Source organism: Balaenoptera borealis, assembly GCF_965194805.1.
Source record: "Balaenoptera borealis genome assembly, chromosome: 2".
Classification (NCBI taxonomy): domain Eukaryota; kingdom Metazoa; phylum Chordata; class Mammalia; order Artiodactyla; family Balaenopteridae; genus Balaenoptera; species Balaenoptera borealis.
In genome coordinates, this window is record NC_138867.1 from 139,307,618 (window position 1) to 139,451,796 (window position 144,179).

A 144,179-nucleotide genomic window follows, 5' to 3' on the forward strand; every position below is an offset into this window, starting at 1 on the left:
ACTCCAATAAAAAATAAAAATTAAATGTAAAAATCCAACAAAAGTAAGGAGACATCAGCTTGTGTGGGTTTGTCCGGGCACACTCCACTCTAATTTATAACCGAGAAACACCGCAGGCCGCAAGGGCTTTTCCCTAGTTACCAGGGTGGGGGACATAGAAAGGCTGCCGCCCTCTGGCAGTTACCTGCAAAAGCAGCTTTAAAGCCTGTGCTAATGGTCACTTCATAGGAACAAGTACTGCAGAACTGTAAATGAAACAGGCCCTCAAAATGTCTTGAGGGAGGTAAAGGCCAAAACATTTCAAAATGTGACACATACTTAAAGAGAACACTTTGAAGAACTAAGGGGTAATCACAGCTTGAAAAATAGAAAAGGACATGCCTTAAAGCTCAATTTCAACAGATTATGTGGCACATTCGAATTCAACCACAGAGAGGTATCAGCTCACACTTGTCAGAATAACCATCAGCAAGAAAACTACAAACAATAAATGCTGAAGGTGTTGTGGAGAAATGCATACCCTCAACATCAAAGGGGACGTAACTTGGAAAGGGCCACGAATGAGAACAGAATGGAGGTGCCTTAAAAAGGTAAACATTGAGCTACCATATGATCCAGCAGGCCCACTCCTCGACGTATAACCTAAGAAGAGAGAATTGGAAAGACACAGGCAGGCAAATCTGCATTGCACACCATTACAATAGCCAAGATATGGAAGTAACCAAAAAGTCCAGCAACAGATGGATGGACAAAGAAGAACTCCTCCATGTACAGATGGAATATTCGCTAGTGAAAAAAATGAAACAATGCTATTTGAAGCACCATAGATGAGTCTAGACGTAATCACGCCACGTGTAGTAAGTGAGAAAGCAAAAGGCACATATCCTATCATATCACTTTTAAGAGTTACTTAAAAATTGATACCAATGAAGATATTTCCACAGAGAAAGGCAATCACAGATTCATTAAAAAACTTATGGTTCACCAAATAGAAAGGGATGAGGATTGGATACATTGCCACATTGGGGTTAACAGAGATATAAAAACCATGTGAAATATATAACCACCAAAGACGTACGGAAGACCAGGAGAAGCCTACTCAACATTGTGTCATAACCTACATGGGAAAAGGATGCGAGGAAGAATAGATACATGTATATGTGTGAAAGAACCACATCTTGCACACCTAGAACAAACAAACCATTGTAATCATATTTACTGGGATAAAAAATAAAAAGTAAACTACAAATATGAACAAGAAGTAATGAGACATAAACTTAAAGGGCTTTTCCCTGGCGCATTCCATTCTAATTTACAACCTAGAACACCACTTCCATTAAGGCTCTGTTTCCCTAGTAACCAAATATGGTAAAGGGGAAATGCTGCCACCTTGTGGCCGTTTCCTGCAAGAACAGCTTTAAACTCACAGCTAATGGTCACTTAACATTCCCAAGGACTCAGGGCTGTAAAGGACACCTGCCCTAAAAAATTGTGCTGAAGGAGGGAATGGACAAAACAATTCAAAACAGGCAAATATTTCAAGAAGAGAGTATGAAGAGTTAAGTTTTACTCACGCTCTTTTAAAAAAAAAGGAAAATGGATAAAAGCTCAACCTCAGGGAGTGTTAGACCCATGCAATCTAATCTACAAAAAGTTTCAACTTACACCAGTCGACTGACCTTGAGCAAAAAGTCTACAAACAATAAATGCTGAAGGGGTTTTAGGGAACTGTGTACCCTCTACCTGCTGGTGAGACGTAAAGGGGTAACAGCCAATAATGAGAACAGAAAGGAGCTGTGTTTAAAAGTAAAAATGGAGGTACCATTCAATCCAGCAGGCGCACCAATGGACCTCTCACTTGAGAAGACAAGAATCGAGAAGACACAGGCCGCAAAAGTTGCAGTGCAGCCTTATTCACAATAGCCAAGACAGTGAAGCAATCAAAATGTCCAACAACCGGTAAATGGATAAAGAAGAAGTGGTCCATGTACACAATGGAATAATAGCCATGGAAAACAATGAACCACTGCTCTCTGAGGCACCACAAATGAGTCTGGAGATAATCACAAAACATGAGGTAAGTCGGAAAGCAAAAGACCTGTATTCTATGATATCACTTATAGGCGTTATCTAATAACTGACACAAAGGAACATATTTCCACAGAGAAAGACACTCACAGACTTAGAAAACAAACTATGCTCATCTAAAAGGAAAGGTGGGGGGAATGGATAAATTAAGATTAGTGTTACTATACGTATACAAACACATATTATATACATATCTCAAAAAGACCAACCATAGAGCAAGGGAGGTCTGCGGAACCCTCAGTAACATTTTACATGGGAAGAGGATCTGTACTTGAATAGACATATATAATGTACAAACGAACCAGATGGTGTACACCTAGGACAAACAATATTCTAAGCTTTACACCAATTAAAAAAAATTTTAAAACCAAGAAGAAATAATGAGACATAAACTTATGGGGCTTTCTCCATGCACATTCCAATGTAATTTACAAACTAGGAACACGACTTCCAGAAAGGCTCTGCTGCCCTAGTACCCAGATATGGGAATGGAGATATGCTTCCTGCTTGAGGCCACTTCCTACAACAGCAGCTTTAAACCCATTGCTAAAGGTCACTAAATAGTCACCAAACTTGCAGTTCGGTAAAAGACACCTGCTTTCTAAAAAAATTCTGGGGTGGAAAATCGACCACAAATTTCAAAAGAGGGCAACCTTCCAAGAACACAATTTCAAGAGTTCTATTGTACTCCCAGTTGTTTCCTTTTTTTTAACAGAAAAGAAAACGGTGGAGAAAAATGATGAGTTTTACGAATTTTCAAAGACATGCAAACCCAAATTACAAAAACCTATCAGCTCACAGCAGCCAGAAGGGCCATTAGCATAAATGCTGCAAACAATAAATGCTGAAGCGATTGTGGAGAAATGAGTACCCTCGATTCTAAGGGGGACGTGGTAAGAGCCACTAATGAAAGCACAAAGAAGGTGCTTTGCAAAGGGAAACACGGTGCTACCAGTCAATCAATCACACCCACTGCTGGGCCTATCACCTGAGAAAATGAGAATCGAAAAGTCACAGCCTGGCAATCCTGCACTCCAACAATATTTACCATAGCCAACACTTGGAAGCAATGAACATGTCCATCAACCGAGGAATGCACAAAGTAGAAGTGGTCCACGTACACAGTGGAAAATTACTCCAATAAAAAATAAAAATTAAATGTAAAAATCCAACAAAAGTAAGGAGACATCAGCTTGTGTGGGTTTGTCCAGGCACACTCCACTCTAATTTATAACCGAGAAACACCACAGGCCGCAAGGGCTTTTCCCTAGTTACCAGGGTGGGGGACATAGAAAGGCTGCCGCCCTCTGGCAGTTACCTGCAAAAGCAGCTTTAAAGCCTGTGCTAATGGTCACTTCATAGGAACAAGTACTGCAGAACTGTAAATGAAACAGGCCCTCAAAATGTCTTGAGGGAGGTAAAGGCCAAAACATTTCAAAATGTGACACATACTTAAAGAGAACACTTTGAAGAACTAAGGGGTAATCACAGCTTGAAAAATAGAAAAGGACATGCCTTAAAGCTCAATTTCAACAGATTATGTGGCACATTCGAATTCAACCACAGAGAGGTATCAGCTCACACTTGTCAGAATAACCATCAGCAAGAAAACTACAAACAATAAATGCTGAAGGTGTTGTGGAGAAATGCATACCCTCAACATCAAAGGGGACGTAACTTGGAAAGGGCCACGAATGAGAACAGAATGGAGGTGCCTTAAAAAGGTAAACATTGAGCTACCATATGATCCAGCAGGCCCACTCCTCGACGTATAACCTAAGAAGAGAGAATTGGAAAGACACAGGCAGGCAAATCTGCATTGCACACCATTACAATAGCCAAGATATGGAAATAACCAAAAAGTCCAGCAACAGATGGATGGACAAAGAAGAACTCCTCCATGTACAGATGGAATATTCTCTAGTGAAAAAAATGAAACAATGCTATTCGAAGCACCATAGATGAGTCTAGACGTAATCACGCCACGTGTAGTAAGTGAGAAAGCAAAAGGCACATATCCTATCATATCACTTTTAAGAGTTACTTAAAAATTCATACCAATGAAGATATTTCTACAGAGAAAGGCAATCACAGATTCATTAAAAAACTTATGGTTCACCAAATAGAAAGGGATGAGGATTGGATACATTGCCACATTGGGGTTAACAGAGATATACAAACCATGTGAAATATATAACCACCAAAGACGTACGGAAGACCAGGAGAAGCCTACTCAACATTGTGTCATAACCTACATGGGAAAAGGATGCGAGGAAGAATAGATACATGTATATGTGTGAAAGAACCACATCTTGCACACCTAGAACAAACAAACCATTGTAATCATATTTACTGGGATAAAAAATAAAAAGTAAACTACAAATATGAACAAGAAGTAATGAGACATAAACTTAAAGGGCTTTTCCCTGGCGCATTCCATTCTAATTTACAACCTAGAACACCACTTCCATTAAGGCTCTGTTTCCCTAGTAACCAAATATGGTAAAGGGGAAATGCTGCCACCTTGTGGCCGTTTCCTGCAAGAACAGCTTTAAACTCACAGCTAATGGTCACTTAACATTCCCAAGGACTCAGGGCTGTAAAGGACACCTGCCCTAAAAAATTGTGCTGAAGGAGGGAATGGACAAAACAATTCAAAACAGGCAAATGTTTCAAGAAGAGAGTATGAAGAGTTAAGTTTTACTCACGCTCTTTTAAAAAAAAAGGAAAATGGATAAAAGCTCAACCTCAGGGAGTGTTAGACCCATGCAATCTAATCTACAAAAAGTTTCAACTTACACCAGTCGACTGACCTTGAGCAAAAAGTCTACAAACAATAAATGCTGAAGGGGTTTTAGGGAACTGTGTACCCTCTACCTGCTGGTGAGACGTAAAGGGGTAACAGCCAATAATGAGAACAGAAAGGAGCTGTGTTTAAAAGTAAAAATGGAGGTACCATTCAATCCAGCAGGCGCACCAATGGACCTCTCACTTGAGAAGACAAGAATCGAGAAGACACAGGCCGCAAAAGTTGCAGTGCAGCCTTATTCACAATAGCCAAGACAGTGAAGCAATCAAAATGTCCAACAACCGGTAAATGGATAAAGAAGAAGTGGTCCATGTACACAATGGAATAATAGCCATGGAAAACAATGAACCACTGCTCTCTGAGGCACCACAAATGAGTCTGGAGATAATCACAAAACATGAGGTAAGTCGGAAAGCAAAAGACCTGTATTCTATGATATCACTTATAGGCGTTATCTAATAACTGACACAAAGGAACATATTTCCACAGAGAAAGACACTCACAGACTTAGAAAACAAACTATGCTCATCTAAAAGGAAAGGTGGGGGGAATGGATAAATTAAGATTAGTGTTACTATACGTATACAAACACATATTATATACATATCTCAAAAAGACCAACCATAGAGCAAGGGAGGTCTGCGGAACCCTCAGTAACATTTTACATGGGAAGAGGATCTGTACTTGAATAGACATATATAATGTACAAACGAACCAGATGGTGTACACCTAGGACAAACAATATTCTAAGCTTTACCCCAATTAAAAAAAATTTTAAAACCAAGAAGAAATAATGAGACATAAACTTATGGGGCTTTCTCCATGCACATTCCAATGTAATTTACAAACTAGGAACACGACTTCCAGAAAGGCTCTGCTGCCCTAGTACCCAGATATGGGAATGGAGACATGCTTCCTGCTTGAGGCCACTTCCTACAACAGCAGCTTTAAACCCATTGCTAAAGGTCACTAAATATTCACCAAACTTGCAGTTCGGTAAAAGACACCTGCTTTCTAAAAAAATTCTGGGGTGGAAAATCGACCACAAATTTCAAAAGAGGGCAACCTTCCAAGAACACAATTTCAAGAGTTCTATTGTACTCCCAGTTGTTTCCTTTTTTTTAACAGAAAAGAAAACGGTGGAGAAAAATGATGAGTTTTACGAATTTTCAAAGACATGCAAACCCAAATTACAAAAACCTATCAGCTCACAGCAGCCAGAAGGGCCATTAGCATAAATGCTGCAAACAATAAATGCTGAAGCGATTGTGGAGAAATGCGTACCCTCGATTCTAAGGGGGACGTGGTAAGAGCCACTAATGTAAACACAAAGAAGGTGCTTTGCAAAGGGAAACACGGTGCTACCAGTCAATCAATCACACCCACTGCTGGGCCTATCACCTGAGAAAATGAGAATCGAAAAGTCACAGCCTGGCAATCCTGCACTCCAACAATATTTACCATAGCTAACACTTGGAAGCAATGAACATGTCCATCAACCGAGGAATGCACAAAGTAGAAGTGGTCCACGTACACAGTGGAAAATTACTCCAATAAAAAATAAAAATTAAATGTAAAAATCCAACAAAAGTAAGGAGACATCAGCTTGTGTGGGTTTGTCCGGGCACACTCCACTCTAATTTATAACCGAGAAACACCGCAGGCCGCAAGGGCTTTTCCCTAGTTACCAGGGTGGGGGACATAGAAAGGCTGCCGCCCTCTGGCAGTTACCTGCAAAAGCAGCTTTAAAGCCTGTGCTAATGGTCACTTCATAGGAACAAGTACTGCAGAACTGTAAATGAAACAGGCCCTCAAAATGTCTTGAGGGAGGTAAAGGCCAAAACATTTCAAAATGTGACACATACTTAAAGAGAACACTTTGAAGAACTAAGGGGTAATCACAGCTTGAAAAATAGAAAAGGACATGCCTTAAAGCTCAATTTCAACAGATTATGTGGCACATTCGAATTCAACCACAGAGAGGTATCAGCTCACACTTGTCAGAATAACCATCAGCAAGAAAACTACAAACAATAAATGCTGAAGGTGTTGTGGAGAAATGCATACCCTCAACATCAAAGGGGACGTAACTTGGAAAGGGCCACGAATGAGAACAGAATGGAGGTGCCTTAAAAAGGTAAACATTGAGCTACCATATGATCCAGCAGGCCCACTCCTCGACGTATAACCTAAGAAGAGAGAATTGGAAAGACACAGGCAGGCAAATCTGCATTGCACACCATTACAATAGCCAAGATATGGAAGTAACCAAAAAGTCCAGCAACAGATGGATGGACAAAGAAGAACTCCTCCATGTACAGATGGAATATTCGCTAGTGAAAAAAATGAAACAATGCTATTTGAAGCACCATAGATGAGTCTAGACGTAATCACGCCACGTGTAGTAAGTGAGAAAGCAAAAGGCACATATCCTATCATATCACTTTTAAGAGTTACTTAAAAATTGATACCAATGAAGATATTTCCACAGAGAAAGGCAATCACAGATTCATTAAAAAACTTATGGTTCACCAAATAGAAAGGGATGAGGATTGGATACATTGCCACATTGGGGTTAACAGAGATATACAAACCATGTGAAATATATAACCACCAAAGACGTACGGAAGACCAGAAGCCTACTCAACATTGTGTCATAACCTACATGGGAAAAGGATGCGAGGAAGAATAGATACATGTATATGTGTGAAAGAACCACATCTTGCACACCTAGAACAAAGAAACCATTGTAATCATATTTACTGGGATAAAAAATAAAAAGTAAACTACAAATATGAACAAGAAGTAATGAGACATAAACTTAAAGGGCTTTTCCCTGGCACATTCCATTCTAATTTACAACCTAGAACACCACTTCCATTAAGGCTCTGTTTCCCTAGTAACCAAATATGGTAAAGGGGAAATGCTGCCACCTTGTGGCCGTTTCCTGCAAGAACAGCTTTAAACTCACAGCTAATGGTCACTTAACATTCCCAAGGACTCAGGGCTGTAAAGGACACCTGCCCTAAAAAATTGTGCTGAAGGAGGGAATGGACAAAACAATTCAAAACAGGCAAATGTTTCAAGAAGAGAGTATGAAGAGTTAAGTTTTACTCACGCTCTTTTAAAAAAAAAGGAAAATGGATAAAAGCTCAACCTCAGGGAGTGTTAGACCCATGCAATCTAATCTACAAAAAGTTTCAACTTACACCAGTCGACTGACCTTGAGCAAAAAGTCTACAAACAATAAATGCTGAAGGGGTTTTAGGGAACTGTGTACCCTCTACCTGCTGGTGAGACGTAAAGGGGTAACAGCCAATAATGAGAACAGAAAGGAGCTGTGTTTAAAAGTAAAAATGGAGGTACCATTCAATCCAGCAGGCGCACCAATGGACCTCTCACTTGAGAAGACAAGAATCGAGAAGACACAGGCCGCAAAAGTTGCAGTGCAGCCTTATTCACAATAGCCAAGACAGTGAAGCAATCAAAATGTCCAACAACCGGTAAATGGATAAAGAAGAAGTGGTCCATGTACACAATGGAATAATAGCCATGGAAAACAATGAACCACTGCTCTCTGAGGCACCACAAATGAGTCTGGAGATAATCACAAAACATGAGGTAAGTCGGAAAGCAAAAGACCTGTATTCTATGATATCACTTATAGGCGTTATCTAATAACTGACACAAAGGAACATATTTCCACAGAGAAAGACACTCACAGACTTAGAAAACAAACTATGCTCATCTAAAAGGAAAGGTGGGGGGAATGGATAAATTAAGATTAGTGTTACTAGACGTATACAAACACATATTATATACATATCTCAAAAAGACCAACCATAGAGCAAGGGAGGTCTGCGGAACCCTCAGTAACATTTTACATGGGAAGAGGATCTGTACTTGAATAGATATATATAATGTACAAACGAACCAGATGGTGTACACCTAGGACAAACAATATTCTAAGCTTTACCCCAATTAAAAAAAATTTTAAAACCAAGAAGAAATAATGAGACATAAACTTATGGGGCTTTCTCCATGCACATTCCAATGTAATTTACAAACTAGGAACACGACTTCCAGAAAGGCTCTGCTGCCCTAGTACCCAGATATGGGAATGGAGATATGCTTCCTGCTTGAGGCCACTTCCTACAACAGCAGCTTTAAACCCATTGCTAAAGGTCACTAAATATTCACCAAACTTGCAGTTCGGTAAAAGACACCTGCTTTCTAAAAAAATTCTGGGGTGGAAAATCGACCACAAATTTCAAAAGAGGGCAACCTTCCAAGAACACAATTTCAAGAGTTCTATTGTACTCCCAGTTGTTTCCTTTTTTTTAACAGAAAAGAAAACGGTGGAGAAAAATGATGAGTTTTACGAATTTTCAAAGACATGCAAACCCAAATTACAAAAACCTATCAGCTCACAGCAGCCAGAAGGGCCATTAGCATAAATGCTGCAAACAATAAATGCTGAAGCGATTGTGGAGAAATGCGTACCCTCGATTCTAAGGGGGACGTGGTAAGAGCCACTAATGAAAACACAAAGAAGGTGCTTTGCAAAGGGAAACACGGTGCTACCAGTCAATCAATCACACCCACTGCTGGGCCTATCACCTGAGAAAATGAGAATCGAAAAGTCACAGCCTGGCAATCCTGCACTCCAACAATATTTACCATAGCCAACACTTGGAAGCAATGAACATGTCCATCAACCGAGGAATGCACAAAGTAGAAGTGGTCCACGTACACAGTGGAAAATTACTCCAATAAAAAATAAAAATTAAATGTAAAAATCCAACAAAAGTAAGGAGACATCAGCTTGTGTGGGTTTGTCCGGGCACACTCCACTCTAATTTATAACCGAGAAACACCACAGGCCGCAAGGGCTTTTCCCTAGTTACCAGGGTGGGGGACATAGAAAGGCTGCCGCCCTCTGGCAGTTACCTGCAAAAGCAGCTTTAAAGCCTGTGCTAATGGTCACTTCATAGGAACAAGTACTGCAGAACTGTAAATGAAACAGGCCCTCAAAATGTCTTGAGGGAGGTAAAGGCCAAAACATTTCAAAATGTGACACATACTTAAAGAGAACACTTTGAAGAACTAAGGGGTAATCACAGCTTGAAAAATAGAAAAGGACATGCCTTAAAGCTCAATTTCAACAGATTATGTGGCACATTCGAATTCAACCACAGAGAGGTATCAGCTCACACTTGTCAGAATAACCATCAGCAAGAAAACTACAAACAATAAATGCTGAAGGTGTTGTGGAGAAATGCATACCCTCAACATCAAAGGGGACGTAACTTGGAAAGGGCCACGAATGAGAACAGAATGGAGGTGCCTTAAAAAGGTAAACATTGAGCTACCATATGATCCAGCAGGCCCACTCCTCGACGTATAACCTAAGAAGAGAGAATTGGAAAGACACAGGCAGGCAAATCTGCATTGCACACCATTACAATAGCCAACATATGGAAGTAACCAAAAAGTCCAGCAACAGATGGATGGACAAAGAAGAACTCCTCCATGTACAGATGGAATATTCGCTAGTGAAAAAAATGAAACAATGCTATTTGAAGCACCATAGATGAGTCTAGACGTAATCACGCCACGTGTAGTAAGTGAGAAAGCAAAAGGCACATATCCTATCATATCACTTTTAAGAGTTACTTAAAAATTGATACCAATGAAGATATTTCCACAGAGAAAGGCAATCACAGATTCATTAAAAAACTTATGGTTCACCAAATAGAAAGGGATGAGGATTGGATACATTGCCACATTGGGGTTAACAGAGATATAAAAACCATGTGAAATATATAACCACCAAAGACGTACGGAAGACCAGGAGAAGCCTACTCAACATTGTGTCATAACCTACATGGGAAAAGGATGCGAGGAAGAATAGATACATGTATATGTGTGAAAGAACCACATCTTGCACACCTAGAACAAACAAACCATTGTAATCATATTTACTGGGATAAAAAATAAAAAGTAAACTACAAATATGAACAAGAAGTAATGAGACATAAACTTAAAGGGCTTTTCCCTGGCGCATTCCATTCTAATTTACAACCTAGAACACCACTTCCATTAAGGCTCTGTTTCCCTAGTAACCAAATATGGTAAAGGGGAAATGCTGCCACCTTGTGGCCGTTTCCTGCAAGAACAGCTTTAAACTCACAGCTAATGGTCACTTAACATTCCCAAGGACTCAGGGCTGTAAAGGACACCTGCCCTAAAAAATTGTGCTGAAGGAGGGAATGGACAAAACAATTCAAAACAGGCAAATATTTCAAGAAGAGAGTATGAAGAGTTAAGTTTTACTCACGCACTTTAAAAAAAAAGGAAAATGGATAAAAGCTCAACCTCAGGGAGTGTTAGACCCATGCAATCTAATCTACAAAAAGTTTCAACTTACACCAGTCGACTGACCTTGAGCAAAAAGTCTACAAACAATAAATGCTGAAGGGGTTTTAGGGAACTGTGTACCCTCTACCTGCTGGTGAGACGTAAAGGGGTAACAGCCAATAATGAGAACAGAAAGGAGCTGTGTTTAAAAGTAAAAATGGAGGTACCATTCAATCCAGCAGGCGCACCAATGGACCTCTCACTTGAGAAGACAAGAATCGAGAAGACACAGGCCGCAAAAGTTGCAGTGCAGCCTTATTCACAATAGCCAAGACAGTGAAGCAATCAAAATGTCCAACAACCGGTAAATGGATAAAGAAGAAGTGGTCCATGTACACAATGGAATAATAGCCATGGAAAACAATGAACCACTGCTCTCTGAGGCACCACAAATGAGTCTGGAGATAATCACAAAACATGAGGTAAGTCGGAAAGCAAAAGACCTGTATTCTATGATATCACTTATAGGCGTTATCTAATAACTGACACAAAGGAACATATTTCCACAGAGAAAGACACTCACAGACTTAGAAAACAAACTATGCTCATCTAAAAGGAAAGGTGGGGGGAATGGATAAATTAAAATTAGTGTTACTATACGTATACAAACACATATTATATACATATCTCAAAAAGACCAACCATATAGCAAGGGAGGTCTGCGGAACCCTCAGTAACATTTTACATGGGAAGAGGATCTGTACTTGAATAGACATATATAATGTACAAACGAACCAGATTGTGTACACCTAGGACAAACAATATTCTAAGCTTTACCCCAATTAAAAAAAATTTTAAAACCAAGAAGAAATAATGAGACATAAACTTATGGGGCTTTCTCCATGCACATTCCAATGTAATTTACAAACTAGGAACACGACTTCCAGAAAGGCTCTGCTGCCCTAGTACCCAGATATGGGAATGGAGACATGCTTCCTGCTTGAGGCCACTTCCTACAACAGCAGCTTTAAACCCATTGCTAAAGGTCACTAAATATTCACCAAACTTGCAGTTCGGTAAAAGACACCTGCTTTCTAAAAAAATTCTGAGGTGGAAAATCGACCAAAAATTTCAAAAGAGGGCAACCTTCCAAGAACACAATTTCAAGAGTTCTATTGTACTCCCAATTGTTTCTTTTTTTTTAACAGAAAAGAAAACGGTGGAGAAAAATGATGAGTTTTACGAATTTTCAAAGACATGCAAACCCAAATTACAAAAACCTATCAGCTCACAGCAGCCAGAAGGGCCATTAGCATAAATGCTGCAAACAATAAATGCTGAAGCGATTGTGGAGAAATGCGTACCCTCGATTCTAAGGGGGACGTGGTAAGAGCCACTAATGAAAACACAAAGAAGGTGCTTTGCAAAGGGAAACACGGTGCTACCAGTCAATCAATCACACCCACTGCTGGGCCTATCACCTGAGAAAATGAGAATCGAAAAGTCACAGCCTGGCAATCCTGCACTCCAACAATATTTACCATAGCCAACACTTGGAAGCAATGAACATGTCCATCAACCGAGGAATGCACAAAGTAGAAGTGGTCCACGTACACAGTGGAAAATTACTCCAATAAAAAATAAAAATTAAATGTAAAAATCCAACAAAAGTAAGGAGACATCAGCTTGTGTGGGTTTGTCCGGGCACACTCCACTCTAATTTATAACCGAGAAACACCACAGGCCGCAAGGGCTTTTCCCTAGTTACCAGGGTGGGGGACATAGAAAGGCTGCCGCCCTCTGGCAGTTACCTGCAAAAGCAGCTTTAAAGCCTGTGCTAATGGTCACTTCATAGGAACAAGTACTGCAGAACTGTAAATGAAACAGGCCCTCAAAATGTCTTGAGGGAGGTAAAGGCCAAAACATTTCAAAATGTGACACATACTTAAAGAGAACACTTTGAAGAACTAAGGGGTAATCACAGCTTGAAAAATAGAAAAGGACATGCCTTAAAGCTCAATTTCAACAGATTATGTGGCACATTCGAATTCAACCACAGAGAGGTATCAGCTCACACTTGTCAGAATAACCATCAGCAAGAAAACTACAAACAATAAATGCTGAAGGTGTTGTGGAGAAATGCATACCCTCAACATCAAAGGGGACGTAACTTGGAAAGGGCCACGAATGAGAACAGAATGGAGGTGCCTTAAAAAGGTAAACATTGAGCTACCATATGATCCAGCAGGCCCACTCCTCGACGTATAACCTAAGAAGAGAGAATTGGAAAGACACAGGCAGGCAAATCTGCATTGCACACCATTACAATAGCCAAGATATGGAAGTAACCAAAAAGTCCAGCAACAGATGGATGGACAAAGAAGAACTCCTCCATGTACAGATGGAATATTCGCTAGTGAAAAAAATGAAACAATGCTATTTGAAGCACCATAGATGAGTCTAGACGTAATCACGCCACGTGTAGTGAGTGAGAAAGCAAAAGGCACATATCCTATCATATCACTTTTAAGAGTTACTTAAAAATTGATACCAATGAAGATATTTCCACAGAGAAAGGCAATCACAGATTCATTAAAAAACTTATGGTTCACCAAATAGAAAGGGATGAGGATTGGATACATTGCCACATTGGGGTTAACAGAGATATACAAACCATGTGAAATATATAACCACCAAAGACGTACGGAAGACCAGGAGAAGCCTACTCAACATTGTGTCATAACCTACATGGGAAAAGGATGCGAGGAAGAATAGATACATGTATATGTGTGAAAGAACCACATCTTGCACACCTAGAACAAACAAACCATTGTAATCATATTTACTGGGATGAAAAATAAAAAGTAAACTACAAATATGAACAAGAAGTAATGAGACATAAACTTAAAGGGCTTTTCCCTGGCACATTCCATTCTAATTTACAACCTAGAACACCACTTCCATTAAGGCTCTGTTTCCCTAGTAACCAAATATGGTAAAGGGGAAATGCTGCCACCTTGTGGCCGTTTCCTGCAAGAACAGCTTTAAACTCACAGCTAATGGTCACTTAACATTCCCAAGGACTCAGGGCTGTAAAGGACACCTGCCCTAAAACATTGTGCTGAAGGAGGGAATGGACAAAACAATTCAAAACAGGCAAATGTTTCAAGAAGAGAGTATGAAGAGTTAAGTTTTACTCACGCTCTTTTAAAAAAAAAGGAAAATGGATAAAAGCTCAACCTCAGGGAGTGTTAGACCCATGCAATCTAATCTACAAAAAGTTTCAACTTACACCAGTCGACTGACCTTGAGCAAAAAGTCTACAAACAATAAATGCTGAAGGGGTTTTAGGGAACTGTGTACCCTCTACCTGCTGGTGAGACGTAAAGGGGTAACAGCCAATAATGAGAACAGAAAGGAGCTGTGTTTAAAAGTAAAAATGGAGGTACCATTCAATCCAGCAGGCGCACCAATGGACCTCTCACTTGAGAAGACAAGAATCGAGAAGACACAGGCCGCAAAAGTTGCAGTGCAGCCTTATTCACAATAGCCAAGACAGTGAAGCAATCAAAATGTCCAACAACCGGTAAATGGATAAAGAAGAAGTGGTCCATGTACACAATGGAATAATAGCCATGGAAAACAATGAACCACTGCTCTCTGAGGCACCACAAATGAGTCTGGAGATAATCACAAAACATGAGGTAAGTCGGAAAGCAAAAGACCTGTATTCTATGATATCACTTATAGGCGTTATCTAATAACTGACACAAAGGAACATATTTCCACAGAGAAAGACACTCACAGACTTAGAAAACAAACTATGCTCATCTAAAAGGAAAGGTGGGGGGAATGGATAAATTAAGATTAGTGTTACTATACGTATACAAACACATATTATATACATATCTCAAAAAGACCAACCATAGAGCAAGGGAGGTCTGCGGAACCCTCAGTAACATTTTACATGGGAAGAGGATCTGTACTTGAATAGACATATATAATGTACAAACGAACCAGATGGTGTACACCTAGGACAAACAATATTCTAAGCTTTACCCCAATTAAAAAAAATTTTAAAACCAAGAAGAAATAATGAGACATAAACTTATGGGGCTTTCTCCATGCACATTCCAATGTAATTTACAAACTAGGAACACGACTTCCAGAAAGGCTCTGCTGCCCTAGTACCCAGATATGGGAATGGAGACATGCTTCCTGCTTGAGGCCACTTCCTACAACAGCAGCTTTAAACCCATTGCTAAAGGTCACTAAATATTCACCAAACTTGCAGTTCGGTAAAAGACACCTGCTTTCTAAAAAAATTCTGGGGTGGAAAATCGACCACAAATTTCAAAAGAGGGCAACCTTCCAAGAACACAATTTCAAGAGTTCTATTGTACTCCCAGTTGTTTCCTTTTTTTTAACAGAAAAGAAAACGGTGGAGAAAAATGATGAGTTTTACGAATTTTCAAAGACATGCAAACCCAAATTACAAAAACCTATCAGCTCACAGCAGCCAGAAGGGCCATTAGCATAAATGCTGCAAACAATAAATGCTGAAGCGATTGTGGAGAAATGCGTACCCTCGATTCTAAGGGGGACGTGGTAAGAGCCACTAATGAAAACACAAAGAAGGTGCTTTGCAAAGGGAAACACGGTGCTACCAGTCAATCAATCACACCCACTGCTGGGCCTATCACCTGAGAAAATGAGAATCGAAAAGTCACAGCCTGGCAATCCTGCACTCCAACAATATTTACCATAGCCAACACTTGGAAGCAATGAACATGTCCATCAACCGAGGAATGCACAAAGTAGAAGTGGTCCACGTACACAGTGGAAAATTACTCCAATAAAAAATAAAAATTAAATGTAAAAATCCAACAAAAGTAAGGAGACATCAGCTTGTGTGGGTTTGTCCGGGCACACTCCACTCTAATTTATAACCGAGAAACACCACAGGCCGCAAGGGCTTTTCCCTAGTTACCAGGGTGGGGGACATAGAAAGGCTGCCGCCCTCTGGCAGTTACCTGCAAAAGCAGCTTTAAAGCCTGTGCTAATGGTCACTTCATAGGAACAAGTACTGCAGAACTGTAAATGAAACAGGCCCTCAAAATGTCTTGAGGGAGGTAAAGGCCAAAACATTTCAAAATGTGACACATACTTAAAGAGAACACTTTGAAGAACTAAGGGGTAATCACAGCTTGAAAAATAGAAAAGGACATGCCTTAAAGCTCAATTTCAACAGATTATGTGGCACATTCGAATTCAACCACAGAGAGGTATCAGCTCACACTTGTCAGAATAACCATCAGCAAGAAAACTACAAACAATAAATGCTGAAGGTGTTGTGGAGAAATGCATACCCTCAACATCAAAGGGGACGTAACTTGGAAAGGGCCACGAATGAGAACAGAATGGAGGTGCCTTAAAAAGGTAAACATTGAGCTACCATATGATCCAGCAGGCCCACTCCTCGACGTATAACCTAAGAAGAGAGAATTGGAAAGACACAGGCAGGCAAATCTGCATTGCACACCATTACAATAGCCAAGATATGGAAGTAACCAAAAAGTCCAGCAACAGATGGATGGACAAAGAAGAACTCCTCCATGTACAGATGGAATATTCTCTAGTGAAAAAAATGAAACAATGCTATTTGAAGCACCATAGATGAGTCTAGACGTAATCACGCCACGTGTAGTAAGTGAGAAAGCAAAAGGCACATATCCTATCATATCACTTTTAAGAGTTACTTAAAAATTGATACCAATGAAGATATTTCCACAGAGAAAGGCAATCACAGATTCATTAAAAAACTTATGGTTCACCAAATAGAAAGGGATGAGGATTGGATACATTGCCACATTGGGGTTAACAGAGATATACAAACCATGTGAAATATATAACCACCAAAGACGTACGGAAGACCAGAAGCCTACTCAACATTGTGTCATAACCTACATGGGAAAAGGATGCGAGGAAGAATAGATACATGTATATGTGTGAAAGAACCACATCTTGCACACCTAGAACAAAGAAACCATTGTAATCATATTTACTGGGATAAAAAATAAAAAGTAAACTACAAATATGAACAAGAAGTAATGAGACATAAACTTAAAGGGCTTTTCCCTGGCACATTCCATTCTAATTTACAACCTAGAACACCACTTCCATTAAGGCTCTGTTTCCCTAGTAACCAAATATGGTAAAGGGGAAATGCTGCCACCTTGTGGCCGTTTCCTGCAAGAACAGCTTTAAACTCACAGCTAATGGTCACTTAACATTCCCAAGGACTCAGGGCTGTAAAGGACACCTGCCCTAAAAAATTGTGCTGAAGGAGGGAATGGACAAAACAATTCAAAACAGGCAAATGTTTCAAGAAGAGAGTATGAAGAGTTAAGTTTTACTCACGCTCTTTTAAAAAAAAAGGAAAATGGATAAAAGCTCAACCTCAGGGAGTGTTAGACCCATGCAATCTAATCTACAAAAAGTTTCAACTTACACCAGTCGACTGACCTTGAGCAAAAAGTCTACAAACAATAAATGCTGAAGGGGTTTTAGGGAACTGTGTACCCTCTACCTGCTGGTGAGACGTAAAGGGGTAACAGCCAATAATGAGAACAGAAAGGAGCTGTGTTTAAAAGTAAAAATGGAGGTACCATTCAATCCAGCAGGCGCACCAATGGACCTCTCACTTGAGAAGACAAGAATCGAGAAGACACAGGCCGCAAAAGTTGCAGTGCAGCCTTATTCACAATAGCCAAGACAGTGAAGCAATCAAAATGTCCAACAACCGGTAAATGGATAAAGAAGAAGTGGTCCATGTACACAATGGAATAATAGCCATGGAAAACAATGAACCACTGCTCTCTGAGGCACCACAAATGAGTCTGGAGATAATCACAAAACATGAGGTAAGTCGGAAAGCAAAAGACCTGTATTCTATGATATCACTTATAGGCGTTATCTAATAACTGACACAAAGGAACATATTTCCACAGAGAAAGACACTCACAGACTTAGAAAACAAACTATGCTCATCTAAAAGGAAAGGTGGGGGGAATGGATAAATTAAGATTAGTGTTACTATACGTATACAAACACATATTATATACATATCTCAAAAAGACCAACCATAGAGCAAGGGAGGTCTGCGGAACCCTCAGTAACATTTTACATGGGAAGAGGATCTGTACTTGAATAGATATATATAATGTACAAACGAACCAGATGGTGTACACCTAGGACAAACAATATTCTAAGCTTTACCCCAATTAAAAAAAATTTTAAAACCAAGAAGAAATAATGAGACATAAACTTATGGGGCTTTCTCCATGCACATTCCAATGTAATTTACAAACTAGGAACACGACTTCCAGAAAGGCTCTGCTGCCCTAGTACCCAGATATGGGAATGGAGATATGCTTCCTGCTTGAGGCCACTTCCTACAACAGCAGCTTTAAACCCATTGCTAAAGGTCACTAAATATTCACCAAACTTGCAGTTCGGTAAAAGACACCTGCTTTCTAAAAAAATTCTGGGGTGGAAAATCGACCACAAATTTCAAAAGAGGGCAACCTTCCAAGAACACAATTTCAAGAGTTCTATTGTACTCCCAGTTGTTTCCTTTTTTTTAACAGAAAAGAAAACGGTGGAGAAAAATGATGAGTTTTACGAATTTTCAAAGACATGCAAACCCAAATTACAAAAACCTATCAGCTCACAGCAGCCAGAAGGGCCATTAGCATAAATGCTGCAAACAATAAATGCTGAAGCGATTGTGGAGAAATGCGTACCCTCGATTCTAAGGGGGACGTGGTAAGAGCCACTAATGAAAACACAAAGAAGGTGCTTTGCAAAGGGAAACACGGTGCTACCAGTCAATCAATCACACCCACTGCTGGGCCTATCACCTGAGAAAATGAGAATCGAAAAGTCACAGCCTGGCAATCCTGCACTCCAACAATATTTACCATAGCCAACACTTGGAAGCAATGAACATGTCCATCAACCGAGGAATGCACAAAGTAGAAGTGGTCCACGTACACAGTGGAAAATTACTCCAATAAAAAATAAAAATTAAATGTAAAAATCCAACAAAAGTAAGGAGACATCAGCTTGTGTGGGTTTGTCCGGGCACACTCCACTCTAATTTATAACCGAGAAACACCACAGGCCGCAAGGGCTTTTCCCTAGTTACCAGGGTGGGGGACATAGAAAGGCTGCCGCCCTCTGGCAGTTACCTGCAAAAGCAGCTTTAAAGCCTGTGCTAATGGTCACTTCATAGGAACAAGTACTGCAGAACTGTAAATGAAACAGGCCCTCAAAATGTCTTGAGGGAGGTAAAGGCCAAAACATTTCAAAATGTGACACATACTTAAAGAGAACACTTTGAAGAACTAAGGGGTAATCACAGCTTGAAAAATAGAAAAGGACATGCCTTAAAGCTCAATTTCAACAGATTATGTGGCACATTCGAATTCAACCACAGAGAGGTATCAGCTCACACTTGTCAGAATAACCATCAGCAAGAAAACTACAAACAATAAATGCTGAAGGTGTTGTGGAGAAATGCATACCCTCAACATCAAAGGGGACGTAACTTGGAAAGGGCCACGAATGAGAACAGAATGGAGGTGCCTTAAAAAGGTAAACATTGAGCTACCATATGATCCAGCAGGCCCACTCCTCGACGTATAACCTAAGAAGAGAGAATTGGAAAGACACAGGCAGGCAAATCTGCATTGCACACCATTACAATAGCCAAGATATGGAAGTAACCAAAAAGTCCACCAACAGATGGATGGACAAAGAAGAACTCCTCCATGTACAGATGGAATATTCGCTAGTGAAAAAAATGAAACAATGCTATTTGAAGCACCATAGATGAGTCTAGACGTAATCACGCCACGTGTAGTAAGTGAGAAAGCAAAAGGCACATATCCTATCATATCACTTTTAAGAGTTACTTAAAAATTGATACCAATGAAGATATTTCCACAGAGAAAGGCAATCACAGATTCATTAAAAAACTTATGGTTCACCAAATAGAAAGGGATGAGGATTGGATACATTGCCACATTGGGGTTAACAGAGATATACAAACCATGTGAAATATATAACCACCAAAGACGTACGGAAGACCAGGAGAAGACTACTCAACATTGTGTCATAACCTACATGGGAAAAGGATGCGAGGAAGAATAGATACATGTATATGTGTGAAAGAACCACATCTTGCACACCTAGAACAAAGAAACCATTGTAATCATATTTACTGGGATAAAAAATAAAAAGTAAACTACAAATATGAACAAGAAGTAATGAGACATAAACTTAAAGGGCTTTTCCCTGGCACATTCCATTCTAATTTACAACCTAGAACACCACTTCCATTAAGGCTCTGTTTCCCTAGTAACCAAATATGGTAAAGGGGAAATGCTGCCACCTTGTGGCCGTTTCCTGCAAGAACAGCTTTAAACTCACAGCTAATGGTCACTTAACATTCCCAAGGACTCAGGGCTGTAAAGGACACCTGCCCTAAAAAATTGTGCTGAAGGAGGGAATGGACAAAACAATTCAAAACAGGCAAATGTTTCAAGAAGAGAGTATGAAGAGTTAAGTTTTACTCACGCTCTTTTAAAAAAAAAGGAAAATGGATAAAAGCTCAACCTCAGGGAGTGTTAGACCCATGCAATCTAATCTACAAAAAGTTTCAACTTACACCAGTCGACTGACCTTGAGCAAAAAGTCTACAAACAATAAATGCTGAAGGGGTTTTAGGGAACTGTGTACCCTCTACCTGCTGGTGAGACGTAAAGGGGTAACAGCCAATAATGAGAACAGAAAGGAGCTGTGTTTAAAAGTAAAAATGGAGGTACCATTCAATCCAGCAGGCGCACCAATGGACCTCTCACTTGAGAAGACAAGAATCGAGAAGACACAGGCCGCAAAAGTTGCAGTGCAGCCTTATTCACAATAGCCAAGACAGTGAAGCAATCAAAATGTCCAACAACCGGTAAATGGATAAAGAAGAAGTGGTCCATGTACACAATGGAATAATAGCCATGGAAAACAATGAACCACTGCTCTCTGAGGCACCACAAATGAGTCTGGAGATAATCACAAAACATGAGGTAAGTCGGAAAGCAAAAGACCTGTATTCTATGATATCACTTATAGGCGTTATCTAATAACTGACACAAAGGAACATATTTCCACAGAGAAAGACACTCACAGACTTAGAAAACAAACTATGCTCATCTAAAAGGAAAGGTGGGGGGAATGGATAAATTAAGATTAGTGTTACTATACGTATACAAACACATATTATATACATATCTCAAAAAGACCAACCATAGAGCAAGGGAGGTCTGCGGAACCCTCAGTAACATTTTACATGGGAAGAGGATCTGTACTTGAATAGATATATATAATGTACAAACGAACCAGATGGTGTACACCTAGGACAAACAATATTCTAAGCTTTACCCCAATTAAAAAAAATTTTAAAACCAAGAAGAAATAATGAGACATAAACTTATGGGGCTTTCTCCATGCACATTCCAATGTAATTTACAAACTAGGAACACGACTTCCAGAAAGGCTCTGCTGCCCTAGTACCCAGATATGGGAATGGAGATATGCTTCCTGCTTGAGGCCACTTCCTACAACAGCAGCTTTAAACCCATTGCTAAAGGTCACTAAATATTCACCAAACTTGCAGTTCGGTAAAAGACACCTGCTTTCTAAAAAAATTCTGGGGTGGAAAATCGACCACAAATTTCAAAAGAGGGCAACCTTCCAAGAACACAATTTCAAGAGTTCTATTGTACTCCCAGTTGTTTCCTTTTTTTTAACAGAAAAGAAAACGGTGGAGAAAAATGATGAGTTTTACGAATTTTCAAAGACATGCAAACCCAAATTACAAAAACCTATCAGCTCACAGCAGCCAGAAGGGCCATTAGCATAAATGCTGCAAACAATAAATGCTGAAGCGATTGTGGAGAAATGCGTACCCTCGATTCTAAGGGGGACGTGGTAAGAGCCACTAATGAAAACACAAAGAAGGTGCTTTGCAAAGGGAAACACGGTGCTACCAGTCAATCAATCACACCCACTGCTGGGCCTATCACCTGAGAAAATGAGAATCGAAAAGTCACAGCCTGGCAATCCTGCACTCCAACAATATTTACCATAGCCAACACTTGGAAGCAATGAACATGTCCATCAACCGAGGAATGCACAAAGTAGAAGTGGTCCACGTACACAGTGGAAAATTACTCCAATAAAAAATAAAAATTAAATGTAAAAATCCAACAAAAGTAAGGAGACATCAGCTTGTGTGGGTTTGTCCGGGCACACTCCACTCTAATTTATAACCGAGAAACACCACAGGCCGCAAGGGCTTTTCCCTAGTTACCAGGGTGGGGGACATAGAAAGGCTGCCGCCCTCTGGCAGTTACCTGCAAAAGCAGCTTTAAAGCCTGTGCTAATGGTCACTTCATAGGAACAAGTACTGCAGAACTGTAAATGAAACAGGCCCTCAAAATGTCTTGAGGGAGGTAAAGGCCAAAACATTTCAAAATGTGACACATACTTAAAGAGAACACTTTGAAGAACTAAGGGGTAATCACAGCTTGAAAAATAGAAAAGGACATGCCTTAAAGCTCAATTTCAACAGATTATGTGGCACATTCGAATTCAACCACAGAGAGGTATCAGCTCACACTTGTCAGAATAACCATCAGCAAGAAAACTACAAACAATAAATGCTGAAGGTGTTGTGGAGAAATGCATACCCTCAACATCAAAGGGGACGTAACTTGGAAAGGGCCACGAATGAGAACAGAATGGAGGTGCCTTAAAAAGGTAAACATTGAGCTACCATATGATCCAGCAGGCCCACTCCTCGACGTATAACCTAAGAAGAGAGAATTGGAAAGACACAGGCAGGCAAATCTGCATTGCACACCATTACAATAGCCAAGATATGGAAGTAACCAAAAAGTCCACCAACAGATGGATGGACAAAGAAGAACTCCTCCATGTACAGATGGAATATTCGCTAGTGAAAAAAATGAAACAATGCTATTTGAAGCACCATAGATGAGTCTAGACGTAATCACGCCACGTGTAGTAAGTGAGAAAGCAAAAGGCACATATCCTATCATATCACTTTTAAGAGTTACTTAAAAATTGATACCAATGAAGATATTTCCACAGAGAAAGGCAATCACAGATTCATTAAAAAACTTATGGTTCACCAAATAGAAAGGGATGAGGATTGGATACATTGCCACATTGGGGTTAACAGAGATATACAAACCATGTGAAATATATAACCACCAAAGACGTACGGAAGACCAGGAGAAGACTACTCAACATTGTGTCATAACCTACATGGGAAAAGGATGCGAGGAAGAATAGATACATGTATATGTGTGAAAGAACCACATCTTGCACACCTAGAACAAAGAAACCATTGTAATCATATTTACTGGGATAAAAAATAAAAAGTAAACTACAAATATGAACAAGAAGTAATGAGACATAAACTTAAAGGGCTTTTCCCTGGCACATTCCATTCTAATTTACAACCTAGAACACCACTTCCATTAAGGCTCTGTTTCCCTAGTAACCAAATATGGTAAAGGGGAAATGCTGCCACCTTGTGGCCGTTTCCTGCAAGAACAGCTTTAAACTCACAGCTAATGGTCACTTAACATTCCCAAGGACTCAGGGCTGTAAAGGACACCTGCCCTAAAAAATTGTGCTGAAGGAGGGAATGGACAAAACAATTCAAAACAGGCAAATGTTTCAAGAAGAGAGTATGAAGAGTTAAGTTTTACTCACGCTCTTTTAAAAAAAAAAGGAAAATGGATAAAAGCTCAACCTCAGGGAGTGTTAGACCCATGCAATCTAATCTCCAAAAAGTTTCAACTTACACCAGTCGACTGACCTTGAGCAAAAAGTCTACAAACAATAAATGCTGAAGGGGTTTTAGGGAACTGTGTACCCTCTACCTGCTGGTGAGACGTAAAGGGGTAACAGCCAATAATGAGAACAGAAAGGAGCTGTGTTTAAAAGTAAAAATGGAGGTACCATTCAATCCAGCAGGCGCACCAATGGACCTCTCACTTGAGAAGACAAGAATCGAGAAGACACAGGCCGCAAAAGTTGCAGTGCAGCCTTATTCACAATAGCCAAGACAGTGAAGCAATCAAAATGTCCAACAACCGGTAAATGGATAAAGAAGAAGTGGTCCATGTACACAATGGAATAATAGCCATGGAAAACAATGAACCACTGCTCTCTGAGGCACCACAAATGAGTCTGGAGATAATCACAAAACATGAGGTAAGTCGGAAAGCAAAAGACCTGTATTCTATGATATCACTTATAGGCGTTATCTAATAACTGACACAAAGGAACATATTTCCACAGAGAAAGACACTCACAGACTTAGAAAACAAACTATGCTCATCTAAAAGGAAAGGTGGGGGGAATGGATAAATTAAGATTAGTGTTACTATACGTATACAAACACATATTATATACATATCTCAAAAAGACCAACCATATAGCAAGGGAGGTCTGCGGAACCCTCAGTAACATTTTACATGGGAAGAGGATCTGTACTTGAATAGACATATATAATGTACAAACGAACCAGATGGTGTACACCTAGGACAAACAATATTCTAAGCTTTACCCCAATTAAAAAAAATTTTAAAACCAAGAAGAAATAATGAGACATAAACTTATGGGGCTTTCTCCATGCACATTCCAATGTAATTTACAAACTAGGAACACGACTTCCAGAAAGGCTCTGCTGCCCTAGTACCCAGATATGGGAATGGAGACATGCTTCCTGCTTGAGGCCACTTCCTACAACAGCAGCTTTAAACCCATTGCTAAAGGTCACTAAATATTCACCAAACTTGCAGTTCGGTAAAAGACACCTGCTTTCTAAAAAAATTCTGGGGTGGAAAATCGACCACAAATTTCAAAAGAGGGCAACCTTCCAAGAACACAATTTCAAGAGTTCTATTGTACTCCCAGTTGTTTCCTTTTTTTTAACAGAAAAGAAAACGGTGGAGAAAAATGATGAGTTTTACGAATTTTCAAAGACATGCAAACCCAAATTACAAAAACCTATCAGCTCACAGCAGCCAGAAGGGCCATTAGCATAAATGCTGCAAACAATAAATGCTGAAGCGATTGTGGAGAAATGCGTACCCTCGATTCTAAGGGGGACGTGGTAAGAGCCACTAATGAAAACACAAAGAAGGTGCTTTGCAAAGGGAAACACGGTGCTACCAGTCAATCAATCACACCCACTGCTGGGCCTATCACCTGAGAAAATGAGAATCGAAAAGTCACAGCCTGGCAATCCTGCACTCCAACAATATTTACCATAGCCAACACTTGGAAGCAATGAACATGTCCATCAACCGAGGAATGCACAAAGTAGAAGTGGTCCACGTACACAGTGGAAAATTACTCCAATAAAAAATAAAAATTAAATGTAAAAATCCAACAAAAGTAAGGAGACATCAGCTTGTGTGGGTTTGTCCGGGCACACTCCACTCTAATTTATAACCGAGAAACACCACAGGCCGCAAGGGCTTTTCCCTAGTTACCAGGGTGGGGGACATAGAAAGGCTGCCGCCCTCTGGCAGTTACCTGCAAAAGCAGCTTTAAAGCCTGTGCTAATGGTCACTTCATAGGAACAAGTACTGCAGAACTGTAAATGAAACAGGCCCTCAAAATGTCTTGAGGGAGGTAAAGGCCAAAACATTTCAAAATGTGACACATACTTAAAGAGAACACTTTGAAGAACTAAGGGGTAATCACAGCTTGAAAAATAGAAAAGGACATGCCTTAAAGCTCAATTTCAACAGATTATGTGGCACATTCGAATTCAACCACAGAGAGGTATCAGCTCACACTTGTCAGAATAACCATCAGCAAGAAAACTACAAACAATAAATGCTGAAGGTGTTGTGGAGAAATGCATACCCTCAACATCAAAGGGGACGTAACTTGGAAAGGGCCACGAATGAGAACAGAATGGAGGTGCCTTAAAAAGGTAAACATTGAGCTACCATATGATCCAGCAGGCCCACTCCTCGACGTATAACCTAAGAAGAGAGAATTGGAAAGACACAGGCAGGCAAATCTGCATTGCACACCATTACAATAGCCAAGATATGGAAGTAACCAAAAAGTCCAGCAACAGATGGATGGACAAAGAAGAACTCCTCCATGTACAGATGGAATATTCGCTAGTGAAAAAAATGAAACAATGCTATTTGAAGCACCATAGATGAGTCTAGACGTAATCACGCCACGTGTAGTAAGTGAGAAAGCAAAAGGCACATATCCTATCATATCACTTTTAAGAGTTACTTAAAAATTGATACCAATGAAGATATTTCCACAGAGAAAGGCAATCACAGATTCATTAAAAAACTTATGGTTCACCAAATAGAAAGGGATGAGGATTGGATACATTGCCACATTGGGGTTAACAGAGATATAAAAACCATGTGAAATATATAACCACCAAAGACGTACGGAAGACCAGGAGAAGCCTACTCAACATTGTGTCATAACCTACATGGGAAAAGGATGCGAGGAAGAATAGATACATGTATATGTGTGAAAGAACCACATCTTGCACACCTAGAACAAAGAAACCATTGTAATCATATTTACTGGGATAAAAAATAAAAAGTAAACTACAAATATGAACAAGAAGTAATGAGACATAAACTTAAAGGGCTTTTCCCTGGCGCATTCCATTCTAATTTACAACCTAGAACACCACTTCCATTAAGGCTCTGTTTCCCTAGTAACCAAATATGGTAAAGGGGAAATGCTGCCACCTTGTGGCCGTTTCCTGCAAGAACAGCTTTAAACTCACAGCTAATGGTCACTTAACATTCCCAAGGACTCAGGGCTGTAAAGGACACCTGCCCTAAAAAATTGTGCTGAAGGAGGGAATGGACAAAACAATTCAAAACAGGCAAATATTTCAAGAAGAGAGTATGAAGAGTTAAGTTTTACTCACGCACTTTAAAAAAAAAGGAAAATGGATAAAAGCTCAACCTCAGGGAGTGTTAGACCCATGCAATCTAATCTACAAAAAGTTTCAACTTACACCAGTCGACTGACCTTGAGCAAAAAGCCTACAAACAATAAATGCTGAAGGGGTTTTAGGGAACTGTGTACCCTCTACCTGCTGGTGAGACGTAAAGGGGTAACAGCCAATAATGAGAACAGAAAGGAGCTGTGTTTAAAAGTAAAAATGGAGGTACCATTCAATCCAGCAGGCGCACCAATGGACCTCTCACTTGAGAAGACAAGAATCGAGAAGACACAGGCCGCAAAAGTTGCAGTGCAGCCTTATTCACAATAGCCAAGACAGTGAAGCAATCAAAATGTCCAACAACCGGTAAATGGATAAAGAAGAAGTGGTCCATGTACACAATGGAATAATAGCCATGGAAAACAATGAACCACTGCTCTCTGAGGCACCACAAATGAGTCTGGAGATAATCACAAAACATGAGGTAAGTCGGAAAGCAAAAGACCTGTATTCTATGATATCACTTATAGGCGTTATCTAATAACTGACACAAAGGAACATATTTCCACAGAGAAAGACACTCACAGACTTAGAAAACAAACTATGCTCATCTAAAAGGAAAGGTGGGGGGAATGGATAAATTAAAATTAGTGTTACTATACGTATACAAACACATATTATATACATATCTCAAAAAGACCAACCATATAGCAAGGGAGGTCTGCGGAACCCTCAGTAACATTTTACATGGGAAGAGGATCTGTACTTGAATAGACATATATAATGTACAAACGAACCAGATTGTGTACACCTAGGACAAACAATATTCTAAGCTTTACCCCAATTAAAAAAAATTTTAAAACCAAGAAGAAATAATGAGACATAAACTTATGGGGCTTTCTCCATGCACATTCCAATGTAATTTACAAACTAGGAACACGACTTCCAGAAAGGCTCTGCTGCCCTAGTACCCAGATATGGGAATGGAGACATGCTTCCTGCTTGAGGCCACTTCCTACAACAGCAGCTTTAAACCCATTGCTAAAGGTCACTAAATATTCACCAAACTTGCAGTTCGGTAAAAGACACCTGCTTTCTAAAAAAATTCTGAGGTGGAAAATCGACCAAAAATTTCAAAAGAGGGCAACCTTCCAAGAACACAATTTCAAGAGTTCTATTGTACTCCCAATTGTTTCTTTTTTTTTAACAGAAAAGAAAACGGTGGAGAAAAATGATGAGTTTTACGAATTTTCAAAGACATGCAAACCCAAATTACAAAAACCTATCAGCTCACAGCAGCCAGAAGGGCCATTAGCATAAATGCTGCAAACAATAAATGCTGAAGCGATTGTGGAGAAATGCGTACCCTCGATTCTAAGGGGGACGTGGTAAGAGCCACTAATGAAAACACAAAGAAGGTGCTTTGCAAAGGGAAACACGGTGCTACCAGTCAATCAATCACACCCACTGCTGGGCCTATCACCTGAGAAAATGAGAATCGAAAAGTCACAGCCAGGCAATCCTGCACTCCAACAATATTTACCATAGCCAACACTTGGAAGCAATGAACATGTCCATCAACCGAGGAATGCACAAAGTAGAAGTGGTCCACGTACACAGTGGAAAATTACTCCAATAAAAAATAAAAATTAAATGTAAAAATCCAACAAAAGTAAGGAGACATCAGCTTGTGTGGGTTTGTCCGGGCACACTCCACTCTAATTTATAACCGAGAAACACCACAGGCCGCAAGGGCTTTTCCCTAGTTACCAGGGTGGGGGACATAGAAAGGCTGCCGCCCTCTGGCAGTTACCTGCAAAAGCAGCTTTAAAGCCTGTGCTAATGGTCACTTCATAGGAACAAGTACTGCAGAACTGTAAATGAAACAGGCCCTCAAAATGTCTTGAGGGAGGTAAAGGCCAAAACATTTCAAAATGTGACACATACTTAAAGAGAACACTTTGAAGAACTAAGGGGTAATCACAGCTTGAAAAATAGAAAAGGACATGCCTTAAAGCTCAATTTCAACAGATTATGTGGCACATTCGAATTCAACCACAGAGAGGTATCAGCTCACACTTGTCAGAATAACCATCAGCAAGAAAACTACAAACAATAAATGCTGAAGGTGTTGTGGAGAAATGCATACCCTCAACATCAAAGGGGACGTAACTTGGAAAGGGCCACGAATGAGAACAGAATGGAGGTGCCTTAAAAAGGTAAACATTGAGCTACCATATGATCCAGCAGGCCCACTCCTCGACGTATAACCTAAGAAGAGAGAATTGGAAAGACACAGGCAGGCAAATCTGCATTGCACACCATTACAATAGCCAAGATATGGAAGTAACCAAAAAGTCCAGCAACAGATGGATGGACAAAGAAGAACTCCTCCATGTACAGATGGAATATTCGCTAGTGAAAAAAATGAAACAATGCTATTTGAAGCACCATAGATGAGTCTAGACGTAATCACGCCACGTGTAGTGAGTGAGAAAGCAAAAGGCACATATCCTATCATATCACTTTTAAGAGTTACTTAAAAATTGATACCAATGAAGATATTTCCACAGAGAAAGGCAATCACAGATTCATTAAAAAACTTATGGTTCACCAAATAGAAAGGGATGAGGATTGGATACATTGCCACATTGGGGTTAACAGAGATATACAAACCATGTGAAATATATAACCACCAAAGACGTACGGAAGACCAGGAGAAGCCTACTCAACATTGTGTCATAACCTACATGGGAAAAGGATGCGAGGAAGAATAGATACATGTATATGTGTGAAAGAACCACATCTTGCACACCTAGAACAAACAAACCATTGTAATCATATTTACTGGGATGAAAAATAAAAAGTAAACTACAAATATGAACAAGAAGTAATGAGACATAAACTTAAAGGGCTTTTCCCTGGCACATTCCATTCTAATTTACAACCTAGAACACCACTTCCATTAAGGCTCTGTTTCCCTAGTAACCAAATATGGTAAAGGGGAAATGCTGCCACCTTGTGGCCGTTTCCTGCAAGAACAGCTTTAAACTCACAGCTAATGGTCACTTAACATTCCCAAGGACTCAGGGCTGTAAAGGACACCTGCCCTAAAACATTGTGCTGAAGGAGGGAATGGACAAAACAATTCAAAACAGGCAAATGTTTCAAGAAGAGAGTATGAAGAGTTAAGTTTTACTCACGCTCTTTTAAAAAAAAAGGAAAATGGATAAAAGCTCAACCTCAGGGAGTGTTAGACCCATGCAATCTAATCTACAAAAAGTTTCAACTTACACCAGTCGACTGACCTTGAGCAAAAAGTCTACAAACAATAAATGCTGAAGGGGTTTTAGGGAACTGTGTACCCTCTACCTGCTGGTGAGACGTAAAGGGGTAACAGCCAATAATGAGAACAGAAAGGAGCTGTGTTTAAAAGTAAAAATGGAGGTACCATTCAATCCAGCAGGCGCACCAATGGACCTCTCACTTGAGAAGACAAGAATCGAGAAGACACAGGCCGCAAAAGTTGCAGTGCAGCCTTATTCACAATAGCCAAGACAGTGAAGCAATCAAAATGTCCAACAACCGGTAAATGGATAAAGAAGAAGTGGTCCATGTACACAATGGAATAATAGCCATGGAAAACAATGAACCACTGCTCTCTGAGGCACCACAAATGAGTCTGGAGATAATCACAAAACATGAGGTAAGTCGGAAAGCAAAAGACCTGTATTCTATGATATCACTTATAGGCGTTATCTAATAACTGACACAAAGGAACATATTTCCACAGAGAAAGACACTCACAGACTTAGAAAACAAACTATGCTCATCTAAAAGGAAAGGTGGGGGGAATGGATAAATTAAGATTAGTGTTACTATACGTATACAAACACATATTATATACATATCTCAAAAAGACCAACCATAGAGCAAGGGAGGTCTGCGGAACCCTCAGTAACATTTTACATGGGAAGAGGATCTGTACTTGAATAGACATATATAATGTACAAACGAACCAGATGGTGTACACCTAGGACAAACAATATTCTAAGCTTTACCCCAATTAAAAAAAATTTTAAAACCAAGAAGAAATAATGAGACATAAACTTATGGGGCTTTCTCCATGCACATTCCAATGTAATTTACAAACTAGGAACACGACTTCCAGAAAGGCTCTGCTGCCCTAGTACCCAGATATGGGAATGGAGACATGCTTCCTGCTTGAGGCCACTTCCTACAACAGCAGCTTTAAACCCATTGCTAAAGGTCACTAAATATTCACCAAACTTGCAGTTCGGTAAAAGACACCTGCTTTCTAAAAAAATTCTGGGGTGGAAAATCGACCACAAATTTCAAAAGAGGGCAACCTTCCAAGAACACAATTTCAAGAGTTCTATTGTACTCCCAGTTGTTTCCTTTTTTTTAACAGAAAAGAAAACGGTGGAGAAAAATGATGAGTTTTACGAATTTTCAAAGACATGCAAACCCAAATTACAAAAACCTATCAGCTCACAGCAGCCAGAAGGGCCATTAGCATAAATGCTGCAAACAATAAATGCTGAAGCGATTGTGGAGAAATGCGTACCCTCGATTCTAAGGGGGACGTGGTAAGAGCCACTAATGAAAACACAAAGAAGGTGCTTTGCAAAGGGAAACACGGTGCTACCAGTCAATCAATCACACCCACTGCTGGGCCTATCACCTGAGAAAATGAGAATCGAAAAGTCACAGCCTGGCAATCCTGCACTCCAACAATATTTACCATAGCCAACACTTGGAAGCAATGAACATGTCCATCAACCGAGGAATGCACAAAGTAGAAGTGGTCCACGTACACAGTGGAAAATTACTCCAATAAAAAATAAAAATTAAATGTAAAAATCCAACAAAAGTAAGGAGACATCAGCTTGTGTGGGTTTGTCCGGGCACACTCCACTCTAATTTATAACCAAGAAACACCACAGGCCGCAAGGGCTTTTCCCTAGTTACCAGGGTGGGGGACATAGAAAGGCTGCCGCCCTCTGGCAGTTACCTGCAAAAGCAGCTTTAAAGCCTGTGCTAATGGTCACTTCATAGGAACAAGTACTGCAGAACTGTAAATGAAACAGGCCCTCAAAATGTCTTGAGGGAGGTAAAGGCCAAAACATTTCAAAATGTGACACATACTTAAAGAGAACACTTTGAAGAACTAAGGGGTAATCACAGCTTGAAAAATAGAAAAGGACATGCCTTAAAGCTCAATTTCAACAGATTATGTGGCACATTCGAATTCAACCACAGAGAGGTATCAGCTCACACTTGTCAGAATAACCATCAGCAAGAAAACTACAAACAATAAATGCTGAAGGTGTTGTGGAGAAATGCATACCCTCAACATCAAAGGGGACGTAACTTGGAAAGGGCCACGAATGAGAACAGAATGGAGGTGCCTTAAAAAGGTAAACATTGAGCTACCATATGATCCAGCAGGCCCACTCCTCGACGTATAACCTAAGAAGAGAGAATTGGAAAGACACAGGCAGGCAAATCTGCATTGCACACCATTACAATAGCCAACATATGGAAGTAACCAAAAAGTCCACCAACAGAAGGATGGACAAAGAAGAACTCCTCCATGTACAGATGGAATATTCGCTAGTGAAAAAAATGAAACAATGCTATTTGAAGCACCATAGATGAGTCTAGACGTAATCACGCCACGTGTAGTAAGTGAGAAAGCAAAAGGCACATATCCTATCATATCACTTTTAAGAGTTACTTAAAAATTGATACCAATGAAGATATTTCCACAGAGAAAGGCAATCACAGATTCACTAAAAAACTTATGGTTCACCAAATAGAAAGGGATGAGGATTGGATACATTGCCACATTGGGGTTAACAGAGATATACAAACCATGTGAAATATATAACCACCAAAGACGTACGGAAGACCAGGAGAAGACTACTCAACATTGTGTCATAACCTACATGGGAAAAGGATGCGAGGAAGAATAGATACATGTATATGTGTGAAAGAACCACATCTTGCACACCTAGAACAAACAAACCATTGTAATCATATTTACTGGGATAAAAAATAAAAAGTAAACTACAAATATGAACAAGAAGTAATGAGACATAAACTTAAAGGGCTTTTCCCTGGCACATTCCATTCTAATTTACAACCTAGAACACCACTTCCATTAAGGCTCTGTTTCCCTAGTAACCAAATATGGTAAAGGGGAAATGCTGCCACCTTGTGGCCGTTTCCTGCAAGAACAGCTTTAAACTCACAGCTAATGGTCACTTAACATTCCCAAGGACTCAGGGCTGTAAAGGACACCTGCCCTAAAACATTGTGCTGAAGGAGGGAATGGACAAAACAATTCAAAACAGGCAAATGTTTCAAGAAGAGAGTATGAAGAGTTAAGTTTTACTCACGCTCTTTTAAAAAAAAAGGAAAATGGATAAAAGCTCAACCTCAGGGAGTGTTAGACCCATGCAATCTAATCTACAAAAAGTTTCAACTTACACCAGTCGACTGACTTTGAGCAAAAAGTCTACAAACAATAAATGCTGAAGGGGTTTTAGGGAACTGTGTACCCTCTACCTGCTGGTGAGACGTAAAGGGGTAACAGCCAATAATGAGAACAGAAAGGAGCTGTGTTTAAAAGTAAAAATGGAGGTACCATTCAATCCAGCAGGCGCACCAATGGACCTCTCACTTGAGAAGACAAGAATCGAGAAGACACAGGCCGCAAAAGTTGCAGTGCAGCCTTATTCACAATAGCCAAGACAGTGAAGCAATCAAAATGTCCAACAACCGGTAAATGGATAAAGAAGAAGTGGTCCATGTACACAATGGAATAATAGCCATGGAAAACAATGAACCACTGCTCTCTGAGGCACCACAAATGAGTCTGGAGATAATCACAAAACATGAGGTACGTCGGAAAGCAAAAGACCTGTATTCTATGATATCACTTATAGGCGTTATCTAATAACTGACACAAAGGAACATATTTCCACAGAGAAAGACACTCACAGACTTAGAAAACAAACTATGCTCATCTAAAAGGAAAGGTGGGGGGAATGGATAAATTAAGATTAGTGTTACTATACGTATACAAACACATATTATATACATATCTCAAAAAGACCAACCATAGAGCAAGGGAGGTCTGCGGAACCCTCAGTAACATTTTACATGGGAAGAGGATCTGTACTTGAATAGACATATATAATGTACAAACGAACCAGATGGTGTACACCTAGGACAAACAATATTCTAAGCTTTACACCAATTAAAAAAAATTTTAAAACCAAGAAGAAATAATGAGACATAAACTTATGGGGCTTTCTCCATGCACATTCCAATGTAATTTACAAACTAGGAACACGACTTCCAGAAAGGCTCTGCTGCCCTAGTACCCAGATATGGGAATGGAGATATGCTTCCTGCTTGAGGCCACTTCCTACAACAGCAGCTTTAAACCCATTGCTAAAGGTCACTAAATATTCACCAAACTTGCAGTTCGGTAAAAGACACCTGCTTTCTAAAAAAATTCTGGGGTGGAAAATCGACCACAAATTTCAAAAGAGGGCAACCTTCCAAGAACACAATTTCAAGAGTTCTATTGTACTCCCAGTTGTTTCCTTTTTTTTAACAGAAAAGAAAACGGTGGAGAAAAATGATGAGTTTTACGAATTTTCAAAGACATGCAAACCCAAATTACAAAAACCTATCAGCTCACAGCAGCCAGAAGGGCCATTAGCATAAATGCTGCAAACAATAAATGCTGAAGCGATTGTGGAGAAATGCGTACCCTCAATTCTAAGGGGGACGTGGTAAGAGCCACTAATGAAAACACAAAGAAGGTGCTTTGCAAAGGGAAACACGGTGCTACCAGTCAATCAATCACACCCACTGCTGGGCCTATCAACTGAGAAAATGAGAATCGAAAAGTCACAGCCTGGCAATCCTGCACTCCAACAATATTTACCATAGCCAACACTTGGAAGCAATGAACATGTCCATCAACCGAGGAATGCACAAAGTAGAAGTGGTCCACGTACACAGTGGAAAATTACTCCAATAAAAAATAAAAATTAAATGTAAAAATCCAACAAAAGTAAGGAGACATCAGCTTGTGTGGGTTTGTCCGGGCACACTCCACTCTAATTTATAACCGAGAAACACCACAGGCCGCAAGGGCTTTTCCCTAGTTACCAGGGTGGGGGACATAGAAAGGCTGCCGCCCTCTGGCAGTTACCTGCAAAAGCAGCTTTAAAGCCTGTGCTAATGGTCACTTCATAGGAACAAGTACTGCAGAACTGTAAATGAAACAGGCCCTCAAAATGGCTTGAGGGAGGTAAAGGCCAAAACATTTCAAAATGTGACACATACTTAAAGAGAACACTTTGAAGAACTAAGGGGTAATCACAGCTTGAAAAATAGAAAAGGACATGCCTTAAAGCTCAATTTCAACAGATTATGTGGCACATTCGAATTCAACCAGAGAGGTATCAGCTCACACTTGTCAGAATAACCATCAGCAAGAAAACTACAAACAATAAATGCTGAAGGTGTTGTGGAGAAATGCATACCCTCAACATCAAAGGGGACGTAACTTGGAAAGGGCCACGAATGAGAACAGAATGGAGGTGCCTTAAAAAGGTAAACATTGAGCTACCATATGATCCAGCAGGCCCACTCCTCGACGTATAACCTAAGAAGAGAGAATTGGAAAGACACAGGCAGGCAAATCTGCATTGCACACCATTACAATAGCCAAGATATGGAAGTAACCAAAAAGTCCAGCAACAGATGGATGGACAAAGAAGAACTCCTCCATGTACAGATGGAATATTCGCTAGTGAAAAAAATGAAACAATGCTATTTGAAGCACCATAGATGAGTCTAGACGTAATCACGCCACGTGTAGTAAGTGAGAAAGCAAAAGGCACATATCCTATCATATCACTTTTAAGAGTTACTTAAAAATTGATACCAATGAAGATATTTCCACAGAGAAAGGCAATCACAGATTCATTAAAAAACTTATGGTTCACCAAATAGAAAGGGATGAGGATTGGATACATTGCCACATTGGGGTTAACAGAGATATACAAACCATGTGAAATATATAACCACCAAAGACGTACGGAAGACCAGGAGAAGCCTACTCAACATTGTGTCATAACCTACATGGGAAAAGGATGCGAGGAAGAATAGATACATGTATATGTGTGAAAGAACCACATCTTGCACACCTAGAACAAACAAACCATTGTAATCATATTTACTGGGATGAAAAATAAAAAGTAAACTACAAATATGAACAAGAAGTAATGAGACATAAACTTAAAGGGCTTTTCCCTGGCACATTCCATTCTAATTTACAACCTAGAACACCACTTCCATTAAGGCTCTGTTTCCCTAGTAACCAAATATGGTAAAGGGGAAATGCTGCCACCTTGTGGCCGTTTCCTGCAAGAACAGCTTTAAACTCACAGCTAATGGTCACTTAACATTCCCAAGGACTCAGGGCTGTAAAGGACACCTGCCCTAAAACATTGTGCTGAAGGAGGGAATGGACAAAACAATTCAAAACAGGCAAATGTTTCAAGAAGAGAGTATGAAGAGTTAAGTTTTACTCACGCTCTTTTAAAAAAAAAGGAAAATGGATAAAAGCTCAACCTCAGGGAGTGTTAGACCCATGCAATCTAATCTACAAAAAGTTTCAACTTACACCAGTCGACTGACCTTGAGCAAAAAGTCTACAAACAATAAATGCTGAAGGGGTTTTAGGGAACTGTGTACCCTCTACCTGCTGGTGAGACGTAAAGGGGTAACAGCCAATAATGAGAACAGAAAGGAGCTGTGTTTAAAAGTAAAAATGGAGGTACCATTCAATCCAGCAGGCGCACCAATGGACCTCTCACTTGAGAAGACAAGAATCGAGAAGACACAGGCCGCAAAAGTTGCAGTGCAGCCTTATTCACAATAGCCAAGACAGTGAAGCAATCAAAATGTCCAACAACCGGTAAATGGATAAAGAAGAAGTGGTCCATGTACACAATGGAATAATAGCCATGGAAAACAATGAACCACTGCTCTCTGAGGCACCACAAATGAGTCTGGAGATAATCACAAAACATGAGGTAAGTCGGAAAGCAAAAGACCTGTATTCTATGATATCACTTATAGGCGTTATCTAATAACTGACACAAAGGAACATATTTCCACAGAGAAAGACACTCACAGACTTAGAAAACAAACTATGCTCATCTAAAAGGAAAGGTGGGGGGAATGGATAAATTAAGATTAGTGTTACTATACGTATACAAACACATATTATATACATATCTCAAAAAGACCAACCATAGAGCAAGGGAGGTCTGCGGAACCCTCAGTAACATTTTACATGGGAAGAGGATCTGTACTTGAATAGACATATATAATGTACAAACGAACCAGATGGTGTACACCTAGGACAAACAATATTCTAAGCTTTACCCCAATTAAAAAAAATTTTAAAACCAAGAAGAAATAATGAGACATAAACTTATGGGGCTTTCTCCATGCACATTCCAATGTAATTTACAAACTAGGAACACGACTTCCAGAAAGGCTCTGCTGCCCTAGTACCCAGATATGGGAATGGAGACATGCTTCCTGCTTGAGGCCACTTCCTACAACAGCAGCTTTAAACCCATTGCTAAAGGTCACTAAATATTCACCAAACTTGCAGTTCGGTAAAAGACACCTGCTTTCTAAAAAAATTCTGGGGTGGAAAATCGACCACAAATTTCAAAAGAGGGCAACCTTCCAAGAACACAATTTCAAGAGTTCTATTGTACTCCCAGTTGTTTCCTTTTTTTTAACAGAAAAGAAAACGGTGGAGAAAAATGATGAGTTTTACGAATTTTCAAAGACATGCAAACCCAAATTACAAAAACCTATCAGCTCACAGCAGCCAGAAGGGCCATTAGCATAAATGCTGCAAACAATAAATGCTGAAGCGATTGTGGAGAAATGCGTACCCTCGATTCTAAGGGGGACGTGGTAAGAGCCACTAATGAAAACACAAAGAAGGTGCTTTGCAAAGGGAAACACGGTGCTACCAGTCAATCAATCACACCCACTGCTGGGCCTATCAACTGAGAAAATGAGAATCGAAAAGTCACAGCCTGGCAATCCTGCACTCCAACAATATTTACCATAGCCAACACTTGGAAGCAATGAACATGTCCATCAACCGAGGAATGCACAAAGTAGAAGTGGTCCACGTACACAGTGGAAAATTACTCCAATAAAAAATAAAAATTAAATGTAAAAATCCAACAAAAGTAAGGAGACATCAGCTTGTGTGGGTTTGTCCGGGCACACTCCACTCTAATTTATAACCGAGAAACACCGCAGGCCGCAAGGGCTTTTCCCTAGTTACCAGGGTGGGGGACATAGAAAGGCTGCCGCCCTCTGGCAGTTACCTGCAAAAGCAGCTTTAAAGCCTGTGCTAATGGTCACTTCATAGGAACAAGTACTGCAGAACTGTAAATGAAACAGGCCCTCAAAATGGCTTGAGGGAGGTAAAGGCCAAAACATTTCAAAATGTGACACATACTTAAAGAGAACACTTTGAAGAACTAAGGGGTAATCACAGCTTGAAAAATAGAAAAGGACATGCCTTAAAGCTCAATTTCAACAGATTATGTGGCACATTCGAATTCAACCACAGAGAGGTATCAGCTCACACTTGTCAGAATAACCATCAGCAAGAAAACTACAAACAATAAATGCTGAAGGTGTTGTGGAGAAATGCATACCCTCAACATCAAAGGGGACGTAACTTGGAAAGGGCCACGAATGAGAACAGAATGGAGGTGCCTTAAAAAGGTAAACATTGAGCTACCATATGATCCAGCAGGCCCACTCCTCGACGTATAACCTAAGAAGAGAGAATTGGAAAGACACAGGCAGGCAAATCTGCATTGCACACCATTACAATAGCCAAGATATGGAAGTAACCAAAAAGTCCAGCAACAGATGGATGGACAAAGAAGAACTCCTCCATGTACAGATGGAATATTCGCTAGTGAAAAAAATGAAACAATGCTATTTGAAGCACCATAGATGAGTCTAGACGTAATCACGCCACGTGTAGTAAGTGAGAAAGCAAAAGGCACATATCCTATCATATCACTTTTAAGAGTTACTTAAAAATTGATACCAATGAAGATATTTCCACAGAGAAAGGCAATCACAGATTCATTAAAAAACTTATGGTTCACCAAATAGAAAGGGATGAGGATTGGATACAGTGCCACATTGGGGTTAACAGAGATATACAAACCATGTGAAATATATAACCACCAAAGACGTACGGAAGACCAGGAGAAGCCTACTCAACATTGTGTCATAACCTACATGGGAAAAGGATGCGAGGAAGAATAGATACATGTATATGTGTGAAAGAACCACATCGTGCACACCTAGAACAAACAAACCATTGTAATCATATTTACTGGGATGAAAAATAAAAAGTAAACTACAAATATGAACAAGAAGTAATGAGACATAAACTTAAAGGGCTTTTCCCTGGCACATTCCATTCTAATTTACAACCTAGAACACCACTTCCATTAAGGCTCTGTTTCCCTAGTAACCAAATATGGTAAAGGGGAAATGCTGCCACCTTGTGGCCGTTTCCTGCAAGAACAGCTTTAAACTCACAGCTAATGGTCACTTAACATTCCCAAGGACTCAGGGCTGTAAAGGACACCTGCCCTAAAACATTGTGCTGAAGGAGGGAATGGACAAAACAATTCAAAACAGGCAAATGTTTCAAGAAGAGAGTATGAAGAGTTAAGTTTTACTCACGCTCTTTTAAAAAAAAAGGAAAATGGATAAAAGCTCAACCTCAGGGAGTGTTAGACCCATGCAATCTAATCTCCAAAAAGTTTCAACTTACACCAGTCGACTGACCTTGAGCAAAAAGTCTACAAACAATAAATGCTGAAGGGGTTTTAGGGAACTGTGTACCCTCTACCTGCTGGTGAGACGTAAAGGGGTAACAGCCAATAATGAGAACAGAAAGGAGCTGTGTTTAAAAGTAAAAATGGAGGTACCATTCAATCCAGCAGGCGCACCAATGGACCTCTCACTTGAGAAGACAAGAATCGAGAAGACACAGGCCGCAAAAGTTGCAGTGCAGCCTTATTCACAATAGCCAAGACAGTGAAGCAATCAAAATGTCCAACAACCGGTAAATGGATAAAGAAGAAGTGGTCCATGTACACAATGGAATAATAGCCATGGAAAACAATGAACCACTGCTCTCTGAGGCACCACAAATGAGTCTGGAGATAATCACAAAACATGAGGTAAGTCGGAAAGCAAAAGACCTGTATTCTATGATATCACTTATAGGCGTTATCTAATAACTGACACAAAGGAACATATTTCCACAGAGAAAGACACTCACAGACTTAGAAAACAAACTATGCTCATCTAAAAGGAAAGGTGGGGGGAATGGATAAATTAAGATTAGTGTTACTATACGTATACAAACACATATTATATACATATCTCAAAAAGACCAACCATAGAGCAAGGGAGGTCTGCGGAACCCTCAGTAACATTTTACATGGGAAGAGGATCTGTACTTGAATAGACATATATAATGTACAAACGAACCAGATTGTGTACACCTAGGACAAACAATATTCTAAGCTTTACCCCAATTAAAAAAAAATTTAAAACCAAGAAGAAATAATGAGACATAAACTTATGGGGCTTTCTCCATGCACATTCCAATGTAATTTACAAACTAGGAACACGACTTCCAGAAAGGCTCTGCTGCCCTAGTACCCAGATATGGGAATGGAGACATGCTTCCTGCTTGAGGCCACTTCCTACAACAGCAGCTTTAAACCCATTGCTAAAGGTCACTAAATATTCACCAAACTTGCAGTTCGGTAAAAGACACCTGCTTTCTAAAAAAATTCTGAGGTGGAAAATCGACCAAAAATTTCAAAAGAGGGCAACCTTCCAAGAACACAATTTCAAGAGTTCTATTGTACTCCCAATTGTTTCTTTTTTTTTAACAGAAAAGAAAACGGTGGAGAAAAATGATGAGTTTTACGAATTTTCAAAGACATGCAAACCCAAATTACAAAAACCTATCAGCTCACAGCAGCCAGAAGGGCCATTAGCATAAATGCTGCAAACAATAAATGCTGAAGCGATTGTGGAGAAATGCGTACCCTCGATTCTAAGGGGGACGTGGTAAGAGCCACTAATGAAAACACAAAGAAGGTGCTTTGCAAAGGGAAACACGGTGCTACCAGTCAATCAATCACACCCACTGCTGGGCCTATCACCTGAGAAAATGAGAATCGAAAAGTCACAGCCTGGCAATCCTGCACTCCAACAATATTTACCATAGCCAACACTTGGAAGCAATGAACATGTCCATCAACCGAGGAATGCACAAAGTAGAAGTGGTCCACGTACACAGTGGAAAATTACTCCAATAAAAAATAAAAATTAAATGTAAAAATCCAACAAAAGTAAGGAGACATCAGCTTGTGTGGGTTTGTCCGGGCACACTCCACTCTAATTTATAACCGAGAAACACCACAGGCCGCAAGGGCTTTTCCCTAGTTACCAGGGTGGGGGACATAGAAAGGCTGCCGCCCTCTGGCAGTTACCTGCAAAAGCAGCTTTAAAGCCTGTGCTAATGGTCACTTCATAGGAACAAGTACTGCAGAACTGTAAATGAAACAGGCCCTCAAAATGTCTTGAGGGAGGTAAAGGCCAAAACATTTCAAAATGTGACACATACTTAAAGAGAACACTTTGAAGAACTAAGGGGTAATCACAGCTTGAAAAATAGAAAAGGACATGCCTTAAAGCTCAATTTCAACAGATTATGTGGCACATTCGAATTCAACCACAGAGAGGTATCAGCTCACACTTGTCAGAATAACCATCAGCAAGAAAACTACAAACAATAAATGCTGAAGGTGTTGTGGAGAAATGCATACCCTCAACATCAAAGGGGACGTAACTTGGAAAGGGCCACGAATGAGAACAGAATGGAGGTGCCTTAAAAAGGTAAACATTGAGCTACCATATGATCCAGCAGGCCCACTCCTCGACGTATAACCTAAGAAGAGAGAATTGGAAAGACACAGGCAGGCAAATCTGCATTGCACACCATTACAATAGCCAAGATATGGAAGTAACCAAAAAGTCCAGCAACAGATGGATGGACAAAGAAGAACTCCTCCATGTACAGATGGAATATTCGCTAGTGAAAAAAATGAAACAATGCTATTTGAAGCACCATAGATGAGTCTAGACGTAATCACGCCACGTGTAGTAAGTGAGAAAGCAAAAGGCACATATCCTATCATATCACTTTTAAGAGTTACTTAAAAATTGATACCAATGAAGATATTTCCACAGAGAAAGGCAATCACAGATTCATTAAAAAACTTATGGTTCACCAAATAGAAAGGGATGAGGATTGGATACATTGCCACATTGGGGTTAACAGAGATATACAAACCATGTGAAATATATAACCACCAAAGACGTACGGAAGACCAGGAGAAGCCTACTCAACATTGTGTCATAACCTACATGGGAAAAGGATGCGAGGAAGAATAGATACATGTATATGTGTGAAAGAACCACATCTTGCACACCTAGAACAAAGAAACCATTGTAATCATATTTACTGGGATGAAAAATAAAAAGTAAACTACAAATATGAACAAGAAGTAATGAGACATAAACTTAAAGGGCTTTTCCCTGGCACATTCCATTCTAATTTACAACCTAGAACACCACTTCCATTAAGGCTCTGTTTCCCTAGTAACCAAATATGGTAAAGGGGAAATGCTGCCACCTTGTGGCCGTTTCCTGCAAGAACAGCTTTAAACTCACAGCTAATGGTCACTTAACATTCCCAAGGACTCAGGGCTGTAAAGGACACCTGCCCTAAAACATTGTGCTGAAGGAGGGAATGGACAAAACAATTCAAAACAGGCAAATGTTTCAAGAAGAGAGTATGAAGAGTTAAGTTTTACTCACGCTCTTTTAAAAAAAAAGGAAAATGGATAAAAGCTCAACCTCAGGGAGTGTTAGACCCATGCAATCTAATCTACAAAAAGTTTCAACTTACACCAGTCGACTGACCTTGAGCAAAAAGTCTACAAACAATAAATGCTGAAGGGGTTTTAGGGAACTGTGTACCCTCTACCTGCTGGTGAGACGTAAAGGGGTAACAGCCAATAATGAGAACAGAAAGGAGCTGTGTTTAAAAGTAAAAATGGAGGTACCATTCAATCCAGCAGGCGCACCAATGGACCTCTCACTTGAGAAGACAAGAATCGAGAAGACACAGGCCGCAAAAGTTGCAGTGCAGCCTTATTCACAATAGCCAAGACAGTGAAGCAATCAAAATGTCCAACAACCGGTAAATGGATAAAGAAGAAGTGGTCCATGTACACAATGGAATAATAGCCATGGAAAACAATGAACCACTGCTCTCTGAGGCACCACAAATGAGTCTGGAGATAATCACAAAACATGAGGTAAGTCGGAAAGCAAAAGACCTGTATTCTATGATATCACTTATAGGCGTTATCTAATAACTGACACAAAGGAACATATTTCCACAGAGAAAGACACTCACAGACTTAGAAAACAAACTATGCTCATCTAAAAGGAAAGGTGGGGGGAATGGATAAATTAAGATTAGTGTTACTATACGTATACAAACACATATTATATACATATCTCAAAAAGACCAACCATAGAGCAAGGGAGGTCTGCGGAACCCTCAGTAACATTTTACATGGGAAGAGGATCTGTACTTGAATAGACATATATAATGTACAAACGAACCAGATGGTGTACACCTAGGACAAACAATATTCTAAGCTTTACCCCAATTAAAAAAAATTTTAAAACCAAGAAGAAATAATGAGACATAAACTTATGGGGCTTTCTCCATGCACATTCCAATGTAATTTACAAACTAGGAACACGACTTCCAGAAAGGCTCTGCTGCCCTAGTACCCAGATATGGGAATGGAGACATGCTTCCTGCTTGAGGCCACTTCCTACAACAGCAGCTTTAAACCCATTGCTAAAGGTCACTAAATATTCACCAAACTTGCAGTTCGGTAAAAGACACCTGCTTTCTAAAAAAATTCTGGGGTGGAAAATCGACCACAAATTTCAAAAGAGGGCAACCTTCCAAGAACACAATTTCAAGAGTTCTATTGTACTCCCAGTTGTTTCCTTTTTTTTAACAGAAAAGAAAACGGTGGAGAAAAATGATGAGTTTTACGAATTTTCAAAGACATGCAAACCCAAATTACAAAAACCTATCAGCTCACAGCAGCCAGAAGGGCCATTAGCATAAATGCTGCAAACAATAAATGCTGAAGCGATTGTGGAGAAATGCGTACCCTCGATTCTAAGGGGGACGTGGTAAGAGCCACTAATGAAAACACAAAGAAGGTGCTTTGCAAAGGGAAACACGGTGCTACCAGTCAATCAATCACACCCACTGCTGGGCCTATCAACTGAGAAAATGAGAATCGAAAAGTCACAGCCTGGCAATCCTGCACTCCAACAATATTTACCATAGCCAACACTTGGAAGCAATGAACATGTCCATCAACCGAGGAATGCACAAAGTAGAAGTGGTCCACGTACACAGTGGAAAATTACTCCAATAAAAAATAAAAATTAAATGTAAAAATCCAACAAAAGTAAGGAGACATCAGCTTGTGTGGGTTTGTCCGGGCACACTCCACTCTAATTTATAACCGAGAAACACCGCAGGCCGCAAGGGCTTTTCCCTAGTTACCAGGGTGGGGGACATAGAAAGGCTGCCGCCCTCTGGCAGTTACCTGCAAAAGCAGCTTTAAAGCCTGTGCTAATGGTCACTTCATAGGAACAAGTACTGCAGAACTGTAAATGAAACAGGCCCTCAAAATGGCTTGAGGGAGGTAAAGGCCAAAACATTTCAAAATGTGACACATACTTAAAGAGAACACTTTGAAGAACTAAGGGGTAATCACAGCTTGAAAAATAGAAAAGGACATGCCTTAAAGCTCAATTTCAACAGATTATGTGGCACATTCGAATTCAACCACAGAGAGGTATCAGCTCACACTTGTCAGAATAACCATCAGCAAGAAAACTACAAACAATAAATGCTGAAGGTGTTGTGGAGAAATGCATACCCTCAACATCAAAGGGGACGTAACTTGGAAAGGGCCACGAATGAGAACAGAATGGAGGTGCCTTAAAAAGGTAAACATTGAGCTACCATATGATCCAGCAGGCCCACTCCTCGACGTATAACCTAAGAAGAGAGAATTGGAAAGACACAGGCAGGCAAATCTGCATTGCACACCATTACAATAGCCAAGATATGGAAGTAACCAAAAAGTCCAGCAACAGATGGATGGACAAAGAAGAACTCCTCCATGTACAGATGGAATATTCGCTAGTGAAAAAAATGAAACAATGCTATTTGAAGCACCATAGATGAGTCTAGACGTAATCACGCCACGTGTAGTAAGTGAGAAAGCAAAAGGCACATATCCTATCATATCACTTTTAAGAGTTACTTAAAAATTGATACCAATGAAGATATTTCCACAGAGAAAGGCAATCACAGATTCATTAAAAAACTTATGGTTCACCAAATAGAAAGGGATGAGGATTGGATACATTGCCACATTGGGGTTAACAGAGATATACAAACCATGTGAAATATATAACCACCAAAGACGTACAGAAGACCAGGAGAAGCCTACTCAACATTGTGTCATAACCTACATGGGAAAAGGATGCGAGGAAGAATAGATACATGTATATGTGTGAAAGAACCACATCGTGCACACCTAGAACAAAGAAACCATTGTAATCATATTTACTGGGATGAAAAATAAAAAGTAAACTACAAATATGAACAAGAAGTAATGAGACATAAACTTAAAGAGCTTTTGCCTGGCACATTCCATTCTAATTTACAACCTAGAACACCACTTCCATTAAGGCTCTGTTTCCCTAGTAACCAAATATGGTAAAGGGGAAATGCTGCCACCTTGTGGCCGTTTCCTGCAAGAACAGCTTTAAACTCACAGCTAATGGTCACTTAACATTCCCAAGGACTCAGGGCTGTAAAGGACACCTGCCCTAAAAAATTGTGCTGAAGGAGGGAATGGACAAAACAATTCAAAACAGGCAAATGTTTCAAGAAGAGAGTATGAAGAGTTAAGTTTTACTCACGCTCTTTTAAAAAAAAGGAAAATGGATAAAAGCTCAACCTCAGGGAGTGTTAGACCCATGCAATCTAATCTACAAAAAGTTTCAACTTACACCAGTCGACTGACCTTGAGCAAAAAGTCTACAAACAATAAATGCTGAAGGGGTTTTAGGGAACTGTGTACCCTCTACCTGCTGGTGAGACGTAAAGGGGTAACAGCCAATAATGAGAACAGAAAGGAGCTGTGTTTAAAAGTAAAAATGGAGGTACCATTCAATCCAGCAGGCGCACCAATGGACCTCTCACTTGAGAAGACAAGAATCGAGAAGACACAGGCCGCAAAAGTTGCAGTGCAGCCTTATTCACAATAGCCAAGACAGTGAAGCAATCAAAATGTCCAACAACCGGTAAATGGATAAAGAAGAAGTGGTCCATGTACACAATGGAATAATAGCCATGGAAAACAATGAACCACTGCTCTCTGAGGCACCACAAATGAGTCTGGAGATAATCACAAAACATGAGGTAAGTCGGAAAGCAAAAGACCTGTATTCTATGATATCACTTATAGGCGTTATCTAATAACTGACACAAAGGAACATATTTCCACAGAGAAAGACACTCACAGACTTAGAAAACAAACTATGCTCATCTAAAAGGAAAGGTGGGGGGAATGGATAAATTAAGATTAGTGTTACTATACGTATACAAACACATATTATATACATATCTCAAAAAGACCAACCATAGAGCAAGGGAGGTCTGCGGAACCCTCAGTAACATTTTACATGGGAAGAGGATCTGTACTTGAATAGACATATATAATGTACAAACGAACCAGATGGTGTACACCTAGGACAAACAATATTCTAAGCTTTACCCCAATTAAAAAAAAATTTAAAACCAAGAAGAAATAATGAGACATAAACTTATGGGGCTTTCTCCATGCACATTCCAATGTAATTTACAAACTAGGAACACGACTTCCAGAAAGGCTCTGCTGCCCTAGTACCCAGATATGGGAATGGAGACATGCTTCCTGCTTGAGGCCACTTCCTACAACAGCAGCTTTAAACCCATTGCTAAAGGTCACTAAATATTCACCAAACTTGCAGTTCGGTAAAAGACACCTGCTTTCTAAAAAAATTCTGAGGTGGAAAATCGACCAAAAATTTCAAAAGAGGGCAACCTTCCAAGAACACAATTTCAAGAGTTCTATTGTACTCCCAATTGTTTCTTTTTTTTTAACAGAAAAGAAAACGGTGGAGAAAAATGATGAGTTTTACGAATTTTCAAAGACATGCAAACCCAAATTACAAAAACCTATCAGCTCACAGCAGCCAGAAGGGCCATTAGCATAAATGCTGCAAACAATAAATGCTGAAGCGATTGTGGAGAAATGCGTACCCTCGATTCTAAGGGGGACGTGGTAAGAGCCACTAATGAAAACACAAAGAAGGTGCTTTGCAAAGGGAAACACGGTGCTACCAGTCAATCAATCACACCCACTGCTGGGCCTATCACCTGAGAAAATGAGAATCGAAAAGTCACAGCCTGGCAATCCTGCACTCCAACAATATTTACCATAGCCAACACTTGGAAGCAATGAACATGTCCATCAACCGAGGAATGCACAAAGTAGAAGTGGTCCACGTACACAGTGGAAAATTACTCCAATAAAAAATAAAAATTAAATGTAAAAATCCAACAAAAGTAAGGAGACATCAGCTTGTGTGGGTTTGTCCGGGCACACTCCACTCTAATTTATAACCGAGAAACACCACAGGCCGCAAGGGCTTTTCCCTAGTTACCAGGGTGGGGGACATAGAAAGGCTGCCGCCCTCTGGCAGTTACCTGCAAAAGCAGCTTTAAAGCCTGTGCTAATGGTCACTTCATAGGAACAAGTACTGCAGAACTGTAAATGAAACAGGCCCTCAAAATGTCTTGAGGGAGGTAAAGGCCAAAACATTTCAAAATGTGACACATACTTAAAGAGAACACTTTGAAGAACTAAGGGGTAATCACAGCTTGAAAAATAGAAAAGGACATGCCTTAAAGCTCAATTTCAACAGATTATGTGGCACATTCGAATTCAACCACAGAGAGGTATCAGCTCACACTTGTCAGAATAACCATCAGCAAGAAAACTACAAACAATAAATGCTGAAGGTGTTGTGGAGAAATGCATACCCTCAACATCAAAGGGGACGTAACTTGGAAAGGGCCACGAATGAGAACAGAATGGAGGTGCCTTAAAAAGGTAAACATTGAGCTACCATATGATCCAGCAGGCCCACTCCTCGACGTATAACCTAAGAAGAGAGAATTGGAAAGACACAGGCAGGCAAATCTGCATTGCACACCATTACAATAGCCAAGATATGGAAGTAACCAAAAAGTCCAGCAACAGATGGATGGACAAAGAAGAACTCCTCCATGTACAGATGGAATATTCGCTAGTGAAAAAAATGAAACAATGCTATTTGAAGCACCATAGATGAGTCTAGACGTAATCACGCCACGTGTAGTAAGTGAGAAAGCAAAAGGCACATATCCTATCATATCACTTTTAAGAGTTACTTAAAAATTGATACCAATGAAGATATTTCCACAGAGAAAGGCAATCACAGATTCATTAAAAAACTTATGGTTCACCAAATAGAAAGGGATGAGGATTGGATACATTGCCACATTGGGGTTAACAGAGATATACAAACCATGTGAAATATATAACCACCAAAGACGTACGGAAGACCAGGAGAAGCCTACTCAACATTGTGTCATAACCTACATGGGAAAAGGATGCGAGGAAGAATAGATACATGTATATGTGTGAAAGAACCACATCTTGCACACCTAGAACAAAGAAACCATTGTAATCATATTTACTGGGATGAAAAATAAAAAGTAAACTACAAATATGAACAAGAAGTAATGAGACATAAACTTAAAGGGCTTTTCCCTGGCACATTCCATTCTAATTTACAACCTAGAACACCACTTCCATTAAGGCTCTGTTTCCCTAGTAACCAAATATGGTAAAGGGGAAATGCTGCCACCTTGTGGCCGTTTCCTGCAAGAACAGCTTTAAACTCACAGCTAATGGTCACTTAACATTCCCAAGGACTCAGGGCTGTAAAGGACACCTGCCCTAAAACATTGTGCTGAAGGAGGGAATGGACAAAACAATTCAAAACAGGCAAATGTTTCAAGAAGAGAGTATGAAGAGTTAAGTTTTACTCACGCTCTTTTAAAAAAAAAGGAAAATGGATAAAAGCTCAACCTCAGGGAGTGTTAGACCCATGCAATCTAATCTACAAAAAGTTTCAACTTACACCAGTCGACTGACCTTGAGCAAAAAGTCTACAAACAATAAATGCTGAAGGGGTTTTAGGGAACTGTGTACCCTCTACCTGCTGGTGAGACGTAAAGGGGTAACAGCCAATAATGAGAACAGAAAGGAGCTGTGTTTAAAAGTAAAAATGGAGGTACCATTCAATCCAGCAGGCGCACCAATGGACCTCTCACTTGAGAAGACAAGAATCGAGAAGACACAGGCCGCAAAAGTTGCAGTGCAGCCTTATTCACAATAGCCAAGACAGTGAAGCAATCAAAATGTCCAACAACCGGTAAATGGATAAAGAAGAAGTGGTCCATGTACACAATGGAATAATAGCCATGGAAAACAATGAACCACTGCTCTCTGAGGCACCACAAATGAGTCTGGAGATAATCACAAAACATGAGGTAAGTCGGAAAGCAAAAGACCTGTATTCTATGATATCACTTATAGGCGTTATCTAATAACTGACACAAAGGAACATATTTCCACAGAGAAAGACACTCACAGACTTAGAAAACAAACTATGCTCATCTAAAAGGAAAGGTGGGGGGAATGGATAAATTAAGATTAGTGTTACTATACGTATAGAAACACATATTATATACATATCTCAAAAAGACCAACCATAGAGCAAGGGAGGTCTGCGGAACCCTCAGTAACATTTTACATGGGAAGAGGATCTGTACTTGAATAGACATATATAATGTACAAACGAACCAGATGGTGTACACCTAGGACAAACAATATTCTAAGCTTTACCCCAATTAAAAAAAATTTTAAAACCAAGAAGAAATAATGAGACATAAACTTATGGGGCTTTCTCCATGCACATTCCAATGTAATTTACAAACTAGGAACACGACTTCCAGAAAGGCTCTGCTGCCCTAGTACCCAGATATGGGAATGGAGACATGCTTCCTGCTTGAGGCCACTTCCTACAACAGCAGCTTTAAACCCATTGCTAAAGGTCACTAAATATTCACCAAACTTGCAGTTCGGTAAAAGACACCTGCTTTCTAAAAAAATTCTGGGGTGGAAAATCGACCACAAATTTCAAAAGAGGGCAACCTTCCAAGAACACAATTTCAAGAGTTCTATTGTACTCCCAGTTGTTTCCTTTTTTTTAACAGAAAAGAAAACGGTGGAGAAAAATGATGAGTTTTACGAATTTTCAAAGACATGCAAACCCAAATTACAAAAACCTATCAGCTCACAGCAGCCAGAAGGGCCATTAGCATAAATGCTGCAAACAATAAATGCTGAAGCGATTGTGGAGAAATGCGTACCCTCGATTCTAAGGGGGACGTGGTAAGAGCCACTAATGAAAACACAAAGAAGGTGCTTTGCAAAGGGAAACACGGTGCTACCAGTCAATCAATCACACCCACTGCTGGGCCTATCAACTGAGAAAATGAGAATCGAAAAGTCACAGCCTGGCAATCCTGCACTCCAACAATATTTACCATAGCCAACACTTGGAAGCAATGAACATGTCCATCAACCGAGGAATGCACAAAGTAGAAGTGGTCCACGTACACAGTGGAAAATTACTCCAATAAAAAATAAAAATTAAATGTAAAAATCCAACAAAAGTAAGGAGACATCAGCTTGTGTGGGTTTGTCCGGGCACACTCCACTCTAATTTATAACCGAGAAACACCACAGGCCGCAAGGGCTTTTCCCTAGTTACCAGGGTGGGGGACATAGAAAGGCTGCCGCCCTCTGGCAGTTACCTGCAAAAGCAGCTTTAAAGCCTGTGCTAATGGTCACTTCATAGGAACAAGTACTGCAGAACTGTAAATGAAACAGGCCCTCAAAATGTCTTGAGGGAGGTAAAGGCCAAAACATTTCAAAATGTGACACATACTTAAAGAGAACACTTTGAAGAACTAAGGGGTAATCACAGCTTGAAAAATAGAAAAGGACATGCCTTAAAGCTCAATTTCAACAGATTATGTGGCACATTCGAATTCAACCACAGAGAGGTATCAGCTCACACTTGTCAGAATAACCATCAGCAAGAAAACTACAAACAATAAATGCTGAAGGTGTTGTGGAGAAATGCATACCCTCAACATCAAAGGGGACGTAACTTGGAAAGGGCCACGAATGAGAACAGAATGGAGGTGCCTTAAAAAGGTAAACATTGAGCTACCATATGATCCAGCAGGCCCACTCCTCGACGTATAACCTAAGAAGAGAGAATTGGAAAGACACAGGCAGGCAAATCTGCATTGCACACCATTACAATAGCCAAGATATGGAAGTAACCAAAAAGTCCAGCAACAGATGGATGGACAAAGAAGAACTCCTCCATGTACAGATGGAATATTCGCTAGTGAAAAAAATGAAACAATGCTATTTGAAGCACCATAGATGAGTCTAGACGTAATCACGCCACGTGTAGTAAGTGAGAAAGCAAAAGGCACATATCCTATCATATCACTTTTAAGAGTTACTTAAAAATTGATACCAATGAAGATATTTCCACAGAGAAAGGCAATCACAGATTCATTAAAAAACTTATGGTTCACCAAATAGAAAGGGATGAGGATTGGATACAGTGCCACATTGGGGTTAACAGAGATATACAAACCATGTGAAATATATAACCACCAAAGACGTACGGAAGACCAGGAGAAGCCTACTCAACATTGTGTCATAACCTACATGGGAAAAGGATGCGAGGAAGAATAGATACATGTATATGTGTGAAAGAACCACATCGTGCACACCTAGAACAAACAAACCATTGTAATCATATTTACTGGGATGAAAAATAAAAAGTAAACTACAAATATGAACAAGAAGTAATGAGACATAAACTTAAAGGGCTTTTCCCTGGCACATTCCATTCTAATTTACAACCTAGAACACCACTTCCATTAAGGCTCTGTTTCCCTAGTAACCAAATATGGTAAAGGGGAAATGCTGCCACCTTGTGGCCGTTTCCTGCAAGAACAGCTTTAAACTCACAGCTAATGGTCACTTAACATTCCCAAGGACTCAGGGCTGTAAAGGACACCTGCCCTAAAACATTGTGCTGAAGGAGGGAATGGACAAAACAATTCAAAACAGGCAAATGTTTCAAGAAGAGAGTATGAAGAGTTAAGTTTTACTCACGCTCTTTTAAAAAAAAAGGAAAATGGATAAAAGCTCAACCTCAGGGAGTGTTAGACCCATGCAATCTAATCTACAAAAAGTTTCAACTTACACCAGTCGACTGACCTTGAGCAAAAAGTCTACAAACAATAAATGCTGAAGGGGTTTTAGGGAACTGTGTACCCTCTACCTGCTGGTGAGACGTAAAGGGGTAACAGCCAATAATGAGAACAGAAAGGAGCTGTGTTTAAAAGTAAAAATGGAGGTACCATTCAATCCAGCAGGCGCACCAATGGACCTCTCACTTGAGAAGACAAGAATCGAGAAGACACAGGCCGCAAAAGTTGCAGTGCAGCCTTATTCACAATAGCCAAGACAGTGAAGCAATCAAAATGTCCAACAACCGGTAAATGGATAAAGAAGAAGTGGTCCATGTACACAATGGAATAATAGCCATGGAAAACAATGAACCACTGCTCTCTGAGGCACCACAAATGAGTCTGGAGATAATCACAAAACATGAGGTAAGTCGGAAAGCAAAAGACCTGTATTCTATGATATCACTTATAGGCGTTATCTAATAACTGACACAAAGGAACATATTTCCACAGAGAAAGACACTCACAGACTTAGAAAACAAACTATGCTCATCTAAAAGGAAAGGTGGGGGGAATGGATAAATTAAGATTAGTGTTACTATACGTATACAAACACATATTATATACATATCTCAAAAAGACCAACCATAGAGCAAGGGAGGTCTGCGGAACCCTCAGTAACATTTTACATGGGAAGAGGATCTGTACTTGAATAGACATATATAATGTACAAACGAACCAGATGGTGTACACCTAGGACAAACAATATTCTAAGCTTTACCCCAATTAAAAAAAATTTTAAAACCAAGAAGAAATAATGAGACATAAACTTATGGGGCTTTCTCCATGCACATTCCAATGTAATTTACAAACTAGGAACACGACTTCCAGAAAGGCTCTGCTGCCCTAGTACCCAGATATGGGAATGGAGACATGCTTCCTGCTTGAGGCCACTTCCTACAACAGCAGCTTTAAACCCATTGCTAAAGGTCACTAAATATTCACCAAACTTGCAGTTCGGTAAAAGACACCTGCTTTCTAAAAAAATTCTGGGGTGGAAAATCGACCACAAATTTCAAAAGAGGGCAACCTTCCAAGAACACAATTTCAAGAGTTCTATTGTACTCCCAGTTGTTTCCTTTTTTTTAACAGAAAAGAAAACGGTGGAGAAAAATGATGAGTTTTACGAATTTTCAAAGACATGCAAACCCAAATTACAAAAACCTATCAGCTCACAGCAGCCAGAAGGGCCATTAGCATAAATGCTGCAAACAATAAATGCTGAAGCGATTGTGGAGAAATGCGTACCCTCGATTCTAAGGGGGACGTGGTAAGAGCCACTAATGTAAACACAAAGAAGGTGCTTTGCAAAGGGAAACACGGTGCTACCAGTCAATCAATCACACCCACTGCTGGGCCTATCACCTGAGAAAATGAGAATCGAAAAGTCACAGCCTGGCAATCCTGCACTCCAACAATATTTACCATAGCCAACACTTGGAAGCAATGAACATGTCCATCAACCGAGGAATGCACAAAGTAGAAGTGGTCCACGTACACAGTGGAAAATTACTCCAATAAAAAATAAAAATTAAATGTAAAAATCCAACAAAAGTAAGGAGACATCAGCTTGTGTGGGTTTGTCCGGGCACACTCCACTCTAATTTATAACCGAGAAACACCACAGGCCGCAAGGGCTTTTCCCTAGTTACCAGGGTGGGGGACATAGAAAGGCTGCCGCCCTCTGGCAGTTACCTGCAAAAGCAGCTTTAAAGCCTGTGCTAATGGTCACTTCATAGGAACAAGTACTGCAGAACTGTAAATGAAACAGGCCCTCAAAATGTCTTGAGGGAGGTAAAGGCCAAAACATTTCAAAATGTGACACATACTTAAAGAGAACACTTTGAAGAACTAAGGGGTAATCACAGCTTGAAAAATAGAAAAGGACATGCCTTAAAGCTCAATTTCAACAGATTATGTGGCACATTCGAATTCAACCACAGAGAGGTATCAGCTCACACTTGTCAGAATAACCATCAGCAAGAAAACTACAAACAATAAATGCTGAAGGTGTTGTGGAGAAATGCATACCCTCAACATCAAAGGGGACGTAACTTGGAAAGGGCCACGAATGAGAACAGAATGGAGGTGCCTTAAAAAGGTAAACATTGAGCTACCATATGATCCAGCAGGCCCACTCCTCGACGTATAACCTAAGAAGAGAGAATTGGAAAGACACAGGCAGGCAAATCTGCATTGCACACCATTACAATAGCCAAGATATGGAAGTAACCAAAAAGTCCAGCAACAGATGGATGGACAAAGAAGAACTCCTCCATGTACAGATGGAATATTCGCTAGTGAAAAAAATGAAACAATGCTATTTGAAGCACCATAGATGAGTCTAGACGTAATCACGCCACGTGTAGTAAGTGAGAAAGCAAAAGGCACATATCCTATCATATCACTTTTAAGAGTTACTTAAAAATTGATACCAATGAAGATATTTCCACAGAGAAAGGCAATCACAGATTCATTAAAAAACTTATGGTTCACCAAATAGAAAGGGATGAGGATTGGATACATTGCCACATTGGGGTTAACAGAGATATACAAACCATGTGAAATATATAACCACCAAAGACGTACGGAAGACCAGGAGAAGCCTACTCAACATTGTGTCATAACCTACATGGGAAAAGGATGCGAGGAAGAATAGATACATGTATATGTGTGAAAGAACCACATCTTGCACACCTAGAACAAAGAAACCATTGTAATCATATTTACTGGGATGAAAAATAAAAAGTAAACTACAAATATGAACAAGAAGTAATGAGACATAAACTTAAAGGGCTTTTCCCTGGCACATTCCATTCTAATTTACAACCTAGAACACCACTTCCATTAAGGCTCTGTTTCCCTAGTAACCAAATATGGTAAAGGGGAAATGCTGCCACCTTGTGGCCGTTTCCTGCAAGAACAGCTTTAAACTCACAGCTAATGGTCACTTAACATTCCCAAGGACTCAGGGCTGTAAAGGACACCTGCCCTAAAACATTGTGCTGAAGGAGGGAATGGACAAAACAATTCAAAACAGGCAAATGTTTCAAGAAGAGAGTATGAAGAGTTAAGTTTTACTCACGCTCTTTTAAAAAAAAAGGAAAATGGATAAAAGCTCAACCTCAGGGAGTGTTAGACCCATGCAATCTAATCTACAAAAAGTTTCAACTTACACCAGTCGACTGACCTTGAGCAAAAAGTCTACAAACAATAAATGCTGAAGGGGTTTTAGGGAACTGTGTACCCTCTACCTGCTGGTGAGACGTAAAGGGGTAACAGCCAATAATGAGAACAGAAAGGAGCTGTGTTTAAAAGTAAAAATGGAGGTACCATTCAATCCAGCAGGCGCACCAATGGACCTCTCACTTGAGAAGACAAGAATCGAGAAGACACAGGCCGCAAAAGTTGCAGTGCAGCCTTATTCACAATAGCCAAGACAGTGAAGCAATCAAAATGTCCAACAACCGGTAAATGGATAAAGAAGAAGTGGTCCATGTACACAATGGAATAATAGCCATGGAAAACAATGAACCACTGCTCTCTGAGGCACCACAAATGAGTCTGGAGATAATCACAAAACATGAGGTAAGTCGGAAAGCAAAAGACCTGTATTCTATGATATCACTTATAGGCGTTATCTAATAACTGACACAAAGGAACATATTTCCACAGAGAAAGACACTCACAGACTTAGAAAACAAACTATGCTCATCTAAAAGGAAAGGTGGGGGGAATGGATAAATTAAGATTAGTGTTACTATACGTATACAAACACATATTATATACATATCTCAAAAAGACCAACCATAGAGCAAGGGAGGTCTGCGGAACCCTCAGTAACATTTTACATGGGAAGAGGATCTGTACTTGAATAGACATATATAATGTACAAACGAACCAGATGGTGTACACCTAGGACAAACAATATTCTAAGCTTTACCCCAATTAAAAAAAATTTTAAAACCAAGAAGAAATAATGAGACATAAACTTATGGGGCTTTCTCCATGCACATTCCAATGTAATTTACAAACTAGGAACACGACTTCCAGAAAGGCTCTGCTGCCCTAGTACCCAGATATGGGAATGGAGACATGCTTCCTGCTTGAGGCCACTTCCTACAACAGCAGCTTTAAACCCATTGCTAAAGGTCACTAAATATTCACCAAACTTGCAGTTCGGTAAAAGACACCTGCTTTCTAAAAAAATTCTGGGGTGGAAAATCGACCACAAATTTCAAAAGAGGGCAACCTTCCAAGAACACAATTTCAAGAGTTCTATTGTACTCCCAGTTGTTTCCTTTTTTTTAACAGAAAAGAAAACGGTGGAGAAAAATGATGAGTTTTACGAATTTTCAAAGACATGCAAACCCAAATTACAAAAACCTATCAGCTCACAGCAGCCAGAAGGGCCATTAGCATAAATGCTGCAAACAATAAATGCTGAAGCGATTGTGGAGAAATGCGTACCCTCGATTCTAAGGGGGACGTGGTAAGAGCCACTAATGTAAACACAAAGAAGGTGCTTTGCAAAGGGAAACACGGTGCTACCAGTCAATCAATCACACCCACTGCTGGGCCTATCACCTGAGAAAATGAGAATCGAAAAGTCACAGCCTGGCAATCCTGCACTCCAACAATATTTACCATAGCCAACACTTGGAAGCAATGAACATGTCCATCAACCGAGGAATGCACAAAGTAGAAGTGGTCCACGTACACAGTGGAAAATTACTCCAATAAAAAATAAAAATTAAATGTAAAAATCCAACAAAAGTAAGGAGACATCAGCTTGTGTGGGTTTGTCCGGGCACACTCCACTCTAATTTATAACCGAGAAACACCACAGGCCGCAAGGGCTTTTCCCTAGTTACCAGGGTGGGGGACATAGAAAGGCTGCCGCCCTCTGGCAGTTACCTGCAAAAGCAGCTTTAAAGCCTGTGCTAATGGTCACTTCATAGGAACAAGTACTGCAGAACTGTAAATGAAACAGGCCCTCAAAATGTCTTGAGGGAGGTAAAGGCCAAAACATTTCAAAATGTGACACATACTTAAAGAGAACACTTTGAAGAACTAAGGGGTAATCACAGCTTGAAAAATAGAAAAGGACATGCCTTAAAGCTCAATTTCAACAGATTATGTGGCACATTCGAATTCAACCACAGAGAGGTATCAGCTCACACTTGTCAGAATAACCATCAGCAAGAAAACTACAAACAATAAATGCTGAAGGTGTTGTGGAGAAATGCATACCCTCAACATCAAAGGGGACGTAACTTGGAAAGGGCCACGAATGAGAACAGAATGGAGGTGCCTTAAAAAGGTAAACATTGAGCTACCATATGATCCAGCAGGCCCACTCCTCGACGTATAACCTAAGAAGAGAGAATTGGAAAGACACAGGCAGGCAAATCTGCATTGCACACCATTACAATAGCCAACATATGGAAGTAACCAAAAAGTCCACCAACAGAAGGATGGACAAAGAAGAACTCCTCCATGTACAGATGGAATATTCGCTAGTGAAAAAAATGAAACAATGCTATTTGAAGCACCATAGATGAGTCTAGACGTAATCACGCCACGTGTAGTAAGTGAGAAAGCAAAAGGCACATATCCTATCATATCACTTTTAAGAGTTACTTAAAAATTGATACCAATGAAGATATTTCCACAGAGAAAGGCAATCACAGATTCACTAAAAAACTTATGGTTCACCAAATAGAAAGGGATGAGGATTGGATACATTGCCACATTGGGGTTAACAGAGATATACAAACCATGTGAAATATATAACCACCAAAGACGTACGGAAGACCAGGAGAAGACTACTCAACATTGTGTCATAACCTACATGGGAAAAGGATGCGAGGAAGAATAGATACATGTATATGTGTGAAAGAACCACATCTTGCACACCTAGAACAAACAAACCATTGTAATCATATTTACTGGGATAAAAAATAAAAAGTAAACTACAAATATGAACAAGAAGTAATGAGACATAAACTTAAAGGGCTTTTCCCTGGCACATTCCATTCTAATTTACAACCTAGAACACCACTTCCATTAAGGCTCTGTTTCCCTAGTAACCAAATATGGTAAAGGGGAAATGCTGCCACCTTGTGGCCGTTTCCTGCAAGAACAGCTTTAAACTCACAGCTAATGGTCACTTAACATTCCCAAGGACTCAGGGCTGTAAAGGACACCTGCCCTAAAACATTGTGCTGAAGGAGGGAATGGACAAAACAATTCAAAACAGGCAAATGTTTCAAGAAGAGAGTATGAAGAGTTAAGTTTTACTCACGCTCTTTTAAAAAAAAAGGAAAATGGATAAAAGCTCAACCTCAGGGAGTGTTAGACCCATGCAATCTAATCTACAAAAAGTTTCAACTTACACCAGTCGACTGACCTTGAGCAAAAAGTCTACAAACAATAAATGCTGAAGGGGTTTTAGGGAACTGTGTACCCTCTACCTGCTGGTGAGACGTAAAGGGGTAACAGCCAATAATGAGAACAGAAAGGAGCTGTGTTTAAAAGTAAAAATGGAGGTACCATTCAATCCAGCAGGCGCACCAATGGACCTCTCACTTGAGAAGACAAGAATCGAGAAGACACAGGCCGCAAAAGTTGCAGTGCAGCCTTATTCACAATAGCCAAGACAGTGAAGCAATCAAAATGTCCAACAACCGGTAAATGGATAAAGAAGAAGTGGTCCATGTACACAATGGAATAATAGCCATGGAAAACAATGAACCACTGCTCTCTGAGGCACCACAAATGAGTCTGGAGATAATCACAAAACATGAGGTACGTCGGAAAGCAAAAGACCTGTATTCTATGATATCACTTATAGGCGTTATCTAATAACTGACACAAAGGAACATATTTCCACAGAGAAAGACACTCACAGACTTAGAAAACAAACTATGCTCATCTAAAAGGAAAGGTGGGGGGAATGGATAAATTAAGATTAGTGTTACTATACGTATACAAACACATATTATATACATATCTCAAAAAGACCAACCATAGAGCAAGGGAGGTCTGCGGAACCCTCAGTAACATTTTACATGGGAAGAGGATCTGTACTTGAATAGACATATATAATGTACAAACGAACCAGATGGTGTACACCTAGGACAAACAATATTCTAAGCTTTACACCAATTAAAAAAAATTTTAAAACCAAGAAGAAATAATGAGACATAAACTTATGGGGCTTTCTCCATGCACATTCCAATGTAATTTACAAACTAGGAACACGACTTCCAGAAAGGCTCTGCTGCCCTAGTACCCAGATATGGGAATGGAGATATGCTTCCTGCTTGAGGCCACTTCCTACAACAGCAGCTTTAAACCCATTGCTAAAGGTCACTAAATATTCACCAAACTTGCAGTTCGGTAAAAGACACCTGCTTTCTAAAAAAATTCTGGGGTGGAAAATCGACCACAAATTTCAAAAGAGGGCAACCTTCCAAGAACACAATTTCAAGAGTTCTATTGTACTCCCAGTTGTTTCCTTTTTTTTAACAGAAAAGAAAACGGTGGAGAAAAATGATGAGTTTTACGAATTTTCAAAGACATGCAAACCCAAATTACAAAAACCTATCAGCTCACAGCAGCCAGAAGGGCCATTAGCATAAATGCTGCAAACAATAAATGCTGAAGCGATTGTGGAGAAATGCGTACCCTCAATTCTAAGGGGGACGTGGTAAGAGCCACTAATGAAAACACAAAGAAGGTGCTTTGCAAAGGGAAACACGGTGCTACCAGTCAATCAATCACACCCACTGCTGGGCCTATCAACTGAGAAAATGAGAATCGAAAAGTCACAGCCTGGCAATCCTGCACTCCAACAATATTTACCATAGCCAACACTTGGAAGCAATGAACATGTCCATCAACCGAGGAATGCACAAAGTAGAAGTGGTCCACGTACACAGTGGAAAATTACTCCAATAAAAAATAAAAATTAAATGTAAAAATCCAACAAAAGTAAGGAGACATCAGCTTGTGTGGGTTTGTCCGGGCACACTCCACTCTAATTTATAACCGAGAAACACCACAGGCCGCAAGGGCTTTTCCCTAGTTACCAGGGTGGGGGACATAGAAAGGCTGCCGCCCTCTGGCAGTTACCTGCAAAAGCAGCTTTAAAGCCTGTGCTAATGGTCACTTCATAGGAACAAGTACTGCAGAACTGTAAATGAAACAGGCCCTCAAAATGTCTTGAGGGAGGTAAAGGCCAAAACATTTCAAAATGTGACACATACTTAAAGAGAACACTTTGAAGAACTAAGGGGTAATCACAGCTTGAAAAATAGAAAAGGACATGCCTTAAAGCTCAATTTCAACAGATTATGTGGCACATTCGAATTCAACCACAGAGAGGTATCAGCTCACACTTGTCAGAATAACCATCAGCAAGAAAACTACAAACAATAAATGCTGAAGGTGTTGTGGAGAAATGCATACCCTCAACATCAAAGGGGACGTAACTTGGAAAGGGCCACGAATGAGAACAGAATGGAGGTGCCTTAAAAAGGTAAACATTGAGCTACCATATGATCCAGCAGGCCCACTCCTCGACGTATAACCTAAGAAGAGAGAATTGGAAAGACACAGGCAGGCAAATCTGCATTGCACACCATTACAATAGCCAAGATATGGAAGTAACCAAAAAGTCCAGCAACAGATGGATGGACAAAGAAGAACTCCTCCATGTACAGATGGAATATTCGCTAGTGAAAAAAATGAAACAATGCTATTTGAAGCACCATAGATGAGTCTAGACGTAATCACGCCACGTGTAGTAAGTGAGAAAGCAAAAGGCACATATCCTATCATATCACTTTTAAGAGTTACTTAAAAATTGATACCAATGAAGATATTTCCACAGAGAAAGGCAATCACAGATTCATTAAAAAACTTATGGTTCACCAAATAGAAAGGGATGAGGATTGGATACATTGCCACATTGGGGTTAACAGAGATATACAAACCATGTGAAATATATAACCACCAAAGACGTACAGAAGACCAGGAGAAGCCTACTCAACATTGTGTCATAACCTACATGGGAAAAGGATGCGAGGAAGAATAGATACATGTATATGTGTGAAAGAACCACATCTTGCACACCTAGAACAAACAAACCATTGTAATCATATTTACTGGGATGAAAAATAAAAAGTAAACTACAAATATGAACAAGAAGTAATGAGACATAAACTTAAAGGGCTTTTCCCTGGCACATTCCATTCTAATTTACAACCTAGAACACCACTTCCATTAAGGCTCTGTTTCCCTAGTAACCAAATATGGTAAAGGGGAAATGCTGCCACCTTGTGGCCGTTTCCTGCAAGAACAGCTTTAAACTCACAGCTAATGGTCACTTAACATTCCCAAGGACTCAGGGCTGTAAAGGACACCTGCCCTAAAACATTGTGCTGAAGGAGGGAATGGACAAAACAATTCAAAACAGGCAAATGTTTCAAGAAGAGAGTATGAAGAGTTAAGTTTTACTCACGCTCTTTTAAAAAAAAAGGAAAATGGATAAAAGCTCAACCTCAGGGAGTGTTAGACCCATGCAATCTAATCTACAAAAAGTTTCAACTTACACCAGTCGACTGACCTTGAGCAAAAAGTCTACAAACAATAAATGCTGAAGGGGTTTTAGGGAACTGTGTACCCTCTACCTGCTGGTGAGACGTAAAGGGGTAACAGCCAATAATGAGAACAGAAAGGAGCTGTGTTTAAAAGTAAAAATGGAGGTACCATTCAATCCAGCAGGCGCACCAATGGACCTCTCACTTGAGAAGACAAGAATCGAGAAGACACAGGCCGCAAAAGTTGCAGTGCAGCCTTATTCACAATAGCCAAGACAGTGAAGCAATCAAAATGTCCAACAACCGGTAAATGGATAAAGAAGAAGTGGTCCATGTACACAATGGAATAATAGCCATGGAAAACAATGAACCACTGCTCTCTGAGGCACCACAAATGAGTCTGGAGATAATCACAAAACATGAGGTAAGTCGGAAAGCAAAAGACCTGTATTCTATGATATCACTTATAGGCGTTATCTAATAACTGACACAAAGGAACATATTTCCACAGAGAAAGACACTCACAGACTTAGAAAACAAACTATGCTCATCTAAAAGGAAAGGTGGGGGGAATGGATAAATTAAGATTAGTGTTACTATACGTATACAAACACATATTATATACATATCTCAAAAAGACCAACCATAGAGCAAGGGAGGTCTGCGGAACCCTCAGTAACATTTTACATGGGAAGAGGATCTGTACTTGAATAGACATATATAATGTACAAACGAACCAGATGGTGTACACCTAGGAAAAACAATATTCTAAGCTTTACCCCAATTAAAAAAAATTTTAAAACCAAGAAGAAATAATGAGACATAAACTTATGGGGCTTTCTCCATGCACATTCCAATGTAATTTACAAACTAGGAACACGACTTCCAGAAAGGCTCTGCTGCCCTAGTACCCAGATATGGGAATGGAGACATGCTTCCTGCTTGAGGCCACTTCCTACAACAGCAGCTTTAAACCCATTGCTAAAGGTCACTAAATATTCACCAAACTTGCAGTTCGGTAAAAGACACCTGCTTTCTAAAAAAATTCTGGGGTGGAAAATCGACCACAAATTTCAAAAGAGGGCAACCTTCCAAGAACACAATTTCAAGAGTTCTATTGTACTCCCAGTTGTTTCCTTTTTTTTAACAGAAAAGAAAACGGTGGAGAAAAATGATGAGTTTTACGAATTTTCAAAGACATGCAAACCCAAATTACAAAAACCTATCAGCTCACAGCAGCCAGAAGGGCCATTAGCATAAATGCTGCAAACAATAAATGCTGAAGCGATTGTGGAGAAATGCGTACCCTCGATTCTAAGGGGGACGTGGTAAGAGCCACTAATGAAAACACAAAGAAGGTGCTTTGCAAAGGGAAACACGGTGCTACCAGTCAATCAATCACACCCACTGCTGGGCCTATCAACTGAGAAAATGAGAATCGAAAAGTCACAGCCTGGCAATCCTGCACTCCAACAATATTTACCATAGCCAACACTTGGAAGCAATGAACATGTCCATCAACCGAGGAATGCACAAAGTAGAAGTGGTCCACGTACACAGTGGAAAATTACTCCAATAAAAAATAAAAATTAAATGTAAAAATCCAACAAAAGTAAGGAGACATCAGCTTGTGTGGGTTTGTCCGGGCACACTCCACTCTAATTTATAACCGAGAAACACCGCAGGCCGCAAGGGCTTTTCCCTAGTTACCAGGGTGGGGGACATAGAAAGGCTGCCGCCCTCTGGCAGTTACCTGCAAAAGCAGCTTTAAAGCCTGTGCTAATGGTCACTTCATAGGAACAAGTACTGCAGAACTGTAAATGAAACAGGCCCTCAAAATGGCTTGAGGGAGGTAAAGGCCAAAACATTTCAAAATGTGACACATACTTAAAGAGAACACTTTGAAGAACTAAGGGGTAATCACAGCTTGAAAAATAGAAAAGGACATGCCTTAAAGCTCAATTTCAACAGATTATGTGGCACATTCGAATTCAACCACAGAGAGGTATCAGCTCACACTTGTCAGAATAACCATCAGCAAGAAAACTACAAACAATAAATGCTGAAGGTGTTGTGGAGAAATGCATACCCTCAACATCAAAGGGGACGTAACTTGGAAAGGGCCACGAATGAGAACAGAATGGAGGTGCCTTAAAAAGGTAAACATTGAGCTACCATATGATCCAGCAGGCCCACTCCTCGACGTATAACCTAAGAAGAGAGAATTGGAAAGACACAGGCAGGCAAATCTGCATTGCACACCATTACAATAGCCAAGATATGGAAGTAACCAAAAAGTCCAGCAACAGATGGATGGACAAAGAAGAACTCCTCCATGTACAGATGGAATATTCGCTAGTGAAAAAAATGAAACAATGCTATTTGAAGCACCATAGATGAGTCTAGACGTAATCACGCCACGTGTAGTAAGTGAGAAAGCAAAAGGCACATATCCTATCATATCACTTTTAAGAGTTACTTAAAAATTGATACCAATGAAGATATTTCCACAGAGAAAGGCAATCACAGATTCATTAAAAAACTTATGGTTCACCAAATAGAAAGGGATGAGGATTGGATACATTGCCACATTGGGGTTAACAGAGATATACAAACCATGTGAAATATATAACCACCAAAGACGTACGGAAGACCAGGAGAAGCCTACTCAACATTGTGTCATAACCTACATGGGAAAAGGATGCGAGGAAGAATAGATACATGTATATGTGTGAAAGAACCACATCGTGCACACCTAGAACAAAGAAACCATTGTAATCATATTTACTGGGATGAAAAATAAAAAGTAAACTACAAATATGAACAAGAAGTAATGAGACATAAACTTAAAGGGCTTTTGCCTGGCACATTCCATTCTAATTTACAACCTAGAACACCACTTCCATTAAGGCTCTGTTTCCCTAGTAACCAAATATGGTAAAGGGGAAATGCTGCCACCTTGTGGCCGTTTCCTGCAAGAACAGCTTTAAACTCACAGCTAATGGTCACTTAACATTCCCAAGGACTCAGGGCTGTAAAGGACACCTGCCCTAAAAAATTGTGCTGAAGGAGGGAATGGACAAAACAATTCAAAACAGGCAAATGTTTCAAGAAGAGAGTATGAAGAGTTAAGTTTTACTCACGCTCTTTTAAAAAAAAGGAAAATGGATAAAAGCTCAACCTCAGGGAGTGTTAGACCCATGCAATCTAATCTACAAAAAGTTTCAACTTACACCAGTCGACTGACCTTGAGCAAAAAGTCTACAAACAATAAATGCTGAAGGGGTTTTAGGGAACTGTGTACCCTCTACCTGCTGGTGAGACGTAAAGGGGTAACAGCCAATAATGAGAACAGAAAGGAGCTGTGTTTAAAAGTAAAAATGGAGGTACCATTCAATCCAGCAGGCGCACCAATGGACCTCTCACTTGAGAAGACAAGAATCGAGAAGACACAGGCCGCAAAAGTTGCAGTGCAGCCTTATTCACAATAGCCAAGACAGTGAAGCAATCAAAATGTCCAACAACCGGTAAATGGATAAAGAAGAAGTGGTCCATGTACACAATGGAATAATAGCCATGGAAAACAATGAACCACTGCTCTCTGAGGCACCACAAATGAGTCTGGAGATAATCACAAAACATGAGGTACGTCGGAAAGCAAAAGACCTGTATTCTATGATATCACTTATAGGCGTTATCTAATAACTGACACAAAGGAACATATTTCCACAGAGAAAGACACTCACAGACTTAGAAAACAAACTATGCTCATCTAAAAGGAAAGGTGGGGGGAATAGATAAATTAAGATTAGTGTTACTATACGTATACAAACACATATTATATACATATCTCAAAAAGACCAACCATAGAGCAAGGGAGGTCTGCGGAACCCTCAGTAACATTTTACATGGGAAAAGGATCTGTACTTGAATAGACATATATAATGTACAAACGAACCAGATGGTGTACACCTAGGACAAACAATATTCTAAGCTTTACACCAATTAAAAAAAATTTTAAAACCAAGAAGAAATAATGAGACATAAACTTATGGGGCTTTCTCCATGCACATTCCAATGTAATTTACAAACTAGGAACACGACTTCCAGTAAGGCTCTGCTGCCCTAGTACCCAGATATGGGAATGGAGATATGCTTCCTGCTTGAGGCCACTTCCTACAACAGCAGCTTTAAACCCATTGCTAAAGGTCACTAAATATTCACCAAACTTGCAGTTCGGTAAAAGACACCTGCTTTCTAAAAAAATTCTGGGGTGGAAAATCGACCACAAATTTCAAAAGAGGGCAACCTTCCAAGAACACAATTTCAAGAGTTCTATTGTACTCCCAGTTGTTTCCTTTTTTTTAACAGAAAAGAAAACGGTGGAGAAAAATGATGAGTTTTACGAATTTTCAAAGACATGCAAACCCAAATTACAAAAACCTATCAGCTCACAGCAGCCAGAAGGGCCATTAGCATAAATGCTGCAAACAATAAATGCTGAAGCGATTGTGGAGAAATGAGTACCCTCGATTCTAAGGGGGACGTGGTAAGAGCCACTAATGAAAGCACAAAGAAGGTGCTTTGCAAAGGGAAACACGGTGCTACCAGTCAATCAATCACACCCACTGCTGGGCCTATCACCTGAGAAAATGAGAATCGAAAAGTCACAGCCTGGCAATCCTGCACTCCAACAATATTTACCATAGCCAACACTTGGAAGCAATGAACATGTCCATCAACCGAGGAATGCACAAAGTAGAAGTGGTCCACGTACACAGTGGAAAATTACTCCAATAAAAAATAAAAATTAAATGTAAAAATCCAACAAAAGTAAGGAGACATCAGCTTGTGTGGGTTTGTCCAGGCACACTCCACTCTAATTTATAACCGAGAAACACCACAGGCCGCAAGGGCTTTTCCCTAGTTACCAGGGTGGGGGACATAGAAAGGCTGCCGCCCTCTGGCAGTTACCTGCAAAAGCAGCTTTAAAGCCTGTGCTAATGGTCACTTCATAGGAACAAGTACTGCAGAACTGTAAATGAAACAGGCCCTCAAAATGTCTTGAGGGAGGTAAAGGCCAAAACATTTCAAAATGTGACACATACTTAAAGAGAACACTTTGAAGAACTAAGGGGTAATCACAGCTTGAAAAATAGAAAAGGACATGCCTTAAAGCTCAATTTCAACAGATTATGTGGCACATTCGAATTCAACCACAGAGAGGTATCAGCTCACACTTGTCAGAATAACCATCAGCAAGAAAACTACAAACAATAAATGCTGAAGGTGTTGTGGAGAAATGCATACCCTCAACATCAAAGGGGACGTAACTTGGAAAGGGCCACGAATGAGAACAGAATGGAGGTGCCTTAAAAAGGTAAACATTGAGCTACCATATGATCCAGCAGGCCCACTCCTCGACGTATAACCTAAGAAGAGAGAATTGGAAAGACACAGGCAGGCAAATCTGCATTGCACACCATTACAATAGCCAACATATGGAAGTAACCAAAAAGTCCACCAACAGAAGGATGGACAAAGAAGAACTCCTCCATGTACAGATGGAATATTCGCTAGTGAAAAAAATGAAACAATGCTATTTGAAGCACCATAGATGAGTCTAGACGTAATCACGCCACGTGTAGTAAGTGAGAAAGCAAAAGGCACATATCCTATCATATCACTTTTAAGAGTTACTTAAAAATTGATACCAATGAAGATATTTCCACAGAGAAAGGCAATCACAGATTCACTAAAAAACTTATGGTTCACCAAATAGAAAGGGATGAGGATTGGATACATTGCCACATTGGGGTTAACAGAGATATACAAACCATGTGAAATATATAACCACCAAAGACGTACGGAAGACCAGGAGAAGACTACTCAACATTGTGTCATAACCTACATGGGAAAAGGATGCGAGGAAGAATAGATACATGTATATGTGTGAAAGAACCACATCTTGCACACCTAGAACAAACAAACCATTGTAATCATATTTACTGGGATAAAAAATAAAAAGTAAACTACAAATATGAACAAGAAGTAATGAGACATAAACTTAAAGGGCTTTTCCCTGGCGCATTCCATTCTAATTTACAACCTAGAACACCACTTCCATTAAGGCTCTGTTTCCCTAGTAACCAAATATGGTAAAGGGGAAATGCTGCCACCTTGTGGCCGTTTCCTGCAAGAACAGCTTTAAACTCACAGCTAATGGTCACTTAACATTCCCAAGGACTCAGGGCTGTAAAGGACACCTGCCCTAAAACATTGTGCTGAAGGAGGGAATGGACAAAACAATTCAAAACAGGCAAATGTTTCAAGAAGAGAGTATGAAGAGTTAAGTTTTACTCACGCTCTTTTAAAAAAAAAGGAAAATGGATAAAAGCTCAACCTCAGGGAGTGTTAGACCCATGCAATCTAATCTACAAAAAGTTTCAACTTACACCAGTCGACTGACCTTGAGCAAAAAGTCTACAAACAATAAATGCTGAAGGGGTTTTAGGGAACTGTGTACCCTCTACCTGCTGGTGAGACGTAAAGGGGTAACAGCCAATAATGAGAACAGAAAGGAGCTGTGTTTAAAAGTAAAAATGGAGGAACCATTCAATCCAGCAGGTGCACCAATGGACCTCTCACTTGAGAAGACAAGAATCGAGAAGACACAGGCCGCAAAAGTTGCAGTGCAGCCTTATTCACAATAGCCAAGACAGTGAAGCAATCAAAATGTCCAACAACCGGTAAATGGATAAAGAAGAAGTGGTCCATGTACACAATGGAATAATAGCCATGGAAAACAATGAACCACTGCTCTCTGAGGCACCACAAATGAGTCTGGAGATAATCACAAAACATGAGGTACGTCGGAAAGCAAAAGACCTGTATTCTATGATATCACTTATAGGCGTTATCTAATAACTGACACAAAGGAACATATTTCCACAGAGAAAGACACTCACAGACTTAGAAAACAAACTATGCTCATCTAAAAGGAAAGGTGGGGGGAATGGATAAATTAAGATTAGTGTTACTATACGTATACAAACACATATTATATACATATCTCAAAAAGACCAACCATAGAGCAAGGGAGGTCTGCGGAACCCTCAGTAACATTTTACATGGGAAGAGGATCTGTACTTGAATAGACATATATAATGTACAAACGAACCAGATGGTGTACACCTAGGACAAACAATATTCTAAGCTTTACACCAATTAAAAAAAATTTTAAAACCAAGAAGAAATAATGAGACATAAACTTATGGGGCTTTCTCCATGCACATTCCAATGTAATTTACAAACTAGGAACACGACTTCCAGAAAAGCTCTGCTGCCCTAGTACCCAGATATGGGAATGGAGATATGCTTCCTGCTTGAGGCCACTTCCTACAACAGCAGCTTTAAACCCATTGCTAAAGGTCACTAAATATTCACCAAACTTGCAGTTCGGTAAAAGACACCTGCTTTCTAAAAAAATTCTGGGGTGGAAAATCGACCACAAATTTCAAAAGAGGGCAACCTTCCAAGAACACAATTTCAAGAGTTCTATTGTACTCCCAGTTGTTTCCTTTTTTTTAACAGAAAAGAAAACGGTGGAGAAAAATGATGAGTTTTACGAATTTTCAAAGACATGCAAACCCAAATTACAAAAACCTATCAGCTCACAGCAGCCAGAAGGGCCATTAGCATAAATGCTGCAAACAATAAATGCTGAAGCGATTGTGGAGAAATGCGTACCCTCAATTCTAAGGGGGACGTGGTAAGAGCCACTAATGAAAACACAAAGAAGGTGCTTTGCAAAGGGAAACACGGTGCTACCAGTCAATCAATCACACCCACTGCTGGGCCTATCACCTGAGAAAATGAGAATCGAAAAGTCACAGCCTGGCAATCCTGCACTCCAACAATATTTACCATAGCCAACACTTGGAAGCAATGAACATGTCCATCAACCGAGGAATGCACAAAGTAGAAGTGGTCCACGTACACAGTGGAAAATTACTCCAATAAAAAATAAAAATTAAATGTAAAAATCCAACAAAAGTAAGGAGACATCAGCTTGTGTGGGTTTGTCCGGGCACACTCCACTCTAATTTATAACCGAGAAACACCACAGGCCGCAAGGGCTTTTCCCTAGTTACCAGGGTGGGGGACATAGAAAGGCTGCCGCCCTCTGGCAGTTACCTGCAAAAGCAGCTTTAAAGCCTGTGCTAATGGTCACTTCATAGGAACAAGTACTGCAGAACTGTAAATGAAACAGGCCCTCAAAATGTCTTGAGGGAGGTAAAGGCCAAAACATTTCAAAATGTGACACATACTTAAAGAGAACACTTTGAAGAACTAAGGGGTAATCACAGCTTGAAAAATAGAAAAGGACATGCCTTAAAGCTCAATTTCAACAGATTATGTGGCACATTCGAATTCAACCACAGAGAGGTATCAGCTCACACTTGTCAGAATAACCATCAGCAAGAAAACTACAAACAATAAATGCTGAAGGTGTTGTGGAGAAATGCATACCCTCAACATCAAAGGGGACGTAACTTGGAAAGGGCCACGAATGAGAACAGAATGGAGGTGCCTTAAAAAGGTAAACATTGAGCTACCATATGATCCAGCAGGCCCACTCCTCGACGTATAACCTAAGAAGAGAGAATTGGAAAGACACAGGCAGGCAAATCTGCATTGCACACCATTACAATAGCCAACATATGGAAGTAACCAAAAAGTCCACCAACAGAAGGATGGACAAAGAAGAACTCCTCCATGTACAGATGGAATATTCGCTAGTGAAAAAAATGAAACAATGCTATTTGAAGCACCATAGATGAGTCTAGACGTAATCACGCCACGTGTAGTAAGTGAGAAAGCAAAAGGCACATATCCTATCATATCACTTTTAAGAGTTACTTAAAAATTGATACCAATGAAGATATTTCCACAGAGAAAGGCAATCACAGATTCACTAAAAAACTTATGGTTCACCAAATAGAAAGGGATGAGGATTGGATACATTGCCACATTGGGGTTAACAGAGATATACAAACCATGTGAAATATATAACCACCAAAGACGTACGGAAGACCAGGAGAAGACTACTCAACATTGTGTCATAACCTACATGGGAAAAGGATGCGAGGAAGAATAGATACATGTATATGTGTGAAAGAACCACATCTTGCACACCTAGAACAAACAAACCATTGTAATCATATTTACTGGGATAAAAAATAAAAAGTAAACTACAAATATGAACAAGAAGTAATGAGACATAAACTTAAAGGGCTTTTCCCTGGCACATTCCATTCTAATTTACAACCTAGAACACCACTTCCATTAAGGCTCTGTTTCCCTAGTAACCAAATATGGTAAAGGGGAAATGCTGCCACCTTGTGGCCGTTTCCTGCAAGAACAGCTTTAAACTCACAGCTAATGGTCACTTAACATTCCCAAGGACTCAGGGCTGTAAAGGACACCTGCCCTAAAACATTGTGCTGAAGGAGGGAATGGACAAAACAATTCAAAACAGGCAAATGTTTCAAGAAGAGAGTATGAAGAGTTAAGTTTTACTCACGCTCTTTTAAAAAAAAAGGAAAATGGATAAAAGCTCAACCTCAGGGAGTGTTAGACCCATGCAATCTAATCTCCAAAAAGTTTCAACTTACACCAGTCGACTGACCTTGAGCAAAAAGTCTACAAACAATAAATGCTGAAGGGGTTTTAGGGAACTGTGTACCCTCTACCTGCTGGTGAGACGTAAAGGGGTAACAGCCAATAATGAGAACAGAAAGGAGCTGTGTTTAAAAGTAAAAATGGAGGTACCATTCAATCCAGCAGGCGCACCAATGGACCTCTCACTTGAGAAGACAAGAATCGAGAAGACACAGGCCGCAAAAGTTGCAGTGCAGCCTTATTCACAATAGCCAAGACAGTGAAGCAATCAAAATGTCCAACAACCGGTAAATGGATAAAGAAGAAGTGGTCCATGTACACAATGGAATAATAGCCATGGAAAACAATGAACCACTGCTCTCTGAGGCACCACAAATGAGTCTGGAGATAATCACAAAACATGAGGTACGTCGGAAAGCAAAAGACCTGTATTCTATGATATCACTTATAGGCGTTATCTAATAACTGACACAAAGGAACATATTTCCACAGAGAAAGACACTCACAGACTTAGAAAACAAACTATGCTCATCTAAAAGGAAAGGTGGGGGGAATGGATAAATTAAGATTAGTGTTACTATACGTATACAAACACATATTATATACATATCTCAAAAAGACCAACCATAGAGCAAGGGAGGTCTGCGGAACCCTCAGTAACATTTTACATGGGAAGAGGATCTGTACTTGAATAGACATATATAATGTACAAACGAACCAGATGGTGTACACCTAGGACAAACAATATTCTAAGCTTTACACCAATTAAAAAAAATTTTAAAACCAAGAAGAAATAATGAGACATAAACTTATGGGGCTTTCTCCATGCACATTCCAATGTAATTTACAAACTAGGAACACGACTTCCAGAAAGGCTCTGCTGCCCTAGTACCCAGATATGGGAATGGAGATATGCTTCCTGCTTGAGGCCACTTCCTACAACAGCAGCTTTAAACCCATTGCTAAAGGTCACTAAATATTCACCAAACTTGCAGTTCGGTAAAAGACACCTGCTTTCTAAAAAAATTCTGGGGTGGAAAATCGACCACAAATTTCAAAAGAGGGCAACCTTCCAAGAACACAATTTCAAGAGTTCTATTGTACTCCCAGTTGTTTCCTTTTTTTTAACAGAAAAGAAAACGGTGGAGAAAAATGATGAGTTTTACGAATTTTCAAAGACATGCAAACCCAAATTACAAAAACCTATCAGCTCACAGCAGCCAGAAGGGCCATTAGCATAAATGCTGCAAACAATAAATGCTGAAGCGATTGTGGAGAAATGCGTACCCTCAATTCTAAGGGGGACGTGGTAAGAGCCACTAATGAAAACACAAAGAAGGTGCTTTGCAAAGGGAAACACGGTGCTACCAGTCAATCAATCACACCCACTGCTGGGCCTATCAACTGAGAAAATGAGAATCGAAAAGTCACAGCCTGGCAATCCTGCACTCCAACAATATTTACCATAGCCAACACTTGGAAGCAATGAACATGTCCATCAACCGAGGAATGCACAAAGTAGAAGTGGTCCACGTACACAGTGGAAAATTACTCCAATAAAAAATAAAAATTAAATGTAAAAATCCAACAAAAGTAAGGAGACATCAGCTTGTGTGGGTTTGTCCGGGCACACTCCACTCTAATTTATAACCGAGAAACACCACAGGCCGCAAGGGCTTTTCCCTAGTTACCAGGGTGGGGGACATAGAAAGGCTGCCGCCCTCTGGCAGTTACCTGCAAAAGCAGCTTTAAAGCCTGTGCTAATGGTCACTTCATAGGAACAAGTACTGCAGAACTGTAAATGAAACAGGCCCTCAAAATGTCTTGAGGGAGGTAAAGGCCAAAACATTTCAAAATGTGACACATACTTAAAGAGAACACTTTGAAGAACTAAGGGGTAATCACAGCTTGAAAAATAGAAAAGGACATGCCTTAAAGCTCAATTTCAACAGATTATGTGGCACATTCGAATTCAACCACAGAGAGGTATCAGCTCACACTTGTCAGAATAACCATCAGCAAGAAAACTACAAACAATAAATGCTGAAGGTGTTGTGGAGAAATGCATACCCTCAACATCAAAGGGGACGTAACTTGGAAAGGGCCACGAATGAGAACAGAATGGAGGTGCCTTAAAAAGGTAAACATTGAGCTACCATATGATCCAGCAGGCCCACTCCTCGACGTATAACCTAAGAAGAGAGAATTGGAAAGACACAGGCAGGCAAATCTGCATTGCACACCATTACAATAGCCAAGATATGGAAGTAACCAAAAAGTCCAGCAACAGATGGATGGACAAAGAAGAACTCCTCCATGTACAGATGGAATATTTGCTAGTGAAAAAAATGAAACAATGCTATTTGAAGCACCATAGATGAGTCTAGACGTAATCACGCCACGTGTAGTAAGTGAGAAAGCAAAAGGCACATATCCTATCATATCACTTTTAAGAGTTACTTAAAAATTGATACCAATGAAGATATTTCCACAGAGAAAGGCAATCACAGATTCATTAAAAAACTTATGGTTCACCAAATAGAAAGGGATGAGGATTGGATACATTGCCACATTGGGGTTAACAGAGATATACAAACCATGTGAAATATATAACCACCAAAGACGTACAGAAGACCAGGAGAAGCCTACTCAACATTGTGTCATAACCTACATGGGAAAAGGATGCGAGGAAGAATAGATACATGTATATGTGTGAAAGAACCACATCTTGCACACCTAGAACAAACAAACCATTGTAATCATATTTACTGGGATGAAAAATAAAAAGTAAACTACAAATATGAACAAGAAGTAATGAGACATAAACTTAAAGGGCTTTTCCCTGGCACATTCCATTCTAATTTACAACCTAGAACACCACTTCCATTAAGGCTCTGTTTCCCTAGTAACCAAATATGGTAAAGGGGAAATGCTGCCACCTTGTGGCCGTTTCCTGCAAGAACAGCTTTAAACTCACAGCTAATGGTCACTTAACATTCCCAAGGACTCAGGGCTGTAAAGGACACCTGCCCTAAAACATTGTGCTGAAGGAGGGAATGGACAAAACAATTCAAAACAGGCAAATGTTTCAAGAAGAGAGTATGAAGAGTTAAGTTTTACTCACGCTCTTTTAAAAAAAAAGGAAAATGGATAAAAGCTCAACCTCAGGGAGTGTTAGACCCATGCAATCTAATCTACAAAAAGTTTCAACTTACACCAGTCGACTGACCTTGAGCAAAAAGTCTACAAACAATAAATGCTGAAGGGGTTTTAGGGAACTGTGTACCCTCTACCTGCTGGTGAGACGTAAAGGGGTAACAGCCAATAATGAGAACAGAAAGGAGCTGTGTTTAAAAGTAAAAATGGAGGTACCATTCAATCCAGCAGGCGCACCAATGGACCTCTCACTTGAGAAGACAAGAATCGAGAAGACACAGGCCGCAAAAGTTGCAGTGCAGCCTTATTCACAATAGCCAAGACAGTGAAGCAATCAAAATGTCCAACAACCGGTAAATGGATAAAGAAGAAGTGGTCCATGTACACAATGGAATAATAGCCATGGAAAACAATGAACCACTGCTCTCTGAGGCACCACAAATGAGTCTGGAGATAATCACAAAACATGAGGTACGTCGGAAAGCAAAAGACCTGTATTCTATGATATCACTTATAGGCGTTATCTAATAACTGACACAAAGGAACATATTTCCACAGAGAAAGACACTCACAGACTTAGAAAACAAACTATGCTCATCTAAAAGGAAAGGTGGGGGGAATGGATAAATTAAGATTAGTGTTACTATACGTATACAAACACATATTATATACATATCTCAAAAAGACCAACCATAGAGCAAGGGAGGTCTGCGGAACCCTCAGTAACATTTTACATGGGAAGAGGATCTGTACTTGAATAGACATATATAATGTACAAACGAACCAGATGGTGTACACCTAGGACAAACAATATTCTAAGCTTTACACCAATTAAAAAAAATTTTAAAACCAAGAAGAAATAATGAGACATAAACTTATGGGGCTTTCTCCATGCACATTCCAATGTAATTTACAAACTAGGAACACGACTTCCAGAAAGGCTCTGCTGCCCTAGTACCCAGATATGGGAATGGAGATATGCTTCCTGCTTGAGGCCACTTCCTACAACAGCAGCTTTAAACCCATTGCTAAAGGTCACTAAATATTCACCAAACTTGCAGTTCGGTAAAAGACACCTGCTTTCTAAAAAAATTCTGGGGTGGAAAATCGACCACAAATTTCAAAAGAGGGCAACCTTCCAAGAACACAATTTCAAGAGTTCTATTGTACTCCCAGTTGTTTCCTTTTTTTTAACAGAAAAGAAAACGGTGGAGAAAAATGATGAGTTTTACGAATTTTCAAAGACATGCAAACCCAAATTACAAAAACCTATCAGCTCACAGCAGCCAGAAGGGCCATTAGCATAAATGCTGCAAACAATAAATGCTGAAGCGATTGTGGAGAAATGCGTACCCTCAATTCTAAGGGGGACGTGGTAAGAGCCACTAATGAAAACACAAAGAAGGTGCTTTGCAAAGGGAAACACGGTGCTACCAGTCAATCAATCACACCCACTGCTGGGCCTATCAACTGAGAAAATGAGAATCGAAAAGTCACAGCCTGGCAATCCTGCACTCCAACAATATTTACCATAGCCAACACTTGGAAGCAATGAACATGTCCATCAACCGAGGAATGCACAAAGTAGAAGTGGTCCACGTACACAGTGGAAAATTACTCCAATAAAAAATAAAAATTAAATGTAAAAATCCAACAAAAGTAAGGAGACATCAGCTTGTGTGGGTTTGTCCGGGCACACTCCACTCTAATTTATAACCGAGAAACACCACAGGCCGCAAGGGCTTTTCCCTAGTTACCAGGGTGGGGGACATAGAAAGGCTGCCGCCCTCTGGCAGTTACCTGCAAAAGCAGCTTTAAAGCCTGTGCTAATGGTCACTTCATAGGAACAAGTACTGCAGAACTGTAAATGAAACAGGCCCTCAAAATGTCTTGAGGGAGGTAAAGGCCAAAACATTTCAAAATGTGACACATACTTAAAGAGAACACTTTGAAGAACTAAGGGGTAATCACAGCTTGAAAAATAGAAAAGGACATGCCTTAAAGCTCAATTTCAACAGATTATGTGGCACATTCGAATTCAACCACAGAGAGGTATCAGCTCACACTTGTCAGAATAACCATCAGCAAGAAAACTACAAACAATAAATGCTGAAGGTGTTGTGGAGAAATGCATACCCTCAACATCAAAGGGGACGTAACTTGGAAAGGGCCACGAATGAGAACAGAATGGAGGTGCCTTAAAAAGGTAAACATTGAGCTACCATATGATCCAGCAGGCCCACTCCTCGACGTATAACCTAAGAAGAGAGAATTGGAAAGACACAGGCAGGCAAATCTGCATTGCACACCATTACAATAGCCAAGATATGGAAGTAACCAAAAAGTCCAGCAACAGATGGATGGACAAAGAAGAACTCCTCCATGTACAGATGGAATATTTGCTAGTGAAAAAAATGAAACAATGCTATTTGAAGCACCATAGATGAGTCTAGACGTAATCACGCCACGTGTAGTAAGTGAGAAAGCAAAAGGCACATATCCTATCATATCACTTTTAAGAGTTACTTAAAAATTGATACCAATGAAGATATTTCCACAGAGAAAGGCAATCACAGATTCATTAAAAAACTTATGGTTCACCAAATAGAAAGGGATGAGGATTGGATACATTGCCACATTGGGGTTAACAGAGATATACAAACCATGTGAAATATATAACCACCAAAGACGTACAGAAGACCAGGAGAAGCCTACTCAACATTGTGTCATAACCTACATGGGAAAAGGATGCGAGGAAGAATAGATACATGTATATGTGTGAAAGAACCACATCTTGCACACCTAGAACAAACAAACCATTGTAATCATATTTACTGGGATGAAAAATAAAAAGTAAACTACAAATATGAACAAGAAGTAATGAGACATAAACTTAAAGGGCTTTTCCCTGGCACATTCCATTCTAATTTACAACCTAGAACACCACTTCCATTAAGGCTCTGTTTCCCTAGTAACCAAATATGGTAAAGGGGAAATGCTGCCACCTTGTGGCCGTTTCCTGCAAGAACAGCTTTAAACTCACAGCTAATGGTCACTTAACATTCCCAAGGACTCAGGGCTGTAAAGGACACCTGCCCTAAAACATTGTGCTGAAGGAGGGAATGGACAAAACAATTCAAAACAGGCAAATGTTTCAAGAAGAGAGTATGAAGAGTTAAGTTTTACTCACGCTCTTTTAAAAAAAAAGGAAAATGGATAAAAGCTCAACCTCAGGGAGTGTTAGACCCATGCAATCTAATCTCCAAAAAGTTTCAACTTACACCAGTCGACTGACCTTGAGCAAAAAGTCTACAAACAATAAATGCTGAAGGGGTTTTAGGGAACTGTGTACCCTCTACCTGCTGGTGAGACGTAAAGGGGTAACAGCCAATAATGAGAACAGAAAGGAGCTGTGTTTAAAAGTAAAAATGGAGGTACCATTCAATCCAGCAGGCGCACCAATGGACCTCTCACTTGAGAAGACAAGAATCGAGAAGACACAGGCCGCAAAAGTTGCAGTGCAGCCTTATTCACAATAGCCAAGACAGTGAAGCAATCAAAATGTCCAACAACCGGTAAATGGATAAAGAAGAAGTGGTCCATGTACACAATGGAATAATAGCCATGGAAAACAATGAACCACTGCTCTCTGAGGCACCACAAATGAGTCTGGAGATAATCACAAAACATGAGGTAAGTCGGAAAGCAAAAGACCTGTATTCTATGATATCACTTATAGGCGTTATCTAATAACTGACACAAAGGAACATATTTCCACAGAGAAAGACACTCACAGACTTAGAAAACAAACTATGCTCATCTAAAAGGAAAGGTGGGGGGAATGGATAAATTAAGATTAGTGTTACTATACGTATACAAACACATATTATATACATATCTCAAAAAGACCAACCATAGAGCAAGGGAGGTCTGCGGAACCCTCAGTAACATTTTACATGGGAAGAGGATCTGTACTTGAATAGACATATATAATGTACAAACGAACCAGATGGTGTACACCTAGGAAAAACAATATTCTAAGCTTTACCCCAATTAAAAAAAATTTTAAAACCAAGAAGAAATAATGAGACATAAACTTATGGGGCTTTCTCCATGCACATTCCAATGTAATTTACAAACTAGGAACACGACTTCCAGAAAGGCTCTGCTGCCCTAGTACCCAGATATGGGAATGGAGACATGCTTCCTGCTTGAGGCCACTTCCTACAACAGCAGCTTTAAACCCATTGCTAAAGGTCACTAAATATTCACCAAACTTGCAGTTCGGTAAAAGACACCTGCTTTCTAAAAAAATTCTGGGGTGGAAAATCGACCACAAATTTCAAAAGAGGGCAACCTTCCAAGAACACAATTTCAAGAGTTCTATTGTACTCCCAGTTGTTTCCTTTTTTTTAACAGAAAAGAAAACGGTGGAGAAAAATGATGAGTTTTACGAATTTTCAAAGACATGCAAACCCAAATTACAAAAACCTATCAGCTCACAGCAGCCAGAAGGGCCATTAGCATAAATGCTGCAAACAATAAATGCTGAAGCGATTGTGGAGAAATGCGTACCCTCGATTCTAAGGGGGACGTGGTAAGAGCCACTAATGAAAACACAAAGAAGGTGCTTTGCAAAGGGAAACACGGTGCTACCAGTCAATCAATCACACCCACTGCTGGGCCTATCAACTGAGAAAATGAGAATCGAAAAGTCACAGCCTGGCAATCCTGCACTCCAACAATATTTACCATAGCCAACACTTGGAAGCAATGAACATGTCCATCAACCGAGGAATGCACAAAGTAGAAGTGGTCCACGTACACAGTGGAAAATTACTCCAATAAAAAATAAAAATTAAATGTAAAAATCCAACAAAAGTAAGGAGACATCAGCTTGTGTGGGTTTGTCCGGGCACACTCCACTCTAATTTATAACCGAGAAACACCGCAGGCCGCAAGGGCTTTTCCCTAGTTACCAGGGTGGGGGACATAGAAAGGCTGCCGCCCTCTGGCAGTTACCTGCAAAAGCAGCTTTAAAGCCTGTGCTAATGGTCACTTCATAGGAACAAGTACTGCAGAACTGTAAATGAAACAGGCCCTCAAAATGGCTTGAGGGAGGTAAAGGCCAAAACATTTCAAAATGTGACACATACTTAAAGAGAACACTTTGAAGAACTAAGGGGTAATCACAGCTTGAAAAATAGAAAAGGACATGCCTTAAAGCTCAATTTCAACAGATTATGTGGCACATTCGAATTCAACCACAGAGAGGTATCAGCTCACACTTGTCAGAATAACCATCAGCAAGAAAACTACAAACAATAAATGCTGAAGGTGTTGTGGAGAAATGCATACCCTCAACATCAAAGGGGACGTAACTTGGAAAGGGCCACGAATGAGAACAGAATGGAGGTGCCTTAAAAAGGTAAACATTGAGCTACCATATGATCCAGCAGGCCCACTCCTCGACGTATAACCTAAGAAGAGAGAATTGGAAAGACACAGGCAGGCAAATCTGCATTGCACACCATTACAATAGCCAAGATATGGAAGTAACCAAAAAGTCCAGCAACAGATGGATGGACAAAGAAGAACTCCTCCATGTACAGATGGAATATTCGCTAGTGAAAAAAATGAAACAATGCTATTTGAAGCACCATAGATGAGTCTAGACGTAATCACGCCACGTGTAGTAAGTGAGAAAGCAAAAGGCACATATCCTATCATATCACTTTTAAGAGTTACTTAAAAATTGATACCAATGAAGATATTTCCACAGAGAAAGGCAATCACAGATTCATTAAAAAACTTATGGTTCACCAAATAGAAAGGGATGAGGATTGGATACATTGCCACATTGGGGTTAACAGAGATATACAAACCATGTGAAATATATAACCACCAAAGACGTACGGAAGACCAGGAGAAGCCTACTCAACATTGTGTCATAACCTACATGGGAAAAGGATGCGAGGAAGAATAGATACATGTATATGTGTGAAAGAACCACATCGTGCACACCTAGAACAAAGAAACCATTGTAATCATATTTACTGGGATGAAAAATAAAAAGTAAACTACAAATATGAACAAGAAGTAATGAGACATAAACTTAAAGGGCTTTTGCCTGGCACATTCCATTCTAATTTACAACCTAGAACACCACTTCCATTAAGGCTCTGTTTCCCTAGTAACCAAATATGGTAAAGGGGAAATGCTGCCACCTTGTGGCCGTTTCCTGCAAGAACAGCTTTAAACTCACAGCTAATGGTCACTTAACATTCCCAAGGACTCAGGGCTGTAAAGGACACCTGCCCTAAAAAATTGTGCTGAAGGAGGGAATGGACAAAACAATTCAAAACAGGCAAATGTTTCAAGAAGAGAGTATGAAGAGTTAAGTTTTACTCACGCTCTTTTAAAAAAAAGGAAAATGGATAAAAGCTCAACCTCAGGGAGTGTTAGACCCATGCAATCTAATCTACAAAAAGTTTCAACTTACACCAGTCGACTGACCTTGAGCAAAAAGTCTACAAACAATAAATGCTGAAGGGGTTTTAGGGAACTGTGTACCCTCTACCTGCTGGTGAGACGTAAAGGGGTAACAGCCAATAATGAGAACAGAAAGGAGCTGTGTTTAAAAGTAAAAATGGAGGTACCATTCAATCCAGCAGGCGCACCAATGGACCTCTCACTTGAGAAGACAAGAATCGAGAAGACACAGGCCGCAAAAGTTGCAGTGCAGCCTTATTCACAATAGCCAAGACAGTGAAGCAATCAAAATGTCCAACAACCGGTAAATGGATAAAGAAGAAGTGGTCCATGTACACAATGGAATAATAGCCATGGAAAACAATGAACCACTGCTCTCTGAGGCACCACAAATGAGTCTGGAGATAATCACAAAACATGAGGTAAGTCGGAAAGCAAAAGACCTGTATTCTATGATATCACTTATAGGCGTTATCTAATAACTGACACAAAGGAACATATTTCCACAGAGAAAGACACTCACAGACTTAGAAAACAAACTATGCTCATCTAAAAGGAAAGGTGGGGGGAATAGATAAATTAAGATTAGTGTTACTATACGTATACAAACACATATTATATACATATCTCAAAAAGACCAACCATAGAGCAAGGGAGGTCTGCGGAACCCTCAGTAACATTTTACATGGGAAAAGGATCTGTACTTGAATAGACATATATAATGTACAAACGAACCAGATGGTGTACACCTAGGACAAACAATATTCTAAGCTTTACACCAATTAAAAAAAATTTTAAAACCAAGAAGAAATAATGAGACATAAACTTATGGGGCTTTCTCCATGCACATTCCAATGTAATTTACAAACTAGGAACACGACTTCCAGAAAGGCTCTGCTGCCCTAGTACCCAGATATGGGAATGGAGATATGCTTCCTGCTTGAGGCCACTTCCTACAACAGCAGCTTTAAACCCATTGCTAAAGGTCACTAAATATTCACCAAACTTGCAGTTCGGTAAAAGACACCTGCTTTCTAAAAAAATTCTGGGGTGGAAAATCGACCACAAATTTCAAAAGAGGGCAACCTTCCAAGAACACAATTTCAAGAGTTCTATTGTACTCCCAGTTGTTTCCTTTTTTTTAACAGAAAAGAAAACGGTGGAGAAAAATGATGAGTTTTACGAATTTTCAAAGACATGCAAACCCAAATTACAAAAACCTATCAGCTCACAGCAGCCAGAAGGGCCATTAGCATAAATGCTGCAAACAATAAATGCTGAAGCGATTGTGGAGAAATGCGTACCCTCAATTCTAAGGGGGACGTGGTAAGAGCCACTAATGAAAACACAAAGAAGGTGCTTTGCAAAGGGAAACACGGTGCTACCAGTCAATCAATCACACCCACTGCTGGGCCTATCAACTGAGAAAATGAGAATCGAAAAGTCACAGCCTGGCAATCCTGCACTCCAACAATATTTACCATAGCCAACACTTGGAAGCAATGAACATGTCCATCAACCGAGGAATGCACAAAGTAGAAGTGGTCCACGTACACAGTGGAAAATTACTCCAATAAAAAATAAAAATTAAATGTAAAAATCCAACAAAAGTAAGGAGACATCAGCTTGTGTGGGTTTGTCCGGGCACACTCCACTCTAATTTATAACCGAGAAACACCACAGGCCGCAAGGGCTTTTCCCTAGTTACCAGGGTGGGGGACATAGAAAGGCTGCCGCCCTCTGGCAGTTACCTGCAAAAGCAGCTTTAAAGCCTGTGCTAATGGTCACTTCATAGGAACAAGTACTGCAGAACTGTAAATGAAACAGGCCCTCAAAATGTCTTGAGGGAGGTAAAGGCCAAAACATTTCAAAATGTGACACATACTTAAAGAGAACACTTTGAAGAACTAAGGGGTAATCACAGCTTGAAAAATAGAAAAGGACATGCCTTAAAGCTCAATTTCAACAGATTATGTGGCACATTCGAATTCAACCACAGAGAGGTATCAGCTCACACTTGTCAGAATAACCATCAGCAAGAAAACTACAAACAATAAATGCTGAAGGTGTTGTGGAGAAATGCATACCCTCAACATCAAAGGGGACGTAACTTGGAAAGGGCCACGAATGAGAACAGAATGGAGGTGCCTTAAAAAGGTAAACATTGAGCTACCATATGATCCAGCAGGCCCACTCCTCGACGTATAACCTAAGAAGAGAGAATTGGAAAGACACAGGCAGGCAAATCTGCATTGCACACCATTACAATAGCCAACATATGGAAGTAACCAAAAAGTCCACCAACAGAAGGATGGACAAAGAAGAACTCCTCCATGTACAGATGGAATATTCGCTAGTGAAAAAAATGAAACAATGCTATTTGAAGCACCATAGATGAGTCTAGACGTAATCACGCCACGTGTAGTAAGTGAGAAAGCAAAAGGCACATATCCTATCATATCACTTTTAAGAGTTACTTAAAAATTGATACCAATGAAGATATTTCCACAGAGAAAGGCAATCACAGATTCATTAAAAAACTTATGGTTCACCAAATAGAAAGGGATGAGGATTGGATACATTGCCACATTGGGGTTAACAGAGATATACAAACCATGTGAAATATATAACCACCAAAGACGTACGGAAGACCAGGAGAAGACTACTCAACATTGTGTCATAACCTACATGGGAAAAGGATGCGAGGAAGAATAGATACATGTATATGTGTGAAAGAACCACATCTTGCACACCTAGAACAAACAAACCATTGTAATCATATTTACTGGGATAAAAAATAAAAAGTAAACTACAAATATGAACAAGAAGTAATGAGACATAAACTTAAAGGGCTTTTCCCTGGCACATTCCATTCTAATTTACAACCTAGAACACCACTTCCATTAAGGCTCTGTTTCCCTAGTAACCAAATATGGTAAAGGGGAAATGCTGCCACCTTGTGGCCGTTTCCTGCAAGAACAGCTTTAAACTCACAGCTAATGGTCACTTAACATTCCCAAGGACTCAGGGCTGTAAAGGACACCTGCCCTAAAACATTGTGCTGAAGGAGGGAATGGACAAAACAATTCAAAACAGGCAAATGTTTCAAGAAGAGAGTATGAAGAGTTAAGTTTTACTCACGCTCTTTTAAAAAAAAAGGAAAATGGATAAAAGCTCAACCTCAGGGAGTGTTAGACCCATGCAATCTAATCTACAAAAAGTTTCAACTTACACCAGTCGACTGACCTTGAGCAAAAAGTCTACAAACAATAAATGCTGAAGGGGTTTTAGGGAACTGTGTACCCTCTACCTGCTGGTGAGACGTAAAGGGGTAACAGCCAATAATGAGAACAGAAAGGAGCTGTGTTTAAAAGTAAAAATGGAGGTACCATTCAATCCAGCAGGCGCACCAATGGACCTCTCACTTGAGAAGACAAGAATCGAGAAGACACAGGCCGCAAAAGTTGCAGTGCAGCCTTATTCACAATAGCCAAGACAGTGAAGCAATCAAAATGTCCAACAACCGGTAAATGGATAAAGAAGAAGTGGTCCATGTACACAATGGAATAATAGCCATGGAAAACAATGAACCACTGCTCTCTGAGGCACCACAAATGAGTCTGGAGATAATCACAAAACATGAGGTACGTCGGAAAGCAAAAGACCTGTATTCTATGATATCACTTATAGGCGTTATCTAATAACTGACACAAAGGAACATATTTCCACAGAGAAAGACACTCACAGACTTAGAAAACAAACTATGCTCATCTAAAAGGAAAGGTGGGGGGAATGGATAAATTAAGATTAGTGTTACTATACGTATACAAACACATATTATATACATATCTCAAAAAGACCAACCATAGAGCAAGGGAGGTCTGCGGAACCCTCAGTAACATTTTACATGGGAAGAGGATCTGTACTTGAATAGACATATATAATGTACAAACGAACCAGATGGTGTACACCTAGGACAAACAATATTCTAAGCTTTACACCAATTAAAAAAAATTTTAAAACCAAGAAGAAATAATGAGACATAAACTTATGGGGCTTTCTCCATGCACATTCCAATGTAATTTACAAACTAGGAACACGACTTCCAGAAAGGCTCTGCTGCCCTAGTACCCAGATATGGGAATGGAGATATGCTTCCTGCTTGAGGCCACTTCCTACAACAGCAGCTTTAAACCCATTGCTAAAGGTCACTAAATATTCACCAAACTTGCAGTTCGGTAAAAGACACCTGCTTTCTAAAAAAATTCTGGGGTGGAAAATCGACCACAAATTTCAAAAGAGGGCAACCTTCCAAGAACACAATTTCAAGAGTTCTATTGTACTCCCAGTTGTTTCCTTTTTTTTAACAGAAAAGAAAACGGTGGAGAAAAATGATGAGTTTTACGAATTTTCAAAGACATGCAAACCCAAATTACAAAAACCTATCAGCTCACAGCAGCCAGAAGGGCCATTAGCATAAATGCTGCAAACAATAAATGCTGAAGCGATTGTGGAGAAATGCGTACCCTCAATTCTAAGGGGGACGTGGTAAGAGCCACTAATGAAAACACAAAGAAGGTGCTTTGCAAAGGGAAACACGGTGCTACCAGTCAATCAATCACACCCACTGCTGGGCCTATCAACTGAGAAAATGAGAATCGAAAAGTCACAGCCTGGCAATCCTGCACTCCAACAATATTTACCATAGCCAACACTTGGAAGCAATGAACATGTCCATCAACCGAGGAATGCACAAAGTAGAAGTGGTCCACGTACACAGTGGAAAATTACTCCAATAAAAAATAAAAATTAAATGTAAAAATCCAACAAAAGTAAGGAGACATCAGCTTGTGTGGGTTTGTCCGGGCACACTCCACTCTAATTTATAACCGAGAAACACCACAGGCCGCAAGGGCTTTTCCCTAGTTACCAGGGTGGGGGACATAGAAAGGCTGCCGCCCTCTGGCAGTTACCTGCAAAAGCAGCTTTAAAGCCTGTGCTAATGGTCACTTCATAGGAACAAGTACTGCAGAACTGTAAATGAAACAGGCCCTCAAAATGTCTTGAGGGAGGTAAAGGCCAAAACATTTCAAAATGTGACACATACTTAAAGAGAACACTTTGAAGAACTAAGGGGTAATCACAGCTTGAAAAATAGAAAAGGACATGCCTTAAAGCTCAATTTCAACAGATTATGTGGCACATTCGAATTCAACCACAGAGAGGTATCAGCTCACACTTGTCAGAATAACCATCAGCAAGAAAACTACAAACAATAAATGCTGAAGGTGTTGTGGAGAAATGCATACCCTCAACATCAAAGGGGACGTAACTTGGAAAGGGCCACGAATGAGAACAGAATGGAGGTGCCTTAAAAAGGTAAACATTGAGCTACCATATGATCCAGCAGGCCCACTCCTCGACGTATAACCTAAGAAGAGAGAATTGGAAAGACACAGGCAGGCAAATCTGCATTGCACACCATTACAATAGCCAAGATATGGAAGTAACCAAAAAGTCCAGCAACAGATGGATGGACAAAGAAGAACTCCTCCATGTACAGATGGAATATTTGCTAGTGAAAAAAATGAAACAATGCTATTTGAAGCACCATAGATGAGTCTAGACGTAATCACGCCACGTGTAGTAAGTGAGAAAGCAAAAGGCACATATCCTATCATATCACTTTTAAGAGTTACTTAAAAATTGATACCAATGAAGATATTTCCACAGAGAAAGGCAATCACAGATTCATTAAAAAACTTATGGTTCACCAAATAGAAAGGGATGAGGATTGGATACATTGCCACATTGGGGTTAACAGAGATATACAAACCATGTGAAATATATAACCACCAAAGACGTACAGAAGACCAGGAGAAGCCTACTCAACATTGTGTCATAACCTACATGGGAAAAGGATGCGAGGAAGAATAGATACATGTATATGTGTGAAAGAACCACATCTTGCACACCTAGAACAAACAAACCATTGTAATCATATTTACTGGGATGAAAAATAAAAAGTAAACTACAAATATGAACAAGAAGTAATGAGACATAAACTTAAAGGGCTTTTCCCTGGCACATTCCATTCTAATTTACAACCTAGAACACCACTTCCATTAAGGCTCTGTTTCCCTAGTAACCAAATATGGTAAAGGGGAAATGCTGCCACCTTGTGGCCGTTTCCTGCAAGAACAGCTTTAAACTCACAGCTAATGGTCACTTAACATTCCCAAGGACTCAGGGCTGTAAAGGACACCTGCCCTAAAACATTGTGCTGAAGGAGGGAATGGACAAAACAATTCAAAACAGGCAAATGTTTCAAGAAGAGAGTATGAAGAGTTAAGTTTTACTCACGCTCTTTTAAAAAAAAAGGAAAATGGATAAAAGCTCAACCTCAGGGAGTGTTAGACCCATGCAATCTAATCTCCAAAAAGTTTCAACTTACACCAGTCGACTGACCTTGAGCAAAAAGTCTACAAACAATAAATGCTGAAGGGGTTTTAGGGAACTGTGTACCCTCTACCTGCTGGTGAGACGTAAAGGGGTAACAGCCAATAATGAGAACAGAAAGGAGCTGTGTTTAAAAGTAAAAATGGAGGTACCATTCAATCCAGCAGGCGCACCAATGGACCTCTCACTTGAGAAGACAAGAATCGAGAAGACACAGGCCGCAAAAGTTGCAGTGCAGCCTTATTCACAATAGCCAAGACAGTGAAGCAATCAAAATGTCCAACAACCGGTAAATGGATAAAGAAGAAGTGGTCCATGTACACAATGGAATAATAGCCATGGAAAACAATGAACCACTGCTCTCTGAGGCACCACAAATGAGTCTGGAGATAATCACAAAACATGAGGTAAGTCGGAAAGCAAAAGACCTGTATTCTATGATATCACTTATAGGCGTTATCTAATAACTGACACAAAGGAACATATTTCCACAGAGAAAGACACTCACAGACTTAGAAAACAAACTATGCTCATCTAAAAGGAAAGGTGGGGGGAATGGATAAATTAAGATTAGTGTTACTATACGTATACAAACACATATTATATACATATCTCAAAAAGACCAACCATAGAGCAAGGGAGGTCTGCGGAACCCTCAGTAACATTTTACATGGGAAGAGGATCTGTACTTGAATAGACATATATAATGTACAAACGAACCAGATGGTGTACACCTAGGAAAAACAATATTCTAAGCTTTACCCCAATTAAAAAAAATTTTAAAACCAAGAAGAAATAATGAGACATAAACTTATGGGGCTTTCTCCATGCACATTCCAATGTAATTTACAAACTAGGAACACGACTTCCAGAAAGGCTCTGCTGCCCTAGTACCCAGATATGGGAATGGAGACATGCTTCCTGCTTGAGGCCACTTCCTACAACAGCAGCTTTAAACCCATTGCTAAAGGTCACTAAATATTCACCAAACTTGCAGTTCGGTAAAAGACACCTGCTTTCTAAAAAAATTCTGGGGTGGAAAATCGACCACAAATTTCAAAAGAGGGCAACCTTCCAAGAACACAATTTCAAGAGTTCTATTGTACTCCCAGTTGTTTCCTTTTTTTTAACAGAAAAGAAAACGGTGGAGAAAAATGATGAGTTTTACGAATTTTCAAAGACATGCAAACCCAAATTACAAAAACCTATCAGCTCACAGCAGCCAGAAGGGCCATTAGCATAAATGCTGCAAACAATAAATGCTGAAGCGATTGTGGAGAAATGCGTACCCTCGATTCTAAGGGGGACGTGGTAAGAGCCACTAATGAAAACACAAAGAAGGTGCTTTGCAAAGGGAAACACGGTGCTACCAGTCAATCAATCACACCCACTGCTGGGCCTATCAACTGAGAAAATGAGAATCGAAAAGTCACAGCCTGGCAATCCTGCACTCCAACAATATTTACCATAGCCAACACTTGGAAGCAATGAACATGTCCATCAACCGAGGAATGCACAAAGTAGAAGTGGTCCACGTACACAGTGGAAAATTACTCCAATAAAAAATAAAAATTAAATGTAAAAATCCAACAAAAGTAAGGAGACATCAGCTTGTGTGGGTTTGTCCGGGCACACTCCACTCTAATTTATAACCGAGAAACACCGCAGGCCGCAAGGGCTTTTCCCTAGTTACCAGGGTGGGGGACATAGAAAGGCTGCCGCCCTCTGGCAGTTACCTGCAAAAGCAGCTTTAAAGCCTGTGCTAATGGTCACTTCATAGGAACAAGTACTGCAGAACTGTAAATGAAACAGGCCCTCAAAATGGCTTGAGGGAGGTAAAGGCCAAAACATTTCAAAATGTGACACATACTTAAAGAGAACACTTTGAAGAACTAAGGGGTAATCACAGCTTGAAAAATAGAAAAGGACATGCCTTAAAGCTCAATTTCAACAGATTATGTGGCACATTCGAATTCAACCACAGAGAGGTATCAGCTCACACTTGTCAGAATAACCATCAGCAAGAAAACTACAAACAATAAATGCTGAAGGTGTTGTGGAGAAATGCATACCCTCAACATCAAAGGGGACGTAACTTGGAAAGGGCCACGAATGAGAACAGAATGGAGGTGCCTTAAAAAGGTAAACATTGAGCTACCATATGATCCAGCAGGCCCACTCCTCGACGTATAACCTAAGAAGAGAGAATTGGAAAGACACAGGCAGGCAAATCTGCATTGCACACCATTACAATAGCCAAGATATGGAAGTAACCAAAAAGTCCAGCAACAGATGGATGGACAAAGAAGAACTCCTCCATGTACAGATGGAATATTCGCTAGTGAAAAAAATGAAACAATGCTATTTGAAGCACCATAGATGAGTCTAGACGTAATCACGCCACGTGTAGTAAGTGAGAAAGCAAAAGGCACATATCCTATCATATCACTTTTAAGAGTTACTTAAAAATTGATACCAATGAAGATATTTCCACAGAGAAAGGCAATCACAGATTCATTAAAAAACTTATGGTTCACCAAATAGAAAGGGATGAGGATTGGATACATTGCCACATTGGGGTTAACAGAGATATACAAACCATGTGAAATATATAACCACCAAAGACGTACGGAAGACCAGGAGAAGCCTACTCAACATTGTGTCATAACCTACATGGGAAAAGGATGCGAGGAAGAATAGATACATGTATATGTGTGAAAGAACCACATCGTGCACACCTAGAACAAAGAAACCATTGTAATCATATTTACTGGGATGAAAAATAAAAAGTAAACTACAAATATGAACAAGAAGTAATGAGACATAAACTTAAAGGGCTTTTGCCTGGCACATTCCATTCTAATTTACAACCTAGAACACCACTTCCATTAAGGCTCTGTTTCCCTAGTAACCAAATATGGTAAAGGGGAAATGCTGCCACCTTGTGGCCGTTTCCTGCAAGAACAGCTTTAAACTCACAGCTAATGGTCACTTAACATTCCCAAGGACTCAGGGCTGTAAAGGACACCTGCCCTAAAAAATTGTGCTGAAGGAGGGAATGGACAAAACAATTCAAAACAGGCAAATGTTTCAAGAAGAGAGTATGAAGAGTTAAGTTTTACTCACGCTCTTTTAAAAAAAAGGAAAATGGATAAAAGCTCAACCTCAGGGAGTGTTAGACCCATGCAATCTAATCTACAAAAAGTTTCAACTTACACCAGTCGACTGACCTTGAGCAAAAAGTCTACAAACAATAAATGCTGAAGGGGTTTTAGGGAACTGTGTACCCTCTACCTGCTGGTGAGACGTAAAGGGGTAACAGCCAATAATGAGAACAGAAAGGAGCTGTGTTTAAAAGTAAAAATGGAGGTACCATTCAATCCAGCAGGCGCACCAATGGACCTCTCACTTGAGAAGACAAGAATCGAGAAGACACAGGCCGCAAAAGTTGCAGTGCAGCCTTATTCACAATAGCCAAGACAGTGAAGCAATCAAAATGTCCAACAACCGGTAAATGGATAAAGAAGAAGTGGTCCATGTACACAATGGAATAATAGCCATGGAAAACAATGAACCACTGCTCTCTGAGGCACCACAAATGAGTCTGGAGATAATCACAAAACATGAGGTAAGTCGGAAAGCAAAAGACCTGTATTCTATGATATCACTTATAGGCGTTATCTAATAACTGACACAAAGGAACATATTTCCACAGAGAAAGACACTCACAGACTTAGAAAACAAACTATGCTCATCTAAAAGGAAAGGTGGGGGGAATAGATAAATTAAGATTAGTGTTACTATACGTATACAAACACATATTATATACATATCTCAAAAAGACCAACCATAGAGCAAGGGAGGTCTGCGGAACCCTCAGTAACATTTTACATGGGAAAAGGATCTGTACTTGAATAGACATATATAATGTACAAACGAACCAGATGGTGTACACCTAGGACAAACAATATTCTAAGCTTTACACCAATTAAAAAAAATTTTAAAACCAAGAAGAAATAATGAGACATAAACTTATGGGGCTTTCTCCATGCACATTCCAATGTAATTTACAAACTAGGAACACGACTTCCAGAAAGGCTCTGCTGCCCTAGTACCCAGATATGGGAATGGAGATATGCTTCCTGCTTGAGGCCACTTCCTACAACAGCAGCTTTAAACCCATTGCTAAAGGTCACTAAATATTCACCAAACTTGCAGTTCGGTAAAAGACACCTGCTTTCTAAAAAAATTCTGGGGTGGAAAATCGACCACAAATTTCAAAAGAGGGCAACCTTCCAAGAACACAATTTCAAGAGTTCTATTGTACTCCCAGTTGTTTCCTTTTTTTTAACAGAAAAGAAAACGGTGGAGAAAAATGATGAGTTTTACGAATTTTCAAAGACATGCAAACCCAAATTACAAAAACCTATCAGCTCACAGCAGCCAGAAGGGCCATTAGCATAAATGCTGCAAACAATAAATGCTGAAGCGATTGTGGAGAAATGAGTACCCTCGATTCTAAGGGGGACGTGGTAAGAGCCACTAATGAAAGCACAAAGAAGGTGCTTTGCAAAGGGAAACACGGTGCTACCAGTCAATCAATCACACCCACTGCTGGGCCTATCACCTGAGAAAATGAGAATCGAAAAGTCACAGCCTGGCAATCCTGCACTCCAACAATATTTACCATAGCCAACACTTGGAAGCAATGAACATGTCCATCAACCGAGGAATGCACAAAGTAGAAGTGGTCCACGTACACAGTGGAAAATTACTCCAATAAAAAATAAAAATTAAATGTAAAAATCCAACAAAAGTAAGGAGACATCAGCTTGTGTGGGTTTGTCCAGGCACACTCCACTCTAATTTATAACCGAGAAACACCACAGGCCGCAAGGGTTTTTCCCTAGTTACCAGGGTGGGGGACATAGAAAGGCTGCCGCCCTCTGGCAGTTACCTGCAAAAGCAGCTTTAAAGCCTGTGCTAATGGTCACTTCATAGGAACAAGTACTGCAGAACTGTAAATGAAACAGGCCCTCAAAATGTCTTGAGGGAGGTAAAGGCCAAAACATTTCAAAATGTGACACATACTTAAAGAGAACACTTTGAAGAACTAAGGGGTAATCACAGCTTGAAAAATAGAAAAGGACATGCCTTAAAGCTCAATTTCAACAGATTATGTGGCACATTCGAATTCAACCACAGAGAGGTATCAGCTCACACTTGTCAGAATAACCATCAGCAAGAAAACTACAAACAATAAATGCTGAAGGTGTTGTGGAGAAATGCATACCCTCAACATCAAAGGGGACGTAACTTGGAAAGGGCCACGAATGAGAACAGAATGGAGGTGCCTTAAAAAGGTAAACATTGAGCTACCATATGATCCAGCAGGCCCACTCCTCGACGTATAACCTAAGAAGAGAGAATTGGAAAGACACAGGCAGGCAAATCTGCATTGCACACCATTACAATAGCCAACATATGGAAGTAACCAAAAAGTCCACCAACAGAAGGATGGACAAAGAAGAACTCCTCCATGTACAGATGGAATATTCGCTAGTGAAAAAAATGAAACAATGCTATTTGAAGCACCATAGATGAGTCTAGACGTAATCACGCCACGTGTAGTAAGTGAGAAAGCAAAAGGCACATATCCTATCATATCACTTTTAAGAGTTACTTAAAAATTGATACCAATGAAGATATTTCCACAGAGAAAGGCAATCACAGATTCACTAAAAAACTTATGGTTCACCAAATAGAAAGGGATGAGGATTGGATACATTGCCACATTGGGGTTAACAGAGATATACAAACCATGTGAAATATATAACCACCAAAGACGTACGGAAGACCAGGAGAAGACTACTCAACATTGTGTCATAACCTACATGGGAAAAGGATGCGAGGAAGAATAGATACATGTATATGTGTGAAAGAACCACATCTTGCACACCTAGAACAAACAAACCATTGTAATCATATTTACTGGGATAAAAAATAAAAAGTAAACTACAAATATGAACAAGAAGTAATGAGACATAAACTTAAAGGGCTTTTCCCTGGCGCATTCCATTCTAATTTACAACCTAGAACACCACTTCCATTAAGGCTCTGTTTCCCTAGTAACCAAATATGGTAAAGGGGAAATGCTGCCACCTTGTGGCCGTTTCCTGCAAGAACAGCTTTAAACTCACAGCTAATGGTCACTTAACATTCCCAAGGACTCAGGGCTGTAAAGGACACCTGCCCTAAAACATTGTGCTGAAGGAGGGAATGGACAAAACAATTCAAAACAGGCAAATGTTTCAAGAAGAGAGTATGAAGAGTTAAGTTTTACTCACGCTCTTTTAAAAAAAAAGGAAAATGGATAAAAGCTCAACCTCAGGGAGTGTTAGACCCATGCAATCTAATCTACAAAAAGTTTCAACTTACACCAGTCGACTGACCTTGAGCAAAAAGTCTACAAACAATAAATGCTGAAGGGGTTTTAGGGAACTGTGTACCCTCTACCTGCTGGTGAGACGTAAAGGGGTAACAGCCAATAATGAGAACAGAAAGGAGCTGTGTTTAAAAGTAAAAATGGAGGAACCATTCAATCCAGCAGGTGCACCAATGGACCTCTCACTTGAGAAGACAAGAATCGAGAAGACACAGGCCGCAAAAGTTGCAGTGCAGCCTTATTCACAATAGCCAAGACAGTGAAGCAATCAAAATGTCCAACAACCGGTAAATGGATAAAGAAGAAGTGGTCCATGTACACAATGGAATAATAGCCATGGAAAACAATGAACCACTGCTCTCTGAGGCACCACAAATGAGTCTGGAGATAATCACAAAACATGAGGTACGTCGGAAAGCAAAAGACCTGTATTCTATGATATCACTTATAGGCGTTATCTAATAACTGACACAAAGGAACATATTTCCACAGAGAAAGACACTCACAGACTTAGAAAACAAACTATGCTCATCTAAAAGGAAAGGTGGGGGGAATGGATAAATTAAGATTAGTGTTACTATACGTATACAAACACATATTATATACATATCTCAAAAAGACCAACCATAGAGCAAGGGAGGTCTGCGGAACCCTCAGTAACATTTTACATGGGAAGAGGATCTGTACTTGAATAGACATATATAATGTACAAACGAACCAGATGGTGTACACCTAGGACAAACAATATTCTAAGCTTTACACCAATTAAAAAAAATTTTAAAACCAAGAAGAAATAATGAGACATAAACTTATGGGGCTTTCTCCATGCACATTCCAATGTAATTTACAAACTAGGAACACGACTTCCAGAAAGGCTCTGCTGCCCTAGTACCCAGATATGGGAATGGAGATATGCTTCCTGCTTGAGGCCACTTCCTACAACAGCAGCTTTAAACCCATTGCTAAAGGTCACTAAATATTCACCAAACTTGCAGTTCGGTAAAAGACACCTGCTTTCTAAAAAAATTCTGGGGTGGAAAATCGACCACAAATTTCAAAAGAGGGCAACCTTCCAAGAACACAATTTCAAGAGTTCTATTGTACTCCCAGTTGTTTCCTTTTTTTTAACAGAAAAGAAAACGGTGGAGAAAAATGATGAGTTTTACGAATTTTCAAAGACATGCAAACCCAAATTACAAAAACCTATCAGCTCACAGCAGCCAGAAGGGCCATTAGCATAAATGCTGCAAACAATAAATGCTGAAGCGATTGTGGAGAAATGCGTACCCTCAATTCTAAGGGGGACGTGGTAAGAGCCACTAATGAAAACACAAAGAAGGTGCTTTGCAAAGGGAAACACGGTGCTACCAGTCAATCAATCACACCCACTGCTGGGCCTATCACCTGAGAAAATGAGAATCGAAAAGTCACAGCCTGGCAATCCTGCACTCCAACAATATTTACCATAGCCAACACTTGGAAGCAATGAACATGTCCATCAACCGAGGAATGCACAAAGTAGAAGTGGTCCACGTACACAGTGGAAAATTACTCCAATAAAAAATAAAAATTAAATGTAAAAATCCAACAAAAGTAAGGAGACATCAGCTTGTGTGGGTTTGTCCGGGCACACTCCACTCTAATTTATAACCGAGAAACACCACAGGCCGCAAGGGCTTTTCCCTAGTTACCAGGGTGGGGGACATAGAAAGGCTGCCGCCCTCTGGCAGTTACCTGCAAAAGCAGCTTTAAAGCCTGTGCTAATGGTCACTTCATAGGAACAAGTACTGCAGAACTGTAAATGAAACAGGCCCTCAAAATGTCTTGAGGGAGGTAAAGGCCAAAACATTTCAAAATGTGACACATACTTAAAGAGAACACTTTGAAGAACTAAGGGGTAATCACAGCTTGAAAAATAGAAAAGGACATGCCTTAAAGCTCAATTTCAACAGATTATGTGGCACATTCGAATTCAACCACAGAGAGGTATCAGCTCACACTTGTCAGAATAACCATCAGCAAGAAAACTACAAACAATAAATGCTGAAGGTGTTGTGGAGAAATGCATACCCTCAACATCAAAGGGGACGTAACTTGGAAAGGGCCACGAATGAGAACAGAATGGAGGTGCCTTAAAAAGGTAAACATTGAGCTACCATATGATCCAGCAGGCCCACTCCTCGACGTATAACCTAAGAAGAGAGAATTGGAAAGACACAGGCAGGCAAATCTGCATTGCACACCATTACAATAGCCAACATATGGAAGTAACCAAAAAGTCCACCAACAGAAGGATGGACAAAGAAGAACTCCTCCATGTACAGATGGAATATTCGCTAGTGAAAAAAATGAAACAATGCTATTTGAAGCACCATAGATGAGTCTAGACGTAATCACGCCACGTGTAGTAAGTGAGAAAGCAAAAGGCACATATCCTATCATATCACTTTTAAGAGTTACTTAAAAATTGATACCAATGAAGATATTTCCACAGAGAAAGGCAATCACAGATTCATTAAAAAACTTATGGTTCACCAAATAGAAAGGGATGAGGATTGGATACATTGCCACATTGGGGTTAACAGAGATATACAAACCATGTGAAATATATAACCACCAAAGACGTACGGAAGACCAGGAGAAGACTACTCAACATTGTGTCATAACCTACATGGGAAAAGGATGCGAGGAAGAATAGATACATGTATATGTGTGAAAGAACCACATCTTGCACACCTAGAACAAACAAACCATTGTAATCATATTTACTGGGATAAAAAATAAAAAGTAAACTACAAATATGAACAAGAAGTAATGAGACATAAACTTAAAGGGCTTTTCCCTGGCACATTCCATTCTAATTTACAACCTAGAACACCACTTCCATTAAGGCTCTGTTTCCCTAGTAACCAAATATGGTAAAGGGGAAATGCTGCCACCTTGTGGCCGTTTCCTGCAAGAACAGCTTTAAACTCACAGCTAATGGTCACTTAACATTCCCAAGGACTCAGGGCTGTAAAGGACACCTGCCCTAAAACATTGTGCTGAAGGAGGGAATGGACAAAACAATTCAAAACAGGCAAATGTTTCAAGAAGAGAGTATGAAGAGTTAAGTTTTACTCACGCTCTTTTAAAAAAAAAGGAAAATGGATAAAAGCTCAACCTCAGGGAGTGTTAGACCCATGCAATCTAATCTACAAAAAGTTTCAACTTACACCAGTCGACTGACCTTGAGCAAAAAGTCTACAAACAATAAATGCTGAAGGGGTTTTAGGGAACTGTGTACCCTCTACCTGCTGGTGAGACGTAAAGGGGTAACAGCCAATAATGAGAACAGAAAGGAGCTGTGTTTAAAAGTAAAAATGGAGGTACCATTCAATCCAGCAGGCGCACCAATGGACCTCTCACTTGAGAAGACAAGAATCGAGAAGACACAGGCCGCAAAAGTTGCAGTGCAGCCTTATTCACAATAGCCAAGACAGTGAAGCAATCAAAATGTCCAACAACCGGTAAATGGATAAAGAAGAAGTGGTCCATGTACACAATGGAATAATAGCCATGGAAAACAATGAACCACTGCTCTCTGAGGCACCACAAATGAGTCTGGAGATAATCACAAAACATGAGGTAAGTCGGAAAGCAAAAGACCTGTATTCTATGATATCACTTATAGGCGTTATCTAATAACTGACACAAAGGAACATATTTCCACAGAGAAAGACACTCACAGACTTAGAAAACAAACTATGCTCATCTAAAAGGAAAGGTGGGGGGAATAGATAAATTAAGATTAGTGTTACTATACGTATACAAACACATATTATATACATATCTCAAAAAGACCAACCATAGAGCAAGGGAGGTCTGCGGAACCCTCAGTAACATTTTACATGGGAAGAGGATCTGTACTTGAATAGACATATATAATGTACAAACGAACCAGATGGTGTACACCTAGGACAAACAATATTCTAAGCTTTACCCCAATTAAAAAAAATTTTAAAACCAAGAAGAAATAATGAGACATAAACTTATGGGGCTTTCTCCATGCACATTCCAATATAATTTACAAACTAGGAACACGACTTCCAGAAAGGCTCTGCTGCCCTAGTACCCAGATATGGGAATGGAGATATGCTTCCTGCTTGAGGCCACTTCCTACAACAGCAGCTTTAAACCCATTGCTAAAGGTCACTAAATATTCACCAAACTTGCAGTTCGGTAAAAGACACCTGCTTTCTAAAAAAATTCTGGGGTGGAAAATCGACCACAAATTTCAAAAGAGGGCAACCTTCCAAGAACACAATTTCAAGAGTTCTATTGTACTCCCAGTTGTTTCCTTTTTTTTAACAGAAAAGAAAACGGTGGAGAAAAATGATGAGTTTTACGAATTTTCAAAGACATGCAAACCCAAATTACAAAAACCTATCAGCTCACAGCAGCCAGAAGGGCCATTAGCATAAATGCTGCAAACAATAAATGCTGAAGCGATTGTGGAGAAATGAGTACCCTCGATTCTAAGGGGGACGTGGTAAGAGCCACTAATGAAAGCACAAAGAAGGTGCTTTGCAAAGGGAAACACGGTGCTACCAGTCAATCAATCACACCCACTGCTGGGCCTATCACCTGAGAAAATGAGAATCGAAAAGTCACAGCCTGGCAATCCTGCACTCCAACAATATTTACCATAGCCAACACTTGGAAGCAATGAACATGTCCATCAACCGAGGAATGCACAAAGTAGAAGTGGTCCACGTACACAGTGGAAAATTACTCCAATAAAAAATAAAAATTAAATGTAAAAATCCAACAAAAGTAAGGAGACATCAGCTTGTGTGGGTTTGTCCAGGCACACTCCACTCTAATTTATAACCGAGAAACACCACAGGCCGCAAGGGCTTTTCCCTAGTTACCAGGGTGGGGGACATAGAAAGGCTGCCGCCCTCTGGCAGTTACCTGCAAAAGCAGCTTTAAAGCCTGTGCTAATGGTCACTTCATAGGAACAAGTACTGCAGAACTGTAAATGAAACAGGCCCTCAAAATGTCTTGAGGGAGGTAAAGGCCAAAACATTTCAAAATGTGACACATACTTAAAGAGAACACTTTGAAGAACTAAGGGGTAATCACAGCTTGAAAAATAGAAAAGGACATGCCTTAAAGCTCAATTTCAACAGATTATGTGGCACATTCGAATTCAACCACAGAGAGGTATCAGCTCACACTTGTCAGAATAACCATCAGCAAGAAAACTACAAACAATAAATGCTGAAGGTGTTGTGGAGAAATGCATACCCTCAACATCAAAGGGGACGTAACTTGGAAAGGGCCACGAATGAGAACAGAATGGAGGTGCCTTAAAAAGGTAAACATTGAGCTACCATATGATCCAGCAGGCCCACTCCTCGACGTATAACCTAAGAAGAGAGAATTGGAAAGACACAGGCAGGCAAATCTGCATTGCACACCATTACAATAGCCAAGATATGGAAATAACCAAAAAGTCCAGCAACAGATGGATGGACAAAGAAGAACTCCTCCATGTACAGATGGAATATTCGCTAGTGAAAAAAATGAAACAATGCTATTTGAAGCACCATAGATGAGTCTAGACGTAATCACGCCACGTGTAGTAAGTGAGAAAGCAAAAGGCACATATCCTATCATATCACTTTTAAGAGTTACTTAAAAATTGATACCAATGAAGGTATTTCTACAGAGAAAGGCAATCACAGATTCATTAAAAAACTTATGGTTCACCAAATAGAAAGGGATGAGGATTGGATACATTGCCACATTGGGGTTAACAGAGATATACAAACCATGTGAAATATATAACCACCAAAGACGTACGGAAGACCAGGAGAAGCCTACTCAACATTGTGTCATAACCTACATGGGAAAAGGATGCGAGGAAGAATAGATACATGTATATGTGTGAAAGAACCACATCTTGCACACCTAGAACAAACAAACCATTGTAATCATATTTACTGGGATAAAAAATAAAAAGTAAACTACAAATATGAACAAGAAGTAATGAGACATAAACTTAAAGGGCTTTTCCCTGGCGCATTCCATTCTAATTTACAACCTAGAACACCACTTCCATTAAGGCTCTGTTTCCCTAGTAACCAAATATGGTAAAGGGGAAATGCTGCCACCTTGTGGCCGTTTCCTGCAAGAACAGCTTTAAACTCACAGCTAATGGTCACTTAACATTCCCAAGGACTCAGGGCTGTAAAGGACACCTGCCCTAAAACATTGTGCTGAAGGAGGGAATGGACAAAACAATTCAAAACAGGCAAATGTTTCAAGAAGAGAGTATGAAGAGTTAAGTTTTACTCACGCTCTTTTAAAAAAAAAGGAAAATGGATAAAAGCTCAACCTCAGGGAGTGTTAGACCCATGCAATCTAATCTACAAAAAGTTTCAACTTACACCAGTCGACTGACCTTGAGCAAAAAGTCTACAAACAATAAATGCTGAAGGGGTTTTAGGGAACTGTGTACCCTCTACCTGCTGGTGAGACGTAAAGGGGTAACAGCCAATAATGAGAACAGAAAGGAGCTGTGTTTAAAAGTAAAAATGGAGGTACCATTCAATCCAGCAGGCGCACCAATGGACCTCTCACTTGAGAAGACAAGAATCGAGAAGACACAGGCCGCAAAAGTTGCAGTGCAGCCTTATTCACAATAGCCAAGACAGTGAAGCAATCAAAATGTCCAACAACCGGTAAATGGATAAAGAAGAAGTGGTCCATGTACACAATGGAATAATAGCCATGGAAAACAATGAACCACTGCTCTCTGAGGCACCACAAATGAGTCTGGAGATAATCACAAAACATGAGGTAAGTCGGAAAGCAAAAGACCTGTATTCTATGATATCACTTATAGGCGTTATCTAATAACTGACACAAAGGAACATATTTCCACAGAGAAAGACACTCACAGACTTAGAAAACAAACTATGCTCATCTAAAAGGAAAGGTGGGGGGAATGGATAAATTAAGATTAGTGTTACTAGACGTATACAAACACATATTATATACATATCTCAAAAAGACCAACCATATAGCAAGGGAGGTCTGCGGAACCCTCAGTAACATTTTACATGGGAAGAGGATCTGTACTTGAATAGACATATATAATGTACAAACGAACCAGATGGTGTACACCTAGGACAAACAATATTCTAAGCTTTACCCCAATTAAAAAAAATTTTAAAACCAAGAAGAAATAATGAGACATAAACTTATGGGGCTTTCTCCATGCACATTCCAATGTAATTTACAAACTAGGAACACGACTTCCAGAAAGGCTCTGCTGCCCTAGTACCCAGATATGGGAATGGAGACATGCTTCCTGCTTGAGGCCACTTCCTACAACAGCAGCTTTAAACCCATTGCTAAAGGTCACTAAATATTCACCAAACTTGCAGTTCGGTAAAAGACACCTGCTTTCTAAAAAAATTCTGGGGTGGAAAATCGACCACAAATTTCAAAAGAGGGCAACCTTCCAAGAACACAATTTCAAGAGTTCTATTGTACTCCCAGTTGTTTCCTTTTTTTTAACAGAAAAGAAAACGGTGGAGAAAAATGATGAGTTTTACGAATTTTCAAAGACATGCAAACCCAAATTACAAAAACCTATCAGCTCACAGCAGCCAGAAGGGCCATTAGCATAAATGCTGCAAACAATAAATGCTGAAGCGATTGTGGAGAAATGCGTACCCTCGATTCTAAGGGGGACGTGGTAAGAGCCACTAATGTAAACACAAAGAAGGTGCTTTGCAAAGGGAAACACGGTGCTACCAGTCAATCAATCACACCCACTGCTGGGCCTATCACCTGAGAAAATGAGAATCGAAAAGTCACAGCCTGGCAATCCTGCACTCCAACAATATTTACCATAGCCAACACTTGGAAGCAATGAACATGTCCATCAACCGAGGAATGCACAAAGTAGAAGTGGTCCACGTACACAGTGGAAAATTACTCCAATAAAAAATAAAAATTAAATGTAAAAATCCAACAAAAGTAAGGAGACATCAGCTTGTGTGGGTTTGTCCGGGCACACTCCACTCTAATTTATAACCGAGAAACACCACAGGCCGCAAGGGCTTTTCCCTAGTTACCAGGGTGGGGGACATAGAAAGGCTGCCGCCCTCTGGCAGTTACCTGCAAAAGCAGCTTTAAAGCCTGTGCTAATGGTCACTTCATAGGAACAAGTACTGCAGAACTGTAAATGAAACAGGCCCTCAAAATGTCTTGAGGGAGGTAAAGGCCAAAACATTTCAAAATGTGACACATACTTAAAGAGAACACTTTGAAGAACTAAGGGGTAATCACAGCTTGAAAAATAGAAAAGGACATGCCTTAAAGCTCAATTTCAACAGATTATGTGGCACATTCGAATTCAACCACAGAGAGGTATCAGCTCACACTTGTCAGAATAACCATCAGCAAGAAAACTACAAACAATAAATGCTGAAGGTGTTGTGGAGAAATGCATACCCTCAACATCAAAGGGGACGTAACTTGGAAAGGGCCACGAATGAGAACAGAATGGAGGTGCCTTAAAAAGGTAAACATTGAGCTACCATATGATCCAGCAGGCCCACTCCTCGACGTATAACCTAAGAAGAGAGAATTGGAAAGACACAGGCAGGCAAATCTGCATTGCACACCATTACAATAGCCAAGATATGGAAATAACCAAAAAGTCCAGCAACAGATGGATGGACAAAGAAGAACTCCTCCATGTACAGATGGAATATTCGCTAGTGAAAAAAATGAAACAATGCTATTTGAAGCACCATAGATGAGTCTAGACGTAATCACGCCACGTGTAGTAAGTGAGAAAGCAAAAGGCACATATCCTATCATATCACTTTTAAGAGTTACTTAAAAATTGATACCAATGAAGGTATTTCTACAGAGAAAGGCAATCACAGATTCATTAAAAAACTTATGGTTCACCAAATAGAAAGGGATGAGGATTGGATACATTGCCACATTGGGGTTAACAGAGATATACAAACCATGTGAAATATATAACCACCAAAGACGTACGGAAGACCAGGAGAAGCCTACTCAACATTGTGTCATAACCTACATGGGAAAAGGATGCGAGGAAGAATAGATACATGTATATGTGTGAAAGAACCACATCTTGCACACCTAGAACAAACAAACCATTGTAATCATATTTACTGGGATAAAAAATAAAAAGTAAACTACAAATATGAACAAGAAGTAATGAGACATAAACTTAAAGGGCTTTTCCCTGGCACATTCCATTCTAATTTACAACCTAGAACACCACTTCCATTAAGGCTCTGTTTCCCTAGTAACCAAATATGGTAAAGGGGAAATGCTGCCACCTTGTGGCCGTTTCCTGCAAGAACAGCTTTAAACTCACAGCTAATGGTCACTTAACATTCCCAAGGACTCAGGGCTGTAAAGGACACCTGCCCTAAAACATTGTGCTGAAGGAGGGAATGGACAAAACAATTCAAAACAGGCAAATGTTTCAAGAAGAGAGTATGAAGAGTTAAGTTTTACTCACGCTCTTTTAAAAAAAAAGGAAAATGGATAAAAGCTCAACCTCAGGGAGTGTTAGACCCATGCAATCTAATCTACAAAAAGTTTCAACTTACACCAGTCGACTGACCTTGAGCAAAAAGTCTACAAACAATAAATGCTGAAGGGGTTTTAGGGAACTGTGTACCCTCTACCTGCTGGTGAGACGTAAAGGGGTAACAGCCAATAATGAGAACAGAAAGGAGCTGTGTTTAAAAGTAAAAATGGAGGTACCATTCAATCCAGCAGGCGCACCAATGGACCTCTCACTTGAGAAGACAAGAATCGAGAAGACACAGGCCGCAAAAGTTGCAGTGCAGCCTTATTCACAATAGCCAAGACAGTGAAGCAATCAAAATGTCCAACAACCGGTAAATGGATAAAGAAGAAGTGGTCCATGTACACAATGGAATAATAGCCATGGAAAACAATGAACCACTGCTCTCTGAGGCACCACAAATGAGTCTGGAGATAATCACAAAACATGAGGTAAGTCGGAAAGCAAAAGACCTGTATTCTATGATATCACTTATAGGCGTTATCTAATAACTGACACAAAGGAACATATTTCCACAGAGAAAGACACTCACAGACTTAGAAAACAAACTATGCTCATCTAAAAGGAAAGGTGGGGGGAATGTATAAATTAAGATTAGTGTTACTAGACGTATACAAACACATATTATATACATATCTCAAAAAGACCAACCATAGAGCAAGGGAGGTCTGCGGAACCCTCAGTAACATTTTACATGGGAAGAGGATCTGTACTTGAATAGACATATATAATGTACAAACGAACCAGATGGTGTACACCTAGGACAAACAATATTCTAAGCTTTACCCCAATTAAAAAAAATTTTAAAACCAAGAAGAAATAATGAGACATAAACTTATGGGGCTTTCTCCATGCACATTCCAATGTAATTTACAAACTAGGAACACGACTTCCAGAAAGGCTCTGCTGCCCTAGTACCCAGATATGGGAATGGAGACATGCTTCCTGCTTGAGGCCACTTCCTACAACAGCAGCTTTAAACCCATTGCTAAAGGTCACTAAATATTCACCAAACTTGCAGTTCGGTAAAAGACACCTGCTTTCTAAAAAAATTCTGGGGTGGAAAATCGACCACAAATTTCAAAAGAGGGCAACCTTCCAAGAACACAATTTCAAGAGTTCTATTGTACTCCCAGTTGTTTCCTTTTTTTTAACAGAAAAGAAAACGGTGGAGAAAAATGATGAGTTTTACGAATTTTCAAAGACATGCAAACCCAAATTACAAAAACCTATCAGCTCACAGCAGCCAGAAGGGCCATTAGCATAAATGCTGCAAACAATAAATGCTGAAGCGATTGTGGAGAAATGCGTACCCTCGATTCTAAGGGGGACGTGGTAAGAGCCACTAATGTAAACACAAAGAAGGTGCTTTGCAAAGGGAAACACGGTGCTACCAGTCAATCAATCACACCCACTGCTGGGCCTATCACCTGAGAAAATGAGAATCGAAAAGTCACAGCCTGGCAATCCTGCACTCCAACAATATTTACCATAGCCAACACTTGGAAGCAATGAACATGTCCATCAACCGAGGAATGCACAAAGTAGAAGTGGTCCACGTACACAGTGGAAAATTACTCCAATAAAAAATAAAAATTAAATGTAAAAATCCAACAAAAGTAAGGAGACATCAGCTTGTGTGGGTTTGTCCGGGCACACTCCACTCTAATTTATAACCGAGAAACACCACAGGCCGCAAGGGCTTTTCCCTAGTTACCAGGGTGGGGGACATAGAAAGGCTGCCGCCCTCTGGCAGTTACCTGCAAAAGCAGCTTTAAAGCCTGTGCTAATGGTCACTTCATAGGAACAAGTACTGCAGAACTGTAAATGAAACAGGCCCTCAAAATGTCTTGAGGGAGGTAAAGGCCAAAACATTTCAAAATGTGACACATACTTAAAGAGAACACTTTGAAGAACTAAGGGGTAATCACAGCTTGAAAAATAGAAAAGGACATGCCTTAAAGCTCAATTTCAACAGATTATGTGGCACATTCGAATTCAACCACAGAGAGGTATCAGCTCACACTTGTCAGAATAACCATCAGCAAGAAAAGTACAAACAATAAATGCTGAAGGTGTTGTGGAGAAATGCATACCCTCAACATCAAAGGGGACGTAACTTGGAAAGGGCCACGAATGAGAACAGAATGGAGGTGCCTTAAAAAGGTAAACATTGAGCTACCATATGATCCAGCAGGCCCACTCCTCGACGTATAACCTAAGAAGAGACAATTGGAAAGACACAGGCAGGCAAATCTGCATTGCACACCATTACAATAGCCAAGATATGGAAGTAACCAAAAAGTCCACCAACAGATGGATGGACAAAGAAGAACTCCTCCATGTACAGATGGAATATTCGCTAGTGAAAAAAATGAAACAATGCTATTTGAAGCACCATAGATGAGTCTAGACGTAATCACGCCACGTGTAGTAAGTGAGAAAGCAAAAGGCACATATCCTATCATATCACTTTTAAGAGTTACTTAAAAATTGATACCAATGAAGATATTTCCACAGAGAAAGGCAATCACAGATTCATTAAAAAACTTATGGTTCACCAAATAGAAAGGGATGAGGATTGGATACATTGCCACATTGGGGTTAACAGAGATATACAAACCATGTGAAATATATAACCACCAAAGACGTACGGAAGACCAGGAGAAGCCTACTCAACATTGTGTCATAACCTACATGGGAAAAGGATGCGAGGAAGAATAGATACATGTATATGTGTGAAAGAACCACATCTTGCACACCTAGAACAAACAAACCATTGTAATCATATTTACTGGGATAAAAAATAAAAAGTAAACTACAAATATGAACAAGAAGTAATGAGACATAAACTTAAAGGGCTTTTCCCTGGCGCATTCCATTCTAATTTACAACCTAGAACACCACTTCCATTAAGGCTCTGTTTCCCTAGTAACCAAATATGGTAAAGGGGAAATGCTGCCACCTTGTGGCCGTTTCCTGCAAGAACAGCTTTAAACTCACAGCTAATGGTCACTTAACATTCCCAAGGACTCAGGGCTGTAAAGGACACCTGCCCTAAAAAATTGTGCTGAAGGAGGGAATGGACAAAACAATTCAAAACAGGCAAATATTTCAAGAAGAGAGTATGAAGAGTTAAGTTTTACTCACGCACTTTAAAAAAAAAGGAAAATGGATAAAAGCTCAACCTCAGGGAGTGTTAGACCCATGCAATCTAATCTACAAAAAGTTTCAACTTACACCAGTCGACTGACCTTGAGCAAAAAGTCTACAAACAATAAATGCTGAAGGGGTTTTAGGGAACTGTGTACCCTCTACCTGCTGGTGAGACGTAAAGGGGTAACAGCCAATAATGAGAACAGAAAGGAGCTGTGTTTAAAAGTAAAAATGGAGGTACCATTCAATCCAGCAGGCGCACCAATGGACCTCTCACTTGAGAAGACAAGAATCGAGAAGACACAGGCCGCAAAAGTTGCAGTGCAGCCTTATTCACAATAGCCAAGACAGTGAAGCAATCAAAATGTCCAACAACCGGTAAATGGATAAAGAAGAAGTGGTCCATGTACACAATGGAATAATAGCCATGGAAAACAATGAACCACTGCTCTCTGAGGCACCACAAATGAGTCTGGAGATAATCACAAAACATGAGGTAAGTCGGAAAGCAAAAGACCTGTATTCTATGATATCACTTATAGGCGTTATCTAATAACTGACACAAAGGAACATATTTCCACAGAGAAAGACACTCACAGACTTAGAAAACAAACTATGCTCATCTAAAAGGAAAGGTGGGGGGAATGTATAAATTAAGATTAGTGTTACTAGACGTATACAAACACATATTATATACATATCTCAAAAAGACCAACCATAGAGCAAGGGAGGTCTGCGGAACCCTCAGTAACATTTTACATGGGAAGAGGATCTGTACTTGAATAGACATATATAATGTACAAACGAACCAGATGGTGTACACCTAGGACAAACAATATTCTAAGCTTTACCCCAATTAAAAAAAATTTTAAAACCAAGAAGAAATAATGAGACATAAACTTATGGGGCTTTCTCCATGCACATTCCAATGTAATTTACAAACTAGGAACACGACTTCCAGAAAGGCTCTGCTGCCCTAGTACCCAGATATGGGAATGGAGACATGCTTCCTGCTTGAGGCCACTTCCTACAACAGCAGCTTTAAACCCATTGCTAAAGGTCACTAAATAGTCACCAAACTTGCAGTTCGGTAAAAGACACCTGCTTTCTAAAAAAATTCTGGGGTGGAAAATCGACCACAAATTTCAAAAGAGGGCAACCTTCCAAGAACACAATTTCAAGAGTTCTATTGTACTCCCAGTTGTTTCCTTTTTTTTAACAGAAAAGAAAACGGTGGAGAAAAATGATGAGTTTTACGAATTTTCAAAGACATGCAAACCCAAATTACAAAAACCTATCAGCTCACAGCAGCCAGAAGGGCCATTAGCATAAATGCTGCAAACAATAAATGCTGAAGCGATTGTGGAGAAATGCGTACCCTCGATTCTAAGGGGGACGTGGTAAGAGCCACTAATGTAAACACAAAGAAGGTGCTTTGCAAAGGGAAACACGGTGCTACCAGTCAATCAATCACACCCACTGCTGGGCCTATCACCTGAGAAAATGAGAATCGAAAAGTCACAGCCTGGCAATCCTGCACTCCAACAATATTTACCATAGCCAACACTTGGAAGCAATGAACATGTCCATCAACCGAGGAATGCACAAAGTAGAAGTGGTCCACGTACACAGTGGAAAATTACTCCAATAAAAAATAAAAATTAAATGTAAAAATCCAACAAAAGTAAGGAGACATCAGCTTGTGTGGGTTTGTCCGGGCACACTCCACTCTAATTTATAACCGAGAAACACCACAGGCCGCAAGGGCTTTTCCCTAGTTACCAGGGTGGGGGACATAGAAAGGCTGCCGCCCTCTGGCAGTTACCTGCAAAAGCAGCTTTAAAGCCTGTGCTAATGGTCACTTCATAGGAACAAGTACTGCAGAACTGTAAATGAAACAGGCCCTCAAAATGTCTTGAGGGAGGTAAAGGCCAAAACATTTCAAAATGTGACACATACTTAAAGAGAACACTTTGAAGAACTAAGGGGTAATCACAGCTTGAAAAATAGAAAAGGACATGCCTTAAAGCTCAATTTCAACAGATTATGTGGCACATTCGAATTCAACCACAGAGAGGTATCAGCTCACACTTGTCAGAATAACCATCAGCAAGAAAAGTACAAACAATAAATGCTGAAGGTGTTGTGGAGAAATGCATACCCTCAACATCAAAGGGGACGTAACTTGGAAAGGGCCACGAATGAGAACAGAATGGAGGTGCCTTAAAAAGGTAAACATTGAGCTACCATATGATCCAGCAGGCCCACTCCTCGACGTATAACCTAAGAAGAGACAATTGGAAAGACACAGGCAGGCAAATCTGCATTGCACACCATTACAATAGCCAAGATATGGAAGTAACCAAAAAGTCCACCAACAGATGGATGGACAAAGAAGAACTCCTCCATGTACAGATGGAATATTCGCTAGTGAAAAAAATGAAACAATGCTATTTGAAGCACCATAGATGAGTCTAGACGTAATCACGCCACGTGTAGTAAGTGAGAAAGCAAAAGGCACATATCCTATCATATCACTTTTAAGAGTTACTTAAAAATTGATACCAATGAAGATATTTCCACAGAGAAAGGCAATCACAGATTCATTAAAAAACTTATGGTTCACCAAATAGAAAGGGATGAGGATTGGATACATTGCCACATTGGGGTTAACAGAGATATACAAACCATGTGAAATATATAACCACCAAAGACGTACGGAAGACCAGGAGAAGCCTACTCAACATTGTGTCATAACCTACATGGGAAAAGGATGCGAGGAAGAATAGATACATGTATATGTGTGAAAGAACCACATCTTGCACACCTAGAACAAACAAACCATTGTAATCATATTTACTGGGATAAAAAATAAAAAGTAAACTACAAATATGAACAAGAAGTAATGAGACATAAACTTAAAGGGCTTTTCCCTGGCGCATTCCATTCTAATTTACAACCTAGAACACCACTTCCATTAAGGCTCTGTTTCCCTAGTAACCAAATATGGTAAAGGGGAAATGCTGCCACCTTGTGGCCGTTTCCTGCAAGAACAGCTTTAAACTCACAGCTAATGGTCACTTAACATTCCCAAGGACTCAGGGCTGTAAAGGACACCTGCCCTAAAAAATTGTGCTGAAGGAGGGAATGGACAAAACAATTCAAAACAGGCAAATATTTCAAGAAGAGAGTATGAAGAGTTAAGTTTTACTCACGCACTTTAAAAAAAAAGGAAAATGGATAAAAGCTCAACCTCAGGGAGTGTTAGACCCATGCAATCTAATCTACAAAAAGTTTCAACTTACACCAGTCGACTGACCTTGAGCAAAAAGTCTACAAACAATAAATGCTGAAGGGGTTTTAGGGAACTGTGTACCCTCTACCTGCTGGTGAGACGTAAAGGGGTAACAGCCAATAATGAGAACAGAAAGGAGCTGTGTTTAAAAGTAAAAATGGAGGTACCATTCAATCCAGCAGGCGCACCAATGGACCTCTCACTTGAGAAGACAAGAATCGAGAAGACACAGGCCGCAAAAGTTGCAGTGCAGCCTTATTCACAATAGCCAAGACAGTGAAGCAATCAAAATGTCCAACAACCGGTAAATGGATAAAGAAGAAGTGGTCCATGTACACAATGGAATAATAGCCATGGAAAACAATGAACCACTGCTCTCTGAGGCACCACAAATGAGTCTGGAGATAATCACAAAACATGAGGTAAGTCGGAAAGCAAAAGACCTGTATTCTATGATATCACTTATAGGCGTTATCTAATAACTGACACAAAGGAACATATTTCCACAGAGAAAGACACTCACAGACTTAGAAAACAAACTATGCTCATCTAAAAGGAAAGGTGGGGGGAATGTATAAATTAAGATTAGTGTTACTAGACGTATACAAACACATATTATATACATATCTCAAAAAGACCAACCATAGAGCAAGGGAGGTCTGCGGAACCCTCAGTAACATTTTACATGGGAAGAGGATCTGTACTTGAATAGACATATATAATGTACAAACGAACCAGATGGTGTACACCTAGGACAAACAATATTCTAAGCTTTACACCAATTAAAAAAAATTTTAAAACCAAGAAGAAATAATGAGACATAAACTTATGGGGCTTTCTCCATGCACATTCCAATGTAATTTACAAACTAGGAACACGACTTCCAGAAAGGCTCTGCTGCCCTAGTACCCAGATATGGGAATGGAGATATGCTTCCTGCTTGAGGCCACTTCCTACAACAGCAGCTTTAAACCCATTGCTAAAGGTCACTAAATAGTCACCAAACTTGCAGTTCGGTAAAAGACACCTGCTTTCTAAAAAAATTCTGGGGTGGAAAATCGACCACAAATTTCAAAAGAGGGCAACCTTCCAAGAACACAATTTCAAGAGTTCTATTGTACTCCCAGTTGTTTCCTTTTTTTTAACAGAAAAGAAAACGGTGGAGAAAAATGATGAGTTTTACAAATTTTCAAAGACATGCAAACCCAAATTACAAAAACCTATCAGCTCACAGCAGCCAGAAGGGCCATTAGCATAAATGCTGCAAACAATAAATGCTGAAGCGATTGTGGAGAAATGCGTACCCTCGATTCTAAGGGGGACGTGGTAAGAGCCACTAATGTAAACACAAAGAAGGTGCTTTGCAAAGGGAAACACGGTGCTACCAGTCAATCAATCACACCCACTGCTGGGCCTATCACCTGAGAAAATGAGAATCGAAAAGTCACAGCCTGGCAATCCTGCACTCCAACAATATTTACCATAGCCAACACTTGGAAGCAATGAACATGTCCATCAACCGAGGAATGCACAAAGTAGAAGTGGTCCACGTACACAGTGGAAAATTACTCCAATAAAAAATAAAAATTAAATGTAAAAATCCAACAAAAGTAAGGAGACATCAGCTTGTGTGGGTTTGTCCGGGCACACTCCACTCTAATTTATAACCGAGAAACACCACAGGCCGCAAGGGCTTTTCCCTAGTTACCAGGGTGGGGGACATAGAAAGGCTGCCGCCCTCTGGCAGTTACCTGCAAAAGCAGCTTTAAAGCCTGTGCTAATGGTCACTTCATAGGAACAAGTACTGCAGAACTGTAAATGAAACAGGCCCTCAAAATGTCTTGAGGGAGGTAAAGGCCAAAACATTTCAAAATGTGACACATACTTAAAGAGAACACTTTGAAGAACTAAGGGGTAATCACAGCTTGAAAAATAGAAAAGGACATGCCTTAAAGCTCAATTTCAACAGATTATGTGGCACATTCGAATTCAACCACAGAGAGGTATCAGCTCACACTTGTCAGAATAACCATCAGCAAGAAAAGTACAAACAATAAATGCTGAAGGTGTTGTGGAGAAATGCATACCCTCAACATCAAAGGGGACGTAACTTGGAAAGGGCCACGAATGAGAACAGAATGGAGGTGCCTTAAAAAGGTAAACATTGAGCTACCATATGATCCAGCAGGCCCACTCCTCGACGTATAACCTAAGAAGAGACAATTGGAAAGACACAGGCAGGCAAATCTGCATTGCACACCATTACAATAGCCAAGATATGGAAGTAACCAAAAAGTCCACCAACAGATGGATGGACAAAGAAGAACTCCTCCATGTACAGATGGAATATTCGCTAGTGAAAAAAATGAAACAATGCTATTTGAAGCACCATAGATGAGTCTAGACGTAATCACGCCACGTGTAGTAAGTGAGAAAGCAAAAGGCACATATCCTATCATATCACTTTTAAGAGTTACTTAAAAATTGATACCAATGAAGATATTTCCACAGAGAAAGGCAATCACAGATTCATTAAAAAACTTATGGTTCACCAAATAGAAAGGGATGAGGATTGGATACATTGCCACATTGGGGTTAACAGAGATATACAAACCATGTGAAATATATAACCACCAAAGACGTACGGAAGACCAGGAGAAGCCTACTCAACATTGTGTCATAACCTACATGGGAAAAGGATGCGAGGAAGAATAGATACATGTATATGTGTGAAAGAACCACATCTTGCACACCTAGAACAAACAAACCATTGTAATCATATTTACTGGGATAAAAAATAAAAAGTAAACTACAAATATGAACAAGAAGTAATGAGACATAAACTTAAAGGGCTTTTCCCTGGCGCATTCCATTCTAATTTACAACCTAGAACACCACTTCCATTAAGGCTCTGTTTCCCTAGTAACCAAATATGGTAAAGGGGAAATGCTGCCACCTTGTGGCCGTTTCCTGCAAGAACAGCTTTAAACTCACAGCTAATGGTCACTTAACATTCCCAAGGACTCAGGGCTGTAAAGGACACCTGCCCTAAAAAATTGTGCTGAAGGAGGGAATGGACAAAACAATTCAAAACAGGCAAATATTTCAAGAAGAGAGTATGAAGAGTTAAGTTTTACTCACGCACTTTAAAAAAAAAGGAAAATGGATAAAAGCTCAACCTCAGGGAGTGTTAGACCCATGCAATCTAATCTACAAAAAGTTTCAACTTACACCAGTCGACTGACCTTGAGCAAAAAGTCTACAAACAATAAATGCTGAAGGGGTTTTAGGGAACTGTGTACCCTCTACCTGCTGGTGAGACGTAAAGGGGTAACAGCCAATAATGAGAACAGAAAGGAGCTGTGTTTAAAAGTAAAAATGGAGGTACCATTCAATCCAGCAGGCGCACCAATGGACCTCTCACTTGAGAAGACAAGAATCGAGAAGACACAGGCCGCAAAAGTTGCAGTGCAGCCTTATTCACAATAGCCAAGACAGTGAAGCAATCAAAATGTCCAAAAACCGGTAAATGGATAAAGAAGAAGTGCTCCATGTACACAATGGAATAATAGCCATGGAAAACAATGAACCACTGCTCTCTGAGGCACCACAAATGAGTCTGGAGATAATCACAAAACATGAGGTAAGTCGGAAAGCAAAAGACCTGTATTCTATGATATCACTTATAGGCGTTATCTAATAACTGACACAAAGGAACATATTTCCACAGAGAAAGACACTCACAGACTTAGAAAACAAACTATGCTCATCTAAAAGGAAAGGTGGGGGGAATAGATAAATTAAGATTAGTGTTACTATACGTATACAAACACATATTATATACATATCTCAAAAAGACCAACCATAGAGCAAGGGAGGTCTGCGGAACCCTCAGTAACATTTTACATGGGAAGAGGATCTGTACTTGAATAGACATATATAATGTACAAACGAACCAGATGGTGTACACCTAGGACAAACAATATTCTAAGCTTTACACCAATTAAAAAAAATTTTAAAACCAAGAAGAAATAATGAGACATAAACTTATGGGGCTTTCTCCATGCACATTCCAATGTAATTTACAAACTAGGAACACGACTTCCAGAAAGGCTCTGCTGCCCTAGTACCCAGATATGGGAATGGAGATATGCTTCCTGCTTGAGGCCACTTCCTACAACAGCAGCTTTAAACCCATTGCTAAAGGTCACTAAATAGTCACCAAACTTGCAGTTCGGTAAAAGACACCTGCTTTCTAAAAAAATTCTGGGGTGGAAAATCGACCACAAATTTCAAAAGAGGGCAACCTTCCAAGAACACAATTTCAAGAGTTCTATTGTACTCCCAGTTGTTTCCTTTTTTTTAACAGAAAAGAAAACGGTGGAGAAAAATGATGAGTTTTACGAATTTTCAAAGACATGCAAACCCAAATTACAAAAACCTATCAGCTCACAGCAGCCAGAAGGGCCATTAGCATAAATGCTGCAAACAATAAATGCTGAAGCGATTGTGGAGAAATGAGTACCCTCGATTCTAAGGGGGACGTGGTAAGAGCCACTAATGAAAGCACAAAGAAGGTGCTTTGCAAAGGGAAACACGGTGCTACCAGTCAATCAATCACACCCACTGCTGGGCCTATCACCTGAGAAAATGAGAATCGAAAAGTCACAGCCTGGCAATCCTGCACTCCAACAATATTTACCATAGCCAACACTTGGAAGCAATGAACATGTCCATCAACCGAGGAATGCACAAAGTAGAAGTGGTCCACGTACACAGTGGAAAATTACTCCAATAAAAAATAAAAATTAAATGTAAAAATCCAACAAAAGTAAGGAGACATCAGCTTGTGTGGGTTTGTCCAGGCACACTCCACTCTAATTTATAACCGAGAAACACCACAGGCCGCAAGGGCTTTTCCCTAGTTACCAGGGTGGGGGACATAGAAAGGCTGCCGCCCTCTGGCAGTTACCTGCAAAAGCAGCTTTAAAGCCTGTGCTAATGGTCACTTCATAGGAACAAGTACTGCAGAACTGTAAATGAAACAGGCCCTCAAAATGTCTTGAGGGAGGTAAAGGCCAAAACATTTCAAAATGTGACACATACTTAAAGAGAACACTTTGAAGAACTAAGGGGTAATCACAGCTTGAAAAATAGAAAAGGACATGCCTTAAAGCTCAATTTCAACAGATTATGTGGCACATTCGAATTCAACCACAGAGAGGTATCAGCTCACACTTGTCAGAATAACCATCAGCAAGAAAACTACAAACAATAAATGCTGAAGGTGTTGTGGAGAAATGCATACCCTCAACATCAAAGGGGACGTAACTTGGAAAGGGCCACGAATGAGAACAGAATGGAGGTGCCTTAAAAAGGTAAACATTGAGCTACCATATGATCCAGCAGGCCCACTCCTCGACGTATAACCTAAGAAGAGAGAATTGGAAAGACACAGGCAGGCAAATCTGCATTGCACACCATTACAATAGCCAAGATATGGAAATAACCAAAAAGTCCAGCAACAGATGGATGGACAAAGAAGAACTCCTCCATGTACAGATGGAATATTCGCTAGTGAAAAAAATGAAACAATGCTATTTGAAGCACCATAGATGAGTCTAGACGTAATCACGCCACGTGTAGTAAGTGAGAAAGCAAAAGGCACATATCCTATCATATCACTTTTAAGAGTTACTTAAAAATTGATACCAATGAAGATATTTCTACAGAGAAAGGCAATCACAGATTCATTAAAAAACTTATGGTTCACCAAATAGAAAGGGATGAGGATTGGATACATTGCCACATTGGGGTTAACAGAGATATACAAACCATGTGAAATATATAACCACCAAAGACGTACGGAAGACCAGGAGAAGCCTACTCAACATTGTGTCATAACCTACATGGGAAAAGGATGCGAGGAAGAATAGATACATGTATATGTGTGAAAGAACCACATCTTGCACACCTAGAACAAACAAACCATTGTAATCATATTTACTGGGATAAAAAATAAAAAGTAAACTACAAATATGAACAAGAAGTAATGAGACATAAACTTAAAGGGCTTTTCCCTGGCGCATTCCATTCTAATTTACAACCTAGAACACCACTTCCATTAAGGCTCTGTTTCCCTAGTAACCAAATATGGTAAAGGGGAAATGCTGCCACCTTGTGGCCGTTTCCTGCAAGAACAGCTTTAAACTCACAGCTAATGGTCACTTAACATTCCCAAGGACTCAGGGCTGTAAAGGACACCTGCCCTAAAAAATTGTGCTGAAGGAGGGAATGGACAAAACAATTCAAAACAGGCAAATGTTTCAAGAAGAGAGTATGAAGAGTTAAGTTTTACTCACGCTCTTTTAAAAAAAAAGGAAAATGGATAAAAGCTCAACCTCAGGGAGTGTTAGACCCATGCAATCTAATCTACAAAAAGTTTCAACTTACACCAGTCGACTGACCTTGAGCAAAAAGTCTACAAACAATAAATGCTGAAGGGGTTTTAGGGAACTGTGTACCCTCTACCTGCTGGTGAGACGTAAAGGGGTAACAGCCAATAATGAGAACAGAAAGGAGCTGTGTTTAAAAGTAAAAATGGAGGTACCATTCAATCCAGCAGGCGCACCAATGGACCTCTCACTTGAGAAGACAAGAATCGAGAAGACACAGGCCGCAAAAGTTGCAGTGCAGCCTTATTCACAATAGCCAAGACAGTGAAGCAATCAAAATGTCCAACAACCGGTAAATGGATAAAGAAGAAGTGGTCCATGTACACAATGGAATAATAGCCATGGAAAACAATGAACCACTGCTCTCTGAGGCACCACAAATGAGTCTGGAGATAATCACAAAACATGAGGTAAGTCGGAAAGCAAAAGACCTGTATTCTATGATATCACTTATAGGCGTTATCTAATAACTGACACAAAGGAACATATTTCCACAGAGAAAGACACTCACAGACTTAGAAAACAAACTATGCTCATCTAAAAGGAAAGGTGGGGGGAATGTATAAATTAAGATTAGTGTTACTAGACGTATACAAACACATATTATATACATATCTCAAAAAGACCAACCATAGAGCAAGGGAGGTCTGCGGAACCCTCAGTAACATTTTACATGGGAAGAGGATCTGTACTTGAATAGACATATATAATGTACAAACGAACCAGATGGTGTACACCTAGGACAAACAATATTCTAAGCTTTACCCCAATTAAAAAAAATTTTAAAACCAAGAAGAAATAATGAGACATAAACTTATGGGGCTTTCTCCATGCACATTCCAATGTAATTTACAAACTAGGAACACGACTTCCAGAAAGGCTCTGCTGCCCTAGTACCCAGATATGGGAATGGAGACATGCTTCCTGCTTGAGGCCACTTCCTACAACAGCAGCTTTAAACCCATTGCTAAAGGTCACTAAATATTCACCAAACTTGCAGTTCGGTAAAAGACACCTGCTTTCTAAAAAAATTCTGGGGTGGAAAATCGACCACAAATTTCAAAAGAGGGCAACCTTCCAAGAACACAATTTCAAGAGTTCTATTGTACTCCCAGTTGTTTCCTTTTTTTTAACAGAAAAGAAAACGGTGGAGAAAAATGATGAGTTTTACGAATTTTCAAAGACATGCAAACCCAAATTACAAAAACCTATCAGCTCACAGCAGCCAGAAGGGCCATTAGCATAAATGCTGCAAACAATAAATGCTGAAGCGATTGTGGAGAAATGCGTACCCTCGATTCTAAGGGGGACGTGGTAAGAGCCACTAATGTAAACACAAAGAAGGTGCTTTGCAAAGGGAAACACGGTGCTACCAGTCAATCAATCACACCCACTGCTGGGCCTATCACCTGAGAAAATGAGAATCGAAAAGTCACAGCCTGGCAATCCTGCACTCCAACAATATTTACCATAGCTAACACTTGGAAGCAATGAACATGTCCATCAACCGAGGAATGCACAAAGTAGAAGTGGTCCACGTACACAGTGGAAAATTACTCCAATAAAAAATAAAAATTAAATGTAAAAATCCAACAAAAGTAAGGAGACATCAGCTTGTGTGGGTTTGTCCGGGCACACTCCACTCTAATTTATAACCGAGAAACACCGCAGGCCGCAAGGGCTTTTCCCTAGTTACCAGGGTGGGGGACATAGAAAGGCTGCCGCCCTCTGGCAGTTACCTGCAAAAGCAGCTTTAAAGCCTGTGCTAATGGTCATTTCATAGGAACAAGTACTGCAGAACTGTAAATGAAACAGGCCCTCAAAATGTCTTGAGGGAGGTAAAGGCCAAAACATTTCAAAATGTGACACATACTTAAAGAGAACACTTTGAAGAACTAAGGGGTAATCACAGCTTGAAAAATAGAAAAGGACATGCCTTAAAGCTCAATTTCAACAGATTATGTGGCACATTCGAATTCAACCACAGAGAGGTATCAGCTCACACTTGTCAGAATAACCATCAGCAAGAAAACTACAAACAATAAATGCTGAAGGTGTTGTGGAGAAATGCATACCCTCAACATCAAAGGGGACGTAACTTGGAAAGGGCCACGAATGAGAACAGAATGGAGGTGCCTTAAAAAGGTAAACATTGAGCTACCATATGATCCAGCAGGCCCACTCCTCGACGTATAACCTAAGAAGAGAGAATTGGAAAGACACAGGCAGGCAAATCTGCATTGCACACCATTACAATAGCCAAGATATGGAAGTAACCAAAAAGTCCAGCAACAGATGGATGGACAAAGAAGAACTCCTCCATGTACAGATGGAATATTCGCTAGTGAAAAAAATGAAACAATGCTATTTGAAGCACCATAGATGAGTCTAGACGTAATCACGCCACGTGTAGTAAGTGAGAAAGCAAAAGGCACATATCCTATCATATCACTTTTAAGAGTTACTTAAAAATTGATACCAATGAAGATATTTCCACAGAGAAAGGCAATCACAGATTCATTAAAAAACTTATGGTTCACCAAATAGAAAGGGATGAGGATTGGATACATTGCCACATTGGGGTTAACAGAGATATACAAACCATGTGAAATATATAACCACCAAAGACGTACGGAAGACCAGGAGAAGCCTACTCAACATTGTGTCATAACCTACATGGGAAAAGGATGCGAGGAAGAATAGATACATGTATATGTGTGAAAGAACCACATCTTGCACACCTAGAACAAAGAAACCATTGTAATCATATTTACTGGGATGAAAAATAAAAAGTAAACTACAAATATGAACAAGAAGTAATGAGACATAAACTTAAAGGGCTTTTCCCTGGCACATTCCATTCTAATTTACAACCTAGAACACCACTTCCATTAAGGCTCTGTTTCCCTAGTAACCAAATATGGTAAAGGGGAAATGCTGCCACCTTGTGGCCGTTTCCTGCAAGAACAGCTTTAAACTCACAGCTAATGGTCACTTAACATTCCCAAGGACTCAGGGCTGTAAAGGACACCTGCCCTAAAAAATTGTGCTGAAGGAGGGAATGGACAAAACAATTCAAAACAGGCAAATGTTTCAAGAAGAGAGTATGAAGAGTTAAGTTTTACTCACGCTCTTTTAAAAAAAAAGGAAAATGGATAAAAGCTCAACCTCAGGGAGTGTTAGACCCATGCAATCTAATCTACAAAAAGTTTCAACTTACACCAGTCGACTGACCTTGAGCAAAAAGTCTACAAACAATAAATGCTGAAGGGGTTTTAGGGAACTGTGTACCCTCTACCTGCTGGTGAGACGTAAAGGGGTAACAGCCAATAATGAGAACAGAAAGGAGCTGTGTTTAAAAGTAAAAATGGAGGTACCATTCAATCCAGCAGGCGCACCAATGGACCTCTCACTTGAGAAGACAAGAATCGAGAAGACACAGGCCGCAAAAGTTGCAGTGCAGCCTTATTCACAATAGCCAAGACAGTGAAGCAATCAAAATGTCCAACAACCGGTAAATGGATAAAGAAGAAGTGGTCCATGTACACAATGGAATAATAGCCATGGAAAACAATGAACCACTGCTCTCTGAGGCACCACAAATGAGTCTGGAGATAATCACAAAACATGAGGTAAGTCGGAAAGCAAAAGACCTGTATTCTATGATATCACTTATAGGCGTTATCTAATAACTGACACAAAGGAACATATTTCCACAGAGAAAGACACTCACAGACTTAGAAAACAAACTATGCTCATCTAAAAGGAAAGGTGGGGGGAATGGATAAATTAAGATTAGTGTTACTATACGTATACAAACACATATTATATACATATCTCAAAAAGACCAACCATAGAGCAAGGGAGGTCTGCGGAACCCTCAGTAACATTTTACATGGGAAGAGGATCTGTACTTGAATAGACATATATAATGTACAAACGAACCAGATGGTGTACACCTAGGACAAACAATATTCTAAGCTTTACCCCAATTAAAAAAAATTTTAAAACCAAGAAGAAATAATGAGACATAAACTTATGGGGCTTTCTCCATGCACATTCCAATGTAATTTACAAACTAGGAACACGACTTCCAGAAAGGCTCTGCTGCCCTAGTACCCAGATATGGGAATGGAGACATGCTTCCTGCTTGAGGCCACTTCCTACAACAGCAGCTTTAAACCCATTGCTAAAGGTCACTAAATATTCACCAAACTTGCAGTTCGGTAAAAGACACCTGCTTTCTAAAAAAATTCTGGGGTGGAAAATCGACCACAAATTTCAAAAGAGGGCAACCTTCCAAGAACACAATTTCAAGAGTTCTATTGTACTCCCAGTTGTTTCCTTTTTTTTAACAGAAAAGAAAACGGTGGAGAAAAATGATGAGTTTTACGAATTTTCAAAGACATGCAAACCCAAATTACAAAAACCTATCAGCTCACAGCAGCCAGAAGGGCCATTAGCATAAATGCTGCAAACAATAAATGCTGAAGCGATTGTGGAGAAATGCGTACCCTCGATTCTAAGGGGGACGTGGTAAGAGCCACTAATGTAAACACAAAGAAGGTGCTTTGCAAAGGGAAACACGGTGCTACCAGTCAATCAATCACACCCACTGCTGGGCCTATCACCTGAGAAAATGAGAATCGAAAAGTCACAGCCTGGCAATCCTGCACTCCAACAATATTTACCATAGCCAACACTTGGAAGCAATGAACATGTCCATCAACCGAGGAATGCACAAAGTAGAAGTGGTCCACGTACACAGTGGAAAATTACTCCAATAAAAAATAAAAATTAAATGTAAAAATCCAACAAAAGTAAGGAGACATCAGCTTGTGTGGGTTTGTCCGGGCACACTCCACTCTAATTTATAACCGAGAAACACCACAGGCCGCAAGGGCTTTTCCCTAGTTACCAGGGTGGGGGACATAGAAAGGCTGCCGCCCTCTGGCAGTTACCTGCAAAAGCAGCTTTAAAGCCTGTGCTAATGGTCACTTCATAGGAACAAGTACTGCAGAACTGTAAATGAAACAGGCCCTCAAAATGGCTTGAGGGAGGTAAAGGCCAAAACATTTCAAAATGTGACACATACTTAAAGAGAACACTTTGAAGAACTAAGGGGTAATCACAGCTTGAAAAATAGAAAAGGACATGCCTTAAAGCTCAATTTCAACAGATTATGTGGCACATTCGAATTCAACCACAGAGAGGTATCAGCTCACACTTGTCAGAATAACCATCAGCAAGAAAACTACAAACAATAAATGCTGAAGGTGTTGTGGAGAAATGCATACCCTCAACATCAAAGGGGACGTAACTTGGAAAGGGCCACGAATGAGAACAGAATGGAGGTGCCTTAAAAAGGTAAACATTGAGCTACCATATGATCCAGCAGGCCCACTCCTCGACGTATAACCTAAGAAGAGAGAATTGGAAAGACACAGGCAGGCAAATCTGCATTGCACACCATTACAATAGCCAACATATGGAAGTAACCAAAAAGTCCAGCAACAGATGGATGGACAAAGAAGAACTCCTCCATGTACAGATGGAATATTCGCTAGTGAAAAAAATGAAACAATGCTATTTGAAGCACCATAGATGAGTCTAGACGTAATCACGCCACGTGTAGTAAGTGAGAAATCAAAAGGCACATATCCTATCATATCACTTTTAAGAGTTACTTAAAAATTGATACCAATGAAGATATTTCCACAGAGAAAGGCAATCACAGATTCATTAAAAAACTTATGGTTCACCAAATAGAAAGGGATGAGGATTGGATACATTGCCACATTGGGGTTAACAGAGATATACAAACCATGTGAAATATATAACCACCAAAGACGTACGGAAGACCAGGAGAAGCCTACTCAACATTGTGTCATAACCTACATGGGAAAAGGATGCGAGGAAGAATAGATACATGTATATGTGTGAAAGAACCACATCTTGCACACCTAGAACAAAGAAACCATTGTAATCATATTTACTGGGATGAAAAATAAAAAGTAAACTACAAATATGAACAAGAAGTAATGAGACATAAACTTAAAGGGCTTTTCCCTGGCACATTCCATTCTAATTTACAACCTAGAACACCACTTCCATTAAGGCTCTGTTTCCCTAGTAACCAAATATGGTAAAGGGGAAATGCTGCCACCTTGTGGCCGTTTCCTGCAAGAACAGCTTTAAACTCACAGCTAATGGTCACTTAACATTCCCAAGGACTCAGGGCTGTAAAGGACACCTGCCCTAAAACATTGTGCTGAAGGAGGGAATGGACAAAACAATTCAAAACAGGCAAATGTTTCAAGAAGAGAGTATGAAGAGTTAAGTTTTACTCACGCTCTTTTAAAAAAAAAGGAAAATGGATAAAAGCTCAACCTCAGGGAGTGTTAGACCCATGCAATCTAATCTACAAAAAGTTTCAACTTACACCAGTCGACTGACCTTGAGCAAAAAGTCTACAAACAATAAATGCTGAAGGGGTTTTAGGGAACTGTGTACCCTCTACCTGCTGGTGAGACGTAAAGGGGTAACAGCCAATAATGAGAACAGAAAGGAGCTGTGTTTAAAAGTAAAAATGGAGGTACCATTCAATCCAGCAGGCGCACCAATGGACCTCTCACTTGAGAAGACAAGAATCGAGAAGACACAGGCCGCAAAAGTTGCAGTGCAGCCTTATTCACAATAGCCAAGACAGTGAAGCAATCAAAATGTCCAACAACCGGTAAATGGATAAAGAAGAAGTGGTCCATGTACACAATGGAATAAGAGCCATGGAAAACAATGAACCACTGCTCTCTGAGGCACCACAAATGAGTCTGGAGATAATCACAAAACATGAGGTAAGTCGGAAAGCAAAAGACCTGTATTCTATGATATCACTTATAGGCGTTATCTAATAACTGACACAAAGGAACATATTTCCACAGAGAAAGACACTCACAGACTTAGAAAACAAACTATGCTCATCTAAAAGGAAAGGTGGGGGGAATGGATAAATTAAGATTAGTGTTACTATACGTATACAAACACATATTATATACATATCTCAAAAAGACCAACCATAGAGCAAGGGAGGTCTGCGGAACCCTCAGTAACATTTTACATGGGAAGAGGATCTGTACTTGAATAGACATATATAATGTACAAACGAACCAGATGGTGTACACCTAGGACAAACAATATTCTAAGCTTTACCCCAATTAAAAAAAAATTTAAAACCAAGAAGAAATAATGAGACATAAACTTATGGGGCTTTCTCCATGCACATTCCAATGTAATTTACAAACTAGGAACACGACTTCCAGAAAGGCTCTGCTGCCCTAGTACCCAGATATGGGAATGGAGACATGCTTCCTGCTTGAGGCCACTTCCTACAACAGCAGCTTTAAACCCATTGCTAAAGGTCACTAAATATTCACCAAACTTGCAGTTTGGTAAAAGACACCTGCTTTCTAAAAAAATTCTGGGGTGGAAAATCGACCACAAATTTCAAAAGAGGGCAACCTTCCAAGAACACAATTTCAAGAGTTCTATTGTACTCCCAGTTGTTTCCTTTTTTTTAACAGAAAAGAAAACGGTGGAGAAAAATGATGAGTTTTACGAATTTTCAAAGACATGCAAACCCAAATTACAAAAACCTATCAGCTCACAGCAGCCAGAAGGGCCATTAGCATAAATGCTGCAAACAATAAATGCTGAAGCGATTGTGGAGAAATGCGTACCCTCGATTCTAAGGGGGACGTGGTAAGAGCCACTAATGAAAACACAAAGAAGGTGCTTTGCAAAGGGAAACACGGTGCTACCAGTCAATCAATCACACCCACTGCTGGGCCTATCAACTGAGAAAATGAGAATCGAAAAGTCACAGCCTGGCAATCCTGCACTCCAACAATATTTACCATAGCCAACACTTGGAAGCAATGAACATGTCCATCAACCGAGGAATGCACAAAGTAGAAGTGGTCCACGTACACAGTGGAAAATTACTCCAATAAAAAATAAAAATTAAATGTAAAAATCCAACAAAAGTAAGGAGACATCAGCTTGTGTGGGTTTGTCCGGGCACACTCCACTCTAATTTATAACCGAGAAACACCACAGGCCGCAAGGGCTTTTCCCTAGTTACCAGGGTGGGGGACATAGAAAGGCTGCCGCCCTCTGGCAGTTACCTGCAAAAGCAGCTTTAAAGCCTGTGCTAATGGTCACTTCATAGGAACAAGTACTGCAGAACTGTAAATGAAACAGGCCCTCAAAATGTCTTGAGGGAGGTAAAGGCCAAAACATTTCAAAATGTGACACATACTTAAAGAGAACACTTTGAAGAACTAAGGGGTAATCACAGCTTGAAAAATAGAAAAGGACATGCCTTAAAGCTCAATTTCAACAGATTATGTGGCACATTCGAATTCAACCACAGAGAGGTATCAGCTCACACTTGTCAGAATAACCATCAGCAAGAAAACTACAAACAATAAATGCTGAAGGTGTTGTGGAGAAATGCATACCCTCAACATCAAAGGGGACGTAACTTGGAAAGGGCCACGAATGAGAACAGAATGGAGGTGCCTTAAAAAGGTAAACATTGAGCTACCATATGATCCAGCAGGCCCACTCCTCGACGTATAACCTAAGAAGAGAGAATTGGAAAGACACAGGCAGGCAAATCTGCATTGCACACCATTACAATAGCCAAGATATGGAAGTAACCAAAAAGTCCAGCAACAGATGGATGGACAAAGAAGAACTCCTCCATGTACAGATGGAATATTCGCTAGTGAAAAAAATGAAACAATGCTATTTGAAGCACCATAGATGAGTCTAGACGTAATCACGCCACGTGTAGTAAGTGAGAAAGCAAAAGGCACATATCCTATCATATCACTTTTAAGAGTTACTTAAAAATTGATACCAATGAAGATATTTCCACAGAGAAAGGCAATCACAGATTCATTAAAAAACTTATGGTTCACCAAATAGAAAGGGATGAGGATTGGATACATTGCCACATTGGGGTTAACAGAGATATACAAACCATGTGAAATATATAACCACCAAAGACGTACGGAAGACCAGGAGAAGCCTACTCAACATTGTGTCATAACCTACATGGGAAAAGGATGCGAGGAAGAATAGATACATGTATATGTGTGAAAGAACCACATCTTGCACACCTAGAACAAAGAAACCATTGTAATCATATTTACTGGGATGAAAAATAAAAAGTAAACTACAAATATGAACAAGAAGTAATGAGACATAAACTTAAAGGGCTTTTCCCTGGCACATTCCATTCTAATTTACAACCTAGAACACCACTTCCATTAAGGCTCTGTTTCCCTAGTAACCAAATATGGTAAAGGGGAAATGCTGCCACCTTGTGGCCGTTTCCTGCAAGAACAGCTTTAAACTCACAGCTAATGGTCACTTAACATTCCCAAGGACTCAGGGCTGTAAAGGACACCTGCCCTAAAACATTGTGCTGAAGGAGGGAATGGACAAAACAATTCAAAACAGGCAAATGTTTCAAGAAGAGAGTATGAAGAGTTAAGTTTTACTCACGCTCTTTTAAAAAAAAAGGAAAATGGATAAAAGCTCAACCTCAGGGAGTGTTAGACCCATGCAATCTAATCTACAAAAAGTTTCAACTTACACCAGTCGACTGACCTTGAGCAAAAAGTCTACAAACAATAAATGCTGAAGGGGTTTTAGGGAACTGTGTACCCTCTACCTGCTGGTGAGACGTAAAGGGGTAACAGCCAATAATGAGAACAGAAAGGAGCTGTGTTTAAAAGTAAAAATGGAGGTACCATTCAATCCAGCAGGCGCACCAATGGACCTCTCACTTGAGAAGACAAGAATCGAGAAGACACAGGCCGCAAAAGTTGCAGTGCAGCCTTATTCACAATAGCCAAGACAGTGAAGCAATCAAAATGTCCAACAACCGGTAAATGGATAAAGAAGAAGTGGTCCATGTACACAATGGAATAAGAGCCATGGAAAACAATGAACCACTGCTCTCTGAGGCACCACAAATGAGTCTGGAGATAATCACAAAACATGAGGTAAGTCGGAAAGCAAAAGACCTGTATTCTATGATATCACTTATAGGCGTTATCTAATAACTGACACAAAGGAACATATTTCCACAGAGAAAGACACTCACAGACTTAGAAAACAAACTATGCTCATCTAAAAGGAAAGGTGGGGGGAATGGATAAATTAAGATTAGTGTTACTATACGTATACAAACACATATTATATACATATCTCAAAAAGACCAACCATAGAGCAAGGGAGGTCTGCGGAACCCTCAGTAACATTTTACATGGGAAGAGGATCTGTACTTGAATAGACATATATAATGTACAAACGAACCAGATGGTGTACACCTAGGACAAACAATATTCTAAGCTTTACCCCAATTAAAAAAAAATTTAAAACCAAGAAGAAATAATGAGACATAAACTTATGGGGCTTTCTCCATGCACATTCCAATGTAATTTACAAACTAGGAACACGACTTCCAGAAAGGCTCTGCTGCCCTAGTACCCAGATATGGGAATGGAGACATGCTTCCTGCTTGAGGCCACTTCCTACAACAGCAGCTTTAAACCCATTGCTAAAGGTCACTAAATATTCACCAAACTTGCAGTTCGGTAAAAGACACCTGCTTTCTAAAAAAATTCTGGGGTGGAAAATCGACCACAAATTTCAAAAGAGGGCAACCTTCCAAGAACACAATTTCAAGAGTTCTATTGTACTCCCAGTTGTTTCCTTTTTTTTAACAGAAAAGAAAACGGTGGAGAAAAATGATGAGTTTTACGAATTTTCAAAGACATGCAAACCCAAATTACAAAAACCTATCAGCTCACAGCAGCCAGAAGGGCCATTAGCATAAATGCTGCAAACAATAAATGCTGAAGCGATTGTGGAGAAATGCGTACCCTCGATTCTAAGGGGGACGTGGTAAGAGCCACTAATGTAAACACAAAGAAGGTGCTTTGCAAAGGGAAACACGGTGCTACCAGTCAATCAATCACACCCACTGCTGGGCCTATCACCTGAGAAAATGAGAATCGAAAAGTCACAGCCTGGCAATCCTGCACTCCAACAATATTTACCATAGCCAACACTTGGAAGCAATGAACATGTCCATCAACCGAGGAATGCACAAAGTAGAAGTGGTCCACGTACACAGTGGAAAATTACTCCAATAAAAAATAAAAATTAAATGTAAAAATCCAACAAAAGTAAGGAGACATCAGCTTGTGTGGGTTTGTCCGGGCACACTCCACTCTAATTTATAACCGAGAAACACCACAGGCCGCAAGGGCTTTTCCCTAGTTACCAGGGTGGGGGACATAGAAAGGCTGCCGCCCTCTGGCAGTTACCTGCAAAAGCAGCTTTAAAGCCTGTGCTAATGGTCACTTCATAGGAACAAGTACTGCAGAACTGTAAATGAAACAGGCCCTCAAAATGTCTTGAGGGAGGTAAAGGCCAAAACATTTCAAAATGTGACACATACTTAAAGAGAACACTTTGAAGAACTAAGGGGTAATCACAGCTTGAAAAATAGAAAAGGACATGCCTTAAAGCTCAATTTCAACAGATTATGTGGCACATTCGAATTCAACCACAGAGAGGTATCAGCTCACACTTGTCAGAATAACCATCAGCAAGAAAACTACAAACAATAAATGCTGAAGGTGTTGTGGAGAAATGCATACCCTCAACATCAAAGGGGACGTAACTTGGAAAGGGCCACGAATGAGAACAGAATGGAGGTGCCTTAAAAAGGTAAACATTGAGCTACCATATGATCCAGCAGGCCCACTCCTCGACGTATAACCTAAGAAGAGAGAATTGGAAAGACACAGGCAGGCAAATCTGCATTGCACACCATTACAATAGCCAAGATATGGAAGTAACCAAAAAGTCCAGCAACAGATGGATGGACAAAGAAGAACTCCTCCATGTACAGATGGAATATTCGCTAGTGAAAAAAATGAAACAATGCTATTTGAAGCACCATAGATGAGTCTAGACGTAATCACGCGACGTGTAGTAAGTGAGAAAGCAAAAGGCACATATCCTATCATATCACTTTTAAGAGTTACTTAAAAATTGATACCAATGAAGATATTTCCACAGAGAAAGGCAATCACAGATTCATTAAAAAACTTATGGTTCACCAAATAGAAAGGGATGAGGATTGGATACATTGCCACATTGGGGTTAACAGAGATATACAAACCATGTGAAATATATAACCACCAAAGACGTACGGAAGACCAGGAGAAGCCTACTCAACATTGTGTCATAACCTACATGGGAAAAGGATGCGAGGAAGAATAGATACATGTATATGTGTGAAAGAACCACATCGTGCACACCTAGAACAAACAAACCATTGTAATCATATTTACTGGGATGAAAAATAAAAAGTAAACTACAAATATGAACAAGAAGTAATGAGACATAAACTTAAAGGGCTTTTCCCTGGCACATTCCATTCTAATTTACAACCTAGAACACCACTTCCATTAAGGCTCTGTTTCCCTAGTAACCAAATATGGTAAAGGGGAAATGCTGCCACCTTGTGGCCGTTTCCTGCAAGAACAGCTTTAAACTCACAGCTAATGGTCACTTAACATTCCCAAGGACTCAGGGCTGTAAAGGACACCTGCCCTAAAAAATTGTGCTGAAGGAGGGAATGGACAAAACAATTCAAAACAGGCAAATGTTTCAAGAAGAGAGTATGAAGAGTTAAGTTTTACTCACGCTCTTTTAAAAAAAAGGAAAATGGATAAAAGCTCAACCTCAGGGAGTGTTAGACCCATGCAATCTAATCTACAAAAAGTTTCAACTTACACCAGTCGACTGACCTTGAGCAAAAAGTCTACAAACAATAAATGCTGAAGGGGTTTTAGGGAACTGTGTACCCTCTACCTGCTGGTGAGACGTAAAGGGGTAACAGCCAATAATGAGAACAGAAAGGAGCTGTGTTTAAAAGTAAAAATGGAGGTACCATTCAATCCAGCAGGCGCACCAATGGACCTCTCACTTGAGAAGACAAGAATCGAGAAGACACAGGCCGCAAAAGTTGCAGTGCAGCCTTATTCACAATAGCCAAGACAGTGAAGCAATCAAAATGTCCAACAACCGGTAAATGGATAAAGAAGAAGTGGTCCATGTACACAATGGAATAATAGCCATGGAAAACAATGAACCACTGCTCTCTGAGGCACCACAAATGAGTCTGGAGATAATCACAAAACATGAGGTAAGTCGGAAAGCAAAAGACCTGTATTCTATGATATCACTTATAGGCGTTATCTAATAACTGACACAAAGGAACATATTTCCACAGAGAAAGACACTCACAGACTTAGAAAACAAACTATGCTCATCTAAAAGGAAAGGTGGGGGGAATGGATAAATTAAGATTAGTGTTACTATACGTATACAAACACATATTATATACATATCTCAAAAAGACCAACCATAGAGCAAGGGAGGTCTGCGGAACCCTCAGTAACATTTTACATGGGAAGAGGATCTGTACTTGAATAGACATATATAATGTACAAACGAACCAGATGGTGTACACCTAGGACAAACAATATTCTAAGCTTTACCCCAATTAAAAAAAATTTTAAAACCAAGAAGAAATAATGAGACATAAACTTATGGGGCTTTCTCCATGCACATTCCAATGTAATTTACAAACTAGGAACACGACTTCCAGAAAGGCTCTGCTGCCCTAGTACCCAGATATGGGAATGGAGACATGCTTCCTGCTTGAGGCCACTTCCTACAACAGCAGCTTTAAACCCATTGCTAAAGGTCACTAAATATTCACCAAACTTGCAGTTCGGTAAAAGACACCTGCTTTCTAAAAAAATTCTGGGGTGGAAAATCGACCACAAATTTCAAAAGAGGGCAACCTTCCAAGAACACAATTTCAAGAGTTCTATTGTACTCCCAGTTGTTTCCTTTTTTTTAACAGAAAAGAAAACGGTGGAGAAAAATGATGAGTTTTACGAATTTTCAAAGACATGCAAACCCAAATTACAAAAACCTATCAGCTCACAGCAGCCAGAAGGGCCATTAGCATAAATGCTGCAAACAATAAATGCTGAAGCGATTGTGGAGAAATGCGTACCCTCGATTCTAAGGGGGACGTGGTAAGAGCCACTAATGTAAACACAAAGAAGGTGCTTTGCAAAGGGAAACACGGTGCTACCAGTCAATCAATCACACCCACTGCTGGGCCTATCACCTGAGAAAATGAGAATCGAAAAGTCACAGCCTGGCAATCCTGCACTCCAACAATATTTACCATAGCCAACACTTGGAAGCAATGAACATGTCCATCAACCGAGGAATGCACAAAGTAGAAGTGGTCCACGTACACAGTGGAAAATTACTCCAATAAAAAATAAAAATTAAATGTAAAAATCCAACAAAAGTAAGGAGACATCAGCTTGTGTGGGTTTGTCCGGGCACACTCCACTCTAATTTATAACCGAGAAACACCACAGGCCGCAAGGGCTTTTCCCTAGTTACCAGGGTGGGGGACATAGAAAGGCTGCCGCCCTCTGGCAGTTACCTGCAAAAGCAGCTTTAAAGCCTGTGCTAATGGTCACTTCATAGGAACAAGTACTGCAGAACTGTAAATGAAACAGGCCCTCAAAATGGCTTGAGGGAGGTAAAGGCCAAAACATTTCAAAATGTGACACATACTTAAAGAGAACACTTTGAAGAACTAAGGGGTAATCACAGCTTGAAAAATAGAAAAGGACATGCCTTAAAGCTCAATTTCAACAGATTATGTGGCACATTCGAATTCAACCACAGAGAGGTATCAGCTCACACTTGTCAGAATAACCATCAGCAAGAAAACTACAAACAATAAATGCTGAAGGTGTTGTGGAGAAATGCATACCCTCAACATCAAAGGGGACGTAACTTGGAAAGGGCCACGAATGAGAACAGAATGGAGGTGCCTTAAAAAGGTAAACATTGAGCTACCATATGATCCAGCAGGCCCACTCCTCGACGTATAACCTAAGAAGAGAGAATTGGAAAGACACAGGCAGGCAAATCTGCATTGCACACCATTACAATAGCCAAGATATGGAAGTAACCAAAAAGTCCAGCAACAGATGGATGGACAAAGAAGAACTCCTCCATGTACAGATGGAATATTCGCTAGTGAAAAAAATGAAACAATGCTATTTGAAGCACCATAGATGAGTCTAGACGTAATCACGCCACGTGTAGTAAGTGAGAAAGCAAAAGGCACATATCCTATCATATCACTTTTAAGAGTTACTTAAAAATTGATACCAATGAAGATATTTCCACAGAGAAAGGCAATCACAGATTCATTAAAAAACTTATGGTTCACCAAATAGAAAGGGATGAGGATTGGATACATTGCCACATTGGGGTTAACAGAGATATACAAACCATGTGAAATATATAACCACCAAAGACGTACGGAAGACCAGGAGAAGCCTACTCAACATTGTGTCATAACCTACATGGGAAAAGGATGCGAGGAAGAATAGATACATGTATATGTGTGAAAGAACCACATCGTGCACACCTAGAACAAACAAACCATTGTAATCATATTTACTGGGATGAAAAATAAAAAGTAAACTACAAATATGAACAAGAAGTAATGAGACATAAACTTAAAGGGCTTTTCCCTGGCACATTCCATTCTAATTTACAACCTAGAACACCACTTCCATTAAGGCTCTGTTTCCCTAGTAACCAAATATGGTAAAGGGGAAATGCTGCCACCTTGTGGCCGTTTCCTGCAAGAACAGCTTTAAACTCACAGCTAATGGTCACTTAACATTCCCAAGGACTCAGGGCTGTAAAGGACACCTGCCCTAAAAAATTGTGCTGAAGGAGGGAATGGACAAAACAATTCAAAACAGGCAAATGTTTCAAGAAGAGAGTATGAAGAGTTAAGTTTTACTCACGCTCTTTTAAAAAAAAGGAAAATGGATAAAAGCTCAACCTCAGGGAGTGTTAGACCCATGCAATCTAATCTACAAAAAGTTTCAACTTACACCAGTCGACTGACCTTGAGCAAAAAGTCTACAAACAATAAATGCTGAAGGGGTTTTAGGGAACTGTGTACCCTCTACCTGCTGGTGAGACGTAAAGGGGTAACAGCCAATAATGAGAACAGAAAGGAGCTGTGTTTAAAAGTAAAAATGGAGGTACCATTCAATCCAGCAGGCGCACCAATGGACCTCTCACTTGAGAAGACAAGAATCGAGAAGACACAGGCCGCAAAAGTTGCAGTGCAGCCTTATTCACAATAGCCAAGACAGTGAAGCAATCAAAATGTCCAACAACCGGTAAATGGATAAAGAAGAAGTGGTCCATGTACACAATGGAATAAGAGCCATGGAAAACAATGAACCACTGCTCTCTGAGGCACCACAAATGAGTCTGGAGATAATCACAAAACATGAGGTAAGTCGGAAAGCAAAAGACCTGTATTCTATGATATCACTTATAGGCGTTATCTAATAACTGACACAAAGGAACATATTTCCACAGAGAAAGACACTCACAGACTTAGAAAACAAACTATGCTCATCTAAAAGGAAAGGTGGGGGGAATGGATAAATTAAGATTAGTGTTACTATACGTATACAAACACATATTATATACATATCTCAAAAAGACCAACCATAGAGCAAGGGAGGTCTGCGGAACCCTCAGTAACATTTTACATGGGAAGAGGATCTGTACTTGAATAGACATATATAATGTACAAACGAACCAGATGGTGTACACCTAGGACAAACAATATTCTAAGCTTTACCCCAATTAAAAAAAATTTTAAAACCAAGAAGAAATAATGAGACATAAACTTATGGGGCTTTCTCCATGCACATTCCAATGTAATTTACAAACTAGGAACACGACTTCCAGAAAGGCTCTGCTGCCCTAGTACCCAGATATGGGAATGGAGACATGCTTCCTGCTTGAGGCCACTTCCTACAACAGCAGCTTTAAACCCATTGCTAAAGGTCACTAAATATTCACCAAACTTGCAGTTCGGTAAAAGACACCTGCTTTCTAAAAAAATTCTGGGGTGGAAAATCGACCACAAATTTCAAAAGAGGGCAACCTTCCAAGAACACAATTTCAAGAGTTCTATTGTACTCCCAGTTGTTTCCTTTTTTTTAACAGAAAAGAAAACGGTGGAGAAAAATGATGAGTTTTACGAATTTTCAAAGACATGCAAACCCAAATTACAAAAACCTATCAGCTCACAGCAGCCAGAAGGGCCATTAGCATAAATGCTGCAAACAATAAATGCTGAAGCGATTGTGGAGAAATGCGTACCCTCGATTCTAAGGGGGACGTGGTAAGAGCCACTAATGTAAACACAAAGAAGGTGCTTTGCAAAGGGAAACACGGTGCTACCAGTCAATCAATCACACCCACTGCTGGGCCTATCACCTGAGAAAATGAGAATCGAAAAGTCACAGCCTGGCAATCCTGCACTCCAACAATATTTACCATAGCCAACACTTGGAAGCAATGAACATGTCCATCAACCGAGGAATGCACAAAGTAGAAGTGGTCCACGTACACAGTGGAAAATTACTCCAATAAAAAATAAAAATTAAATGTAAAAATCCAACAAAAGTAAGGAGACATCAGCTTGTGTGGGTTTGTCCGGGCACACTCCACTCTAATTTATAACCGAGAAACACCACAGGCCGCAAGGGCTTTTCCCTAGTTACCAGGGTGGGGGACATAGAAAGGCTGCCGCCCTCTGGCAGTTACCTGCAAAAGCAGCTTTAAAGCCTGTGCTAATGGTCACTTCATAGGAACAAGTACTGCAGAACTGTAAATGAAACAGGCCCTCAAAATGGCTTGAGGGAGGTAAAGGCCAAAACATTTCAAAATGTGACACATACTTAAAGAGAACACTTTGAAGAACTAAGGGGTAATCACAGCTTGAAAAATAGAAAAGGACATGCCTTAAAGCTCAATTTCAACAGATTATGTGGCACATTCGAATTCAACCACAGAGAGGTATCAGCTCACACTTGTCAGAATAACCATCAGCAAGAAAACTACAAACAATAAATGCTGAAGGTGTTGTGGAGAAATGCATACCCTCAACATCAAAGGGGACGTAACTTGGAAAGGGCCACGAATGAGAACAGAATGGAGGTGCCTTAAAAAGGTAAACATTGAGCTACCATATGATCCAGCAGGCCCACTCCTCGACGTATAACCTAAGAAGAGAGAATTGGAAAGACACAGGCAGGCAAATCTGCATTGCACACCATTACAATAGCCAACATATGGAAGTAACCAAAAAGTCCAGCAACAGATGGATGGACAAAGAAGAACTCCTCCATGTACAGATGGAATATTCGCTAGTGAAAAAAATGAAACAATGCTATTTGAAGCACCATAGATGAGTCTAGACGTAATCACGCCACGTGTAGTAAGTGAGAAAGCAAAAGGCACATATCCTATCATATCACTTTTAAGAGTTACTTAAAAATTGATACCAATGAAGATATTTCCACAGAGAAAGGCAATCACAGATTCATTAAAAAACTTATGGTTCACCAAATAGAAAGGGATGAGGATTGGATACATTGCCACATTGGGGTTAACAGAGATATACAAACCATGTGAAATATATAACCACCAAAGACGTACGGAAGACCAGGAGAAGCCTACTCAACATTGTGTCATAACCTACATGGGAAAAGGATGCGAGGAAGAATAGATACATGTATATGTGTGAAAGAACCACATCGTGCACACCTAGAACAAACAAACCATTGTAATCATATTTACTGGGATGAAAAATAAAAAGTAAACTACAAATATGAACAAGAAGTAATGAGACATAAACTTAAAGGGCTTTTCCCTGGCACATTCCATTCTAATTTACAACCTAGAACACCACTTCCATTAAGGCTCTGTTTCCCTAGTAACCAAATATGGTAAAGGGGAAATGCTGCCACCTTGTGGCCGTTTCCTGCAAGAACAGCTTTAAACTCACAGCTAATGGTCACTTAACATTCCCAAGGACTCAGGGCTGTAAAGGACACCTGCCCTAAAAAATTGTGCTGAAGGAGGGAATGGACAAAACAATTCAAAACAGGCAAATGTTTCAAGAAGAGAGTATGAAGAGTTAAGTTTTACTCACGCTCTTTTAAAAAAAAGGAAAATGGATAAAAGCTCAACCTCAGGGAGTGTTAGACCCATGCAATCTAATCTACAAAAAGTTTCAACTTACACCAGTCGACTGACCTTGAGCAAAAAGTCTACAAACAATAAATGCTGAAGGGGTTTTAGGGAACTGTGTACCCTCTACCTGCTGGTGAGACGTAAAGGGGTAACAGCCAATAATGAGAACAGAAAGGAGCTGTGTTTAAAAGTAAAAATGGAGGTACCATTCAATCCAGCAGGCGCACCAATGGACCTCTCACTTGAGAAGACAAGAATCGAGAAGACACAGGCCGCAAAAGTTGCAGTGCAGCCTTATTCACAATAGCCAAGACAGTGAAGCAATCAAAATGTCCAACAACCGGTAAATGGATAAAGAAGAAGTGGTCCATGTACACAATGGAATAATAGCCATGGAAAACAATGAACCACTGCTCTCTGAGGCACCACAAATGAGTCTGGAGATAATCACAAAACATGAGGTAAGTCGGAAAGCAAAAGACCTGTATTCTATGATATCACTTATAGGCGTTATCTAATAACTGACACAAAGGAACATATTTCCACAGAGAAAGACACTCACAGACTTAGAAAACAAACTATGCTCATCTAAAAGGAAAGGTGGGGGGAATGGATAAATTAAGATTAGTGTTACTATACGTATACAAACACATATTATATACATATCTCAAAAAGACCAACCATAGAGCAAGGGAGGTCTGCGGAACCCTCAGTAACATTTTACATGGGAAGAGGATCTGTACTTGAATAGACATATATAATGTACAAAAGAACCAGATTGTGTACACCTAGGACAAACAATATTCTAAGCTTTACCCCAATTAAAAAAAAATTTAAAACCAAGAAGAAATAATGAGACATAAACTTATGGGGCTTTCTCCATGCACATTCCAATGTAATTTACAAACTAGGAACACGACTTCCAGAAAGGCTCTGCTGCCCTAGTACCCAGATATGGGAATGGAGACATGCTTCCTGCTTGAGGCCACTTCCTACAACAGCAGCTTTAAACCCATTGCTAAAGGTCACTAAATATTCACCAAACTTGCAGTTCGGTAAAAGACACCTGCTTTCTAAAAAAATTCTGGGGTGGAAAATCGACCACAAATTTCAAAAGAGGGCAACCTTCCAAGAACACAATTTCAAGAGTTCTATTGTACTCCCAGTTGTTTCCTTTTTTTTAACAGAAAAGAAAACGGTGGAGAAAAATGATGAGTTTTACGAATTTTCAAAGACATGCAAACCCAAATTACAAAAACCTATCAGCTCACAGCAGCCAGAAGGGCCATTAGCATAAATGCTGCAAACAATAAATGCTGAAGCGATTGTGGAGAAATGCGTACCCTCGATTCTAAGGGGGACGTGGTAAGAGCCACTAATGAAAACACAAAGAAGGTGCTTTGCAAAGGGAAACACGGTGCTACCAGTCAATCAATCACACCCACTGCTGGGCCTATCACCTGAGAAAATGAGAATCGAAAAGTCACAGCCTGGCAATCCTGCACTCCAACAATATTTACCATAGCCAACACTTGGAAGCAATGAACATGTCCATCAACCGAGGAATGCACAAAGTAGAAGTGGTCCACGTACACAGTGGAAAATTACTCCAATAAAAAATAAAAATTAAATGTAAAAATCCAACAAAAGTAAGGAGACATCAGCTTGTGTGGGTTTGTCCGGGCACACTCCACTCTAATTTATAACCGAGAAACACCACAGGCCGCAAGGGCTTTTCCCTAGTTACCAGGGTGGGGGACATAGAAAGGCTGCCGCCCTCTGGCAGTTACCTGCAAAAGCAGCTTTAAAGCCTGTGCTAATGGTCACTTCATAGGAACAAGTACTGCAGAACTGTAAATGAAACAGGCCCTCAAAATGGCTTGAGGGAGGTAAAGGCCAAAACATTTCAAAATGTGACACATACTTAAAGAGAACACTTTGAAGAACTAAGGGGTAATCACAGCTTGAAAAATAGAAAAGGACATGCCTTAAAGCTCAATTTCAACAGATTATGTGGCACATTCGAATTCAACCACAGAGAGGTATCAGCTCACACTTGTCAGAATAACCATCAGCAAGAAAACTACAAACAATAAATGCTGAAGGTGTTGTGGAGAAATGCATACCCTCAACATCAAAGGGGACGTAACTTGGAAAGGGCCACGAATGAGAACAGAATGGAGGTGCCTTAAAAAGGTAAACATTGAGCTACCATATGATCCAGCAGGCCCACTCCTCGACGTATAACCTAAGAAGAGACAATTGGAAAGACACAGGCAGGCAAATCTGCATTGCACACCATTACAATAGCCAACATATGGAAGTAACCGAAAAGTCCAGCAACAGATGGATGGACAAAGAAGAACTCCTCCATGTACAGATGGAATATTCGCTAGTGAAAAAAATGAAACAATGCTATTTGAAGCACCATAGATGAGTCTAGACGTAATCACGCCACGTGTAGTAAGTGAGAAAGCAAAAGGCACATATCCTATCATATCACTTTTAAGAGTTACTTAAAAATTGATACCAATGAAGATATTTCCACAGAGAAAGGCAATCATGGATTCATTAAAAAACTTATGGTTCACCAAATAGAAAGGGATGAGGATTGGATACATTGCCACATTGGGGTTAACAGAGATATACAAACCATGTGAAATATATAACCACCAAAGACGTACGGAAGACCAGGAGAAGCCTACTCAACATTGTGTCATAACCTACATGGGAAAAGGATGCGAGGAAGAATAGATACATGTATATGTGTGAAAGAACCACATCGTGCACACCTAGAACAAACAAACCATTGTAATCATATTTACTGGGATGAAAAATAAAAAGTAAACTACAAATATGAACAAGAAGTAATGAGACATAAACTTAAAGGGCTTTTCCCTGGCACATTCCATTCTAATTTACAACCTAGAACACCACTTCCATTAAGGCTCTGTTTCCCTAGTAACCAAATATGGTAAAGGGGAAATGCTGCCACCTTGTGGCCGTTTCCTGCAAGAACAGCTTTAAACTCACAGCTAATGGTCACTTAACATTCCCAAGGACTCAGGGCTGTAAAGGACACCTGCCCTAAAAAATTGTGCTGAAGGAGGGAATGGACAAAACAATTCAAAACAGGCAAATGTTTCAAGAAGAGAGTATGAAGAGTTAAGTTTTACTCACGCTCTTTTAAAAAAAAGGAAAATGGATAAAAGCTCAACCTCAGGGAGTGTTAGACCCATGCAATCTAATCTACAAAAAGTTTCAACTTACACCAGTCGACTGACCTTGAGCAAAAAGTCTACAAACAATAAATGCTGAAGGGGTTTTAGGGAACTGTGTACCCTCTACCTGCTGGTGAGACGTAAAGGGGTAACAGCCAATAATGAGAACAGAAAGGAGCTGTGTTTAAAAGTAAAAATGGAGGTACCATTCAATCCAGCAGGCGCACCAATGGACCTCTCACTTGAGAAGACAAGAATCGAGAAGACACAGGCCGCAAAAGTTGCAGTGCAGCCTTATTCACAATAGCCAAGACAGTGAAGCAATCAAAATGTCCAACAACCGGTAAATGGATAAAGAAGAAGTGGTCCATGTACACAATGGAATAAGAGCCATGGAAAACAATGAACCACTGCTCTCTGAGGCACCACAAATGAGTCTGGAGATAATCACAAAACATGAGGTAAGTCGGAAAGCAAAAGACCTGTATTCTATGATATCACTTATAGGCGTTATCTAATAACTGACACAAAGGAACATATTTCCACAGAGAAAGACACTCACAGACTTAGAAAACAAACTATGCTCATCTAAAAGGAAAGGTGGGGGGAATGGATAAATTAAGATTAGTGTTACTATACGTATACAAACACATATTATATACATATCTCAAAAAGACCAACCATAGAGCAAGGGAGGTCTGCGGAACCCTCAGTAACATTTTACATGGGAAGAGGATCTGTACTTGAATAGACATATATAATGTACAAAAGAACCAGATGGTGTACACCTAGGACAAACAATATTCTAAGCTTTACCCCAATTTAAAAAAAATTTAAAACCAAAAAGAAATAATGAGACATAAACTTATGGGGCTTTCTCCATGCACATTCCAATGTAATTTACAAACTAGGAACACGACTTCCAGAAAGGCTCTGCTGCCCTAGTACCCAGATATGGGAATGGAGATATGCTTCCTGCTTGAGGCCACTTCCTACAACAGCAGCTTTAAACCCATTGCTAAAGGTCACTAAATATTCACCAAACTTGCAGTTCGGTAAAAGACACCTGCTTTCTAAAAAAATTCTGGGGTGGAAAATCGACCACAAATTTCAAAAGAGGGCAACCTTCCAAGAACACAATTTCAAGAGTTCTATTGTACTCCCAGTTGTTTCCTTTTTTTTAACAGAAAAGAAAACGGTGGAGAAAAATGATGAGTTTTACGAATTTTCAAAGACATGCAAACCCAAATTACAAAAACCTATCAGCTCACAGCAGCCAGAAGGGCCATTAGCATAAATGCTGCAAACAATAAATGCTGAAGCGATTGTGGAGAAATGCGTACCCTCGATTCTAAGGGGGACGTGGTAAGAGCCACTAATGAAAACACAAAGAAGGTGCTTTGCAAAGGGAAACACGGTGCTACCAGTCAATCAATCACACCCACTGCTGGGCCTATCACCTGAGAAAATGAGAATCGAAAAGTCACAGCCTGGCAATCCTGCACTCCAACAATATTTACCATAGCCAACACTTGGAAGCAATGAACATGTCCATCAACCGAGGAATGCACAAAGTAGAAGTGGTCCACGTACACAGTGGAAAATTACTCCAATAAAAAATAAAAATTAAATGTAAAAATCCAACAAAAGTAAGGAGACATCAGCTTGTGTGGGTTTGTCCGGGCACACTCCACTCTAATTTATAACCGAGAAACACCACAGGCCGCAAGGGCTTTTCCCTAGTTACCAGGGTGGGGGACATAGAAAGGCTGCCGCCCTCTGGCAGTTACCTGCAAAAGCAGCTTTAAAGCCTGTGCTAATGGTCACTTCATAGGAACAAGTACTGCAGAACTGTAAATGAAACAGGCCCTCAAAATGGCTTGAGGGAGGTAAAGGCCAAAACATTTCAAAATGTGACACATACTTAAAGAGAACACTTTGAAGAACTAAGGGGTAATCACAGCTTGAAAAATAGAAAAGGACATGCCTTAAAGCTCAATTTCAACAGATTATGTGGCACATTCGAATTCAACCACAGAGAGGTATCAGCTCACACTTGTCAGAATAACCATCAGCAAGAAAACTACAAACAATAAATGTTGAAGGTGTTGTGGAGAAATGCATACCCTCAACATCAAAGGGGACGTAACTTGGAAAGGGCCACGAATGAGAACAGAATGGAGGTGCCTTAAAAAGGTAAACATTGAGCTACCATATGATCCAGCAGGCCCACTCCTCGACGTATAACCTAAGAAGAGAGAATTGGAAAGACACAGGCAGGCAAATCTGCATTGCACACCATTACAATAGCCAACATATGGAAGTAACCAAAAAGTCCAGCAACAGATGGATGGACAAAGAAGAACTCCTCCATGTACAGATGGAATATTCGCTAGTGAAAAAAATGAAACAATGCTATTTGAAGCACCATAGATGAGTCTAGACGTAATCACGCCACGTGTAGTAAGTGAGAAAGCAAAAGGCACATATCCTATCATATCACTTTTAAGAGTTACTTAAAAATTGATACCAATGAAGATATTTCCACAGAGAAAGGCAATCACAGATTCATTAAAAAACTTATGGTTCACCAAATAGAAAGGGATGAGGATTGGATACATTGCCACATTGGGGTTAACAGAGATATACAAACCATGTGAAATATATAACCACCAAAGACGTACGGAAGACCAGGAGAAGCCTACTCAACATTGTGTCATAACCTACATGGGAAAAGGATGCGAGGAAGAATAGATACATGTATATGTGTGAAAGAACCACATCTTGCACACCTAGAACAAAGAAACCATTGTAATCATATTTACTGGGATGAAAAATAAAAAGTAAACTACAAATATGAACAAGAAGTAATGAGACATAAACTTAAAGGGCTTTTCCCTGGCACATTCCATTCTAATTTACAACCTAGAACACCACTTCCATTAAGGCTCTGTTTCCCTAGTAACCAAATATGGTAAAGGGGAAATGCTGCCACCTTGTGGCCGTTTCCTGCAAGAACAGCTTTAAACTCACAGCTAATGGTCACTTAACATTCCCAAGGACTCAGGGCTGTAAAGGACACCTGCCCTAAAAAATTGTGCTGAAGGAGGGAATGGACAAAACAATTCAAAACAGGCAAATGTTTCAAGAAGAGAGTATGAAGAGTTAAGTTTTACTCACGCTCTTTTAAAAAAAAAGGAAAATGGATAAAAGCTCAACCTCAGGGAGTGTTAGACCCATGCAATCTAATCTACAAAAAGTTTCAACTTACACCAGTCGACTGACCTTGAGCAAAAAGTCTACAAACAATAAATGCTGAAGGGGTTTTAGGGAACTGTGTACCCTCTACCTGCTGGTGAGACGTAAAGGGGTAACAGCCAATAATGAGAACAGAAAGGAGCTGTGTTTAAAAGTAAAAATGGAGGTACCATTCAATCCAGCAGGCGCACCAATGGACCTCTCACTTGAGAAGACAAGAATCGAGAAGACACAGGCCGCAAAAGTTGCAGTGCAGCCTTATTCACAATAGCCAAGACAGTGAAGCAATCAAAATGTCCAACAACCGGTAAATGGATAAAGAAGAAGTGGTCCATGTACACAATGGAATAATAGCCATGGAAAACAATGAACCACTGCTCTCTGAGGCACCACAAATGAGTCTGGAGATAATCACAAAACATGAGGTAAGTCGGAAAGCAAAAGACCTGTATTCTATGATATCACTTATAGGCGTTATCTAATAACTGACACAAAGGAACATATTTCCACAGAGAAAGACACTCACAGACTTAGAAAACAAACTATGCTCATCTAAAAGGAAAGGTGGGGGGAATGGATAAATTAAGATTAGTGTTACTATACGTATACAAACACATATTATATACATATCTCAAAAAGACCAACCATAGAGCAAGGGAGGTCTGCGGAACCCTCAGTAACATTTTACATGGGAAGAGGATCTGTACTTGAATAGACATATATAATGTACAAAAGAACCAGATTGTGTACACCTAGGACAAACAATATTCTAAGCTTTA